This window comes from Poecile atricapillus, chromosome W (assembly GCF_030490865.1).
Source record: "Poecile atricapillus isolate bPoeAtr1 chromosome W, bPoeAtr1.hap1, whole genome shotgun sequence".
Classification (NCBI taxonomy): domain Eukaryota; kingdom Metazoa; phylum Chordata; class Aves; order Passeriformes; family Paridae; genus Poecile; species Poecile atricapillus.
The window spans coordinates 34525794-34669972 of record NC_081288.1 but is presented as its reverse complement, the minus strand read 5'-3'; the positions used below and the strand labels follow the sequence as shown (position 1 = coordinate 34669972).

Here is a 144179-nt window from a genome sequence, read left to right as displayed (position 1 = left end):
CCCCCCCCCCCACTGTGTCTGGCAGGGTGAGAGTCAAGTGTGATTAGGAGGAGCCCCTCACATCAGCACAGAGAGTGCGCCATGAGGCACAGCAGCCCACAGTGCAGGCAGTTTTCATAAACCTACAGGCTGAGAACAGTCTTTGCACTCTATGGAAATAACCTACCTTCGTAGAACAGTCATTGCCTTGTTGGTGAATAGCACTCTGTAAGACAACAGAATAGTTAAAATATCATGTGTCCTTCACAGTTTAGGTGAGCAAGTGCAAATGGATCAGTCTGCCTGGATGCAGTCAGTGTCTTTGCCTTGTAATTTCTCTGTGTGATTGCAAAATATTATGGTCATAGCATCCTTTACCTTATGGGCTGTTGCCCCTCAAAGATCAGTATGGGCTCTGAGAGATGGAAGACTTCTGATCTGAATCATTCCTGTATGGAGTGTTTGTGTTAGGCTGTCTGCATTCCTTTAAAGGATACTAGAAATACACTTTTCACACCTCCACTTTTAGAATACATCTGTTGCATGAAGCAGTTTGTAGGGACTTTGGCTGTTGAAAGATTTAGTGCTTGTTCCCAGCTCCATCTCATCTAATTGCTTTCCAGGACAAGAATTAGTCTTTTTATTTAGTTGTATTATACTTGAACCCTGAAGTCCAGTGTACTTCTGTGTAGCCTACCTGAGGGCATGCCCAGAAAAATTACAGCGTTTGCCAAACACATAGTAATGAGGTCAGCTTGATATAAACTGGACATTTTCTTCCCTTTTTTTTCTTCCTTCTTTTTCTGGTGTGTGGAGGAACTTCTGAAAGCTACTGTTAGATGCTAATGTAAGATGCTAATGTTAGATGCATCTGTTGTCAGCCAAGCACAACAAAAGGTACCCACAGATGGAGTTTGCAATAAATATTACGTGCCTGAGACCCCCCAATCTAATAAACAGTTATCTACATTGGACATATTTCCACAAAATAGATTCTAAATTACTACTGGCATTGAATATATATATTTTTAACTCAGCAGAACAAGTTTAGTTCTACATGAATGCTCAGATGTTACCCAGTTTTAGGGTTATGAAGAGAATTTGCCTCAAGCTAGTCAAGTATAATGATAACTACCTTATTTCTCTTTATTTTATAGTTAAAATATGAAAAATTTAAGGGATTAACATTGTGAATTCTTGGTAAAAATTTCCCTTTTGTTCAGTCTTTATCAGAAGCAAAAATCTTGGATAAGTCAAATTTGTTTTTCACACGAACCGAAGTAATTTTCTCCTAAAGCCCTAGTCTGTTTTTTCATATTTCTGTACATTTTAATGGACTCCATTGTTATTTGAGAAATTTAGTCTCTAGAAGGAAGTTTTGGTCACATGATGAATACTAAACTAGTGTTTGATTCCTTGATACCACAAGCTCATTTATCCTCCTAAAATCCACCCAAAATTCGTGCCTTTCAATGACAATTCTGTAAAATACTGTATTTAATTCTCAGATAGATGACAACTTCGGGCAATTTGCAGGTAGAGCTGGTGCATGAAAGCAGAACTGTTGCAAATTATGGTACACATTGTGCTCTGCAGTTTCTATTTCTGAAGAACTGCTATAAAATATTTTTATACCCTTCCCTTTAGAATACAGAATAACGCAATATATTTTGGAATTTCAGTAGTGCCTTTCTACCACTGTTACTACTAAAAATGTTCTTCAATGAAAACAAAATTTCTTTTCCCTTCTCTGTTACTCTGCTGTGTCTGAATTCAGTCTTGTTTCTGGAGATGTCTCAAGTCATGTGAACGCTTTTTTTTGTAGTCATGGCTGCTCTTCCACTCTGATCTTATCTTTCTCTGATTAATTCATGTTCTTAGAGTATTGAATTACTAACTATGAGTAGAATAACAATAATTTCTTTTTTTGAATTAACACTGAAAAGTATAAAATTGTACACCAAAACCAGACTATCAATAGAAGTCTGGTATTTCAGTGTACTTCCTTATCATATCTCAAACAATTTAATTTCTGTTGCCTAAGTTTAAGAATTACAGGTTAAGGGGAAAGTCATCCCAAGTTTGCATAAGTTTTTTGGTTTTTTTTAGTTTCTTCCAATATTAAAACTAAAAACTAGAACTTAAATAGTTGAAATTATAGAGTAGTTCATTGGATGTGTTGTATTAGCTAATATGTGAGTAAGATGATGTGCAGTTGACTTAGAACTTCTAAAGAGCAATACACTGATATTCCTAAATCAGGAACAAAATAGTTTTTACAAAATCATAGGCAAGTTAAAGAGGTTGGAAGGCACTTAAAGAGGTCTTTCTTAAAATGGGCTCAGACCACATTGTTGAAGGCTTTAACCAGTCTAGGTTGAAAATCTGAAGAATGAGGCTACACAAGCTTCTCTGGGAAGCCTGCTCCAATGCTTGACTATCCTCATGGTGAAAAGATTTGGCCTTATACCTATTTGGAGCCTTTTTTTGTTTCAAGACTTGATTGAAAACTGATTTGAGCCTTTGGATAGATGGCAGCATTACACATAAACTATCACACTGTTATTTATTCATATGAAAGGACTTAAGTTACTACCTCAACATAAGTAATCAAGCTGTGACAGATGTCATCAAGTTTTATTATAAAATGTGGGTTTCCACTTCTTAACTGAATAACTTAGCAGAAACAGCAGTTTCCAAAAATCTGTAAGTAGCTATGAGCATACCCTACAGTTCTACTGATCACATCTGCCATAAGAAACCTGCCAAAAATTCTAGAAATCAATGGATCTGTCAAGAATGGAGAACTGCTTTTTCAATCCTTTATTTATAACCAAGTAAAGCATTTGACTATAGCCTTCTCCCTGCTGGGATCTTCTGTCACTAGAAAAAATCTGCAGCTGACCTTTAAGCCTCTGTCTGATGAAAAGGCCATATTATGCCTTACTGATATGCTAGCAGATGAGCCCACTGAAAAATGCTTGAGCTGAAGGACATCTCTGCTTTTTGAGAGCTATCACAGAGCAAAATGAGGAATTTTCATCTGAGATACAGATTTGTTATGCCATTCAATCAAACATTTCTTTCCCACTTAACAATATGGATAAAGAATGTCAAATACAGGATATTTTGCAGAACTATTGAATATAACTTCCCTAAATCATTATGCAGCCAGAATGAAGCACAAAAACAGAAACTTGAAGACTGAGAATTTTTCCCATATTCTGAAATACAGCATTTTGGAATATCTACAATTAAAGGACAAACTATTGTATTTGATCCAAGTACAAATGTCACTTGCAGCAAAGATCAGCATTGCTAATCCCTATTTATTTTTGTCAATTCATTTAGACTGAGAAAAACTGGAAACATCTGTGAAAACTTGGTCTTTTTATTCTATCAAAGTAATGATAAAAGGATATGGTACAGAGAACCTTTCAGCTATCCATTAGAAAGGTGAAATCTCTTAGTAACAACAATTTTTATCTTTTTAAAATAAAGAAATGATAAGAGATCTAAATGAAGATTAAGTGGGAACATAGTTAAATTTTAAGTCTAAATGACTAACATACAAATAAAATAAAATGAAAGGGCAGTCATCCAGATATTTCACAAGTTTCTGAAGTGGCTAGGAAGTTTGGAAAAAAACCAAAAAAACCCCAAAGATGGGATACACACCCATATTCACTGTTAGTTGTTTTATTCTCTGAAAAAATTACTGTATGAACACATAATCAACTCCCTTGTAAAATATTTTTATGGATATTTTCTGGAAGCTTGCATCCAAGGCAGAAAACCTCTGGCTGATAAAGCAGCATTTAGATCCAGAAAAGTTTATAAAAACAAGAATTTATTATTCATGCTTTATATAAGAACTGCTCCAAATCATATAAGGCTAAAATAAGATTAAACAGTTTTGTCTGAAGACAGGCCTTAGATAGAATCACTTAGTATGACCAAATTTTTTTTATTTGTAACCTATAGACCCCACAAGAAGCAGTATACACACACACACACACACACACACATATATATATATATGTAGACTTTGAGGCAATGGATGCTTTGAGTTATTGCAACACGACCTGGAGAACATGAAGAAGAGCAGGTAAAACAAACCAATTCAAATCAAATTCAAATACGTACTAAAATATGACATAGAAGAATAATTTAATCTAGAAATCTTAGCAAAAATAATTGGGAATAGTCAGACCTCCTGAATAGTGTACAAAAAATTAATCTGTTTTAGTTTGATGTGAAATGTTTGATTTTGAAATTTGCATATTGAAAAAAAATGAGCTATTAAGAAGTCATCGTTTTCACACTGAAATATTGTGAAAGGCTACTTACTATATGTTATCCTTGTATTAGGTATGACTAATGAGAAGAAAATATTCCATATTTACCATAACAGAAGATATTATGAATTAAATCAGAACAGACAGAGAAAACTTCAGTTTCAAAACTTATGTGTCAGGTGGGGCAGATTTTGAAGTGAAGATGTGCAGGGAATAATGCCAAATATGCCAGAGGTTAGGGAACATGTGGTAGCTGTGGTTTAATGATGGCTGATGGACGTGGTATGTGACATATTTAGTAGCCTGTGTAACTCCTGGTAAAAATGCAGTAAGGTTTGCCTTACTTGTACTTTCTTGTATTTACCATCAATTGGCATGCTATTCCAGAGTTCTTTTGCAGTACAATGCAAAATGTTTAGTAGTTTAGATGGTTCAAGTAATGCAATGTAAGTATTGTTTTCTTTATATTTCTATATCTATATCTATATTTATGTGCACATTGGTCTGTAATGAGAGTCTGTGAGTTCATCAGCATTTTCATTTATTTCCTATGACAGGCTGTGTGTCTCTTCTAGAAGCTTGAAGTCTGACCAACCTCTTAAGAAATTCATCATAAATCCACCTTTTGTTTTTGTTCAGGCAGATGGATCTTTCCTAAAACCATATTAAAAAAGTAACATTAGCTACTCTCTTGCCTGTGTAACTGGTCCAACTTTGGGATGATCAGCTTTGGTGGATGTACACATGCTAATTTAAAAGCTTGTCTACATGCAGTTAAATGCCATAGACATGGCATGCATTCACTTACATGGGCTTTATACAGTGACAGGCTCCACAGTTTGAAAAACTTGTGATTTTATTTTACAGGGAATGACAGCAAGAAAGGATACATGTATTTTACCTCAGCTCTTTTCAGAATTATGGAAGAGATTAATCCACGGTTTACTAGTCCTCCAATAGGATGAATATTTGAATATTTCAGACCCTGATTTCAGGTGTCAGGACTAGAGGAAATGCTTTTTATTTTTATAAAGCCCTCCTGAGGGCTGGATGTTAAGTTGGCAATAGAAATTGTCACACCTTCATCAGCTGAACCATTTTGCATCTGAGAAAATTTTGATGTCTCTAAGCCTTAAAAAAATTCTGCTGCAATAGCAGCTGAAATTACAAATTTGCCTAATCTGGGGAAGAAGGAATTGGTGTTTTACTTAAGGTGCTGAATCTTTCATTCTGTATATTTGAACATGGTTGCAGACATGTTCATTCTCAGGTATGGAAAGTAGTTTAACAGTCCTTGAAAGAAATCATAGATCTCTTGCAAAAAAACAGTAAATTTGAACCATGTCAGAGTTTTGTTTACATGCAGACAAGCAACATTCAAATTAACATTTCTCAGAGTTAGGAGCACCCTGCCAGTGACTTGTAGTTTCTTTCATTTTTAAAGATTTATGATTAAAATATTGCCTCTGGAAATAAATTTTGAATTCTCTTCAAATTCTGCAGGGTCGTACTAATTCAGGCTGGGATGGAGTGACTTTTCCCTATGGCAGCCCTCATTTTTCCAGGGTGTGTGCTGGTGCTGGAAAGGTGATGATAACACACCAGTGTTTGTCTACTGCTGAGAGGTGCTGGAGCAGCACCAAAGCTGTCTCTGCAGCACTGTCCCCCTTCCAAAGGACAGTAGGCTGAGTCATGGGCAAGAGATTGGGAAGGAGTACAGCCTGATTGCCAGAATGTGGCTGGTCATCACCTGCTGGTGGGAAGTAGTGAATAAAATCACTTGGTTTACCTCTGCTTCCATGCATGACCTTGGCTGTATCTTCATTAAACTGCTTTCACTTTGACCCATGTCAAAGATGAGATGAAAGTTCTTTTTTCATCTTATTTTCTCCCTGCCCATGCTGCTGAGGAGTGATAAAGCAGCTTGGTGGGCCCTTGGTTGTCAGCCAAGGTCAACTACCACAAGGGATAAAGAATGATCTAATATGTTCCAGCTGGAGCAGTCTCATCACAATCAGGATAGTAGAGAAAGTGAACTGAAAAGAGGATGATTTTCCTTTCTTTGTGCCGCTACCCTCCCCCTCCCCATCAATAAACCTCTTCTTTTGGAAATCACAGAAAACAGAACCTTATATTTTCCAAGTTACCTACTAGACAAAGCTATTTCCCAAAACATAAACTCTTCTCCTCACACCCACATAACACAGTCACCATCCAAAACATATCTTCTCTTTTAACACCTTGGTTAGGTAGGATAAATGAACTCTTCCTTAGTCCTAGATTTTTTTGGGAGATCCTCTTTATCCACACCTCAGCAGTTTTTTACTTAGTTAAGGACTTAGTTAAGGACTTAGTTTAGTCCTTAGTTTAAGGACTTAGAGTTAACTTAGATATCTTCACATAGTTTTCTCTTTTAGTTCTGTCTTGCAGTACTTAACCATATTCTCTAATAAACAACTTCACAAATTATTTTTCTTCTTTTTTGTACACATCTGTCACATTTTGATATCCCACATTTCAGCTGTAGAACGTGCAAAAGCCCAAAGTGAATGTAAATATTAACCCTTCTAATTCAGGAGTTAGATTTCTTAAATCTTCATGCATGTCTGCATCAAAGTACTTTGTGCAGTAAGGCAGGGATGATATATTGATAAAATTGGCTCTGTATTATAAAATATAGACATCTATGGAGTTAGACATATGGAAAAATGGTGTAGTAACAATTTCATGAGGAAAAAAAATCTGAACACTTTTCTTGATATTTTTGTGAATGTCAGCTGTTTCTTTGGAAATAGTACCAATAGTACTATAATACTATAATACTACTACCAGTACTGCAATACCTCTGAAAAGTGGAATGCTGAATTCACCGTCACTTTGAAAGTATGAGAACCCTTGACAGCATGAACAGTATATTTAGGAAACAAGAAAAAAGTACAGCTATCTGTATAAAACCTCTATGAAAGAAAACAGATTTTCTTCTACTTCATTGTAATCTGCATATAGAAAGTTAAAACATCTTATTAGTTTTGATTCTGACATGTCCTTTTCCCTTATGTCTGAATACTGCTTCAGCTTTACATTTTCAAAGGGCTTGCTCTGAAGGTGCAGTTTTGTCATCAGCTATGCTCTCTGAGTTCAGCCTACTAATAGGGAAATGCTTTGATCCACAGAGATGACAACAGGCTTTACTCTTCTAGCCCATAAATTCAATAAGTTCCAAGTCTACAAGCAGTCATAAATTAGATGCACATTTTAGTGTTTATGTAGGGAAGCTGTTGTGTTTAGAGAATGAGATTAAGCAGAATGGTCGCAGAAAACTGAATAGTAAATCCCATGCTCCCAGTAAAGCCCTAGATCTCTAAGACATGAAAACAGTGATCTGCCCAAAGCGGGGCTGTATTGAAAGTAAGAAATAATACTGCATGTTTTTTGGTAAAATATCATGTTTATTATAGTAAATTACCCTAGTGAGCTACTCAGTGGATTCTCCCTCTAAGTTCACATTTTCATTTTTACACAGTACTCAAAATTTATATATGCAAAAAGATAATCCCAACTACTTTGCTGAAAACAGAAAATGTCAATGCAGGGTTCAACTGATGAGACATATTTAACAAAGTAGATCTGTATTTATATGTAAAGACAACATTTTAAAAGATGAGTCTTTCCTATAAAAGTCAGAATGCATTAAAAGGGTTACATTTATAGCTATTATTGTCAGGATTTGATTCTTAAGAATTTGATATGAAATAAGATTTACAGGACCCCTACTCTATTGAAAGAAGGAGAGCATATTGCAAATCTATTTATGAAACAAATTTCAGAAGCACAGAAGAACAGATGTTCCTAATTGCTTAGTTACTGTTAGTTGTCAGCTTAGGTATTCTGGCCAGAAAATTTTATAATACATCAAAAGTAATTGCTGTACTGATAGGCCCAATTTAAATGATTGTTTCTAGTTTTGAACATAATCTCATTACTCGCTAGTCATGTAGAAAGTTTTTATACAAAAGCACAAATAGATTGATTTGGATTGTTGAACTTAATTATAACTATATTATTTGACTAATGAAAAGGAATAACTTTTATAAAAATGATAAAAAGTTAAATGGTAAATAGCCAATATGCTATTTAAGTATCTCCTGCTCCTAGAAAGAACAGTTTTGTTGGTTTTTTCCTTGCCTAAAATTGTTCTTCTGTCAGAATATGATCATGTTCTGTCTGAGACTGAAGTGGACAATATATCATAGAATCATAGAACATCCTGAGTTGGAAGGCACCCACAGGGCTCATCAAAGCCCAACTCCTGTCCCTGAACTGGACACACCATGTTCCTGAGGCTGTTATCCAAACCCTTCTGGAACTCTGTCAGGCTGGTGCTGTGACCACTTCCCTGGGGATCCTGTTCCAGTCCCCAGCCATCCTCTGGGGAAAGAACCTTTTCCTGATATCCAACCTAGGCTTCCCCTGAGATGATTTCAGGCCATTCCCTCGGCCTGTCACTGGTCACCACAGAGAAGAGATGAGTGCCTGCACCTGCTCTTCCTCTCATGAGGAAGTTGCAGATTCCAGTGAGGAGTCTCCTGTCTCCTCCAGGCTGAACAGACCAAGTGACCTCAGTGACTGCTTGTATGGCTTCCTCTCAAGGCCCTTCATCACACTCATGTTCCTCCTTTGGAAACTCTTTAACAGCTTGATATCTTTTTTATATTGTGGCACCCAAAGCTGCCCCTGGCACTTGAGGTGAGGCTGCCCCAGCTTAGTGCAGAGCAGGACAATCCCCTCCCTTGCCTGGCTGGCCATGCTGTGCCTGATGCCCCCCAGGACAGGGTTGTTCCTCTTGGCTGCCAGGGCACTGCTGGCTCAGGTTCAACTTGCTGTCAAACACAAGCACCAGCTCCCTTTCCACAGCTCTGCTCTCCATGATTGAATTCTCCAGCCTGTCTGCTCAACCAAAGTTGCCCTATCCCAGGTACAGAATCCAGCCATAGGAAAAGCCAGATGAAGGTGGTGCTAAATTAGGTTTGTTTTCAGTTTTCCAAATATATATGAACCACAGCAAAAGATGTAATCTTAGGTATTTATACCAAAAGTATTCTACATTTCTCAAAAATTAGAATAAAAATAGCTGCTTACAGCAACTTAGAGGATCTGACCCTGGTTCCACAGTTAATTTAATCATGCTTCTGGCAACCTAACATGGTCAAGTGCAAACAGATGTTCCACGGCAGTGAGAAGCAGTTCAAAACTTGGACACACCAGTGTGGGTTCTGCCCAAGCTAATTAGCTGTGGTGAGAAAAAACTCAGTATTTTATTAAAGCCACATGTTTTTAATTCTTATATCAAGAATTTGAAAGAATAAACTGAATTTCATAAGCAGTGAACAAGGTATAGTAAAGAGTTTTATGAGAATATAATACATGGCATTTCACTACCTGGAAAGGCAAATGCTGTGGGTCGTATATGCAGCCACAGCTAAATACTTTTTCTCTCAAGTGTACTTACCTGTGTTTAGGATCTGAGCCCTCACCTAAGACAAAGCCCATCTGGAGCAAAACATGAGGATGTTCCAACCAATCATTAGATCATTAATTAATAAAATAAATTGTTTGTTGTCATTTCTTTTTATTTACTTTTGCTTTCAAATAATTGAGGATATTTCAAATTGCATATGAAAGGGATATTTTGATAGCATGAAAATAATTGTTTTACCTTTTTGGTATATTTTAACTACAAGTAACTAAGATATTTGATATTCATGAGACTAATTGTATGCAGCTTTATTTTGGGGTATAAATCTTGATAAGCTTTGCCCCTTACTATCTTACATAATCAGACTCATAAATTACAGAAATAAAAGGCTAGAAGGAAGTGGCTTTCTTGTAGCAATCTCTGATTGTCACCAACCCTTTAGCCTATTTGCTATTTATTTTTAAAATTTTAAAGGTTTTTTGCTTTTTGCTTATTTATTTTTAGATTTTTGCTGTTCCTTTCACTGGATATTATAACATACGATGTTCGGCTGCAAATCATCTACCTGCTCAAATCCTGTCTCCAAACCTCTAGTTCTAGACTAACGAAGTTATTACTGATTACTTTAATAGCATATGGCTGATGAACACTGACAGAGCAGTACTGACTGTTTAAATACTGTATAAATACAGAGAAAAACATTGGCAACTTCTGAAGGCAGTGCCCATAAACAGAAGAGCAGAGATATGAGTTCAGCACTGACAGATGAGTGGTGACATAGGCGTAAATGTAAAGGAGAGTTTTAAAGCGGAATTTAAAGGGAAACAAGAAATTGGTTTTGTGAGTAGTTATGGAGACCCCAGGTTGGCCTTACTGCACTAAATCAGTAAGAATTGATCTTCTAGGAGTAAATGAGATAAAATAAGAGGAAGGGTAAAGGCAATCATGGTCTTGATTTTATAGCTTTTATATAGTCATACAAGTAGCTACTTCTAATGAGAGAAAATAGGGAGAAGGTGGAAGGATACAGAGTTGCAAAAAGAACTGAGAAATGGACCAAGGAAATTATCTTTGAATTAGCATTTTGCTTCTTTCCTTTTGATCAACTCAAGCTGTTTGTTATATAGAAAGGCCATTGAGATGATTTAAAAAGTGATTTAACCAAGCTGTATCCTCTGAGTTGATGTCCCTGAATTCCTTGCTATTTGTTAATAACAATTTTCAATTATAATTTTGTTAACATTCCTACTGAAATCTCTGGAAATCCTCTGACTGATACTCCTCAAAAAGGGGTTTCTCCAAGACAGTAAGACAGTATTAGCTTAATCACACTTCCTCTAGACCTCTTCCTAAGTAAACTATCCTTTCACATGATTAACCCTATAAAGGCACATGTATGTAAAAAGAAACTGATAGAGTTTGAGAAGATTTTATATGTATCTTCTTACTTTAAACAGCATATATAAGAATATCCCACCCCATGAAAATATAGGAAAGATAAAGTGCACTTTCATATCTCATTTTTCTAAACAATAGTGAACCATGCCCTAGTCAAGCTACCCTAAAAACAGTATTTCATACATAAGACTTCTTAATAGAGACTTCCACTTCTACCTCTAATCTTACATCCTAGTGGCTTTGACAAGAGGACCTTTGTAGCAGGATTGTTCATTTCCAAATTCCCTTTCATCTATGCAACTTATTTTGTACATCAAATATTTTTTTTTCTGTCAAAGACTATTAGAAGCATCTCCTCAGATTAAAATTTCTATTTTTTTATAACTTAGTTAGCCTTCCTGTCTTCCTAATAAACTCTCCTGTTGTTGTTTGAAGAAGTCAGTGCTTTTGGAGTTTTATTTTGTTCTTTGTAGATGATTTTCTAAGAAAATAGCCTGCGGTGTAAGGCACCTTCCTCAAACCATTTACTGAACCATGATTCCTCACTATGAATGCTAATAGCATTCAATCTCTCAAATATAGTAAAAGCAAAATCATCCACCCACTAAAAATACCAAAATTCATAATAGCTTATCTCTCACTGGCTAACTTTCCAGACAGCAGCAAGATCTTACAGGCTGAAGCAATTTTTTGCCCTTCCTCTAGAGATGTACTCTGAGTGACTTGGCATAATACATTGAATTTAGGCAGGTATTTCAAAGGCTGAGACAGGGAAAAAGAAACTTGAGTTTCCATTTGATTGGTGTTTTTGAAAAACCACCTTCCCACAGTCATTGAAGAAGGAAGAACTGTTACTTTTCCACTGAGGTGCATCCTGTAACTTCCAGCTTTACTTTAGAAAAAAGAGAAGAAGAAAACTCAACATCACCCTATAATTTTTATTGAGGTAAGGAGTGACTAATGGCATAAATGCAGTAATGATGGTCATTACTATTGAGAAACCATTATAGTCATCTAAACGCTGGTTTGAACTCACATGTGCTACCTCTTGATCATAGTACTGCTGGTACCTTCAAGTAATAAGTCTCACATCTAATCAGTTCAGTTCTGTTTTCTGTATAGGGACTAACTAGCCTTATTCATGAGAGAATTTACATTAAATTTTCTTGAGGCTAGAAAGTACACTTTTAAATCTGATCAGCAAGGGTCAGGATTTACCCCAAAACTTAGTCTAGATTCTTCTAGATACTTGCAGTCTCTCTGGGATCAATGAAGCTGCAGGCTGTAAAATAGCCTTGATATATTTTCTTATCATGGTTTATTTGCTTCCTTCATTTTTTGAAGGAGGAAAATTCCTGATATAACTTTTCGAACCTACTGCAACAAGTGTATGCCTATGACAAGTACACGATCAAAGGCATTATACTATCAATTGTCACTGCAGGGATATTGCAAGAGATATCAATCACTCTGATCCCCATAGTTATCATTGCTTGAGGCATTTCAAAAGGACAAAATCTAGCAATTAGGTGATTTACATTTGGTATTAGAACCTGCAGTGTAAAAAGATAACAAAATGCTAAAAATCTCCTTTATTAATTCTGTGTTTCCATTGCTTTCTTGTTGTTCTTTTATTATATACTGTTTTCTACTATTTCTATCTCATCAAAAATAAATAAGGAGATAAAATTATATTCAAAGATAATTTCACAACATTTGAATATAATGAACTCTTTTAGATGCTAAATGTTCTAATGCCTGGTTCTTAAGTAATTACTATGATGAGACTCTGTGTTAATGAGACTCATTTGACAGATTAATTAAAAAAATATATTTCTTTGTTATATAATCCCCATTTCATCAGAGCTTGAATGCTGGCAGAAATGTAACCCTACAAAGTACTATGAAGACTGAATATGAAAATGTTGCTAATAATTTGGTTGAAGTCCTTGCGTAAATTTCAGTTCACATCTTTTCTTGTATACTGTTAGGAAATTTTTTAGCATATATTTCACACACCCTTGAAGCAAAAAGGAAAACACCCAGCAGAGCAGTTTAATGCAGAACTTCACTTAGCACTGTTAGCTGCCACAGAGTCCAAACTAAAGTACTGATACTTAAGTTTTCCCTAATGTTGATTACAACTGAAAAAAATAGCTGGAATGCTTAAAAACATCACTTAATCAACAATTGATCAATATTTGTTTCATATACACTGTGTTGTTTAAACTTTTGGATAAACTGAACAGAATGGAAGTGTGATTTTGTGGAATTCAGGATAAAAATAGCCAAATTTAACCAAATTTCAGCTAACAATTGTACAATCATAAAGGAGAAATTATACCTTGCAAATATGATAGACTTCTGTGATAAAATGACTGGTTTGATAGATGGAGAGCACTAAATGCTGCTTATCTCAATTTCAGCCAGATTTTTAAGACTATTCATTAACAAGCTCATAGAAAGCCTTATAAAATACAGGCTAGGGAAATGGTTGGTAATGTGGACTGAGAACTGATTGAACTGCTGGGATCATAGAATTGGTATCAACAACACAAAGTCCACATGGAAGACAGTCATTGGTGATGTGCCTTAGGGATGAAAACTGGCACGTATTGTGTTTAACACCTTCATTCATGACCTGGATGATGGAAGACTGATCTGTCAGCAGATTTGCAGCTGGCAAGAATCTGGGAGCAGTAGACATTACGCCAGTGGATCATGCTGCCATCCAGGTGGACTTGAGCAGGCTGGAGAAATAGGCCAGCAGGACTCCCATGAAGCTCAACAAGGGCAAGTGAAAAGTCCTGCACCTTGGGTAGAAGGAGAAATAACCCCAGGCACCAGTGCAAGTTGAGGCCAAGGAGTTAGAAGGCAGCTCTACAGGGAAGGCATTTGGTGTCCTCGTGGGCAACAGGCAAATCAAGAGCCAGCAGTGTACGCCCTTGCAGAAAAGAATGTCAAAAGTACCCTGGACTGCATCAGAATAAGTGCTGTCATCAGGTCAAGGGAGATGATCCCTCTGCTCAGCACTGGTAAGCCCAGGAGCGTCTGGGTCCAGCACTGGGTTTCCCAGCACAAGAAATATATGGACTTACCAGAGTGAATCTGGTGCATCTTGCATGAAGATGAGTAAGGCATTGCAGCACCTGACAACCAAGACTGCTGGGAGAGGTCAGCCTGGGGAAGAGAAGATTCAGGAGGATCTTATCCATGTGCACAAACCTGGGAGGAAGGAAAGAAGAAGAGGCAGTCACCACTTCTCTCAGACGTGCCCTCTGAAAAGGGCAATTGGCACAGATGAAAACACATGAAATTCTACCCAAAGACAAGAAAACACTTTTGTTTTTTCCTGTGCAGGTGGTCAATCACTGGATCACGTGGCTCAGAGAGGCTATGAGCCTCCATCCTTGGAGGTACAGAAAACTGGAGTGGTCCTGGGAAACCTGCTGTAGACTGGGGGACTGGACAAGATGATCTCCAGAAGTCCTTTCCAATCTCAATCATTCTGTGATTCTCTGATTGTGTATGTCAAACCATCTGGTTTGAGTTATTGTCAACATTGTTTCAAATTCTTTGAAAAATGTCTTCTAGCATTATGATAGACATGGGAGGATGTTTAAAACAAGAAAAATATTCTGGCAGCAACCTTAATTTTCTTGCTTTTACTAACCAGTGTTTTATTAGTTTTTTTGCTTTTCTCTATAATTTCCAGTTTGTGAGAAAAACTACAATTCAGTGTATGTAGAAATTTACTATGATTTCTTTTGACTCTGGTATGCCTACAGAAATACTAGAAAAAGTGATTTAAATGCATCTATTAGGCCTAGATATTTCTGGTTTAAATGCTAAAATATAGACATATCTTTAGTTAAAGTTATTTATGGTTTCTTGTTTTGCAGGAAGGAATTCTTCAATCTGTTCTAGAAATATTTTGGATACATAAAACACTGATGCAAACCATGTAAGAGCTTATTTTGTCAATGTATAATGAATTCAAAGATAACATTGAAAAATGAAGGCTATTCATATTTGTGTACAAATGTGTCTGATTCATTACAAAAGCTAAGAAACCAAACAATACTTTCAATTTAATGCCTATAAATATTAATAAATATTTAAGATTACATTTTGCAGCACAGCAAAGTTGCATCCAGGCTAGTGATGAAAAGTTCATTTTTTCATTTAAAAGAACTACTGAGAAAAATTAAAATGTAACTCAGACTTAAAAACAAAAACACACTGGAGAATATATGATGATAGCAGTACTTGAAAGGTTAGTTTATGTCATAAGCAAACTACAAACACCTGCAAGATACCAACAAGCTGATAATTTGTTACTGGTGGAATCATATAACATAAATAAATAAGACAATTAGCAACATATTTTGTTTTGCATATACAAAGAAACTTGTCATTAATTATCAATTACTAAGTCTTGCAATCAATGACAGCAAACATACAATAATACCGCTGGGAAATAATCAGAACGAGTTTCTGCCATAGACCAAAAAGATCTTTCATGCATTCCTAAAATGCATTAAAATGGCAACTTCTTCACAGGAACAATAACATGCGTGCACTACGAATAAATTTACTCTAATATTTACTGATATTATTCTAAATTTCTTCTTGGCAAAATGCTGTGGAACAAAAGAATCTAGAAGAGATGTAAAACCATTCAGAAGTGAAACACAATTTTTCATGTTTTAGTTAAGTTTATTTATGCAGTTAAAATGCCACAATATGAATCATTGGTTTATAAGACACCTACTTTGATGGGTAAACAGCAGCTGAAGTCCCAACTGCTTCCAAAGTTAATCAGACTTTGAGTAGAGGTTTTCCAATGGGTCTTTTCTCCTATTATCATCATTTATTTCATGTATTTCTGTAAGAATATGCAAAATACAGAGAAGATATTCAGCTATAATATTTTTCAGGAAGTAATTTCTTTATAGTTCACTGAGTTGAAAGAAAAACATATTCTAACTAAAAGCCATGTGCAAGTTAAAATATTTTATATATTATTTATATTTATATATATATATTATTTATCTAACATTTTAGTTAGTTATCCCATTTTTAATGCAGGAATTTGTGTTTTACTCAGCCATACCAGTGTACAGTAAAACCTGCTTTTCAGAAAGCCATGCAATGTTTTCTAATAATTTTTAACAACTCTCAAAAATGAACAGATTAAAGCTAGAGAGAGTCTAGCACCTCAGTAAGTATATATACAGATGTAAAATGCACTTTATTTATGCTGTGGTGGCATGCATGATAAAGACATATTTTCAATGGAAGTGTACTGACAGACCAACAGGAGTTAGAGGGCAGAATGTAATTACTATAACCCCAAACACACATTGGTGTATCCTGCTCCATTAGTGATATCACATGAACGCTGTACTTTTCTTTCTACCAAACTACCTCTAAAGAATACACAAACTATTTAATTTTCCTTCAAAACAATTTAATCTGCAAATTAAATCTATATACACTACTTAATGCAGAGTCATAGACAACAAACTGAGGAACTTTCTAGGTAGCCAATTTTTTTTCCTGCAGTTTTTTTTCCAAATTCATTGGTTTAGAGACTTTGATGGCTGTAGATCATCTGTGGGAACTAAGGCCCTGACTCTGCAGCACTACAACTACAGTGTGGTTTTGTGGTTGTCTGAATCATCAATTATACCTGGAGGTTTCACAGTTTCCTTTTAGAGCAAAAAGAGTACCATAACATCAAAAGTCTCAAGACTTCCCTCTTTGTTGCTTGTTTAGAAAAACTTACTGTCTTGTATCTTAGCTCTAGGAGCCTGCAAGAACTCAGATGATGAATAATTACACGGGGTTGGGGGGTGGTTCTGACTTGGTCGCCATATATGCTATGAAAATATCTTAAATTCACCAAAATATTGCAGTAGAATTGTCCAGTCCTTTTTCTTACACAAGGAGAGAAAAATATAGAAGCAACGTCTGAAGTTTGGACCTACTACAACACAAAATATGAAGCATCCGTAAGGTCATTATACACAAAGGAAAATCTCACATCTCCTGTGTAAAGGAGACTGAAATTAGAAGTTTAAAACAAACCAGCACCCTCGCAGTTGTGCTCTTGCAAGAACACAATTTTCTTCAGCTTTGCTATTCTGTTCAGCAACTTACAGTAGCTTTCCAGGTTTCCACAAACTCCACACAGTTCCTTCTGGGTATCCTGCTTTCTTTTATTCTAGGTCTTAACTTTGGAAGTCTTCCTTCATAAAGGAGCAAAACTTCCTCCTCTCAGGAGCAAAACTTCTGTTTCTCTTCATGCTTCATGCTTCATGCTCCCATTCTGTCTTTGGCTGCTTGCCCTATGCTGCTGTTCAAGGCCTTCTCTGCACTTATGCTGTGTTCAGCCTACCTCAGGAGAAGAACAAACTCCACTTCCCTGTTCCTTCCTAGAAGAGGTGGCACCAAAAAGCACAATCCCAGCCAGCTCTGGCAGCCTTTCTCTCTGCTGCTCAGCCACAGTCTTGTTACAAAACACACAGTTTGCATTTATGTAATGCAGGGTTATGTCAGTTGTCACACGCAGACTGGAAGATTGTCACGGTGGGATCTAGTATGAGACAGCCTGGAAATAAGAAGGGAAAGCACAGAAAGTAAATTCTGATATTGCTAAAGATTAATATAAAATGTTTGCACAGACAGAAAGAAATACAAACGAAAAGAAGCACAGTCAAAAAGTCCAAGGTGCAAAATGAATGAGACATAGGGATTAGTTGTGACTCAGAGACGAAGCCTTGTTTCTGAGGCAGGACAGAGAACTATTATCTTGATTTGATCATGTGCTTTATGTCCTCATTTTTTGTTTGCTCTTTTTTTTTTTTCTACTTAAAAAGTCAGTTGTAGTCAGCTGATGGGTAGAACTTCAGCAGTGGAGACAAAAATGGGTTTACACTGCTTCAGTAAGAGAAGAATGGATTACAAAATAGATGCATGAGTTGCAAATATTTTGAAGACCTAACAAAATCATCCAAATGTATCTAATAAAAGCAAGGAACTAATCATTGCTAGGCTAGCCCACTTAATTTCATCTCCAAAACAAACAATATGCTGAAACAAAAAGGCAAATATTTTGCAAGCAAATAGAACAGAATAAGAAGTTAAGTAACAATCATGATATACTTCTCCAAATATGTTATTTAAAAAAAAAAAATGTTCTTCTATTTGGTAGGTATCCAATTTATTTTTTTTTTTATTTTTTTTTAATTTTTTTGCAAGAGGGGAATTGGCAGATATGTTGTGTCTTACCCACTTATTCTTAAAATGCAGACCCATGATGAAGCTAAGGAAATGGCAACTGGATGAGGCAACTGCACAGCTCATCGGAAATACATATCTAGAGGAACAGTCATTCATGTTCCACAGTCAGACAGGCAGCTAAATAAAGGAGGTTTCTGTGGGGATCTCTCCTGCACCTGTGAGTGTTTGACACTTCTGTTAGTGACTTGGAGGAATGGCTGCGTACATTTTTGAGGCAAATTTAGAATTCAAGATCGTCTTGGCAAATGAGAGAATCAGTCTGATAAAAACATGCTGCAATTCAATAGGATAAGTGAAAAATTGTCTTTACAGAGACATGTTTGTCTGTATAGATATGGCACAGGTGGAGATACACAAATACTTGAGAGCAGAATGTACAGTTATAGTAAATCAGATGATGAAAATTAAGTACATCTCTCATATTATTATTAAAAAGGACAAAAGCCATACATTACAAATGAATCAAAGTGTTTTCTGTTAAATGAATGAAATAGGTCTGTGCTATCTGGTGCAGTGTGATCAAAGTTTATAAAAAAGATCTGCATTGAGTTCTCAAAACAAAATGGTATATTTACTCCAGAGGAAAATAAGTAGAAGAAAGCGGTAAAAAAATAAATAAACCCAAAATTGTTTGTTTGTTTTTATATAAACTACAACAAAAATAGACATCAAAAATAGTCTCCAATAGTAAAAATAGAGTGAGGTGCAGGAAAGCTCACCTCAGGTTATTCATTTTCCATGGTTGCAAGATATTACAGAAATGTTGGACAAATGTTTGGCATAGCTGTTTTTACCTCTGGCTGTGGAAGAAGACTTGTGAGAAGGTGAGGAATAAATAGAGAATTACACTGCTTTCTTTTCCCTACCACTCTATCAAAAAAAACATGGGCTGGGAAAAAATATTTGTAAATATTGTGGCTTTTCACCAATTGAATCCTTTTTGTGCAGTATTTCAAATTTTTCACACACACTCACACCCTCCCCTTGAGTGTATTTTGAAGTAGTATGCAAAATTAATTTGAAGATTGAAAGGGGAAGAAGCTCGCTAAATACAGACCATCACCTACTATTTGTAAGGGTTTATATACACATAGATTTTAATGCCTAATTACAAATTTGTGACAATTGATTCTTACTCTCAGAGCTCTGAGATGAACACTTAAAAGACATTTCAAGATAAACATGGACTAAATGAGAAATGAGTCTCAAAAGACTTTTGGAATCCAACTAAACACTAGCAAATTGATGTTGAACAAGCAGGAAATTTCATATTTTTTACTTCAGTGTATCTTTTAATATCAACATTTTTTGGCTGTTACAATCCCTATTGTCTTTAACACAAATTATAACCGGTTTATTAAATTTTTAAGTAGTTATCTGTTAAGTCAACTGCAAATGGTCAACCAAAAAAATGCAAATATTTTGGGTTTGATTCAGTATCTCATGTCCTTTAAGCTGAACATAAAATATCTAGCAATTAAAAAGGTGTAACAACTTTACAGGGGGAAACTAATCAATATATATTAAAAAGGTTTCAGATAATAAGTTTTTCAACATCATTAGGAAAATCAGAGTTGTATTGTTATTTGTCATACATTCAGGCCTGGTTTTGCTCTCTTCCATGTATGAGTTTTAGCTATTCTAATAAATCCCTTTGTAATAAAAAAATGTTTTCTGTTCAACAGTGACTCAAATTTGAACAATCTTCCTGTTTTATAGTCTCCCTTTCTTTCACAGCCTATTAACTTGTTATTATTATTTATTGTTTAAAAATAATTTTACTGGAAAATATCATTAATTAAGCCAATAGGGCATAAGTATCTTTCTTATTCCTAATTGTATCATGCATGTCTCTAGGGAATATCTTTTGATCTCATCTTTCTTTAAAAAGATTCAGTTTCATTCTAAAAATTCCCTCATGTACTAATGATTAAACTAAGTTCTCTAGGGTGCAATATGAACTGAAAAAGTGATATTTAGCATAAATTTTATAGAACAGTTTCTTGTAACAGCAGGAAAGCAATAAAAGAACATTGCGTATGAAATATTCCATGTACCATTCTTCTACTTAAAAGCACACATGGGGATTGTTAAATAATAATATATTATTAGGTGTTCATCATACTGAATTCTCAATAGAGACAATTACCCTTTTGTTTCCATCAGAAAGCAAATTATTCTTTGTGGTGATGAGTCTTGTGCCTTAGTTATACTCCCATGTCTGATAAAATTTTTGAATAATTCAGTTTGCAGCAGAAGTTAGGAAGAATAGGAGTAGTTTTGGCATGACACTACAGTCACTTATTGAGAAGCAAAAATTTCCTGACCTGTTTTACTGACAGTAGTCAAAATGGCCAACACAAACAGCTTTATAACATCTCATGCCTTACTTTGCTATTGTCTTCAATGTCTTCACCTTGTTTCTCACACAAATATTTTTGATCAAACCCTATGCTGTGTTTCTTGAAAATACAACTACGCTGAGATTCAATTTGACAGTGTTGTTGAACATCCTTCAATATTCTTCAATAAGGACAACTTGAAACCGAAGGTAAGGCACAAATTCTTGTGACCTGCTGTCTAATCCCTTAGCACCTGGAGTTATGTACAGTCTCCTTTACTGTTGCGTGGCTTTTGGCCTCGTGTAGAATGTACAGTGCCAGTCACAGAGGGGAGCAGGGGCAGGGCTGCAGAGTCAGAGGAACACAGAATCACAGAATAGATAAGGTTGGAAGGGACCACAGTGGGTCATGTGCTCCCTGCTAGAGCAGGGCCATCCTAGAGTGCCTGGAGCAGGATTGTTTCCAGATGGTTCTTGAGTATCTCCAGTGAGGGAGGCTCCACAACATGTATGGCTGCACATACTCAGAAGCACCTCTCCATTTACTACATAAGAAATGACATGACAAACCTTGACTGAATCTTTTCTGAGAACTCTTGGCTGTGATTTTCTCAAGAGAGCTGTTTGCCTTTGCAGGGAAGTATTCACTGAACCAGAGAAAAATTAAGAAAAAAAATTAAATATTAATTTGAGCAGACTTTGGAATCCAGTTCTTCTTGTTCCCAGGTGAATTCCCTCAGGATCTCACTCTTTCTTACATTATTTTGTTTCATGAATGTTTAATTCTACTATCTTTAAAGTGGAGCAGATTAAATGGGTGACGAGAAATCTAATACCTGAACATATAGTAACCATATTTTTCACCCAGGATGATAGGTACAACCCAAACTTCTGAAAGTGCAGAAGATGAAAATGTAAATGTTAATAGCTAAATCTACAGAGCAGTGAGAGAAATGAGTAGGAAGCAGCCCTGATCAGGGTACAGGAAAGTAAAAAGCAGAAATATCCACTCTGGGATGATCATAGATGGATCATAGAGCACCAGTTTTCTCTGTGATTTTTTTGCTACAAAAGGCTTTAAAATTGCTTCTTCGGAGATCCCTGTGTGATGTAGTGGGTGACATTTAATAGGAAAAGGAGATCTTTACTTTTCCATCCCAAAGCATCCTGAAGTTACTTGGCATACTTCCTGTCCTTGGGCCCATTGGGGTGCAGTGAGGCTGCCTACAGGAAGCACAGGGGAGACCTATGTCCTGTCTGAATTCTGACTAGTTTTAGACATGAGGCAGATGTCCAGCAAAAGGTGAGATACACCACTCCTGGTCATTTCCAGAGGCTGAACTTCAAGTTTCTTGTTTGCAAAATCTAAGTGTCCTTAGTATTTTAAAGCCTTAGGAATTGGGCAATAACTGAAAAGTGATTTAGAGGGTTTTGAACAGGTTGTTTACTTCCAAATTTTTTCATTTACATCTTTTTGGATATGGTCTTGGGGCTACACTACAATGTGTTTTCCTTTGTTTCAGTTAATAAGAACCAATATCTCTATCTATATGCCTGTAAAATATGTTCAAGAGGATTAACAAACGTCAACTGCTTTGAAATGCCCTGCTCATGAGTTATTTTGATAAGCGGCATTTAATTAAATCATTTTTAAGGCAAAAGACTGATGAAAAATAGAAACATGCCTTGTCATATAAATATTTTGTTACTATATTTACATGGTAGAAAATTCTGAAACTTAAAAATCTTTCAAAAAACGTTGTTGTTATACCAATGAGGAACGTTTCACTTGCTCTGACAGAGTTGTGTTCTGACATGTGCTGATCATACTGAATATCATTAGCAACCATAATATTTTGCATAGCTTTCATAAGAGAGATATCAGTACTCCACAAAAAAAAAAAAATTCTTCTTTTTCCCCATCAAAATGCTTCAGTCATAAAGTTGAAGTGATACAAAAGTTTCTTATATACATGAGATCATGTTGGCAACAATTTTCATTTATTACAAATTAGAAACAGAAAAATTTGAAACAATTTGTTCAAATCTCTTTTTCCTTTTAGGCCTACCTCTCATCACCTACTTTGGGAAAAGGGCCAGTAAGGAACTGAAGCACATCTGATCCTTGTTTTGCATAAAAGAAAAAACAGTAGAGGTTTTGGAACATCAGAACCTACAATTTTAAGCTGCTTGGTGAAAGTAGGGCTCTCTCATCTTTAAATGTGGCTTAAGGGAATTTGGTTGTACTCAGTATAACTGAAACTGATGTTTCTGAAATTTCTCACACCTCCGCAAGAAGAAAAGCCACTGAATAACCAAACCATTCATATAAAATATGTTATGGCCTCTCTAATTTGGAGGTAGAACTTGAAGCCGGGTCTCCCACTGAAGGAGCAGCCTTGCTGCTAGTTAATGAAATCTTTTATTTTGTGTATATGAAACAGCCAGTCATGAAAGTGGAGAATCCAATTAATTTGTTTTAATTTGTAGAAAATGCAGATAGAACAAATGACTAAATGTAGGAGCTGCTAGAGTCCAAACACTTTCACAGCTATGTGTTGAGCTGTTGCAGTCCCTATAGGGCTGCTACAGGCATGATCCATTCTAGTTGTCATCAGCTATCTCATCCCAGAACTGAGTAACTTCATAAAAATTTTGGCTCCAGTCAATCAGCATCTTTCAACAAATGTTATTTCACAGGAAAATTCTTCGATCAATTTTAATTACGACAGGCTTAAGTTTGTGAAGGTGTGATACTTGTTTTGTTGACTAAGTGAAAGAAGTCAGAATGTCTGGTAGATTTGAATTCTGCCCCAATTATCTGTAGGATAATAAGTTACAGGATGTGTATGCAAGTTTGGACAAAGTTACACAGCAGGCCAAGACAAAAAAGGAAGGGAGGAAAGGTAGGAGGGAGGGAGGAAGGAAGGGGTTTTTTTCCAGGGAGAAAGATGACAGGGCCAAAGACTAATTATATTTTTGTGCATTCTCTCTGCAGCAAAATGGGGGACTCCTAGAAAGAGGGAAAAAAAGAGGTTAATAGGAAGAAGTTATTTCAGATGACAATTCAGAAACTCTAAGATGTTCTGAATTGCCCCTCTGGAATAGCTCATCTCTTTCCATTAACTAAAGAAAGAATGTAGCATGACTTCTCTGGAACTAACCTCTGTATACAGTCACTCAGCACTGCTGTGCAAAGCAGTAATGCATACATTTGTACACAATGTCTCTGACTTCTGGAACTCATCACATATTCAAAATGTTCCAAGTTTCTATAGGAAAAAGACAGGATTTTTTTTATGCTCAATTTCTAGGAAAAAAATAACCCAAACAAAACAAAAACAGAAAACCCCCAAACTGTTTACACAATTAGACTCTTCAAACTATACTGGCCTTCCAAAATATAATCAATTTTCCTTACAGATTGCCAAAACTGCAAGTGCAGTCCTAACCTGCTATAAAATCCATTGTGGGAACCATGGGCACTTTTTCAGCCTTTCTGTTGGAGCTTGACAAGTTCAGCTGACCAGAAGCTGGTGGGCTGCTGTGGGAAGCTGGAAGACAAATATCTTTCTCTGGCAACAGTTTTCCTTCTCAGTTGTGCTCATAGCAGGTGAAGTGGTAGATATGGGATGAAGATATGGGTTCAATATTTTCACCACTGACCCAGCAGAAAGAAATTTAGATTTATCAAAAAAAATGTGCTTATGGAAATACAACATCCTCATAGCATCACAAAATATAACATCTCTTCTTAGTCACATTATGGGGATGAAGTGGATACACTGCTGTTCTCTCCTCCTCTTGGAGCAGAAGGAATACTCATTTGGAAGCCTGGTGTGTCCATGTAGCAAAGTCTGAGAAGATTAAATTGTATTCCTACAGAATACAACCCAGTAAACAAATCTCATCCAGTTGCTTAAGGCTGAAGCCCAGCAGCACACTGCCATCTACAAATACAGCAGGGTTGATGGCCCACAGGGCAGCCCAAGCAGAACTGAGCTTGGCTGACCTTGTTGCAGGGGATGTTGTTTATCACTGGTTTCCATTATTTCAGGCTGGGACCAGGAAACATTGGCTGTGTGAGTAGCCTCAGCATACTGCCTTTGTTCCCAAATACCATGTGGTGTGGCACGTGGGAACAGTCACCATACCACCCCCTTCTGTGGGGAAACAATGTGGATGTGACCTACAGAGAGTGTCTGGCATCTTAGTTTTATTCCTGGTGGTGAATGTCTTTTTGTCAGTAATATGCCTTCTCTTTTTTTGTATACTTCTGCCATTAATGTTGCTGTTGTTATCATGCCTGTCTTATTCCACTGCTTTGTGCTTCTAGTAAACTGTTATCTCAACCCATAATCTCTCCTTTTTTGTTCCTCCCTTACCAAGGAGGGGTGAGGGAAGGGAAGTGGCTTACTTGGAGTTTAATTTCCTTCTGGTGTTAAAACCAGCACAGTGAACTACTGGGAGCTACTCTGATCAACAGTCAAAACAGCAGGAAGCCTTCAGGCATTCTGAAGTCTTTCAATGTATTATGGAAGCCCTGAGTGCAGACATTTCAGAGAAATAATGGTGATAATGATTTTTTTTTAATTGTAGACTCCAGGCTGTTTGGTTAAAATGTTCCTACATTTGCAGCATTGTTCATTGGGCCATACTCTCACCTGGTATAAAACAGCTACATGCCTTTAAATTCAGTGGAACTGTGCCAAGAAATACCTAGAAAGGATGTGACCCATCCCTTTGGTAAATACCTTAATGAAATTTGTTTAAAAAAAACAAACAAAGTACCTTTGGATTCTGAGAATTCTCTGACAGATTTCACAGAAATATAACCACTTATCTTCTCTGATATCAGTTTGATTCATAGTCTTAAGGAAGTGTGCCAAAGGAGCACCCAAACAGCCAAACTGTTTGGCTCCTCTCTAACAGCTAAAGGTGTGTTCCTCCTTCCTGCTGCTCTCACATTCGTCCCTGTCCCACCCAATTTATTTCCCACTTTGTAAAATGTGTACTTTTACTACTATATTTTAAAATTACCCAGTGAACACACCGTTTCAGAATAGTTATATTTCAAGAAGTAAAAATCATGAGCCTGATTTACTAAAGGCCATAGGTGTCCAAGTCTCCAATTACCATCTGAAATACCCAGCAATGACCCAAACGTGAAAGTAGTTGAAAATATGATCTCTCTCCCATTTTGACTTGACAGCTCTCTTTTTGTATTTAATGACTTGTTTTTTGAACATATTGCATTGTCTATCAAGGCAACTGAGTGGAAAATTTCCAGCATGGGTTTTCAAAAATTGCTTAGAAGGAATACAGAGAGGGAAAACATAGTAGTGTTGCTAATGTGCTTTGCTAAAATTCGATTCTTCTCAAAATGAGTTTATTGATTACCCCTCACCCCTTTCTCCCTCCTCCAAATAAATTTATTATGGTATGAAAGAGTTTGCTTCTGATGTCTAAAGACTTAGAGAGGAAATGAAAAGTCAAAATTTAATTATTTTTCCTACTTGAGAGAAATTGTTCTCTGTTTTTTCAGAAAAATCATTTTCCTCTACTCTGTAAACCATCACAGGTCTTAAAAAGAAAACATGTTTGCCAGGAAATTTAAGTAAATATTTATGGTTTTCCTCAAAGAGTTTTCTGTCTGGGTGAATAGTATCAACTAGAAGGAGATAATCTTATCAATATTTCTAGTCAAAGTTTTAACTCTTACATTTCTAAGTAACTAGACAAGATTTTTAACCAGATATTCACTCTAATCAGATTAACAGTCCTACCATTATCTTCTTTACTCTAAGAAGCCCATTAAAAAGATGAAGAAACAGCATTATCATTCTCAGCTAAACACCTTTGACCCAAAATTTCCCTCACTTTTTACTTCAGTTTTGATATGATTTGCTGGAAATTATTTTTAACTCCTTTGAACTGTATAATTACTGTGAATTTCACAAGTAGGCTGGTATGTGCTCCCTAATTACCATTGATAACTCTTAGGCTGGTTCCTAACATCATTGGAAATATAGGCAAGTCCTTTGTCTTCTAGCCTAACTAGAGGTAATGTAAAGCCTCAAAAGATGACATTTTACCATATAGGGTGAGTATTCTATTCTTTTAGCTAGTTTTTGTAAACATTAGTTGCACAACTGCTACATTATAACCATTCTTTCTCAACAGAACATCTGATATTTGCATTATGTATTGTTCTTTGTATGATCTGAGAAACTCCAGCTGTCAGTTATCCATAAGATTCTTTATTCCCCAAGTCAATTGGGGAATAAAATACTATATGATATTTCAATGACTCAGATGCTTCATACAGAAGCAGAGTAGGTGATTTTTTTTCTCTAACACATTTTGTCAAAGAACATACTTTAATGGTGTTTTAGAAGATTAGCCATATTCATTTGGAGCTAAGCTTATTACTAAGACAATCTTATAAATCCTGGCTTCTATGCATCTGATAACAACACAGACACAGCCCCTCAGTGTAAACAGTGCTCCTGTTTAAACTTAATCATCATGATGCGCTGAAAGACATGTAGGTCCTTCGTCTTCTCCTCACAATGTCTTACCCTATTGAAAGGCTATGGATTGACCTAATCTATAAATAATTTATATAACCTTCAAATTAAAACAACACAGTCATTCTTTTTACCTCCCTTGACTTCAATACTTAGACATAAAACACTGGATTGCATACAGAATTTGTATTCATCTTTTTGTAATGTATTATTCAAGAAGTCTGCCGTTAGCTACAGTATATATTGCAATACCAGCTGCTGTTGCAACATAAATAGGGAACTGCCACTTCTCCATTCTGTGATCAGGAGTATACGCTGAATTAGTTTATGTAGTGAAGAAAGCATCTGGCAACTAGCTTTGCTCAGGTCTCTTCTAGTGGGAAGACTCAGAAATTATCTGTGTGATAGGCTCCTCAGTTGAAGTGCAAGGCCTTGATTTCTCCTGTGTATCACAGACCTGCAGATCCAACTGTCTGACTCATGTAAATGGCAGAGTAGCTGTGAATGTGAGAGAGACACACACTACCAGATTGAGATTGCTGCCACAGCATGGAGGTTGTCAGATTAATAAGCAGTACATGAGTAAGAAAGCAGCAGACCTCTTAACTCTTGACATTAACATCATATTTATATATCCTATTTCACAAAATCAGCCAGACATAAGTGGCTTGTGCTACACTGATTTGTACTATGGCAGCATGGTCATGCTAAAGTATAAACTCATTGACCATTTCCACTTCCTAGCTCTTGGAATGCCTTCTGTAATATGCAAAGGGCTAAAACCTCACCAAGGGTTAGATATTAGGACCACTTAGTTGTTATGCCCTCTGAAGTATTTTTAGAAACAGTTTGGAAGATGGATACAGAGTTTTGAATGATACCACTTAAATTTAACAGAACTCATTGTAAATGGACACATTGCTTGTTTTCAATCTTCAAGGAGGCATCCTGGGAAAGGAAGTATATATGGCTGAAAGATTCTTTACAGCTGTTTACATCTCTGATCAGAAGGTGAGCTGTGTTATATGAGGGTAGGAAATCAGTGGTGAATGAAGGTGAAAATACTTTCGTCACAAGATCAAAGATGGTAATAGCTGCTTGGAGGTGAGAGAGAGCAGACAGAGGAAGAACAGAAGAAACTCGTTTGTCTCAAACAGGACAAGGTCAAGTAGACCTGTAGCTGGAGACCTGAGGGTAAAATGTCCATAGAAGTGACATCTGTGGCAATACATTTATGTTATCCAGAAGTTTGGAAAGATAAAGGAAGTCCATTCCACTACAGAGAAGTAGGGAGGAAACAAGAATGGAACACAAAATTTCTGACTTTGATGTGGAAAAGGGATTGCATTGGCCTCATGTTAATGTGACACCAAACTGACTGTAACATCCACTAGACTGAGTAGGACCATTATCCAATGTCAAGTTATTTGTCTATGGAAAGAGGCAAGATCCCTCTTTCCATAGGCATATAACTTGACATTTTTTTATGGCAGCAGCATTTCTTATCACCAGGGCAGGATAAAAACATGCCACAGACATGGTGAAAAGTGACAGTCTTATCTCACATTTTTAAAGGGCACAAGAGCTGGGAGTTAGAGGGGTTTATGACTCCACAGGTTCCCAATATTTGGCAATCCAGCCAGACCAGAGAAGTTGTTCTCCCTGCTCAGAACATACAGGAGCCATGTTTAAGGTTTCCCTAAAGAGGAACTCCGTACATATCCATGGCCATGTCAGTCTTGGCATTCAGTCAGAACAGTAGTTATGCTGCCAGAGGCTTCCTGACCTAAAGAAATAGCTTTTGTGACAGGCAGGAAGAGACAAGGGAGTGTTTGGGAATTATGCCCGGCAGGATGCATCCATAGGACACTAAAAGTCCAACAGATTTCTCTGTCCTCTCCCATGGACAATTTTTACTGATGGCTGTCATGGATATTCCAGTTCCAACAGAGGAGAAACAACTCTATTTTTATAAACTGCTCTTTGGCCCCAGTTTACTGCTGTAGGTGAGACTTTATTCCTTAGTTGCCTTGAAAGGCCAAGCAGTAGCATTGCATTTATGTGTATTCCATTACTTCCTCTGAGAAAACTCCCTACAACATAGCTTGAAAGAGGGCCTCTGGGAACATAAATCTCAAGGGCTTTGAGAGAGTCCAGATGGCCCTGGTAGGAGAGGGTAGTTTTCTCTGATGTATTCTCATTGCACCGTGACTAATGTGTGCTGGACAGTAGGAAGGCCTGGCCAAGATGTAAATATTCTCTGTTGTTTTCTATTAGCTTTCCAAGAGTGCAGTCAGTCCTTGAAGATGAAGTCAGGCATGGACTGGTTTTCAGGGCCAACACAATTTGTACTCTCCAAAAGAAAAATATTTTCATATTTGACAATAAAATATTTCTGCACTTCAAAACACTGTGTCTGTTCTCTTGACTTCTATGGAGAACTCTTAGCTGTCTGCCTTCCACCTCTCCTTCCCACTTTTGGTGGAATCCAAAAGCCACTGACCTGCACCTTGATCTAGGCAAAGAGGATCTCTGCTCCTGTGAGGGGAGGATTTCATATGACCCTCAAGTTGTGTATTTAGGAGAATAAATACAGAGATAATGAGAAACTGGGCAGTGAGCATCAAGGGACAGGAGGCAAGACAACCTCCACAGAATTGGGTTTGGAGGAAATTTGGAGGAAATTGGATGGATGGTTATATTTTAGTCACTTATAAAGAAGAGATTTTTTTTTTTCATATATATATATATATATATATATAAGAGAACAGGGAAGACCTGCATGGGCTGAACACCCTTAAAAAATTTTATGGCAACAGAAGGAAAGCCTCCATAGGCAAATGAGACAGAGAAAGGAAAAACTGTCAGAATGAGAAATGAGAGTTATCTTGGAGGAGTATGGAGGGTTATGTGATGTGCATGGTGCACATGTGAGGAAGAAGCTATGTGATGACTGTTGGATGCTACCATACTCATGGGTACCCCAAGAGGAGCTTGGTGTGAACATGTCCATCAAAGCTGGAGGGAGCTTGCAAGTCTGCTAAACTGCAAGGAAGGAGCAGCAGTAGAGGATGGTGGTCAAGCACAGCACATCAGCTGTGGATGTGTTGGGGGAGGACACATAATTTTCACTGTAGGTTAACTTCAAAACTTTATTTTAAATTTCTTTTTCTTGGTACACTTTTGGATGCTCCAGCAAAAGCAAGTAAATATGTCTCATGAGCATTAAAGTGAAAGGGGGTGGATATTTGCCTCAGAGCTATCTAGTTATCTGTATCTAGAATATTTTTATATTGTATGGGATTAATAACAAAGATAGTATAAAAATTTTACATTAAATTTGGTAACCAAGTTTAAAATTAGAAGATGTTATTTTTTGCACATTTTTATTTAAACGTATTAATTTAATTTATCTTAAAAATAAGTATTTTACTTTTGTAACACTTGTGGCATTTGTTTTTTCAGCCACAACACTTTGCAAGTCTTTTTGAAAATTTATGTCTGGGACAAGCTTCTCAGATTAAGGATGGAGGTCTTTGGGGTATGATTATTTTAATGCTGGAGAGCTGTTCTGTGCCAGTCTCTGCTTGTTTCTCCAGTTTGATAAAAACCAAATTTAAGGAAAACCCAACCCAAATCCATACATGCAGGTGTTATGTATGTCCTATTTCTACTAGCTCTTCAACTAAGTTTTGAAAGCACTGTTTTAAACTCAGAATCAAAGTGCATTGTGTTTACTGGGAAGCAGGGATGATAACTAGCTCTATTGCCACTGAAGAGCATTCTCTGGTAGCTCAGAAAGCAACTTCCTAAAATTACTATATTAATTTGCCCATATATCTGGAAAATGAGATGCAGAAAGTTATTTATGATTATGATGATTTCATTAACAACAACTGGAGCTTTCTTCAGCCATGTGCAATGAAAGCAAAATGTATGGGGTTTATTTTATTAATTATATTTATGGAAATAAAAATATGGTATGAGAAAGTATGCAATGATAAAGGGAAATTGAAATTAAATACAGTGCAAGTATTATTAGTGGCACCTTTACTATATTGCATTGACTGACTAACTTGCATTGCTACACTAATGCTGCATTCAATAATCGTGTTCATCACAAGAAACCTGAGGTGTAATTAATGAAAGAAATTAATTTTTGCTAGAAATGAAATTATATTAGCACCTCACTAGAAAAGTCTCTTTTGTTCTCAGACATCTGCATTAACATCCTTAAAAACAGCTTGTTCAGCTTACAAGGCAGCATGCTCTTTCTACTGCTCTTCAATCCTTTAGTGAAAGGCACTGGGGAGCTGAATGTTGTTAGCCTGGACTAGGACCTGCTTTTAAGCTCTTCATGTAAGTAAGAATGGAATGCTCTGGGGTCAGGCAACACACTTAAATCAGCCTTTATCTCAAACTGGGCTATGTAAGAACAAACAAAAGAAGTATTTATTTACCAAGTATAAATACATGACAGTGTTTCTCAAACACTCAGAAATAAAAGGAAGTAACATATATCTATGTAGCATTTTAGCTTTCAAGGGCCATTTCACCCTTCAGAGGTCAGCTAGGAAGCTGAAAGATGCTTCACAGCTTTCATGTCTGACGTCTGTTTTGCAAACAACCTGACTTAGTCTGACTAAATTTGTGGAAGAAAATCCTGGATTTGCTGTTCCTACTTCACAAATACCATAATTCTCCTGATGAGGCTAAACAGAATTAAAGTTCACTCTGCAAGACATAGGAATTTTGGGCAAAGTTTCAACTTTGCTGCCACCAGAGAAGTGTCTGCTTAATCTAACCTGGAAAAGTTAATGTTTCTTGGGTATGATCCAGGGCTAACTTTATTTTTCCATAGAGCAAATGAAATATTATTTTCAAGGTAAGCTGAGCAAGAAGCTAAGTCATTCATTGTAGGGTAAAAGCATTTCCTATTTCCAAAATGAATGGTATTCCTTAACGTTATCCCTGCTATTTTCTAGAAATAGCATTTTCACAACATTGTTGCAAACAAAGCATGTTGATTTCATCCCTAGATTTTCACAGTAAACAGCATTAGCCTAGTTTAGACTATGCCTATGTGAAAAAGAAAGGATCATATCATACAAGCAGGTAATATTTGTAAACATTGTGGTTAAGCAAAAATAGTTAACATAATTTGTTTAACTTAAAAGTATCAGCTTGGGTGAGAACCTTTTCTGCCTTCACCAACAATTGATCTCCACATTCGTCACAGTGTGTCTCAGTACTTGGCTACAGCCCTGAGTTTAGCAGCTTATGCATAAATATGTTCCACAGAAATGAGAAGTGGCAACCTATGCAAAATTCGCTTCTACTTTTCCATCTGCTTTTCTTCTATTTTGTGTCTCTTTCCCTTCCTTACAAGGGCCTAGCAGATTCTGCAGAACTTCAGGAAGAAAGCAATTTGCATACACAAGTGCAAACAGAATAACACCGGAGAGCAACAGAGCGGCAATTTGATTATCTCTCCTAGTTAAAAGCTGAGAAAATCTGTGATCCAAGGGGATTACTCAGAACATCTTAGGAGGCTGTAAAAACCTTACCCTGATAAAAGTCACTTTGAATATATCATGTAACCTTCTTGTGTGAAAAAGTGTTTCCTTCTCTCATTCTCCTGCTAAATTCTGTCAATTTCCTTATAGTATCTAAAGCCACTGGGATTTCTGCAGCTTCAAGAGACAATCTACAGAATCCCAAGGAATCTACATTAGCATCTCTGGGTTTTGGCTAGGTTTTGTGTTCCTTGTAGACTGCTCTGGGGATTGTATACACTTTATGCCAGTGTGTTGATGGATGTTTCATGAGGCTATATAAATATTTTCTTACTTTTGTATTATATTAAACATTACAGGTGGAGAATAGGTATTTCATATCTCAGCTAGGGTGATTGTGACAGACCTTATCAGAAAGGCCAAGTTAAAATGACTCTTTACATTTTAAAATTCACTTCCATTTAGGACACCAGAAAAATGCTGAGCATGCCACATCAACTTATTCTTTGTTTATATACTTTGCAACTGAGCCACTTTCTCTAAATATTCTGTTATAAAAACATATGGACATATTCAGAGAAGTACATGTCACACTACAGGACACAGCTTTGGTCTAGCTCATTTGCTATAGGGTGCCTGGTGTAGTAATTTTCAATTTTAAAAAGGCACTATGTTCTATTTCTGTAGGGCGACAAGAACAGGATTTTATAAAGAGCTATTCCCATGGGCAAGCCTGTGGGAAAAGTTGTATTAAAGTGCCTCCCACCATTGTATTGTCCAGCAGACAAAAAACAAACAAATACATGTCTTCCTTTCTTTTTAAAGAAACATGTATCATTGCAATTCTTTTTTTAATCTCCATGTATTATGAGTAATGTACATGAATAAAAACCATTGAAATCTAATTGCAGACAGTTGCAGGATCACCAAAAATGAGACTGGTCTCTCAGAAAAGAAATAATACAACTCTCTTCCAATCCATTGTGAAAAGGTCAACAATCTTAATACCATTGAAAATCTTTTTGAGTGGCCTTCTAGTACTTCTTTTGCTATCACTTTTCTTTAGTAAAGCACCGCTAATTCAAGATGACCACTTAATAGTGCATCATTCTAAGCTAATGACACATTATCTCATTTACTAGAAAATCATGCAAGTGAAGAAAGAGAAACAAACACTGAATTTTTTTCCACAAGCCACATTTTTTATAACTTTTTTTATTTATATTTTTACTTTCTTGTATAAAAATACCACAAGAACCTGTACAGCTACCAAACCTAGAAACACTTGTAGCTGCTTTTTGAGAAGGATTGCCTGCTTGAGGAGAATTTCCAAAAGGCATTAAAGCCACAGTCTATTTTGGGGAAGACAACAACAGAAAAAATATGGCTCAAAGAGAGGCAAGGCTGATCCGCAGCCTAAACAGCATTTCATTATTGTGGAGAAAGCACAGAACAGGATATTTAGAGAATTTCAGGCACCTGGGCACAGCATCACTCCTCCTTCATGCAAGAATTGAGAAAGAAATCTAGTCAAGGAATATGATTTAGGGAACCAAGCTGTAAGCAATGCCAGAGCTTTCCTGAAAACCAGCAGGCTTGGGAACCCTTGGCTCACCCACAGTAACCTTCTGAGGTACTGAACCAGGATGCGGTATCATACCCTTTTGGAAAAAAATTCTCTTGGATAGCTTTTGTTCCCTTTCTAGGTAATAAAAGCTTATTTAATTGCAGCTAAATAAGACAAAACTAAGCCTACCCAAAAATTATTCACTGAAAATAATTGTTCTATTTAAAAGGAAAACTATTTTTTGTATTTTCTTTGGGCAATCTCAGAAGACTAATCTTTATGAAAAGTTCCCTCAAGCAAAGAAAACAGCAGATAGCAGAAGCTTGTCTGCAAAGTTTGTTTTTGATATAAAAATATAATCCTAAAAACAGAAACATAAACAGGAACTGTGACAGATGATGCAGACTGTGTTCTGCAGTGCCAGGTTTGGGTAGGTGAGCGACAGGTTCACAGATCCTCTTTGGAATTTGAAAAAGACAAGTGTGCCTCCAGCTCCGAGCAAGCAGACAGCTATTTAGGAAGACAAGCTGCCAGTGACTTCACTCTGCCTTTTCCTCAGCACTTCTTTAGCACATAATAAACTTGATAATTCTTTCCTAAATTCTTGTTTGGAACAAACTTGTCAGTTCTCACTCTGTCTTGGAGCTCAGGAAGTGCTTTGATCCAGTCATGATTTCTCAAAATTTCTCTGGACAAGGTCTGAGTCTCTCTGTTCTGTCCTGCCTTGAGCACTGCCTCAGCTAACTCGCCACACCTTTACTCCATACTTTAGTGTATGGCATGTGTACCATGACCATCCCACCATCCTGTTGGGCTCTTCAGCAATCTCAGTTTGGTGCTTTCAACAGCAACATCACAACAAAATAATACAGCTTTCAGCAGGATACTGCCTCGGCATGCATGCTCACCATGTATGCATGCATACAGCTTGTGTGCTTCAAAGACCATCACCATCCGCAGTCAGAATGTGGCCCTAGCTCAGCAACCTGGCCTGGACTTTGGGGAATGCTCCCAGGGGACCCTGTCACTGGCAGCACAGATGAAGCTATGGCCCAGTAATCTGTGCTTTCAGTGCAAACTTAAAACTGCTTAAAAATCTGGGTGCTGTTCCACGGGCAGCTTCAGAGATCCAGTTGATATATGTTAGGGCTAAATGAAGGCATGAGAGAGATAATTTTATTCAGTGAAAAACATCATGTAAGCTAAGGTGAATAAATGCATTTAATACTTCCTTCCCAGGCATTAATGAAATGGATTTGGGCCAGCCTGTTCTCTCTATTTTTCTCTCATTTTCAGTACCACTGATGTGACATTTAATTGTATAAAACTTCTAGGGATATCCACTTTTTAGATTTAGCTCAATGTGTATGTGAATAGTTGATGCGAGTTCTGAGTTTTCATAAGATTATGAGGGAATTATTTCCATCTGGCATCCTCAAAATAATAGCAACATACTTTAACAGGAAGTACATTTTTCTTTTGAAATGCAGAATTACTCAAGCAAGGATTGAAATGCTGCATACTTCATAGCCTGTGTTCATATCACACGGCACTTCTGCATATTTCAATGCTATTTCATGTAGTGAAAATGATGTCAGTTTTGATTAGTGTGATATGGTGATTTTTTTAGTATTCAGGTGAGACCCTGCAAAATATACTCCTGATGAAAATGATCTGATCCAGCTTGTTAGCAGGCAATGCCTGAATAAAAAGAAAATGCTGCTTCTATTTGAGGTCGAGTTATTTTTAGTTTGCCTTCCCTCAAATCTAAGTTTATGCAGCTTCATTCACGCAAGAGTTTTTATAGATTTTTCTGAGGGGGGATGGGAAAGGGAGGGTGGGAACAGTGTAGTAGTAACTCCCTAGTTATTTTCAGGCATTCTGACTAGGATATTTATACTCTTTATCTGTAGAGATTCCTCCAGCTTAGCGCATTATGGATTCAGATAACCATTTTGTTCATTTAAAAATGGTCCGATTATGAAAACTGGCAAAATTGCAGTTTTATAAATAAAAATACTTTTATTGTGTTGACATACCCAATCCTTGAGTTGAGCAAGGGAGAAAGGAGTTAACAAGCTAAACATATCTTAGTGGCTACTGTTGGCTGTTCCTCACAGTATTTCAGAAATATTCCATATGGAATGAAGCAGATTTGATAAGGTTCCTCAAGAGGGAATCAAAAAATAAGAGGATGAAAAAAGACAGAGAATCTTCTGTCATAATTAGAAGCATTTGGTCCCTCAGTTTTGACAAGTTTGCCAAGAGAAAAAGTAAGTTTCCTAGGAAGGGATGGTAAAGAGGAAAGAGAAATGACAGAAATTCTCAGTCTGAGATACTAAAATCAGAAAAATAAAAATATGAAGTCAGTCTTTGACACTAGGATTTTTGAAGAATAAATACTATTCTATGTGTTTGAGGTCTTTTTGCCTTTGTCAAGTTTTTAGTTTTTTTTTTAATTCATTGTGTAGTATTTCTCCAATGGAATTACATACATCCACATTTATGTGTGGAGCTTGTAAATAGAGAAGTAATTCCATATGTAAATACTCCCCTGCAGACAATTGTCATTATTACATTAATGCCATATCTTAATTAAATTTGAATTCTATTGTAAAAGAGTTTGGTTTGATTTTGAACAGAAGACTATGTGTCACGGTGTCAGTTAATGGCTCTTTCACCTGGCTTGTCATGGTTCTTTATGTTTTTCCTCACTGACCTGCTTCTGTCACATACCTCTTGCAATCCATAGAAAATATTGCAGAATCCTACACTCAAGCTTTATATTTGCATCCCCCTAGGCTGAAGCTGCATGCCTGCAAGCACCTGACTTGATCTTGTACCCTGCCAGAGCAGATGGAAGTCAGGTCCTGCCTCACCAAGTCCTCCTCCTCATTCCCAGCCCTTGTGCTTGGTCCTCCTCACATCCTTCCACTTACTGACCCAGCTGCTCCTTTGTGAGAGGAGGCAAAGCTTCCTAGGAGCTAGGAAGAGTTAAGCAGAAATACATAATAGAGACATGGTGCATTGAACAGTTTGGTGGGGATGAGCAAAGGAGGAGAGGGCAAGGGGAGATTTTGGCACACGCAGGATGTGTGTGATCAAAGGCAGCAGGAGAACAGAATGAGGGTTTGCACACACCTCCACTGAGGACAGGACAGAGGATGGTCATGGAGGGCCAGGCAGAAGCTCTCTGAGACTTTTCTGGTATTGTTTGTGGAAGGAGCAATGCTGGGGGCTTGGGGCAAACTGTGATGCTGCCAGGGGGCCCCAGGGGCTGAGAGATGTGCTGGCTGCCTTTTACCCTTACTGTGCAAAGCTTTCATTTGCTCCCAGCTTCCACTGAGATAAAGGAAAGCCTGAACACTGTCTATGGATATACCTTTCTGTTTGAAGTCTGCTAACTGCTAAGCTGCCCTGAAATGTACTTTTGATCCTGTAAGCTTAGTGAAGGCAGAAGATAGGGCAGGATTATAGAAAGGCCTTGATTTTCTCTTGATACTTGGGTGTCACCTCACTAAGTAGATTGCCATTTTGTAGATTCCCTGGTCTACAACCTATGTCACCCATAAGTGTACTGCTGTTTTGGAATTTGCCCTGCCTCAGTGCTTTTTCTGACTTCTAAAAATAGATGATCATAATGTATTTTTTATTTCCATCAAAAAACAAATTTTTGCCTGAAAAGTTTCAAATTTTAAGTGAAAAGTTATTTACATGGTTATAAATGCATTAAAATATGAATAGAGGGAGCAGCTCCAAATATCTAACCTGAGCTTTATGTCAGGGTCTGCTTTTCAGAAGTTGTAGAGAAGAAAGCTACCTACAGTCTTTGATGGTTGTTTTTGATGCTCAGTAGTTAATAGAAGTTCTGAGTACCTAAAGAATGGGTCTTGTGGTCAAGTTTGGCAGTTAATTCTGGCAAACACCTTTTAACCCAGATATTGTAATTTCTGGTGTATCTACAGATAAACCATATCTATAAATGTATTCCTATTTCTCTTCAGTACAATATAAAATAGGTTAATTACATCTTTTGTGAAATAATATTACACCTGAAAATTTTACTGACATTTTGATACTAAGAGGTTAATTTTTTAAAAATATATTGATATTATTAAAGGCCAAAATAGAATTCTGCTACCTTTTTTCTTTTTAATTAAGCTGAAAAGTTTATTATACGAAACTCCTATGTTTTAGTAGAATTTTTATTCACAATATAATCACAGTGTTTTGCTAGCATAACTAGAGAAATAAAATTACAACAAGTCAAAACTACCAAGAAGACACTTCTCTTGCTCAAAAATATTCAGGTATGACACCTGAGTAAGATTTTTGTTGAAAAAGCTTTGGGTTTTTTCCCTTATTAGTGTTGTGTTTCAAGTCCATCTGCTTTGTCCTCTCAGAAACCCACAGTTGGTGTTGATACTGCAAATCCTACACTGGATGCTAGATTTGGAAAAAACTCATGATGAAGTGCTTGAACAGTAACTCTTTTCATTTGCATCTTATTTTATTCTGGGCTTGTTGTGCAGACATGATGGAATACCACACTAAATGGAGACTTATGAAAATCCTCATTGAATGTTAGTATCTAACATCTCAGTACTCTGGCATTTCCTTCCAAATTAGTTGTTGTTTTAATATTCAAAAGAGATTAATTGTTCTTTTGTTGAGCCTGATGACGTGTGGCTGGGAAAGTCACTGTCTGTATCAGTTGTTCCTTTTGGTTCAAGAACTTGACTCAAATTACAGCTGTTTGCCCCCTTCTGCAAAACAAGATGTTGTAAATAAATATAGAAATACAATTCTGAATCTTAGTAAGATAGTAAAATTGATCAGGATATATACTTTGGTAAGAGCTCTTCTGTGATGGTCTTAGCATGCTTTTAATTAAAAAAAACTTTATATAAAGACTCCATGGTAAATCCATTGTTTTCCAAAGAAGAGGCAGAACATTCACTTGTATATGAAATACATGGAATTGATAGTATAGAAAAGATAATTTTCTAGTGATTATTCTAGGAAAAATTCACATCTCATATGCTACTTATTTTTTCCTTTTCGCTGGGGATCACTCAGCCCAGGTAATTTTTGTTTGCTATGGGAAATTAATAAATAATTTCACTTAGTTCTTCCTTTTTCTTCCACCTATCACCTATCATAGTATTTGTTTACAATTGTCATGTGGGTTTGTGGTTTGTAGTTTTAGTTAGGCTTTTTTTTCACTGTCCAGTACTAATAAGGAGTGAATACTTGAGTTTCACAGAGATGAAACTTATTGAAAGCATAGCGTATGCGTAGATTTGAAGTGAGACAGAATATAGATTTTTGCTGTAAGTATACAGAATTAGACTTTTCTATGCTTTTTACACTTTCATGGGCCAGAAAGGAATGCTTTCTCCTTGGGAAAATAGAGGCAGTGACTGTAAAAAACTACAGTGTCCAGACTCAGGTTTCTGATTCATTCACTCATCATACACACAGCACAACACTTTACCACAATGTGATGTAAACTCACTCTTTTAAAATGCTGAAAGCTCTTTCTCTTCTTAGTCTCCCTAGTTAATGCACAAAATTATTTTATATCTTGGTGCCTATGCAAAAACAAAAAAAAACAACCCTCACAGAAATTTTATTTGAGTGCAAAGCAGATTGTGTGTTGGGTCTAACAGTTCTTCGTCTGAAGGGTGAAGTGAATTTATGCAGTGCTTTGTATTCCAACAAATTTCCTATTAAACAGAAGGAATGTAATCACTGAGAGTACTTCATTACACTCTGCCTTTAATGAAGGGGACAGGGACTCACAGTATGAGGCAGAGAGGAACACATCCTAAAAATCCACTCAGTGTGGGTATTGTACCCTTCTAAAAGTATGCTAAATATTGGCAAGCTTTGAACCAGGTACCCTCCATGCAGCCCTTCCAACCTACATTCTCATCCTGCACTTTTGTTCAGATACTATGATTTAAGCACAGACAAATATATATGTACCTGTCAATTCTTTTATAGGTCTGTTACTGGCTTTGGGATTTTTTATGTGTGATAACACATGCCTGAGAAAAGATATCCACTTGCTTCCCTGCTAATCTTTGAGCTTTCTTAATGTGCTGTAGGAAAAAAATCGAGAGCAAAACAATTCACGTCCCCAAGCACTCTCAGTATTCCTGCTAACAATGGCGAACTTGTCCTTTCACCCTCCCCTAAAACCCTCTACATGGTACAGTTAGCCCTGCCTTTGCTTGCCTTTGGTTGAGACCAGCCTGCTGTGTCCAGGCATTGGAAGCTGGCACATGCACAAGAATGTTTCATGGGGCTGTGCATGTTCAGATGAAATATGTACACTCCAGTGTGTTCTGCTGTGCTCGTGTATCTGTCCTGCCCAGTCAGGGGGACATGAGCAGCTTCCCAAATAATCTGTTCTGCAACAGCAGAAAGTCCATTTGGGGAGCTGTGTTACTGGAAATGCAGTGAAAAATAGGGAAGTCAGAAAGGCATGTTCTGAATCAGACTACAATACTAAGCAACAGTCTCATTAATGGTGCTTACTGCCAAATGCTGTTTCATTTGCGTTCAGAACTGTCTGCATTAATGACTACTTCCACTAGCTAGTTATTTACATAAAGTATTGTTCTCATGTCACAGCTAGCAGCTATATAGCTGCTCCTTGCTAGGTGAGATGAAAAAGCAACAGATAGACCAAGATGCAAATGAATTCAGAGAGAGCTGGGTTTCATGTGTTGTTAGGAAAGATGAAACATTCCTCCCACAGTGTCCCCACCATGCACAAAGTGAAATACATCACCACTGGGAATGCCCTTACAAGAGACCCTCACCAATAGATGAAGGGGATAGAGCAAAGGTAGTTTGTGTTTCCTTCGATTTCATCATTTAATGCATTTACTTGTTTCTCAACCTTTCCTGGCAAAAATGGGTGAATTTATGGTGACAAAAAAAAAAAAAAAAAAGAAAAGAAAAAGAAAAAAGGAGAATATCAAGATTCTTGAGGAGAAGTCATAGGAAAGAAGAAATTGCAGACCTGCTCAGTGTCTCAGTGTCCGTGCTAGCTAGCAGTTTTCCATGGTCTCTGGAGGACAAGCATGGTGTTGAGCCATCATGAGCAGCAGTCATACAATTAAAGAAGTCACCAGGCTGTCTGCCAAGTCTGCTGTTGCCACACTGCTCCCACCCAAGTTTTGAATGAGCTTCAGGTTCCTGGTGGTGGATAAGCAAATGCAAATCAGTCTGAAACTTTAAATTCCTCCCCTGAACTTAAATTTCTTCCCAGAGAAAAGGAGACCATTCAAATACATTCATATAATACAAATTATTACAAATACAGTTTGGTGTGATTTTAATTGTGCTCAAAAGGAGCTTCTTTTGTGCTTTTGACGTGTGACACAGAATTGGCTATAGATTGAGAGGTTTTATCTGAAAAACAAACCTTATCATACGAAAGTCCACTGTTAATGAAAGTCAGTTGCAGACAATTCTAATATACTTTGAATAAATTAGAACTCCAAAGGATGCTATATTGATATTGCAACTTGGTAGTGACTCTTCATCTCAGCAAGAGAAAAACTGAATGTAAAGCCCATACCCAAAACCATTGGTTTTACTGCAGTTTGCTGCTGAAACGTCAGAGCCAGCTGATCTCATTCCAGTGTGACCCAGAGAGCTCTTCATTGTTTTGATTAATCTGCCCAAAAATATAAAAGCTCATGACTTAGGATGGCTGTAAAGATTGGAGTCTAAAAGTTCAGAGCATTTTGACTTAATTGAACAGGTATTTGGAGACTATATAATTAGTATGTAACTTATCTAATGTGCACTTACTGAAGGCAGTGAAATAAAATATATCAATATTTTGAAAAATTCCTGTAATAATCAAATGCATTAATATATTGAGTGAATAATTAGTTCCCAGAATAATGCATGTTTTCTGGCTTTGTACAACCCATTGATCTAAAGTATTTTGATATTTTTCCACTTTTGGCATTTTTATTGCACCAGAAATGTGGTTGCAACAGTGACTTAGCTGTAAAATTAATTCCTATCAAAGCACATTTTAAATTAAAGCAAAAAAACCTTATTAACCCAACTTAATAGATTTGAAATGTATAGAAGACTTCCGAAAATAGAAAGGTAATAGTTTGTTCTCCATGCTTTAGGAAAGCAAGTAATGCAGCAAAGGAGCAATAAGTCAGACACTAAAGACATTAATTTAAAATAAAGACTGCTGTTACTTGAATAGACTCAGACAGATGATGAACTCTTTAACACTGGCAAGTAAAAATTACTTACTTCAGAACTGATGAAGATAACACTGACTGTACTGGATAGAGGATGGATGGGTTATTCTTCTAGCCTGTTTTCCTGAAATACTAAAGTAAGAAACTGAGCAATTTTAAAGTTTTGCAACATAGCAAGAACTTTTGATAGAACATTTCATTTTATATTTCTAGACACGTGGGAGAGGAGAACTTAGAGAGAGTTATAAGCAGGGGGAAGAAAAGAAGGTGGAATGTCAAAACCTGAAATATCTGTCTTTTATTCCTTTGAGGCTTATTAATATTTGTATCTTTGTTATGCTACCTACTTAATATAATGAGATTTATCTAGACCCACCTTATCATGCCAAACCTGAGTTAGATCCACCTAATATTAAATACGTCTTCCAAAAAATTGTTTGATTTTTTTAAACTGAAAATTCTTTAATATTTTTGAACACTTTCACTTGAAGAAATGTTCTAGCTTTTCATTCCTAGAGGTAGGCAGATAAGGTCAAAGATTTGAAGACACACGCAATCAAAAGTGGGTTAAATTTAAGAGAAAAAGATTTCAAACTATTGTGAAGAAGGAGGGGGAAAAAAGGAAAAAAGAAAAGTATGTTAGTCTTTGGAATAAATGCAGATACTATGTTTGGCTGAACTGTAAATGTAAAATTTTTGTACACAGTAATCAGTTTCAGACATGGTAAAGTAAATATTCCCAGTAGATGGATAAAATGTAACTGATGTTATTTTCTAGGGCAAAAACTGAGTCTTTGTCCTCAAGGTTACTGCAGGAAGAAAAATCTGCACATCAGTGCTTGCAGCAAACAACCCAAGTGACTCAAAAGCTTTTCTTGAACCCAGAGTTGTAATGTTTTAGGAAAAAAAACCACACTTTAAAATTCATTTCAATTACATATCCCTTTCCAGCTGCAAGAGCCAGTAGGTTTGGTTATTTTTGCCCCACTGGTGCTCTGAAGTCCTGTCTGTCATTGAGAAACTGGAATGAGTAAAGCGTGCCTCAAATAATGGGAAACTAAGCAAGAAGGGAAAGTTTAATCTTCTTGATAATTGTAAATCTAGTTCCTAGGGAATAACTTCAAAACTGGAGCTTGTCCTTTGATGTTTCTGAAGATCCTGTAGTATGACCAAGTATCAGCTTTTGTGTTGCTACACTCAGTTTGTTCTCAGGATGGCTGATTTGCCAGCCTACTCTGTCAGCATGTTTGTGTGTTTATTTTTAGTAGCAGACTGCAGACAGACAATTGCTATTGGCTGCAGTGTGATTTCTTCACAATTTCAGGTGTCCATTATCAGTCCTTTGCTGGATGTTGCCTCTCCCTCCAGAACCAGCAGAATGTATGATGAGGTCTGTCCCCAACCCTTGTAGTGCTCTATTGCCTACCTCAGCCTCATTCATTAAGTAGCAGCAATTTTTAAAGTGTTTCAAGTTTTCCTGGTTGGTTTGGTACTGAAACAGTGAGAAAGGCTTACCTGAGCTGTTCTGCCAGCTTTGCACCGAAAGCAGTAACCTCAGGCAGAGGAGCTGTGATAAACGGTGGGAAACTGTAACACATACAACCACTAGAGACTTCTCTGCAGGTAAGTTTTCCCTAGAACTGTAGCTTTGGTTGATTTCCAAAGTGCTAAGATCCAAAACATGTTGAAACAGAAAGAATCTTGTAATGAGACTGGGAACAGTTGCAGTGGAGTTCCGTTCACAAATGTGTTTGGTGGCTGTGAAGGCAAATTGCTGACCTTACTGATGGAGCAGAGAAGTATTTAAGGTCATAAAAACAGTTGTCAACAGCAGAGATATCTTGCAGTCTTCAAAGAAAAAACCACTTGAGTTCTTTTGCTGCTTCCTCCTCAAACAGATTTTTATTTCCACAAAAAGTAACACCTTATCAAGTAGATGGCATGTTCTGATATTTCAAACACTTTATTTAATTGCCAGAATCAAGTGATGCTTACCTCTATGTCCTGCAGTTGAACTTTGCCCTTACTAGAGCACTGTTATCACTTTATAGAACCTCACAGAAAAGTTTGAAGTGGAAATTATATTTTTTTTTACATAATGACACTTAATACTTTTCCGCATAGTAAAATTGCTTTCTTATCACTTTCAATTCAGATTAAATGGTTATTTGCAATGTAAAATGTCAATTACAAGTTGGCAGATTGAATTCAGGAAACCCTGTGTGAAATTCCATGGTTTACATGCAAGAGTTTCATATAACTAACTGGTAAATATGAATTAATAATTTGCTATGATCCCCTCTTCTTTTATGCTTATTCTGCTCTCCAAAGAAGTCACAGAATTCCAGAACCTGGAAGTAATTTTGTCTAAATAGTAAATGATATGCACTCCTCCAAAACCTGATCTCTTGAATGCATAGCTGCTGTATATGACTTATTTATTGGATGTTGGTTTTTTGAGTTTTTGTGTTGCTTTCTATCTCTATTTGCACAGCTAGGCAGACTGCTGAATTTAAAACACCACCATTTCTGTAAAGGCTACTCAATTTTTTTGCTGATGTACAGTTTCTCAGTTATTACATTTTCCTAATTTTAAAAATGTAGAAAAGTCAGTTTCCAGTTTATTTTTAAGACACTGTCATGATATTTAGATATGATATTTAGAAAACCATCAGGGAATTTGACAATAATCTTGGACTTCATTCAGTCATACTGACTTCCTGCATTGTTGCTTATCTTTACGTTTTCTTTAGAAATGGTGCTTTTATTTTGCTGCTTTCATTTTTAATGTTGGAAATGAGGGACCTGTTCCCCATCCTGCCCCAGTCCCATCATTGCATACGAGGAAGAATATATCCCTCCTATTGCTCAATAGCTAAATCCTTAAAGCATGTCTGTGAAGGAGGGAAAATTAAAAGCTTTCTCAATCCCCTGCTCACCAAGCTGGGTGCATGGCCATGCTTCTCTCTCCCTTTGAATCTAGCTTGCTGTGCAAAATATAGTGTAGTACTCCTGAGACCAGGGCAGATGGAAGCCAAAGACTAGCACTGCATGGCTTCCCACAGCTTGTGGGGCAGCCCTGATGTTGAGGTGTGAAGAAGCAATGGACAGTGTTTGCCTCCAAGGACATATGCCTTTGTGTCTGACTGGTCAGAACATGCAAGCCCTGCCTGGATGGCCATAAGAAGGTGTAGAAGGTGCTGGAATGGGTGCATTGCATGTCTTTGGTCTGGAAACACGTGCCTCAGACAACACAGCAAGGTTTGGTAATGGACACGGAGTTTTGGGTGGGAAGAGCACAGAGCTCAAGTTGACCCATGGTTGGATAGGCAAGGGCCACAGGCGGTGATGGGGATTCAGCAAGCTGAAACCCAAAATGGATGCAATCAGTCTGAGTAAGATCAACAAGGGGGTCACCAGAAGGAACGGTTAGACTTCAGTCAGTCTATTCAGGAAGTTCTATCAGCAGGAACCCTATGAGAGAGGGCTGCACAAAGAAACATATGACTAAATTGACTAGTTTTTGCTATCTTAAATCTGATGGGCAAATATTTTTAGAGGAAAACAGGGTAAACATATTTATTCAGCATAAACAGTTTGTTCCTCTGAGGAAAATTGTGGGAATTTTTGTGCTCTCAGCTGGCACGCATACTGCTGTGCAGTGCAGTTTGCAGTCAGACTAGCAGTACCCCGGTTATAGCTGACCCCAGAAGTCTCATCTTTTGCTAAACATTTTGAAGTGTTCTCTTCCTAAATACTAACCCAATTGTTTACTGTCTACATAAAAACTGCTAATGGTAGGGCTGCTAACTACTACCAGGATACACGATGCTTTAATTGTAGAGTATGACTCAACAGGAGAGCACTGGGAGTCTGGGTGGGGGCTGAAGGAGGGACCGGATAATGACAGGACACAAAGGTGTGTATATGCAAGACAGAAAACCTGGGGCTTTGCCCAGTTTCCAGTTATAGTCCAGGGTGAAATACAGAAGATCAGTTATGCAACCCGGAGCCATATTTTTGGCCCTCAATGAAATAATGTTGGTGGCCTATATGGGAATATAAATGGATTCATTCCCTGAACCCCCAGGGAGCACGGTAGGTGTGTGTGGTTCTGGCACAAGCAGCCATGGAGCAGGAAGGGAGATGGTACTGAGCTGCCAAAGGCTGGGGAGCACAGCACAGCGTGGGATGCCCAGCAAACCTTTTGATCAGTACATGGAACTTGGCAATCCCGAGGCTTGCTCTTGCCAAGGGTTGGATTTGTGAAGAGATTCTGTGACATGCAGCCATTCCTTCAGGGTATATGATTGAAGTTCATGGCAGTTATCTGATTTGCTAAAAAAATTTGCTACATTCAAGGACTGCCTTCTCCTCCACCCCCACCAGCACCCCTCATCCCACACACATGCACACTACATTACAGGTACATTAAGATGCCCACTTAAACTTTGCTATGTAGTGCTGTTTCTATTTGAAATGCAGTGATTACACAATTATAGTGTTTAATAGCATTCTTCTTTCCCACAACTCTTCGTTTGATCCAAAGGTTAGAGCATTTAAAATATCATCAACAAAACACAGTGCTTACTGACTGAGGCAACTGGATTCCTCTGGAACAATATGAAACAAGACTGAACAACAAACTGCCAAGTGGTACCCCTATGTCAATGAGATACTTTCTTCTCAACTTCTGGCAAAGGAGTAATTGCCTCTAAGAATTCATTGCTTTATTCTCAGGGATGATATTTAAAAGATTTAGATGCTATGCCTCTGCATTCACTGATGCTATTAATTGGTTTTGAGACACATCCCCATTTTGTCATTTCTAAAGGTGAAGGCTGTTCTGTGTTTTGTTAATGATGACAGCAGTGCTGAGAAAAAGGAAGGTCTAAAATATTTGACTTTAAGAACATGACAGATTAAATAACCTGAGGGGTCCTAATAATCATCATTCACAATGTAGGAGATGACAAGGGGAAATTTCTAAGATGACATTTTGTCACTTGTGGTAGTCACTTAAAATGACAAAAGCTATACATTCTGCTCTGCAGTTTCTTTACTCTAATTGGGCCAATTTTGCTATCATGCTATTATCCGGCAGAGCAGAACTGGTGACAAACAAAGAGGCTTTTGTGATCTCAGCTGAATATTTTTCCATGAGCTCAAGAAAATATCTTGCCAAAAGAGAATGAAAGTTGTCCCCACATTTTGTGACTGGCCAGAAACCTAAGGCTCATGTCTGTCTGGAGAAAGTATCATCTGTATTTTTAGTTCCTGCTTGCTTATGGAGGGATTTTGCAGAAGTGGCTACAAGTCAGAGGAACTACAATTGCATTTGGGATTTTTCCCAAGTGAAATAGTGAATTAGGTGAAATAACTTACCTTGGGATATGGCGTGGGAAAAAGAGGGCTAAACTTCCCTTCCACACTCTCTGCAATTTTGGCAGCCTGCTTTAATTCAGCCATATTTTCCACTATGCACCAGCACATAATAATTCCCTTTAAGTATGTGATGACACAAAACTTGATTGTGTTAGCACATGCTTCTTTGTAGCTATTGGGAAACTTCTAAAAGTGTTTGAACTTTGGGAGAAAATTTATCATCAAGAGCTATGTGAAGAGTAGTAAGGAAGTGGTTCTATAAGCTGTTAATGTAGTGTGAAGTCCTGAAACAACCCTTCTTGTTAAGATGTAACTATATCTATTATCATTCAGAAATTTTGGGCCAAAATATATGTAGTAACACATATTTGTTAGCATGGAATAAAATTATACTGGTGTGTAACATGGAGTGTATGTGGAGTGGGCATATATCCAGCTCATCTAAAATACAGTCATTTCATGGAAGTGTTAAGCTGTTAAAATGTATTGCTACTAAGAAGAAACAGTTGTTTATAATAATAATAAGCATTGTTTTTCTGCATGACAGAAGTAGGAAAATGTCATTATTTACGCTGTCCATGATTTGAACAAAGATAGTCTTTGTTTCTGTCTACTGAACGAGATATTTATATTCATTGTTTTTGAGAAACTAAAATTGGAAAACTGAAGGTAAATATTGCTCTCAATCCTTTAGCACATTTAAGTCTGTGGGGTTCAGATTAAGCAGTGGTGGTGGTGGTGTTGTGCAGTTAGTCAGCACTATGTAAAGCGCCAAATATTGTAAAACAGACTATCAAAAATATTATGGTGGTGTCACTTTGGCTGAAGAGCTGCACATTTTCCCAGACTTTCCCTCTTGCCCTTTACTCCATCTGCATGTGCTACATACAATTCATAGAATTCTACATTAGCTTGGGTTGGAGAAGCCTTTTAAAGACAATCTAGAACAGCCCCCCTGAAATGAGCAGGGACATCTTCAGCTCAATCAGTTTGCTCTGAGCTCTATTCAACCTGACCTTCAATGTTTCCAGGGAACCTCTCCGGACAACCTGTTCCAGTATTTCACCTTTCTGACTGTAGAAAATTCCTTCTCTGTATCTAGCCTGAATCTATTCTCTTTTGCTTCAAAACCATTGCCCTTTGTCCTATTGTAACAGTTCCTCCTAAAAATTCACCATCTTTCTTGTAAGCCCCCTCTAAGTACTAGAAGGCTGCCATAAGCTCTCCCCAGAGCTTTCTCCTCTCCAAGCTAAATAGCCCCAACTGTCTCACCCTTTCTTCATGGGAACATATTTCAACCCCCTAACCATTTTTGTGTTCCTCTTCTGGATCCTCTTCAGCAGGTCCATGCCTCTTCTCTGCTGGGGCCCCAGAGCTGGATGCAATACTTCAGATGGAGTCTCACCAGAGTGGAGCAGAGCAGAGGGCCGGAGTTGCCTCCCTCAACCTGCAGCATGCCATACTGCCTGTTTATGCAGCTTGAGATACATTTGGGACTAGTCAGCTTGGTGTTGTCTGTAAACATGGTAAGGCAGTGCTTGATCCCTTTCTCTGTGACACTGATGAAGATAGCAAGCACTACTCTTCCCAATACAGACCTTTGAAGGACACCTCTCACCACCAATCTCCATCTGGACATTGAACCAGATTGAGTTACCAGCTCCTGACTTCAGCAAGTTGTTTTGTTAGCTAAGAGTGCTTGCATCTCATTTCTTGGTATCCTACTGTTACTTCTGCCTTCCTGAATTTCAAGGTCAAACTGGAGTTTTGTTGCATTAATGAAGCTTCCTCATGAAGTATCCTTGTTTCCAACCCAGCAGCTGCATGGTACTCACGTAGCCTTAGATGAATTGAGTGCCATCCTACTGCTGACCCACCTGAGCCTCCAGTGCTGCTCTTCAGGGCATGACTCCTGCTACACCATCAGGGAGGGCTGCTCCATCAACTCCATCAAGCCATCAACTCTGTGCTTCTGGCTGTGTTCAGATCAGCAGCCACAGCTTTCATTCATAGCCATACCCCAAATTCTGACATCTCCCCTGTTCCCCTGTGTCCTAGTCCATTAATCCTGCTCTACTCTTCCTCATCAGTCCTGTTTGTACTTTATCCTTATTTACAAATCCCCCTGTATCTACCCACTGCAACTTCCCCTCTTTCTTCCTCTTTCTTCATTAATTCTCTCTGAGGCAGGCTGAAAGTCTCAGCAGGTTTACCTCTTTTAGCTGGCATCTTTTCATTCTCTCTCAGGAATGGAGAGGTGCCAAAGGTCCTTGAGGAGCTCAGGTTTTTCCTCCCAAACCCATCCCATCCCAGACTTCTTACGGAAAAACCACAGTAAACTGCTGAAAACTTAAAGGAAAGATGCCATCCTTATAGGATAAGCTCTGGTTTCTGCTGAAAGATCCTGGTAAATGCCCCTCACTTCAAAAGAAGTGCATCAACACAAAATGTCTGCACCAAATGAAGGAGTCTGCATCAAATAGCATACGTTCTGACAGAATTCTTTCAGATGATTACAACACTTAAAAATGTCTTAACTGGGACTGACACATGTAATATCCTAATTATTTGACAGTGCATAATATCTTTATTTAGAACAATAAAGCATATGTATATAATGTAAATTCAAAATCTGAACTGATATAAAAAGGGATCTGGGAAAACATCTATCTTTAAGAGAACACATATGTACATACACATCACAATTTATAAACTCTGTTGATTACCTTCAGTCAGAATGTAACTATGCAAAACTGTGCTGACATTTACATTAAAATAAATGAATCTGCCCATTATGGAACCAGTAAATGTCTGTGTCTATCACTAAAGAGTCTGAAGCTTCTGCGTTCCATTAATTTGATAACAAAATAGCAACTTGACACCATTACTGTAAATCTGCATTTAAGACAATTGAAACAGATTCCTGAATTGAAAAATGTTGGATAATTCTTAAATATAAATCTAACTCAAAATATCAGTATTTTATCAGTACAGTTAAATTTTCAATTTAATAATTCTATTTTGTGTACTGAACAGCTTCAGCATATTATGTAGAGCAACAGAAAAAACACAGCTGCTGCAGATGAGAATCTAAAAAATGTGCAGGTTTCACAGATACTCCATAGTAAAGCACTTGCTTATAAAATGACCTTGTGATGAAATAAGTACCATTAACTCATTCAAGTAAACACACATCTAAAGTAGAACAGTTACTCAGTATGACTATCTGCTTTTTTATTCTCACAAGGCCACTAGTAATTGCATGCAAATTCAACTTTTTCAAAGGAAACCTAAAAATGTTATGTTTCTCACCAAACCACAGATATGCAAAAGCCAAATTTGGTTGACTTTTATACAGAAAAAATAGAACCCTTTTTTCCCCAATTTTATTTTAAGAGGGAGGGTGTTGATTTTCCAACTGTATTAATGCATGGGCTCTGTCTACCCAGAAAGAAGACTGAAAAAGTGATCACTCTTTAGAAATCAAACCTCTTTAGAAGTTAAGAAGCAATTAAAGGTCTATTTCTGCCACCCCATCTCCAGCTGAAGAGCACCTTAATCTATTTCCACTGATTTCGAAGATGTCTCACAAGTCAGTAGTCTTTCAGAATCTCACTGATGTCCCAAGTAAAGATCTCCTCAGTGGGCACAGAAAGTTCCCAGTAAATTCACAATTCCACTTCAAAGTGCCATGCCATCTGGTGTGTCCACGGCTGTCCAGAAGTCTCCTTCTGCTTTGAGAACACCCAATCAGATCTCTCCTCTGTTCAGATCTCTCAAAAGGAGGGCACAGAATGGGAAAATCATGTGGTCCAACAACAGTTCTGCTACTCCAGGTGTCATATGACTTTTGAGCACGTTCAAAGAACAATGTTTGTGATGTAAAGTCAGAAGTTAATACATGAGCTTTCTTGTTGTTCTCATATAACTTAAAATTTACCTTGCTCCAAAGAAAAGATTAAAGTATGACATTATTTGAAAGTGACTTACTTTAAGATGTTGATGCTCTTGTTTATTGTATGTTTCAATTAATAATTGATATTTGCTATAGTATTGAAGATTAAAAAGCCTAAAATATTGTGCTTTTGAATAGCAAAGAATAATTTGGGGCACACCAACATGACCCAAATTATCTGTTATTGAGTATTTGATTTTCTAGAAAAATGAACATTTTTTATCAAAAAGAACATTAATAAATACAAGATTTTGGTTTTACTGAATCTAAGAAAAAAACCCCAAACCCTCAAATGTATAAGCTAGCCTCAAGAGCACGTTGTATGAAGTATTTAAGGTTTTCATACAGTGTATAAGGATTATCGCTTCCATTTACTGTGAATACTTTCCCATTCAGTCAAAACCAATACACAGTTATTCTTTGCATTACCAATAAGGTGCAAATTTCAATCAGTTAGGTCATGCTGACATTTCTTTTAGGGTAACTCTTAAATAAGTTTGAAACTCAGAGTCTGGGGGCCTTTTGAGTAAAGAACTACACAGAGCCAAAGGACACTCAGCTGAGGAATTCCATTGTTTGAGGAATGTACTTGCTTTTTAGAAGTGATGAGCAACCCTAGTTATTAATTGGTGAGTGCTCCAGCATCTTCAGAATAAATGTGAAGGTCTGATTCTGACACTAAGCTTCTTTTGATCCAGTCTAAGAGTAGTTCCTCAGGTGACATAAACCCTAAAGTTATCCTTAATGGAACTATGATAATTTATTCCAGCTGAGTAGGACTTGAGGACCCTTTTCTGACAAACAGGAAGTACAAAAAGGGCCTGACTATAAATGAAAATTCCACATGATCAAATCATTCCATCAGTGAATTTATGAGAAATTTCAACATTGATTGCAGTAGGGTCACAATTCCATGCAGTGTGGTTACATCCCACATCATTGAGTATGGTAAGCTTCTGAGATTTTTTTATTTTTGTAAGTATGAAAGACAGTTTTACCAATAATACACACACATACATACATACACACACACACACACACACACGTATATATTATATGTATGACATATTCTTTTTATGCATGTTTCTCAGAAAATTGAGCAGAAGATTAAAACTTTCACAAGAACTCTTAAAAAATTTAGTAACTATACATTTTAAGGAGAACTCCAACTTTATGCAAAACTTTAAAAGGGTTGTTTTTGGTTTTGTTGTTTTTTTTTTTTAAGTTTTCAAGTTATTTAACCTAAAACTCTTGCTGACCTGGTCAGTATCACAACAGATGACAGTTTGTCACTTCATGTGAGCCTCTACCCTTTACCCTTCTGAATTACCACCCCTAATACAGGTAAATAATTCATATTCATTATCTGGGAAGAGAGAATATGAAAAGATGCACAACTACACTTTTAACTTTTACCATGGTATTTTTAGGATTTACTTGAAAATGCACATCTGTACATCAGTCCTGTTCATATTCCATGGATACTGTAACAGTAATAGATGCAGAAGACAGGTGGGAAACAAAGCCTTTCTCTTTTGTTTCAAAAGAATTAACTTTCAAGAGTGGAGAATGCCAGGATATTAAAGCTTACTAATCACTTAAAACACAATGCAAGCATTAATTACAGCTGATGTAAGTAAAAGCTAAATACACTCTCAGGATCTTTCAGATTTTCTACGCTATACATTTCAAGACAAGGTATCAATGGCATGCATCTTCAGAATTTAAAATGCATTTCACAGGTTTGTCTTTATTGTGACATTTGAACGCAATTCAGACTCTTTACTTTGCCTTAGCATGACTGGAAATTTCACCAGTGTTCACATACCCAGCAGTTACTCTTAATTCTTCGAAGCTCCATGAAGTACAGTCACCTCCTTTTTATTTTGTCTTCATCCAGTATTTGCTTCTCCTGAACAGAGACCACCAACGCCGAAGATTTCTTGAGGCTTTCTGGGGTGGGCAACCAGCCACCTGGCACCCGGTAGAGACCACGTGTCGCTGTACACACAGCCTTTGACAGGCATGAACACAGCTCCTTATAAGTCTAAGTCTAGAACAAGAGCTCATGGCATGACTTTGCTTTCAAGTTTTATAAACAATATTGAAGAGTATGTTATCTGTATCCATTTCTGCGTTTTCTGTCAGTTCAGAGACCTTCATCTGAAGACATCAATTTAAGGTAAAGGACACAGAGTTTAAATTAAGGGTGCAAAGGTATTTATGATTTGTAATGATTACACACAGTTGGAGGCATTTGAAAGAGGCGTTTTTTGTTCAGGGCATAGTTTGTTTGCCAGAGTCAGCTGAAAGTATTAATGCAATTTTAAAACCTCAAATGTCACACAAGGTAGATATTCACATAAGATACAGTCCTGCTAAGTGCACACTCTTCTTGTCATCGTTCAATTCAGTGTTGGTTTCACAGTAACAAACACAAATTGTCCTCATTTCTGTATCATGTCTATGGAGTCATGGGCAGCAACAACAGATGCAGACTCAGTCTGTCACTCCAGAAGGAATACGAATGTGCTTAAAGCTGCTTCATTTATGAAGCGAACATGGAACTGTTACCTGCCTGAAGAGAAAAAGAGAAATTCTGATTTTGTTATCTTTCCTTTCTGTATTACTAAGCAGTAGAGCTTTTCACAGAGATAAAACATAGATATTTTTTCCTTACAGTTTTGGAAATAAATTTAATGACACTTGCATAGGGATTTCTTTGCTCAGAAAGAAAAATGTTATAAGGTGTATTCTTCTGGTCCAAGAACACACTTGCCTGCAAAAGCTGATTGATGTCATCTAAGGTAATGGAACAACCCTCATGGTTTTACAGAACTGCTATGTTTGGGCATTTTGGTATCAGCAATCTCTGGCAGCAAACTTCCCTTTGAAGTCATCTGGACAAACCAAACTGAGAATCTTTGGAAAAATGGAACAACGTGTCCCATGCAGTGACAACTCTCCTTTTCAATGAGCATATGGTAGAACAAAGAATTTTAAGGACACTGAAAAACCTCTCAAGTTGTAGCTAAGTCAATCATATTGAATACCTGAGAGAAACTGCTACAGGATGAACTGCAAAACTGAGATTGTCTGTTATGCTCTTGGGCTGCTCTTTCCACTCATGATAAAAAATGAAGAGCTCAATGCTGTCTGAATTTTCCAGACTCTTACATAGATGCCATGGGCTAAATACAGCACAGTTTCTGTAACAAGAAGCATCTTGCCAGAGAAGTGCTGCTCTGTAGAGGACAGCTGGGACTGAGAAACCTCACTCACCTTTGCTGTTCCCTCTTCCGTACTAAAGCAAGACTGATGTATCTGATAAGGCTACAGAGACTACAGAAATGTGCTGACTAAGCTACAATTAATAAAAGCTCAGCTCTACTTGGCATACTCTCCTACACTCACCTGCTAATTTTAGCAGATTGTGTTTTTTAGTTTACATTGCTTTGCAACAGCTGAAGTGTAATAGCGGAAGGCTTCTCTGTATCAGCTCTAACACCGAAAAGGAGAAGCAGTAGCTGTCCTTTATTCTGGAATCCTTGTAAATTTAATTTTGAAGAATTCAAGTTAAAAATCAGAGGTCTAAATTAATGATACAGAATTAATTAAATTAGCTGCTAAAGATATACACAAATGACACCTACTGATAGCAAGATTTCTTTTTTTCCTGAAAACAGACTCTGAATCACTTTATATTGCAGCAGCTGAAGGTAGTTAAGCCTATGGTCAAACTTTCACCATCACCAACTTACCAGTACACGAAACAGTAACAGTGTTGAGGGAGAAAAAGCAACAGCTACACTTGTAGATGTTCCTTTTCTTTTTGCTGCAACACACTGGAAACAAAAAGGTACTTTATTACTACAGTTACAGTCTTTCAGGGAACTAGAAGAGAAGGGTTTGTAAATTAGTTAAGATAAAAAGGGAACCCAAGGAATTATAATTTATATTTTATATTAGTTCTTCCTACTTATAGATGAATATTTCTCAGGGAGGGGAAAGTTGTAATAGTCATCAAAACACATGCCATACATTTTAGAAGATAGAGAATGCAATCTGTTTCAAGTTCCACAAAGGCCATCTCCTGCATTTAACTGTTTCATCTTTTCTTCATATAGAAAAAACTTTTGTATTTTCTGTGAAGTTAAAAGGAAGATGTATGTTCCATTTCACACCATTTAACACGTTTAAGGATGACATTCCAAATGAGCTATTTGTAGCAACTAATATGCTTGGTGAAATGAATACACAGTCATCCATTCTATATACTGTATATGAAACAAATTTGCTTAAAGAATTGATTATTTTAGCAAGCTTAAACACTGAAAATTTCAGCTCCTGTGACAAAACTAGATCAAAACCTTGCCTATTTGTCCCTTCACCAATGGGCAGCACCAGGCATTTCACTCAGTGTGAGAACACTACAGGACATGTACTTCTGCCACCTACATCAGATCTTTCCCTAAGTCTAAAATAGTTAAAATCTGACCAAACATCATGAAATACGAAGTTAGACAATACTCTCAAAATGCTTTAGCATAGACTACTTTTACTTAAAATTTCCCTAAGTCATTTGCTGGATTTCACAGAATTCCTTGCCCAAGTCATGTCCAAGGAACTTCAAAACCTTGAACTGTTATTTCTGAGGTATATTTGATTGGCTGAGAACTTTTTCTCTTTAAAAATCAGATAAATGAATGTATAAGTAGGAAGAGAGCTGTGAGTCATTTCAGGATGACCTTAAGAAGTTATTAGCATTTGAACTAATTGAATTAGCATTGAAACACAGTACCCTGGGGAATGTAAAAAAAATTAACTTAAAAAATGTTATTGTAAGAGGTATTTAAAAGTATTTAGGAGCACAACCAGAAAGACATTGCTTTCTATTTATTTCCATAATTTTGACCTAGCTTTACACTACACAGCAAATAACAACATTTACTTTATTTTGCTCCTTTCCCTATAGGTCTCAGCAATACTTTCTCACAGTGGAAATAAAGACAGACAAAATAATGTCCCCATAATAAAATGCTGTATGCAGAACTATCCTCCATATCAATTTCTATATTTAAACCAGAAAGTCCTTTAAAGGGAACACTCTAAGCACATATTTTACCTCTGCAGCAAGAGCTTGTTTGGGCTGCCCAAATAATATTTGGGGGGTTTTTTGTGTTTGTCACAGAGCTAAACATGAAGTAGTTCTCAGAGATAAAATTACACCTGTAAATACAAATTTTAAGTGAAATAATATACCTTATCTCATTTTCCTCTTGATAGTCATGACACTGTGTAGTTTCATCACTTTCTGGTCTGGATTTGGGATGTATTTTCTAGGAAGAAAATGCACTAAATATAAATATTCTAAAGCTATAAATATTCTAAAGCTTTCTTTAGAAACTAAACAGTTATACATTTTAATTTGCTTCAGTTTTCAATATCAAAGTCATCTTGCAAAATGTAGGCCAAATCCTGTCCTCTAATGTACATCTACTACTGATATAAATTTTGCTATTGAAGCTTTTGTATTGTAGGCAGGGGCATAGGGGCCAAAAGCAAAAAAATTCCTTTCTCAATATACATTAGGAGAAAAGGAAAATTGGGTGAATGTCACGATTTTTATTTCCAATTACAGAGCGATCATGCTGATAAGGAAGGATTTGCTCTTTGATGGTGGAATTCAAGAATTTGACACACAGATTTACATCTGCAAGTCACAGTTAAGTGAAGATCAAAAGGGATCTCTTGCTTTCTAATACAGAATGGTTCTCTTATTCCCACCTCCCCACAGCTAAGAAATGTAGCATCACTATGTAAACAATTATATGTAGTATCTCTTACCTTCCAGTATATGGCTCCCAAAATAAAGCCAATAAGGAGAGACAGCAATGATGTCAGAGCTATGCTGATCCCTTGCAGGCTGGAGCTGCTAATGAAGCCAAGTGCTTCTTCTGTAATTAAAGATACTCTCATTAGTGAAGACAGATTTATAGCAGAAAACTGTCTTCAGGGCAACACTATTAGCAAGAGCACTTTCATGCACCACCTACATAACAGCATCTTAAATAGCAGAACAGATACTTCAAAGTGCAATGTACATGAGATGCACTTCATACAAAATCTTACAGGAAATTTTTGACCACAAGGATGCTCCACCTACTTCTGAAACAACAGTGATGAAAAGTACCAACACCAATTCTCTTTTTACCATTTGTAGAGAATTATCTCTTTCCCACACTTCAAAGTTTTGTATTTCTTAATTTTTTTAAGTCTTTGAAACACAAAGAAACTATTTGGAAAAGAATATATGTTAATTCATGAATTTGCATTAGTTCCATCAGAGACCTCCCACTGACTGCAGGCACTTTGCCTTGCCACTAATCAATGACTAACATGAGAGGTCTCAAGAGAAGTTAATTTAACAGAATAAGCCTGATCACTTCTAAAGCTTCCTGGAAAGTTACTGCTGACTTCAGCAAGATCAAACCCTTGTACCTTGAGGTTTAACTGTGTGTTATTTGTTTATAAGTATTTCTTGGTAGCTTTTAACGTTTTGTACAGAAGAGCACCAATCCTATTATTTCATGTACATGAACAATCCCATTCCCCTCACTGGGACCTGCAAGCATGATGAAACTAAAATCTGGCCCTTCAGTTATTTCATCAAGAGCAGGATGTGGAAAGTCCTACAGAGTCACCTGGGGACCCTCCTTCTGAAATGCAAAGTGAACCTCAGGAAACTGGTATTTTAGACATTGTCCACCCAGTTTTGGTTCATTTCAAATTGGGTGTCTGCAGCTCCAGTGGTGGGTATATTGACAGATTATAGGAAAAGAACCGAACTGTAACCACTGGAAAAGTGTACGTGATTGGATACACAGAAATGAAAATGAGCTGACAGCACTCAAAATTTGTGTGACTCATGCAAACAGTAAATGTCTAAGCACATACAGGATGATATACTGGGTCAAGCAATATGTGTTTAGTACATTATTAAACAGCCTTCAAGAAAATAATTTGGTTTAGAAAGGAGTGCTCTTATAATGAACTAGAGATTCATTTTCAACTCTCAGATTTTCTTGTTAAATTAGTTCAAGTTTTAGACAAATATTCTTTTTATTTCAGAAATTCAGCTGTGTTTTCTAGGCTCAATGTAAGTAGAAATAAAAAGACAACAAAAAGTCTATATCTTACATATACTACATATATCTCTGGGCCTCAAACAGTGTTTACAAAGTCTAGGTTCTTACTGTAGCGGCTTGAGTTGCACTTATATCTGGTAGATTTGGCACACTAAAAGGAAACATCAGTCAAGCAGAACCAATGCTAGCTTACCGTGAAAGAAATCTGTCTACAGAAGGGAAAGATAGCAGACAAAATTCTACAGAGGTGAACATCAGCTGAAAAAGAGAGGCTACTGATTAGTCTGCCTCTGTCTGCTCAGACATTAAAGCCAAGAGCAGACATTAACTGGGGGGACATAACCTTTCTAACTTTCTGTCCCAGATTAGGCACAGTGGATGTTTGCTTGCAGAACTGATCTTCAAGAAAACTGGGCAAACTCAAGTGGGTGGAGCCAGCCTGACCAACTCCAAAAATGTTCTCCTGTTGTTTATCTGAATTGTATTCTCAGAAGAAAATTCCGATATTGCTCTTGTGCTCTATGCAGGTAAAAAGCAATCCTCATTTGCCTAATGCCATTCTTCTCAGCGAGAGACTGCTGAGCTTTACAACTAAATTATGTAAATCATATGGGGATGGCATTGTTTTCTGGATTTTACCCTGCAGACTTCAGAAAAAAATTAAAAAGTGAAATAAAAATCAAAGGAAAGACTCTTCAGGTCATGTAGAGCAGAATGTGTTTGATAACATGTTATGGTAGAGGTTAGAGGTAACTTCAAAAACCCTCTGCCTACCTCTGCAGTGCTGGGCAGCATGTCATGGCAAGCATGCTGGTTTTTACATGAACTACTAGAGAAATGTTCTATATGCAAGGTAATCAGTGATAAATCTGTACCTTTGTTTTTAACAGCATTTTTCACAAACTCATGCAATTTAAGACAACAGAAGAGACCCCTTTACAATGAGGTATCTAAAACTGGAAAAATATGATTTCTGAAAAGTTATCTCCAATGCAGATGATTTCTTCATCATCTATGGAAAACTGAAAGGAATTTATAATTATCTTTCTTTGTGGGGACCTGCAATCCAGGGACTGAGCCTAAATACAGTCCCACTGTGACACTCTCCTTAGTCTCCTTACCTTTTAAAAATCACCGCCGATTTTTTTTTTTTCCTAAACCTGGCAGTGTATGAATTAACTTGGAAGTTGAGTAACCTATAACTACCTTAAAAAGCAAGCAACAGATTACTTAATTTCACTTTCAAGTCCAGAAAAAATTCTCTTGAAAGATCTGGGGAGAATGAAATGAGTCATGGCAGGTTTCTTCATGTGTCTTTTATTTATATTAAAATTTATAACAGAAGAGGCTGAAGAATTTTCAGTCTGGAGAACCTCTCAGGGATTTGTATCTTAATAAAGAAAAGGGAGAGAAGGAAAGAAACCTGGCTACCACAGGAACCTTTTCCTTTGTTAGAAACTTTGGATCTACACAGCAAGATTCTGATTCCCATCAGTTGTAAAGGCAGAGCAGGAGAAAGAACACCAGGAACCAGGTGTACCAACAACTTTATGAACTCTTTGTGCAATGCCAAAGGAACTGCTGACTCTATCCAGAAGGGTGAAAAAGGGGAGTGGACACAGGCCAGAATCTCTGAGATCTCTCACTCTACATCTTGTGGAAGATTCCCTAAGGAAGTGAGCTCATTTGATGCTGATTTACGTACAGTCTTCATGGACATTGGGATGTTAAGCTGTAAACAAAATATTTTTACATTAAAAGCCACTCAGTTACACAATGAAATTATTGAGCTGCTTCCTACCTTGAGCCATGTGTGATTATGATTGAAAGCACTGGCTTAATTTTTTTTTTTTTTTGCCATAAATATCTCAAAGGAATTTTCAGTTTACTTCTGCTCAGTTCCAACACAATTACCACAAGATCTTATCTGTAAAAATTCAGAGCAGCTCTCACCTTTTCATTAGGGTTTTCCATTAGCTATTAATTTGGAACAGAGGAACAAAGACACAGAAGGCAGCACCAATTGCATTAAGCCATGAGTGAATATTTTCAAATTGTTGTGCAATTACTGAATTAAACTATGGTATTTTTTTCTTAATTAAAAAAGGAGACCTTCTTCCTAAAAAAAGTTAAAGAGATCTCTGTGTTTACATGTTCTTTGAGCTACTCAGTACTAAATAATAGGGCTAAATTATTATGAGGAAATTAGACAAAAATGGAAGGAGGCAACACTGAACTCTTCATGAAATTATGAAGAACGTTATGGCATTCAGCTGAAGAAGTTTTAGTCACAGCTGGTAAGTTCAAGCTTTGATCAGAGCAACATGAAATTCATTTGATGGGTTCAACCACTGAATGAAGAGATTAGGACTCAAGACTTCTTATGCTGACACTTCTTCTTTACATAGGAACCATCTCATCTACATTCTCTAGATTATGTGTGATATAATCGTCCAGAGAAATACGAGCAAGACTGGAACTTTAACAGCTAATTGGAACTTCAGTGGACTACAGTCAGGTATCATATAGAGGAAAAACCAAACCAGCCCAAATAAATTTGGGATGGTAGCAGTGGTCTTTTGAGAATTTTATGGGGGAAAGATGAAGTGGAAACATGTTACAAGTCTACATTCAATATTACAAGAATGAAAAACAGGACAACTACCATTCAAAAACCAATTAGAATAGCATAATTGTTCTATTTTTCATTTAGCTGGGCTAAGACTTTTTGTGTATATTTAGTTGAGATTTTATTCTTTCATTGTAGTTTAATTTTTTTGTTGTGTAAGAAAAATGGAGTCATGAAATCTAACTCAACAAAAGTAGCAAAAATAAAAATCGATAACAGCTCATTTACATACAATTTCTATGATAAATATTTCACACATTTTATTAGATTATGCACTTCAGGTTTGTCTAAGTTAAATTCAGAATTGGGGCAGTTCAAGTCATCTGACTACATAGACTTCATTAATAGTTTCAAAATATATTAATCTAGAGGGGTTCTTTTGCAAACACTGAATGTTTCTAAATGCCCTAGAAACTATTAAACTGAAAAATAACTCAAAACTGTTTAAAATTAAAGGGTTAATTAAAAAAAAATACAGTAGTTTGTGTCTGAATATGCTTTTTTTCAGGCTTCCCCTCTTCTCAAGGTTTTCCTTTTTGAAATTTGAAACTAGTGGTTCTTTTATGGGAACAGTACTAAACCCAGGGGACTGATATGCTGGGGAGTCTTCAAATGGGAAGTACTAAGGTTTGCTCTCTGTTGTTCCTTCCAAAGAAGGTAAAGAGTAGCTAAAACCAAAATTTCCTCAGCAATAAAGTCAAGATAAAACTAAGATTGGCACTAAAGGCCATTTCAGGGAATAAAATAGTGATGCCAGTAAAGATTCCACAGCTCCCTCCCTGCAAAAAACCTCCAAAGGAGTAACTACAATGTAACCAGTCAGCATCCAAATTAATGTAATTTAATCTGATTATGTGTTCAAACTGTCCCCAGATGCAGCCAGACATGCAGACCTCATGTCATTTCTAAATAAGGCTGTTAACTGATATCCAATTTTCCAATAAATTGCTTAAGAGAATGATAATCAGTTAAAACACACCTGTACAGCATATGGTAGCCAAGCAATTTACTGAATTATTTTAATTAGGCTTTTTTTCCTACTTGATTATCAGTTCCAATTATAAAACAAGATTAATGATCCTGCTTCAGCACTCTCCTCCACAGTACAGACGTAGGTGCCACACTCCAGTGAACTGCCCACTCCAGTAACCCCCCTGTTACTGTACTTGGTCAAACTCCTTTCATCTGAACTGCTCCTGTAATCTGTCTCTCTTTTGGCTTCTTGATTCATTACCATTGCTTCAGGCTGTGACTGAATATTTTTCCTCTAGCAATGACAGCAAAAAATTATCACATGTTCAGACCTGAGAGATAGAGACAGGTATGCATTCTTTAACCCCTTCCTAGTGCCTCAGAGTTGGCCCTGGGCTCATCAGGTTATTTGCAGATATCTCTGTGACTTCCTGGCAAAGAATCTACAGCACTGTCTTCTCTTTTCCAGAGACTCAGCCTGGCAGCCAGGAGTGGAGGGGGTTTTTTAATTCCTTCTGAGGGTTCTGGGCTATGATGACTTAAGACCTACTCTTAATTAGAAAGCAATCAAGAAGGGATTCAAATTTGATAGCAGTTGTTAGCCAACTACAAGGTAGCATGTATGGTGCTAAAAGCCCAGAGGGTAACTAGATTATACGTTCCAAAGAGAAGGAGCATGAGAAAAAACTCAGGCCTAGTAGCAACTGTGTCACCATCAGGAGCTACCATTGTGCCCTCTAGACTACATCAGGCTGCCCCTCTGCACGTTTCCTTAAGCACAGGGAATACCAGTCACATACTTCATCATTGCACATTCAGATAACACAGATGTTTGTGAAGTGAAAGGGGAAATTGTAAAGAGAGCTAGATGCACATTGTCATCTTGACGTGTCTGGGAAACAGGAACAAGGAAGCAACAAGGTTAAACTTTGATCACCATTTCAGGAGCCTCTAAGGAAAATCCCCTCTTGTTCACATGGGAAGCTCCAGATAGTGTTCACCTTGTTGTACATGATGTCACTAAAAGCCCTGAAACTTCACTGTTTCCTTCCACTTCAGATTCCTGTACCCTTTCTGACCTCGTGTGAGGTAATGTTGAGGCTCTGACAGCCACCGTTCTGTACTCTTATCAGGGAGTGGTCATGTAGCGCAGTGACCAAGACAGATAAGAAAGATGGACATGAGTATGCCAGAGAGAAGATTACAGCCTGCCAGAAGGGTTGTGCCTTTGTCATTGACCCCAAGCGAAAGCGTGCTGGCTGTGGAGGTGGTCCTACTGCAACTACAGCAAACAAACCCAGGGACTGTCCTCAGGGCTGGTGCAAAGCTTGGGATGCAAGGTACAGGTATCCTCTTTGTTCACGTGGGAACCCTCATCCTATTTAGGATAGCTATTCTGTTCACTTGGAGCAACTTCATTTTCTGAGAGTTAAAATGAGGTGTCTGGCCAAATTTTCTGAGGCCATATGACTAGTGAGACCTCATGACAGCCAAAACGAAGAGGCCTGCCCTCTCCAAGTTGTAGAGAGCTGTCACATAATTGTAACTCGATAGCATCTCTACATTTTGATTAGATAAGTTCATTGCATTTCAGTATGACAGCTGAGAAACACATGGTACACCATCAGGAACATGTAACTTCCCATTAATTTGCACAATTAATGACATTCTTTTCCTCTGAGCTCTCACAACCAGCTACCAGAACAAAACGGAGACATATATTCAATCACTTGTACTTACTGTTACTGTTAGTGCTACTGCCAATGCTGTCATTCCTAAGAGAGCTGGCAGCAACAGGAGGAAACAAAAATGTTTTTGTGACAGCGACTCTGGAATCTAAATAGAAAATGAATGTGTCAGAATTATGAAACTTAAAATACAGTTCCCTCTATATAAGATCGTGGGTACTGGACTACTGTGATGTGGCTATAGGGCTGTTTTAAAAGCTGGCTGCAGGACGGTTCATAAAGTGGATTAAGCCAAAAAAGGAAGTTTTATTAAGAGGCAAAAGTGTCTACATGCTGAGCTGCTGCTGAATAGCTAATCTGGAAAAGCAGCTGCTGCTTACAAGTTCTTAGGTTATGGCACTGATCTGCTTCTATTACTACTGATGTAACTCTACAACTGGACACATTGCCCTAATTAAAAAGCTAGTATCTGTCACTAGAGAGAGTAAAAGAAAAGGTAATATAAACCCTCCATTTACTGGAAGAATAAGGAAGAGCTGCAGGAGCTTGACCTGAGCTCGTTAACATCTTTTAATGAAGCAAACATTGCCCTGTTCAGGAAAAGTGAGATGAAATTGAACGTGACTAGAGGCTGCTGCAATTTACAGCTTGTCTTAACTTCCTCTCCTTTCAGCTGTGCAATCTTAGGCTCTTTTACTGCTTTATAAAACTAAAGCATTAAGAGAAGATAAGAAGAACAATGTAAAAAAGACAATTCAGGATATATCTTGGATGAATAGAAACAGAGCAGCATAATGCAAGGTTATTTTGATTATGCTGAGAAATGATGTATCTATGAGTGATGGCACCAGAACAGAAACATAACCTTCAGTGTCAGTAGTTACTTTAATTTGCAGTAAAAAGGTGGCATGGAGGCATGGTATCAGATCCTTAGCATCCCTGAAATCCAAGGAAAATCACACATTTCTATCTGCCTAGATTCTGCTCCCCAAAAAGACACCCCTCTTACCATTTTCCGGTGTTCCTACTGTTGAAGGCAGAATGCAGTCATTCTTATCCAATCTGTCTGCAGATTCTTTGTAGACCTCAATGGTACTATTAAAGTGCCTAAAAAAGTCCTCAGGAATGAAGTGACCTTCTTCATAAAGGTGACCATTTTCTTTTACAAAATCCTAGAGTAAAATATAGAATTCTGCTTGAAAGAAGGTCAAGGGAGATGCTCATTTCGACGCCTCAACAAATGATAAAAATATCCAAAGATGATACAAAATCGTTTAAATTTTTAACCTGCAGACAACCAGATTAGCTGTATAAAATCTTCATAAAACATACAAGCCTTCTGATCCAAGGATTTCAAATTAGCTTTGCAAATAGAAATGAATTATTAATACAGTGTTGCAAAATTGCTAAGGAATGAAAGACAGTTTCCCATCCTATACTGAAAACCAAGAGACCTTTAAAATTCTCCTCATTAACAAAAACACCCTTGGTTTCACATTACTTTGGAAAGTTTCACATGAGTCTTTTAATCTGAAGTCTTGAACACAACAATCACTGGTATTGTCATTAAGAGAATGGGGAAGAGAATACAATAGCTGGGATACACCACTGCTCAGAAACAGGCTGAGATCCCTGATAACGCACCTAAAAATAAGAGCCACTATAAACAAGGAAGCCCAGTCACTCTGAGGTCTAACAGACAGGTTTGTTATGCCAGACTAAACAACTTGGTTCAGATCCATGTTGATTGATGGTTTTCTTCTTTTTTTTTTATGTCAGCAAGTCAAGTTTGGCCTGGGGTTACTCTGTACTCCCAAGAAGGAGGACAGTGGTTAGAACATGGTCTAAGTATGTCCTATGGAAAACCTCCTGGTTTTGGCTCCAAAGTTATTTTATGTTTGATGCTGAGAGTACTAGACTTAAGATCATTATTCTCTAAGGAAATCAATAGCTAGCTCTTTTGCTGAATTACAGGATATTTACTTTTCCATTATACAAAATAAAATTCCTCTTCCCCAACCACATCCCAGATGAGTGCTTTGAATCATCAGGACTGAAATAGAAAAGAATAAAAAATATATATACACTGAAGACTGGGGATAATTCAGTTTGAAATGGAAAAGTAGGGAATATCTAAATACTCACAATGCAATGCAAATACATGGTGAGCTTCCAAGGTTATTTCACTCTAAATGCACCTGAGTGTTTTAGCTCATTTGATTCATTCTGGGTGTTGAAAAGGTGCAATTACAACAGCTAAGGACTTAGCTAATAAAAATAAGTGTAGATGAAGATAAAATACTTGCTATAAAGAACATAGTGGATTTTACCTGTTTTATTCAGTGGGACAAAACTTTCAACTACAGAATTTATTTTTAATTACTGGTACTGATTTAATTACTGGTCAGATCTGGATAACACACTAGAAAATTAATTTATTCCCCTCTTCCTTGCCTGCACAGAGAATCAGACATCTCTTGAGCGAGAATCCTTCCAGCTGCTATCAGAATCCAGAAACACAAGGAAATGGACCAATATCCTCTGGTCTTTGCTGTGCCTTTGTATAAAAGAGTTAATTAAACCATGGAGTAGCTTTCAGAGCTTCACACACTGTGATACATACTAAGGGTATATTAACAACTTCAACTACATCATCTTTAAATTTACATTAAGATCACTAGCAAAATACACAAGGAAGATTTCTGCTGGTTTTAAAAAGACCAGAATGAATGAATGATCTTAAAGAAGACTGCTGCATTTCTGACTTTAAATAACTGCATACAGGTCACTGTAGATACTGTAATTCCTTGTAAGCCATTTTTCTTTGAAACAGTGCATTTCTAAACAAAGCAGTACTTCATATGCATGGTAATAGAAATGAAAACAAATCTAATAAAGCCTTGGATATTTCTAAACTATTACTGAATATTGTGCAACAGAAAGTAAAAAGATAAATATCCAGTTCAAAAGCTGAAACTCTGTATAAGATTACCTTGTTTTTATCAAAAGCAAGGCATGCCATAAGATCATTAATTATCCTTGTGAGATTGTTGATGATTGAATAGTTGCTTAAAACATCCGACATATCTGGAATATCTGAAAATTTCTGGAGAAGATTATGTAGACTCCTTGAAAATTCAGGCACCATCAAATGCAACCAACAGTGATTAGGCTGACAGGGGATAAAAAGAAAAATTGATGTAAATTAAATATCAGACATTTGTAAAAACTGGTTAAACATCTCAATGTGCAAAAGTAAATTAGACTGTTTTTTCCAATTTAAACTATCTCAAAAGTATAAAGTACAATTCTTTTTTACTGTGGCCAGTTTCCTTTTCAGTCCTTTTGATAATATTTCTGTTTTCACTGATACTGACATATTTATGGTTGTCAAAACCATCCCTTGATTAAATTCTCAATAAATGCCAAGTGTGATTGTATTGAGCATTTGAGCCCTGGAATATGTTACTATGAACCATAGTCCATGCTTTCATTAAGCTACTTATTTTCTTATCAATTCTTACTGCCTTAACAATTCTTTAAATATCAGTTTTCATTTACTGTTGTTACCTTACATGACACAGTTAACCCCAAAGATCCTTAATTTAAATTTCTTATCAGGAGGGTTTCCATAAAAATTTTGCATGAAATCCCTGTGTGCTTTTATCCACCTTTAAACTAGTTAGATGGGTTAATTTCTTCTCTTCAGCTTTTTCACTAAATGCCATCACTGGGAACAGTTTCTGGATCTAAAAAGCTTTCTTCTTCCTGAGTCTTTGATAACAAAAGTGTTCTGCACGGCCTGCCACTGTACACTAACACCTATGCAATTAGTTTGTGGGCAAAGTTTGTACAGCTGCTCACATGACTGAAACCTGGTAATTCATCTTGCTGTCTTAGAGGAAGTCATTAACTTCTTTTACTTAGATATATATATAACAGTAGTCAAATAGAGAAAAAAGTCACCCAGCCCAGGAAAATCCCTAATTCAGTATGATCAGCAAAAGTACAGGTAACTCATTAGTCAGAACTGCAACTTGTACCTTCCCAATAAAAGATAAATTTTTAATGGCAAAGGTTATGAGAATTTATTCCATATATGACATTATTTTTCCAATATTGAAAATGTCTCATTAGAGTCTTCCAGATACAAAGATCTTGGCCCAACAAGCCTGAAGTATCACTAAATCAGTTTCCAATTGCTGCCCAGCGGATAGGCAGCACCCACTGAATCCACCTTCTGAAATACACAGCAAACGTTTGGGAATGTACAGACTTCGAGGCTTAATCTCATTTTACTCAATTTCTTCAACAAACCTACATTTTCTTTATTAAATCCTTAAAGATTCTTTATTAAAAAATTAAAAAAAAATCCACAGGTGTTGTTCTGCTTTGATGTGTAAATGTTTCTGACAGGAAAAAATACACTTCACATTTTTGAAGACTAATCTGACTATTAGGCTTCCAGGCTTAGAGAACCAAATGTAAATACATTATTCAGCTCCACCTGAATTTCCACTTCTGTGTACAACTCTCACAAAATGATAACCTGTGGCAAGTCAGTGATATAACCTTTTGCAATTACCTCAACAATGACTTAAAAAAGAAGGAAACAGAAAGAAAAATGGATAGCATTTGGCTTATTTGGCTTGAGTCTGCTTCACTTTTTTCCTTCCAGGACAAGTTGAGGGGGGAGGCAGAAACAAATAAATCAGAGAAAGAAACATATTCCGTTCAAGCAGTGTATGTTGTGCCATGTCCCACCACACCCATGAGACCGGCAACGCATTTTTCTTTCCTCTGCTTTTGAGTAGGAACACTGACCCAGAACTACTGTGCTTCCCTGAACTGGAAACCTCCAAAACCTTTTCCTTTGAGGTTTTGTGGGTGAGCATTCTCCTCTGGCAGGGACTAGCATAAGCTTGCTGCTTCTCCCAGTGAGCATTTGGCAATTCCAGCAGGGAGTCTATTTTGTTGCTCCTGCGGTTTAGCATGCGTGTGGGAGTCTCCTCTAACTGAACTGTTCTGACCTACAAAGCTGTATTTCACAAAAGCTCTAAGTTCTCTTTTCAGAAATGTCAAGCTGTGCAAGCACTTGCTGTGTCAATACCTACCAAACATGAGGATAAAACTGCTCTAATTGAAAAATATGACATTTGTAAGGAGAAATTGAGGTTTAACTCTGATATTTTGTGTAAACTTTGACCAAGATTTACATTTTAGGCCAACTGCAAACGGGATTTCCCTCGTACGTCTCATTTGGCTTTTACTTTCTACATCTATGTATAAGTTTGAATGTTATCTCTTCCTCTGAATTCAACCCTTTGCTGTCAGCTCTTTTAACCTTCAGGTTCAACTACACAGTTCACTCTATACAAGACTTTTTAAGCCATTCAGTTGCCTTAAGCTAGTACATAATGCAATAACCCTTCTGTTTAATGGATGGGTCAGTCTGTTCCTGTTACATGCACTACACTGATTTGCATTCACCCTGCCTTCCTACCTTTAGTTATCTACATTTGGGACTTGCTACCTTGGGTACACTTCCCACTTTATTAAGCACGCACTGAAGATTGTAATCTATTGAAAAAATTGCAGAGCACCATTTCAAACCCTTCAGAGTTGAGCAAAGGGCATTTACTTTAGGCAAAGCCATGGATTTCCCAGCTTGCATGGACCAAAGCAAAGCCTACTTATTCAGCAAGCCTTGCTGTGGTATGCATAACACAACCTGAAATTCCCAGAGGAATTTGGCAAAGTGGAATCTGAATACTGCTGAATACTTCCTCCTGTGAAGGCACGTGGCCAAGAGCTGCACCTGCCATTACCGTGACTGAAAGTGGTGTGCAAAGGGAACATGAAAATCTCAGCTCTCGACTTCTTCCTTTTTATTTCTTGGCTGCTTGTTGTAAATGTAGACTAGATCTAACTCTCTGGATATGATGCACCGAGATGACATAGAATGGAAAAGAACCTGCACACTGGCAATCAAAACTGAACCATGGAGAGAGGCAAGAGTGAGAACAACCAGGACTCATTGCTCAAGCAGGTTCCCTGGCCTTCTTCATCTGCCCACACCCCAGGAGAGCAGTGGAGGAAACAGCCTCAATCCAGCCCAACAGCTAATGGGCTGGAAGCTGGGGGAACAGCACTCAGGCTACAGCTGTCCTCCACAGATGTGAATATCATCACACCAGACACGAAGATAAGTGAATTTCAAAAAGCCCAGCAGTCAGGGGACAGTGGCAGCCAGTCTTGCTTCCTTTTTCTCTAAATATTGGCTATTATAAGAAATGGAAAAATTTCCATTATATTTATTTATAAAGGATCTAGTACCTCACTTCCATAGCATTTGTTCTGCAGAGTTTTCCTGCCTAAAGAAACAACTTTAAACTGGGTTTTCCAAAGTACTCTAAGTTTTAGTAAAAGCCTCAAGCTTCCAGCAAAACTCTTAAAAACACTTCTACGTCTGACATAACCCTTCATAACCTCACAACTCAGGGCCCTTCACTATCCTGCAGCCTCTTCCTCCTGCCATCTTCTTGTTATTCAGGACTGAATGTTGCTTTTGGCATCATTTTCCAATAGCAATAGGGAATGTTGCTATATTTGCCACTTTGTTGTAGGGTAGGATGCGTTTTTATATGTGTATCACATACAAATTGGATTTTTACAGTGAAAACTTTGTACAGACACAAAAATAGCTTCTTACATCTAGCAGATAATTTTCAGCTACTGATGTATGCATACAATGATTAATTCTAATACAGGCACAATATTGTTCAGTTTAACTGACAAAATCATAATGTTCTTACTTTTTTCCTTGCCTTAAAACAACACAGTATTCAGCATAATTTTTACTTTCACCTTCTTCCCTTTTCTCCTTTTTATTGCAATGTACGCAACAACCAGCTTTTCAGTACATAATTTCAAATTTTCTTTTGTTAAATTGAGGAAAAACAAAAAAATATTTAGTAGATTAAGCAATAAAATAATATGAGTTTTAAATAAAAATGTTATAAAATTTTAAAGTATATAAATAATGTTTATTTGAAAGTATCCCTATGTATTAAATATGGGATTATATAGAAAGAATTACACAAAGCATGTTTGAAATCCTACTGGTTTGTTTAGTTACTGATGCTAACATTTGCTGAATTTGAGGTAATCTTTACTATGGTAAATTTGTTGTTCTCTTTACTATTTTTGTTTAAATTTGTTGTGCTCTAATGGCATTTCCATTGGCTGAAACAAGAAGGACTTCTACAGTAAGTTCCAAAATACAATTACAGAGAACCTATTTCTTTAAGAAAACAATATTTTTCAATTGATACAATTAAATAATACTGACGAAATAATAGCACATTAAAAATTTTACTTTTTCCAGAAAAAAAAGTTAAAAAATTTAATATGAAGAAACTTTTTTCTAGAATTCCTGCAATTAAAATGTTTTAAGGGACTGCAGGAATCTCTCTACATTTCTTTTGAATAAATACTTGGGAACCATATGAAAAGTGAAATAAACATTATTTAACAGTAACTTGCCAAGATATAGGACTAGGTACAAAATGTTACTGCCATCACTGGTTACAGTGGGGTATTTTATTGGGATTAACTTGAAGTGGTTGTACATACCAGACTATCCATCTTCGGGACATATTTAAGGGTTATCAGATAATCATTTGGGAGATTTCCAACCTACAATAAACAGATAATAAAAATGTTATTACTTACTACACAAAGTAAGACTTTATTTCCATTACTGTATTCAACAAAATCTAGCAAATATTCAACACAAATTTTCAGTAATTTACCCGGTTCAGGCAAAAATGGTTACTTACACACTCACTTTCCTGTGGAACTGCCATTGACACTTATTTGCCCAGGAGTGAACCATCTTTCCACAGCTCTGTAACATGCTCAGATCTGATCTGATCATGTTCAATGCTACTGCTTCCCAGCAGAATTAAAGTGAACAATGAGTAGAGAAGAAGTAATCTGACTTTTATTACTGCAGAAACTCCACTGCCCTTTCGTCCTTTAATGCCTTGAAGTGTTTACATGACAACATCTACCATAGACAGTAGAGGACCCAGAAGTATTTAGCCCTTTTTCCTTCAAGTAACATCCAACTTCAACACGCATCTGAACCTAAATATTTGCCTGTCTTGTGCTTAGTTATGTACCAGGTCAGAAAAACACTTGAGCACAACTTCAGCTTTGGAGTTGTGCTTCTTACTAATGATGAGCAATATCAATATATCTTAGCAGTGTCCTGGGGCAAAGGAGAGCTTCCACATACAGGCTACAGCTTTGCAGATGTGGGTGAGCATGAAGTGTGCTGCAGCAAAGGAAAGGAGTGGAAGAAGGGTTCCCACTGGATTATACTACACCATCTGCAACGGATGCAATCCAACACTACTGTGAGACATGGTTGAACATCTGGGGAATGTGCTGAATTGGGAGATGAACAGTCCAACAGTCACTGGACTGCCACAAATCCACAGCCTTTTGAAGTATTTTTCCAAAATATTTAGCTGTGATATGATGCTTAATGATACAGTAAACCTATTTTCTATCAATGAAAGCATCAATTGATATTCTCATCCTGGTTTGAAATCCACATAGTCAAAAACAATATGCACAGATGTAGCTCCTTTGGTGCAAAAGCATTTCTGCTTTGGGTTAAAGATCATTCTGTTATGGCTGCTTTTGATTCTGCTGCTATAGCAACCAGCACAGGGATTTCTTTTTCCCCTGAGCAGTTTTTAGGTAGTATTTTGTTTTGCAAAACATAGTGTTTTGTTTCTTAACTAAAATTTTGTTTCAATTAAAAATTAAACCAGTTATTTAAAAACATTATGGTTCTAGAAATGATCAAAGGTAATTCTTATATGCAGCCAAACACAAGTGAATTCCAAACATTTTTTAATTTATGTGGGCTAAGACACATCCATCTTTCTCCTACTTTAGAACAGTTACTATATAAATGATATATAAACGATCATTAAAAATTCTCTCACACAAATCAATTTTGTTTCTTCTTTTATTCTTCTTTTATTTTTATACCTACACATTCCTAAAGCAGAAGTGCCACAAAAATTCTCAATATTAATTTCTATTTATCTGGCATTTTGACTCAAGATGCTATAAATACTGAAAAATATTTCAATATACTTGTAATTTCTTTAGAACATCAGATTTGTTCTAAATCCTTATGTAAATTTTTTATTATTCCTTTCTTTAAAACATCACAGCATCGTGGCATACCAATAAGTATTCAACTTTTTTTTCTATCTTCCTTTGCATGCCTAGAGAGGTAGGATTAGCAGCACTTCAAGCAGCATAGATAGCGAAGATGCTACTCTATGTGAAAAGTTTCCCTTACTCACTCTAGAGGGATTCCACACTTAGCAATGGCAGCAAAACCACTGTTCTATAAGAAAGGTCACTGGAAGATTAAATTTGTTCCATATCAATGAACACTACAAGAATTGATATGCATTATGTATACGATCTACTTTCCTGGCATCAGAGCACTTCAAGCACTTTTCACGCACAGTTAAAAAAAAATTAAGTGCCCAAGAGCTCTTACACCTTCTCAATCAGAGCTGGAACATACAGCTCAGCCTCAGATATTTCTCTCCTTGACAGACTGTGAATCAGATAAGATATTTTTGAATTTACTACTAAAAATGAAGATCACTGGGAGGAGGGTGTCAAAATACATGCACTGCCTCAAGACAAAACTTGTTAAAGTTTTGTTGACTGAAGTCCACATGTCAGATGCAGTGCTGGTAAATGATGGATCTCAAAGTGATGAAGTTACATTTGTGTCTCACTTGGACTTCCCAACTCACACACAGAAAATAGGGTAAAGCCCCTGATGTAAGAGTGAAGGATATGTCTATACTAGGTCTGCATTTTGTACTCTCTTGCTTTGCTGAAATGTATCTTGAAATTTTGTTGAACACTAACCACCAAGACTGAGCCAAAACCAACCACTCAAATTTCATCTGCTGAAATGATCCTGAAAGGAATGAATGGACTCTGCACACCCGCTCTGTGCAGAGTGCCTGACTGCTGTGGCTTCCAACAAGGAGCAGATGACAAGGCAGCTCTGACCTGCCTGAGCAAGGGTGTTTGGAAAAGAACTGACCTTTCAAAATACCTGAGTCCTGGATGGCTTTTTCATTAGTTCCTCTAATCAACTCCATGAGTACAGTGACAAAGTTGGGGGGCACAAAACACCTTCCTGCATGATTTACCTTGGTTAAAACAGAAGTTTTGATTGATATAGAGAATGTCAACTGATAATCTTGCAAAGGAATATGTAGAACCAAAAGCAGTGAATTGCAATTAAAATGTAACTGAAGTTTCTCTGATTTAGTGGCTGTGTGTGATTTCAGATATCCTAACAGGCTGAGAAAAGTTGAAGAGCAGGGAATCTAGACTTACGTCTTTAAATCCATATAAAACCAACAGTAAGTGCTATATTCCCAGCTGTAACAAAATCTCAAACTGGGGAATGTAAGATTACTTTTAACATAGAGAAGTCTGAATATTTAATACAGCACTGTTAACATTGCATAACCCAAACATGTTTTAAAAAATGCTCAGGATCACATAGATGGGGAGATGAAAAAAGGATGTAAAAGTGATTTGGGTTCCATAAACTACTCTTTCATCCCAACAGCAGACATGAGAGATGACCTATCTGCAGTCATGCTTTGAAACGAGTGCTACTGCTCCTGAAAATTCCCTTTATTTTGTTTGATTGTTATGAAAATTGTAAGGAGACAAGCACAGATATTTTTCATACACATATAAAAAAATAAAGTATGTTAATAAAGTAAAATATATAATTTTGCATTTTCAGTGTTTTCTTTTTTACTTTGAAGCATATGATGGGAAAAAACATACTTTCCTTTTAGATATTATTTCAACCCTAAATTTCTGTCTATTTGTTTCCCTTTTCCTGTTCTTTTCATGGAATAATAGAATGGTTTGGGTTGGAAGGGACCTTACAGGTCATCTGATTCCAAACCTCTGCCATGGACAGGGATATCTTCTGCTACATCAGGTTGCTCAGAGCCCCATTCAACTTGGTCCTCACCCTTTTCCAGGGAAAGGCCACTCACCACTTCTCTGGGCAACCTGCTCCAGTGCCTCACCACCCTCACAGTAAAGAATTTCTTGCTTTTGCCTAAATTTCTCCTCCTTCAGTTTAAAGACATTCCCCCTTGTCCTAGCACAATGTGCCCTGGTCAAAAGTTCCTCTCTAGCTCTTTGTCACAGCTTCTCTGGCTTTTGTTTTCCTGAAGGAGCTTCCACTGTCTGTTCTCCATCTCTGCAATCTACTCCATCTCATCTGCTAATGAAGCAGTTAATAAAATCTTCATCATTTGGCTTAAGACAACATGCTAACGATTTCCGTTCACACTTTTTACAGTCATAGTGGCAGATTATTTGCAGCATAACAACTCTGGATAATTTTTTATAACCCCTTCACTCAGGAGAGTTAGATCCATTTAAAAATAAAAATCAAATGTGGCAGAGAGTGTAAAGTACATATTTACAGCAAAGATGCAATGTGAAAGCAAAGTATTTGACAGCATGTTTCAAACAAGGAACTGGTCAGTAAATCCTGATTATTGTTTGGGCTTCCAACATTTAAAAGAAGAAAATTGCTTTAGATAAGTAGTTCATAGAAGAAGTATCTCATATTTTGATAATGGACAAAATAAAAATATGTAGGTATATTCTGCACATACTGCACAGCTCAATGAAAATTCTATTTATATGTAGGTTTTGATGTTCATATTTAACAAACATATATGAAACTGATTCCTAATTCTTATGCAAAATCAAATGCACAATTATAGCGATGCAGCTTTCTGTTGACTTACTGTGCTGAAAAGAACAATGGGGACAGACATTATTGACAGGTGCTGCAATTACAGTTTCATAATACGGAACATTTGCTCATCAAGTAATGTGCTTCCCTCCAGACATCTTCATTACAAAAGAGGCAGGAGGTCATGTGATGAGTAGTGCAGCATGAATAATCTCTAGATACTTTAATTCTCTATAGGTATGAAATTATGCCCTTTTAAAGTTCTCAAAAATTACTATTCAATTGTTCTTTGCTTCTTAAGATCATTTTACTTAGGCTATATTCTTCATATGACAAAATTATATTAGCTAGATGTGAATAAACTTAATCTTACAGAATACACAAGTCACTTTTTTATGAAGACATACCAGTCTGGTTTGGTCTTACATTGATTAATGTTCAGAAAACTAATGAATTTACTTCTTTCTTTCCAATTCTTTCTTCTGGTGTGAGTCTAGAATGATGCTCATGAAAAAATCCAGATTAAGACCACTGAAAACAAGTCGTGCCACACATCTGTCTTTAGTTTATTACTCAAAACAAAGTTGATTAGGCAAATAACCCACACTTTCAGGCACTGCACAGCATGCCCTACTTATCCTCCAGTAGCTTAGGCTTAGTAGACATCTCACATCTATATTCACTGAGGGTCTTGACTGAGGCATGTTCTCATACCCCTATAGCACAATAAAATTGAGCAGAACACAGCCACAGTCATGCTCAGGAGTTCTCTACAAGCGATGTAGAGGGTTTACAGTACTTGAAGCAATCCCAATACCAAATAAACAAAGACGAGGTAGGGAATTGTGGCACTGTTTAGCAAGCTGTAGATTCACTGCAGTAGAATTGTGTGTGTGTGTGGGGAAACACACTGGAGAAAAAGCCAAATGAGGGATATAGATTCATACTGCAAAGGATTTTTAGCATGAGATAGGAAGAGGATGGGAATCTGCCTGGAGTTCATCAAGGAGCATCTTTCCTGTGGCCACAAACAGTGTAACAGATACCATGGAAATAATGAGGAGAAGCTGAGGGCAAACTCAGCATGTGTTATGACAACACAGGCAGTGTTAATAGTACCTTTGAAGATAAACCCAAGAAGCTTGCCATTGATAGTGGAAAAAAAAGGAGGAACAGCTTGAAGGAAATAAGTAGATGATAAAGGGTCAGAGCAGCATGTGAACAGACAGAAGAGCAAAACTACAGAAGCTGAAGCTAGAAAAAGGTTTTTCATAGACTAGAGTTTTATCCACCAAGAATTTGGAAGAAAAATGCACTTGTTTTTCCAGAGAATTACAGACATTTTTTTCTTCTATTATGACAAGAAAGATAATGAAGGTTTTAAAAGTGAACTTTGAAGAGTGGGGAGAGATAGTAGTGTAACTTTACAGTGAGAAATGGCCCAGGAAAGGCTAACATTTTGGAGAGATGAAAGACATCCTACTCTGCCTCCAAGAAGGATTCATGCCAAACTAGGCTCTAGACTAGTTATGCCTGATAATTTGTGATGAGACAGGAGGAAGAGAGGCCAATATCCTAAGGTAAGTGATGGTATTTGTGCACTACTGCTGAACAGATAGTTTAGTGCACACAGAGATGGGACTATACTCATAAATGTGGACAAAAAGGGTTAAAGAACATGCCAGTCTTTGAGAATGTCATGAGAATAAAGCATTTAGGAACAACTATTATATCACTGTGTCCAAATGTGACAGAGTTTGTGGATAACATCATAATAACTATGAGCAATAACTGTACATGTAACAGTTCTGTGAAATCCTCTGGGCTACAATTTGTTCTCAGTGTGAAAGGGGAGCATATTTATTAAAGACCCTATGTTCTACAGGCACAGATTCTTTGGATCAGTGAAGAAATAAAACTTTTACTTAAAGGCCAATAGGATCTCCAGACAAAGGGAAAGGCTGCAGGTGTTGTCTACCAGGATTTCAGTAAAGCCCTTGATACTGTCTCCCACAGCATTCTACTGGAGAAGCTGGCAGCTCATGCTTTGGACAAGTACATCTTTCACTGCATAAAAACTGTCTGAATGTCTGGGCCCAGAGACTGATGGTGAATGGTGCCAGAACCAGGTGGTAATTAGTGTTCCCCAGGGTTCACTATTGGGGTCAGCCAGTATCAGTTTATTATCTTTATTGATGATCTGGGCACGGCAACCAAGAACACTCTCAGTCACTAAGTTCTGTGTTAGAGCTGATCTGCTGGAAAGTGGGAAGGCTCTGCAGGGGGAGCTGGACAGGCTTGATCGGTCGACTGGCACCAGTTGACTGAGGTTCAGTAAAGCAAAGTGCCAGGTGCTGCACTTCTCACAAGAACTCTGCCCTGTGCTACAGGCTAGGGGAACAGTGGTGGCCTGGAGGAAAAGGACCTCAGGGTGCTGCTGGAGAGCTTGCTGAACATGGTCCAACATGTGCCCAGGTGGCCAAGAAGGCCATCGGCATCCTGGCCTGTATGAGCAATACTGTGGCCAGCAAGACCAGGAAAGTGATTGTCTCCCTGTACTTGACACTTGTCAGGCCACAGTTCAAGTCTTTTGTCCAGTTCTGAGCCCCTGACTACAAGAGGAACAGCAGAGAAAGGCAGCAAAGCTGGGGAGGGGTCTAGAGAGGGAGTCATATGAAGAGTGGCTGAGGGATGAAAGATATACATCATCAGAATATCCTTCTTTAATTAAATGAGTATATTGTGTTTCAAAAAGCAGAAATGGTACAAATTTTTTGCTTCAATTTGCAAGAGTTCTAGGGTCTTCTTAACCATATTTTTAAGTAATATCATGTTGGAGTGCTTTTTATATGTGCTAGGGATGTAGTTCACAGAGCATAAAAAACCCGTATTTGCTACAAAGTACTATCATCAGTCAGTATCCTTTGTAGGCTTCTCCCTTCTCATATTCACACTGTCAGCTAACGAGGATTTGCTTTAGAAGTACTTATTATGTATTTTTAAAATTTTGTTCTCAATGTCTAGTTGCCACGTTGTAGCAAAAGAGAACGATCAACATGCAATATAATCATATTAATCGAAACAAAGAGTTCTTCTACTAAATTGAGGGCACTAAGCTTAATTTTATCTTATTCTTTTAATTCTCAAATGGTTTGATTGAAATTATTTCTGCAAATATTAACACAGAAAAAATAGTGAGATAGACTTTCCTCAAAACATTCTCAGAACTCATGCAACTCAAAACAGAGAGAACCTATGTGTCCAGGGCTTTGCACTTTCTGATCACTCTGCTATTTCTCCAACCCAAAGTATCTCTGAATTTACTTGGTAACTTGACCTCAATTTTGCATTCGTGGGGTGATCTGAAAGACATGGGTCCAAGTCAGGAGAATGACCATACAGCATCCGAATGGAGGAGTGTCCAAAGAAGTGCCCAACTCCACTCACGCTTGGCAGTAGCAGAAGAACAGTGTAACCTGGACAGTGTGATTATTCAAGGTGTTTGCACATTTTTTTTTTTTTTTTTTTGTAATCTATATTTCTACGATCTTGATGTTTAAATTGTTACTAAAGGGAAAGTTAAAGCATTTGTCCTCGGGACACATAATTGACAAAAAGTTGTTACTATCTCTGCACTACACAATTTCACCAGCCCTCACAGGAATTCTGTTGTTCTTGCATGCTTTACACAGTTTTACATCAAAGCTTAATACTCTTCCAAGAGATGAAATATTAACTGGAATAAATATGCCAATAGTTCAAAATTCTGCCTAAAGAGATTTGAAGCACTAAACATTTAAGTAGGACTAGAGTACCCCTAGAGATTTATACTATGTGCCAATGTATATAAAAAGGACCAAAGAAAACAAGAAGACTGCACAGGCAGCAAATGCTAGGGGCTCCAATTTAAGTGTATGATAATAATAACACGGATGTTGCAACTGTTTTCCCACAATAAAGCTACAATTTTCAGCTAGATTCAATATGCTGATGAAGATATGCTTGTTAAGTGCTCAGTACATATTATTTCTTAAAAACTTCAGTGTTATATCCTGCGCTACTGCAAAATAGCCTAATTATTAGCTTCAGTGGAGCTAAAAAAACAATTGACTTTACAAGCAGATGCAGTTTTTCAGGTCGATGCAGTGGTCAATTAAGTAACAGTTACAACTTCCTTAAATGAATTTAGTTTTTATATGAAGCTGTGAGTCCTTCAGACTTAAACTTCTGGGTACAGCAAGTAGAGAAACATATAATCCATGTAACCCACTCACACCCAAAGATTGCAAAACCTGTTCAATTGTTATTGCTTTGATTGCTACAGTGATGTTTGCTATCACGCTATTTTTATATATGACACTTATCTTTCATATACCCGCAGTAAATACTTCTGCTTCAACTCAGCTGTGTTTGCTGGCAGTCTGCTATGGAGCAAGTCAGTAACACAAAGACAATAATCTTTCATCTGCATGGGGAACAGTCTGCTCCGAAAGAATGTTTAAGGAAATAAATATTTTTGACAATTTTTATTGAATTTTGGAGTCAGGAAACTACATATGTATGTACACTCCATTTTGGTCAAGGTAATCTCTTCAATTAACACTGGAAGAAAAGGTTTGGTTCAAGTGACAGATGTTGATGGATTTTCTTTTAATATTCTCCTAGTTCTAATACATATTTACTAACTTTGCCTAGAAATGTAAGAGCCCCTAAACACTGACTATTTTGAACATACAGAATAATGTACAATAAAAGGTACTTACCAGTTTTGCAATGTCATTCACATCATCTGTGACTGGATTCCCGCAGGAACTCTGGGCTTTGACAAGAGGATTAAGTAGGAGTAGTTGAAGACAAAAGCAAGTGATAATCCAAGTCTGTTTAGTAAAAAAGAAAAAAGGAAAAAGAAACAAGAAACCCCAAGTGAGCAATCGCCAAATATGAAGTAACAAGAGATTGTGGTAATGTTTTTCATATGTGAAGTCTAGAAGCAACAATACTCTTTATCCTTCATGAAGGCATACTTGTACTATTACAATATCATCTTAATGGAAGGAATTCATGAAAATGCACTTAATTGATCTTTTCTGGAAGCAAATATCTTTAGAGTATTAATGGAAAGCTTAGTACCGAGCCATCAGGTTACTTGCACAGGATCACACTTAGCTGGGTTTTTGCAAAGTTTACGGATACCAAAGAAGAGGAAGACACAAACTTTGCAATATTCTTTATCATCAAAATAAAGTTAATTACACACTTGTCATTCACCTGATAGATCTGCGGTTGTAATGTGATAAATGATAAGGAACAAAATTATACCAGATTACATCAAGACAAAAGGAGAAAGTTAATAATCACAGCCATTTCATTTGAGTACTTAAACTGCAAGCAAACCCACAACTGGACTCTGCCCAAATACTGACATCTCAAGCAGCAGTACAGTACATCTTCTCCAAGTGATGTGCTCTGGCCTCTCAGAAGTGCCAGCTTGGCTTTGGCACTACATTCCCCTCCTAAATCCTTTTGGAAACAGCAATGCAATGTATTCACACAGCCTTGTGAGACTCACACAGAAAAGCACCAGATAACTAACTAGCTGCGATGCACCTGGGTGTCTCCTTGGCTACACTGCCTGAACTTCCTCGCCTTCTGTTGTTCCTTGTGCTTCACTGGTTTCCCACAGAGCCCTGTGCCAAGTTTAAGCTGTAGATCTTTATTTCCAGAATGCTAAAGCATTTAAGTTATGGATAATCAAAAGTTGCCTCGGGTTGTGAAGCTTCTTGTGCCAGCTGACTGAAGCTGTCAGCAAAAGCCGATGATGGTGTACATTTATGGCAAGTATGGAATTTGCCTGTGCAGGCTCCTAAGCCTCCATAAGGGCAGGACTGAGATCAGAATTTGCTTTTGCGCAAACTAAGATACAGCTCAGCTCCTTATGTTCTGTGTGACAGGTAGAGAACTCCAGCCTCCACCCTTGCCTTCATATGCTCTCCAACCTTTCACGTAAGACTAAAGGAAGTGAACCAACAGCGACACAATTCTCCAGGAAAACAAGAGAAAAATCACGGATTAAAAAGATGAACTATCATTATAGTAATCTGGAGGGCCTAAGAAAGAATGATAATAAAGATTGTTCAGGAGTTTCATAAACTTGACAGACCAGTGCCAGGCACTTTACCTAAAAGAGCTGTTAAATGACAAGAGTAATCTCTTTCTTGTATCTTTTATCTCTTAAATCTTGTATCTATCCTGCAAGTAAAACTGGTCGTTTGCTTTCTTAGAATACAGCTTCCTGACATATTTAGGTAACATCAGTGTGGGCTGCTGGTAAAAAAGACAATCTAGCTTCCTCTCCCTACCTCTTGCACTGGCACTGATGGTTTAGTCAGTTGTACCAGGCAGACAACCTCCATCTTTGTTTTCCTGTAGAATTCTTCAGCTTTCTGATCCAAGTAACTGACACAGTTGAAATGCTCTGTCAAAGATGAGATAAGCCAGGACTGCAGATTTCAGTGGAGCCTGCACTTGCCTTTCCCTAAACTGTACTCTCAGACACCACAGAGAAAGAAATCAAAAGTATTCTAAGCAAAGTGAATTTACAATATGCAAGATGTCTTTTGAGAATGTCTCTTGCTTCAACAAAACCAGCACTTAGAAATACTTTTATTTTAATATTTGTACAAATAATTACTGAGCATATTTACCAATGTGAAGGATTGAGAATAATGAATAGTTCATCTTACAAAATTTCTGTATTTTATGCTACACAAAGCTTTGCAGTTATATATATATATATATATATGAACAATTTGAGCTCTGGGGAAATGCAAAGATGCTGTTAGTTTCAGAAGGAACCTTTGAGAGCTCCTTGAAGTGTATTAGAGCTCAAAGATATTTAAGAACTGGTTTTAAGTGAGCAAGAGAAAAGTCTCCCCTTCCTACATAAGCTCCAGAATCACAGAAGAAACAAAAGGTGGCCTCAAGCTAGCCGTCTACTACCTCATTCACAATTTTTGGAAAGAAATTGCTGTAAAAAAGGCAAGAAGTTAATGACAACTAGCTCCAAAATGAAATAACTATACTGCTTTCAAGAACAAAAACTCAGTAGTTCAACCTTTGGAGTAAAACAGTGCATTAGCAGTGACACTGGCAGGGATCTTTCCCTGACATGTTCATTGGAGATGGAGCTCACACTAGGAACTGGCAATTTCTTTATTGGATTCCGCAGCATTGATTAGTATGTAAAGATGAAATTTGTTCACTGAACTGTCATGGTTGTAGGATGATGTTCAACCTAACAGTCTAATAATCAAAAACATAACAAAATTCTTTAACTAGAATTTTAAAAAATTCTTTAATTAGAATTTAACTATTTTTCAGCAGATCAACTAAGTAATATTAATAAACACATTAGCACACTCACACAAATAAAACCAGAACTTCAAAGCACCTTGTAAATTTTTGTACTTCTGAACATAAAGACAGCCCATACATGAAGCTTAAAATCACTATACATTTTATTATTATGTAAATAAATAAGAATACTTTCTCTCTTATGTAAATAATGGGATTTTGAATAATTTTATAACTGCTATTAAAACCAAATGATTTTTAAATTCTGAGAGTATTTGAGGTTTTTCTTTATTATTTTCTCCCTGTGTCATCCAAAAGGAACTGAAAAATCTTCAAAATACTGCTAGTTTCAACATGCCTATTATACAAAATCTTTTAATTATTTGCACTTACAAAATATTTATATTACGCATGCCTTCAGGCGCATTATATGTAAGGACTGTACAGATCAAAGAGTTGAACTATTCTTGTGTTATTTACTAATGACCAAACCTGCTGTTTGAGCAAAACTTGACTAGACTGAATTAAATCAAGGACAGAACAAAAGGGAACCTTAAACAATAGCTTTATAAATAGAGATGCCCATTTTATACTTTACTAAGCATAAATAAAAGTTACCTACACAGCACTCACAACAGATTTCCATATTTAATTACCCCTAAGTTAACATGGGATTTTTCAAAGCTGGCCTCAGAATTTAATCACACATCATCTACTAGCATCAAACTGAAGACATATAGAGACAGGAGGCAGACCTGTACACCAAAGCGCCTCTTCCTATTTTCAGCTCAAAAATCATTCAATTGTCTTTAGATTCTGAAATGTCTTAAATAATGAATATTTAAATTTGAGCAAGGGGAAAAAAATAGCGATTAGACTCAAAAGGATAAACTAAAGATTTCAAGTGTGCACATTTGTTTATTCTGCAAATGATTTGCACTATTGCTTGTAAACCATAATCTAGAATTTCAGTAAACAGCATTTTAGAAGCTTAGCTAGTGATCCAATGTGTTGAAGACCATCCTTTCAGTAGTAAATCAACATCCTTTTTATTTATGTTCTTCGTTTACAATCTGAAGTGTTGACAAAGGCTGCTGAGTGAGTAGTTTAGCATCTCTTTCACTATGTATGCTATGAAAGATAATCACGTTAATGTTCAGCCAATTCCTTAAGTGGAAAGCAGCTAGGGGAATACCACATTGCTTTATAAAACAAACTTTGGAAAGTCTGGACATTTCCAAACATCTAGTTTGTCCTGGTAACAATTCTAATCACAAGTAGGAAGAAGTCATCAAAAAAAAAGGCAAATAACAAACCACAAGAAAACATTAAGCACAGGGAGAGGTAGTAGCTACACAGATGAATGGGTTCTCCATTTTAAAATTTCTTGTATTCAAATCATATTAGCCATGGAATTTTTCAGCCCAGTTTCCTGAGCAAATCATCCAACTAACCACTACCAAGCCACACCTGAAGTAGGTTAGCTGACAATATGGAACAATATTCACCCTGGGCCAGGCTTCCCAAGTTTTTTTTTCACTTCTGTTAATGTTGGAGTAGGAGCATCTTCCAATATTGGCCCTTCAGACAGTGTTCACATGCTGCTTTGCTGAGACATGGCTTGTGAACTTCTGCCACAGACAATATTTGTTGGTCAGTCATGGACAGCTAACTTAATGTTCATACTTAGACCCAAAAAGCCTATTATACAAAGGTTTAGAGAACACATAAATAGCAAGAAAATATATTTCTTGGCTTTTTTAATTTTTTTTTTAAACCACACAGCATCCAGATGCATAGAAGCACAGTAACTCTTTCCAATGTCTGTTTGGTTTTTTAGCTGTGATAGAAATTAAATAATTAAAGTCATGGAAGATCTGTCTTAAACCAATTAAGAAATTAACTGGCAGAATAGAAAAATCTTTAAATGAAAGAGAATTTATACAGAATGTATTCCAACTGCCATTTTCATGGTTTTCAGTGACACCTTTACACATGCAAATGGCCGTGCTAACTTGAATACCCCACATGGCTATACCTAAATACTGTTTAAATGGTAAACACTGCTCAAGCCCCCCAAAAAGTGAGTTAAGTGTCTAAAAAGAAGTCACCCACTCACAACTACTTCTTTCTGGAAACAGTGAAGTACTTGGCAAGCACATTTGGAACTGGCAATGTCCCCTGCACACTCTCAAGCACCCAGGAAATTACATCAGAGTAGCTGAAGGAAGCACAGCGTTAACTCTGAATAACGCACAGTTAAGTTTAGTGTACATCCCCTGTCCATCAAAACTGGCACTAGTCTCACCAGATACAACAGCCTACCAACTAGGGTGCTCTCTAAGTGACACATCTGGCTTACATTTCCTGTAACCAAGGGAATTCCAACTCACGGGAGTTGCGCTGTGTTCCTCTGCTATATCTACCTTGTAATTTTCATGGAATCATACAACCATTTAGGTTGGAAAAGACCTCTGAGATCAGTAAGTCCAACCATAAACCCAGCACTGGCAAATCTACCAGAATCTACCAGAAATCTACCAGAAGTGCCACATCTACAACTGGAGCTGATTTCCAGTCTATTTTGGCTTCTAGGCTAAGAGGAGCAAATGAGGGGTACACTGGTATCCTGACCCTTATTTTTCACAACATTCATGCACTTCACATTGTCAAGACAATATGTAGAAAAATAGACATGTTCACTGAACAGGCATCAGAATGTGTGTATCCTTGTCTCACACATGCTCTTCCATCTGGGCACCCTAACTTCAGAGAAGCTTCGCAGTCAACACGTGGGTTTTCTTGAACAACCTTTTGGCAGTCCAATGAACAAAATGCCTAACTCCAGCTCAGTGAGTCACTCTGCAGGGGTGAGACACCTAAAAATCTCTGGATCACGCCCTCCATGCTTTGTTATGATTACAAAATCCAGATGCATATTTTTCTAGTGACTGATACCAGTCTTCATTTTTTTTTAACAATGGTGTGTAGTAAGGAGTATGATTATAAAAGTAAGCAACAGAGAGTATAATTTTCTGCACTTTGATTTAAACACAGACTATAGAAATACTAATCACTCTTTTTCTGAGAAAGTTTTAGATTGTTTTGGACACAAAATATTTGAACATATATTTGGTTATTTACAAAACACAGTATATTTTGTACTCAGTTTTGCATATATCTAAAATACATAATATGAGGGTATTTCAAGGGGTTAAGGGGAAGGAAATTAGTAATTTCATACTACAAATATGAGCAGGAAGAGGTGCCATTGCTACCTACATTCAAATTAGTTAATCAGGCAACCTGCTTTCACAGCTGCTTGATCTTTTTGTGACAACACTATATTTGCCCTTCTGTGACTTTCCCACACCTAGAATCTCTTCCCCCACACCTCTGCACTCACTTGTGTATCCACAGGGGACTCCTAGAATGACAAGAACAGGAGTTTTCATCTAACTGTTCATTTGGTGGCAGAATGTTAAAGTGGCACTTGCTGGACTCCACCAGCCATATGTGCAAAAACAAAGCCAATTGCTGTATTCAGATGTTTATAGGCCAGTTCCCTTTTACGGTACACTCGTCATGAACTGGAAATAATTCTATTCAGGTCAATGGATAAAAGGTAGTCCCAAAACTCTTAAGTGCTAATGCAGAGCAACCATTTTTCTCCAATATTTTTCTTTTTCAGCTGGAAGGAGAAGCCATTCTCTAGTTCTGCCAAGTTATGCACACCTATTTCCTGAATCAGACAAATTTAAGATACATAGTCCTAAAAGTGCTGAGAAAATGATGAGTCACACTATTCTTTCCCACCATCCAGACCTTGGGAAAACTGGGAATCTGCTTAAGACTTCACTTATGCCAACTTCATTTCATACAACCTCAGGCCAAATGCTATTATCCTCTACCCCTTGCAGCTCTTCTTGACAGATGCAACTGGCTGCTCCAGCCAACGTGCTGCTGTTGCACTTGGTATGGAGCACCCAAACTCCGGCTGACGTTGGTTTGTGTGTTTCAGCTGAAACCAAGATGAATGTGATAAGCAAGAAGTGTAAATTGACACACAGTTTGCCTTGCAAATCAATGCAATTCAGGTATTTTGCAATTACATTCAGTAAACTACAAAAAGGTCTTTTTAATGTGTAAATTAACATATTTTCAATCTCTATAAGGATACCATTGCAAAATATTTGGCAGTTTTAAAAATATAAGCTCTTGTTCTTTAAAAGCGTTATCTGATCCATAATAAATTTTGTCCACTCTTTAATCTCACTTGACAATCAGGGATTCAGGCAATTTCCATGCATCCTAAACTTGTCCTGGATGACAGCCAGTTTGTGTAGTTCCCAAGTACTGGGAAGTTAAGTTACCAAGAGACAGGTAATTATACACGAATGTTGCCTCTGGAACTTGTGTAAAAAAGCATCTGAATAAACATTTACTGATAATAATCCATCAGGCAGCATTCTAGTTCTGTAAAAGATGCAGGAGATTTAATTGGAAGAAAGGATAAAACTTTTTAAAACTTCTCTATTTTGAAAGAAATCTTCCTGTTAAATCAGAATCAGAGACTATGAGGATCTCCAGAGGGTCCTGCACTTAGCAGTCTTTAGGACGTGTCTACTGGCAAGAAGAGATTTCCTTTGCCACTTCTTGTAAAATTCCATAGCACACATCCAGGATCAATACTGAAGTTTTTCGTCTTTCTGTCTATAGAGAGAAAAAGGCAAATACTTCCTTGGTCTGTAATGAAGGTACTGAGATCCAAATACATGCCCAATCAAAACAGAAATAAGCAGAAGACCAATCTTCAGTTGACTCAACAAAACCTCCCACAAACTCTAAAGAGGAAGTTGGTTTTTTCTTCCCCTGCTGAGAACTTACGGAAGAGTTTTCTACCACAGATCCAAAGGCATTTTAAAGTAATTTAAAGGGGAGGGCAACATAAAATACAAGATTATCTTTGCAGGGGGGACAAGGTCCTCTCACTGTATGGAGGTGGATGATCTGACTTCCTCAGGGAATGAAAAGACATTCTCTTAGATAAAATACTTAATTAAAGATTTTTTCTAAAGATCTGTTTTAGAGGTCTTGTTTGTTTGCCAAGTTCATGCAAAAAACAAGTCCACTATATTGAGTATTCTTTTGAATTATAATGAAAATATATACCAAGAAATCTTCTTTAATCTTGGACTTTCAAACACAAGGAAAGGAAATAAGACTTGTTACAGAAATTCTGTACTGGATCTTTAATTCTTACCATCTGCTACAAATTATATGGTGTTTGCGTTGGAAGAACTATTAGTCTGGCAAAATAAATTGAAATAAATAAAATCATCTAGAAAAGTGAAAACAACAGCAATTTTGATACTTGGCATATGCTAGAACCCGTGTACACGATGAAAATGTCCCATGTATATCATTCTTAGTATGAACCAAAACATGTTAAGTGGATTCTTACTCTTTCATGCACAGAAACTTTACTAGAAAATAAACTGCATTATAAATCTGAAGAGTTTTCAGTTCATACTTGAGCCTGTGGAAAGCAAAGATTGGGGAAAAAAATCCTTATACAAAATGAAAAGGAGTTTAGGTGCTTATTTTCCCCTTTTCAATCCTTTTTATTTCTTTGTATAAAAGAAGCAGAGGATGATTTTTGAAATATAAATCATAGAGTCATCAACTTGGTTTTAAATCAAAGACATGCTCTCAGAAAGATACTGTTCTGTTTCTGGACTCTGAATTTTTTTTATAACATCCCTGATAGGCACTGTATCTTTATAAGGATATAATTCCAGAGTTAATTTCTCTGACCTGCTTGATATGAGACCTCGTTAAAGGATATTTCTGAACACAGACTGAAAACTAGATGCCATTACAGTTGAGACTGTGTTTCATGCACCTACCTTAACTGTATTGCATTTTCAGAATTACAAGCTTAACTGTGATTAAAGAACACTGGAGCTATAGGATATGCCAACACCAACATAAGCTTTGACAGTGCTGATGGATGACAACTTTTCACATCAGTATTGTACTACATATTATAAGACTTCTCATTACTGTCTTCTGTTGCTGTCTACTTTAGTGGTCTACAAGAACACTCAGGATACAGTGAGGAAATAGAATTTGCATTAATGATATGGTTTTTATTATGATAAAGATCATAAGATCCAGCCCCAGAAGCTTTCCTCAGTACCTCCTCTCATTGTGAAGGGCTCATGACCAACATCAGGCAAATGTGGTCCTCTGCAGTCCATCCAGAATGGCTCTGGCATTATCTGCTACTAAAGGCAAATGATATCAGACCTGAATTCCAACATATAGGGATAGGTCTAGCCAGTCCTCCTCGACAGACATTCAGAAGATTGGTATTCTTGGAGCATAAATTTCTTCAGTAACTTTATCTGCCCCACACCACAGCGGTATCAGTTTTCAAGGTCACTGTGGGCTTCATGCATCCCCTGGGACAGGTAGGCTTCAGTTAACATTTTTTTGTCCCAATCCTTTGATAGCTTACATTTTTAATAGCACTGGGTAAAAACAAATAGAAAGAGTGGAGTAAAGTGAGATTGGAGGGAATAATCACAGAACAATTAAAGATGGAAAATACCTCTAAGACCAAGTCCAACTGCAAACTGAGCATTGCCACCACTAAACCATATCTCTAAGCATCACATCTATACTTCTTTAAAATACCTCCATGGCTGATAACTCAAGCTTCCCTGGGCAGCCTGTGCCAGTGTTTGGCCACCATTTCGGTGAAGAAATTTTTTCTAACATCCAATCTAAACTCTCCATGGCACAACTTGAAGCCACTTCCTCTTGTTCTATTGCTTGTTACTTGGGAGAAGAGATCAATTCTCACCTGGCTACAAACTCCTTTCAGGTGACTCTAGAGAGTTTACCATTCTCCTGAGATTCCTTTTCTCCAAGGTAAACAGTTCCCCAGCTTCCTTAGAAGTTTCTCTTAAGGCTTGTGCTTCAGACAGCCCTGCTGCCTTTCTCTGGACACACTCCAGCACCTCAGTGTCTTCCTTGTAGTGAGGTCCTCAGGACTGAACAGAGGATCTGAAGTGAATCTTGGGAAATTATCCCAGATCTTCACTCTTCTGATGGTTAATAGCCTGGTACTGTCCCATGTAAGTGACAGTGGTTTATATCAATGCTGCACCATTGCTTGTGTATTTATCCTCCCATCTTTCTAGTGTGTTGTCTTCATGTACTTATGAAAATCAATCCTATTATTTGAGTCTTTGCTATGCATAATTAAAAAGTCCATTTGACTTTCTTTGCTTCATGACAAAAGAGCAACATAAACCGCCCCCCCCCCCCCCCCAACCTCATGGAAATAAAATTTTCTCTCTTACCTCTTCTCAATTACACATATGATTTATTTCCTTTCTACAGTACCTTAGTTTCACAGACTCCTCTCTAGAAAGTGTAAATGTAGGATTGCCCCAACTCTTACTAAGTATTATTTGTCACAATGGGTGCAGTATCCAACCAGGTGGTTGCTTCTGAAGCGAAGACAAGCAGACCAACACTAAGTCACGCAACCTTTAAATGGGATCCTTCCCCATTAGACAAAGCAGTTTCTTCCATTGATAAGTAACTGTTGACATAAAAAGTATTCCAAATTTGCTTTTAACAAAAACTGGCTTCTTTGGATATATTCCAGACAGCAGCACCTGCATCAACTTAAAAAGGTTTGAGACAGGAAATAAAACATTTTCACTTTGATCCCCGAAAAACCCCAGCTGAGGACTTTTTAAATTATGAAGTAACATGTATATTGGTGAGGAAAGTAATTTTGTATTTTGAAGAGTGTTGTGGTTTAACCCCAGATGGCAACTAAACACCACACAGCTGCTCATTCGCTCCTTCTCCCCAGTGGGATCTGGGAGAGAATCAGAAGAGTAAAAGTGGGAAAACTTTCTAGGTTTAGATCAAGACAGTTTAAGGGGACGTAAAAAGAAGAAAATAAGGGTAACAATAGTAACAAAGTAATTAGAATATACAAAACTAGTGATGCACAATGCAATTGGTCACCTGCCAGTTACTTACTGAGCTGCCAGCTCCCAAGCAGCAGTGGCCCTCAGCCAGCTTTCCCCCCAGTTTATATGGTGAGCATGATGCCAAATGCTATGAAAGATCCCTCTGGCCAGTTTGGGTCACCTGTCCTGGCTGTGTTCCCTCCCAGCTTCTTGTGCCCCTCCAGCCTTCTCACTGGCAGGGCAGGAGAAGCTGAGAAATCTTTGACTTAGTCTAAACACTGCCTGGCAACAACTGAAAACATCGGTGTGTTATCGACATTATTCTCATACTAAATCCAAAACACAATGCTATAGCAGCTATTAGGAAGAAAATTAACTGTATCCCCACTCCAACCAGGACAGAGATTTAAAAAAATAAAACAACAAACCAATCAGATAGTTAGCCAGACCTGTGGTGAAAGTTTTCAACACCAACTACAACACTGATGAAAGAAGGTCATTCTGCTCTGCAGCTGCATTAAATCTTGGATCTTTTGAGAAATAAATAAGAGATATTTTATGTTTCCTTCTATCATCAGTAGTGATACCTAATATTTTAAACATAAGTAATGAAAACTCTTATTCATTTTTTTCAAAATTCAAAAGATATTTTTATAAGCATTATTCTAAACCTAAATAATTTCTTTGGGGTATGTATGAAGGATGAAAAGTATTTTGATCACATTGATCTCCTGTAGCATGAGGGAGTGTCATTACACATCTACTCATCTTCAGAAATGGGGCAAGGTTATGGTCTTCCATAGTGAAGCCTGCATTTCTGCTCCTTTTCACTATTTTTCATCGCAAAATTTACTGTATCACACATAATGTCTACTAATGATGTGCTACTCATGATTTAAAACATGACTTTACAGACTGCTGCTATGTTTCATAAGCACCTTGCACACTGTGCCATGAGAGAATGAATGAGGAAAATTCAACAAAACAGTGCCTTGTTTGCTAGAAACAGTTCGAGATTTAAATAAAATACATAATCCTTTCCACATCATGTTCTGTCTGTTTCAAATAAAACATGTTGTCTGGCAATGAAGTCAGCTTCTGGTCCCATAAACAGCCCCTGTGGACATTTTAACAATTATCTACAGACAATTTTTACAAAAATTGACAAAGGTTTTGTCAGGGGAAAATATTAAAAGCACCTACAGGCAAGCTGCTTAAGAGCCAGCATACTAAAATACTAAAAAGTGAAAAATGAAACCTGCATCTCCTGTCCTTGGTGTTAAGTTTTCATCTTCCTTCATCAAGAGATACAAGGAAACCCCTGAGGAATTTCAACATGTTGAACATCTTTGTCACAACAAAACTTCTGCCCTTTGTACAGAGCCTTTCTTGGTATATAGTAATTACCTGGCCATTAGCCACCATAATGTCTGCAAGGTATTTCCCTGGGAAATGTGTAAGTTTAAACCTCACCATTCAAGAACTTGGAGCCCATGATTCCATATGTGTCAATAACCAAGCAAAGTTTAATGAGCTGATCACAAAAACACTGCTAGACTTTGACTCCTCCTAAAAATATACATTTCTGAAGTTTCACTGTATCTTGAATATGTACTTCTTATCAGTTTACCTAAGAAGCTGAGCTGCACATACTAATAGTGCTCCAAGAAATGTTTGTGAGAATCATGCAATTTTATCTCAGCTGTTTCCAAATAACAGAGTAAGACAAAATCAGGTTTAAAACACTTTCAACAGGGAAAAAAACCCATAAAATGCCATAATGTTTTCCAGATCCTGATTTCAATTCAGTTCTTTCATATGTCAGATAGTATTTTATTTCTCACATAATCTGAGTTACATGTCCTCCTATACATATACAAAACTGGAGTCAACAATTTGGCTTTAATGTAATGATCTGTAAAAGGATACATTACATTTATGCTGTTATTAGACTATAAGTACATTAAGAATGGATCTATATTTTTTGTAAAAAGAATATTTATCCAAAGCAATAGACCAAAGGATGAGATTATTCTCAAATGCCCTGAAGCTTGTGAGACTGCAGACAAATCAGGTAAGAACCACATCAAATTAGAAACTAATCTTCAAAACATTTAACTGTGCTTGCAAGACAACGTAAGTGCTGGGCAGCCAATAAGCCATTTACCTCAGCAAGCTGGAATTACAAACACATTATGCCTTGTCTTAAAGTAATTACATTAGTATATTAGTAAGAAAAAATCAGCTGTATTTTTTTTTCGGGTTTTTGATCTCAACTGAAACATTTTCATATGCCAAAAATACTTTAGTTGTTATCATTATTCTAACTGCAAATTTTACAGTAGAAAACAAGCATTAATTCCTTTTCCAAGATGTACTAAAATTCATCACGCCATTGTTAATTTTAAAAATTCTTTCTGAAATTATTTCCTGAGACCCTATGTTGGGTTTTTTAAGAAAGCAAATTGTCAGATTGGCCATTTTAGAATTTCAACCTACATGTAAGGTTTTTTCCAGGAAAATTCAAGTTTAAGATGGCAAAAATGGGACAAGACTGATCAAAATGCTTCATATAACACAAAAAATACAGCAACTGCATTACTGCATCAGAAACTCAAAGATATTTTTAATTCCTATGCACCTCTAAAAGCAGACACATTTTTAAGTGCTTTTTCCTGCTAACACTGAAGTTTTGTACAAGAATATCTTTCAGGGATGGTGCATGGAAACTCCACTGGTTTTCAGTGGCTAGAGCTGTGCAACAACTTTACATAAAATTTTGAGTTCTCACCATTGATAGTCGCATGCTAAAAGAATGATAGTTCAGTATAAACATCTCAGCTGTCATTACTTTCACATGTAATTGAAGTTCAGCTACAATATATCTTCAAGTGTTTTCCTTTCCACTAAGCTAAAGGCTGAATTGTTACAGATGGTGATTTTGGCAGATGGTTGTATATGAAACTGAGTTTATAATTAGGCCAAATCTGACTTGTACAATTAAGGCAATGAAGATTTGGAAAATAAGAAGTGTCAGATCAGTACATGATTGGTCTGGTGCCCACTGAAAACTGAAGAAACCTGATCGTTCAGATTTACAGAATATATTGCCTATACAAAAACTTCTTCCAAATTGCACAAATTAGAAGATGAGAAAGATTTCACACAGAGAGTGTAAACTAAAATAACCATGGCGTTTTACCTACTTAAGTGTATAATCCCTTTTTCTTCAGCCAAGCCTAATGAGATGGTCTGAAGCCATCCAACAGCTCCCTGCTGCTGAGAGGGCTCCTTCTCTGCAGCTTCCCTCCCTCTGACATTCACCCGACCCCTAAGCAAGCCAGTAAATTCAAAGACAGTGACTAGCCAATTCAGCTCAGAGACAAAAAGTAATCCCTGAGGAATGAGCGGAGGAGGAGATGAGATGTGCAAGGATGAGAAGACTGGGACTACCCCTTTCTGAATGTGACCTCTTGGGCTCACTCTAACATATATCAACCTGCGTTTCAAACCATAATATATCTAGTGTCAAAACCTTTCCAGACTGGTAATTTTGTGTTAAGGCAGCATTGCCTGTTTTAGCTTCTTCTGTTAAATATTTATTTATTCTTGTACCAAGAAAGGATCAGTAATGTCCAGCAATCATTCTCTCTACTACTTCCTGTATATCATTCAATAGTTTGTTGCAATCAACTTTCAGTCTCTCTTCATATGCAAATTGCTCCCTTGTAATGCTTTTGCCTGTTCTAAGATCCCTATTTCTGTTATGCTCTTTTTTACAATGGGAAAACCAGAACTTTTTTCAGAATGGCTGATGATCACTATCATAAGAGCACTCCCCTTTCAAATTTCTCTTTCTGCTCCTACTGCATCCAATATGCTGTCTGATTTGTTCTACTATGGGCACAATATAGGGATTTTTCATTCATTTTCCTGACCAAGCATTGCTACAAGAACAGAAATAAAAGCTTGTAAGGAGCTTTTAGAAGTAATTGAAACTGCCGTTATTAATTCTGTTACAATTAGTTCAAAACATTCCTTCCAAAATGCATTCCCCCTTGCTCTTCAACACAACAAACTCCACTTGCCATCATGCCATCTGTTCTCCCATCTCCTCTAAACCTTTACAAAGTTCCTCAGAATCTCTTTTAGTTTCAATTAACCTGAGTAATTTATGTAGCTTGCACATGTTGTCATCAATCTGTGAACCCTATTACCAGATTGAACTATATGAGGTTACTGACAATTAGAGAACATTACCTTTTAGGTTTTTGCCACGTTACAAATTAATGACTTGTTCCTACACTTTGCTTTCCGCTCTACATATTTTTTTTTCCTCAAACTGTTTTGATAAGAGAGATACACTATGGAGCTACTTAGGTTTTTTTCTTCGGTCTTTCTTTTTTAAGAATCTAAATAATTAATTTACATTCTTTCTCCTTATTCATCCATTTTGAAACACAAATATATTTCGTCTATTGAATGCACTTCTTTTACAGGAGCTGGGTTTTTCTATTCCTTTCATTGAACTCTATTAATATGGAGTTCCCATCTGCCTTCTACCAAGTGAATTAAATAAAGCAAGATTTGCTAGCAATGCAACAATAGAGGCAAGCTGGTAAGAAAAATTCTTTACAACTCTGGACATATTCATTAATTCTAAAGACAAGAATTAAGAGTTAATGTGTTAAGAGGTACTATATATTCAAGAAAATGAAAAAAACACCATGCTCACCTATTTCTGTGAAGTTATAATCACCTTGTCTTTACCATAAAGTTAACCCAATTTGCAATTTATATCCTGCCCTTAATTTTACGTGTGTTCACACAAACTGTATTTTTAATATCCTAGTGGTTTGTGGGTGGTTTTAGAGGTTTTTTTGGTGGGGTTTTGTTTTGTTTGTTTTTGGTTTTGATTTGGATTTGTATAGGCTAACAACTACAAACTCCATCAAAGTGTTTCTGGTATTCCAGTGTTTCCCCACAATTCTCCTATGTGTCCAGGAAGAACAGGCGTATTACTATGATATATACCAACATGTAAGTGCTCTCAGCTTACAGTTAAGAGGCACAGGATAAATCCCAGCTAACTTCACCATCATAGAATTGTGACTACAGAATTAATATGAATGTCATTCACATGATATCTCAATGTTTTTGTTTGAGTTATGCTAACTGGAGAGAACTGTAAATATCCAATTTTAAACCTGAAGCTCCACCTGTGGAGTTCCTTAAAAAAGCAACACAGAACTTGTGGGGTAAACATTCCAAAATGAGTTTAGTCATTCAGCTTGCAGTTTGGTATGACTATGAAAATGCATACGTAACTGGAACAAAAAAAAAAACAAAAACAAAAACAAAAAAAAAAAACCAAAAAAACCCCACAAAAAACCCACAAAAAACCAAAAAACAAAAACTGAGAAAAAAAGCTCCCTAACTCTGTACAGTTCTGAAGAAATGAAAATACCTATTAGATACAGATGCCTATATAACAAAACTCTTGCACCAGTAACACAGTATTATGAATTTAGTTAAATAACTGATATGAAATATTAGGTATTCCCACAGCTTCTGCAACAATAAATAGAACACAACACTTTTAAAAAACAGGTATTTTACCTTACTTTTACTGACAACTTTCACAGGGGTTTCTCATTTTAACATGGAACTGTAAATTGCATGTAGTGTGATACATGCAGAGCTTTACATTTGGTTAAAAGTATTCATGTGAATTAGAAAGAATGGCAGCTGTCAGTAGTGAAATTATTCTGGTACATGTTCAACAGCATCCTTTTTACAGATGTGCTGATAGAAAAACTCATACAAATATTGACACAATATAGTATGATTTCTTGGATTATTTTTACACCTAGTTCTCAAATGCTTCCTAGGATCATTCTTGTTAGAGAAGACACATTAATTTGCTGGCCTATTATGAAATTTCTTTGGCTTCCATAATTAATCTCACAGAAAATATAACCCATTGTTGAGAAGATTAGTGTAAATTTCCTCAGAGCATATACTTTTCAATGTCTACACTGTAAAATTCCAGTAAGACTAGTTATGCATTTTCATAATTGCTACAATTTTTTAGCAAATTTACTTGAGTGACACATCAATTTTTACAGGAAAAAAAAATCTTCCCAGTTTTATAGGAGTTTTGCCATTTAGTTTGAAATAAGTAATGGAGTATGTATTTTAAGAAGAAAATTTCATGATAGTGAATGAAGCCAAAAAAAACATAATTGTTTGACAAATAGTAGTTTGAACAGGTACTAATTCAACAGTAACTGAAATAATGTTCCTGGATGCAATGGACTTGTTTCAATAGAAATAAACCAGAGTTTAGTAGGCTAAAAGCAGATTAACTTCACATATGTCTCAGGCCATTTGAAAATGTCAACAACATTCTGTTACAGTGGGAAATGACCAAGAGTACTGTAGAGAATCTGACCATTACTGACAAAGGTTCACTATTATTTAAAGAACTTATTAGTCCAGAACATTTTAAAAGTAAAATGAAAGCACTAAATCAGGTATTTCTCACCTGGTTAGGTAACAGAGCTGAGAGGCAGAGGGGAAAGCAATAAAAACTTCTTCTGAAAGGATTTCCTTTGGTATCAATAAGTATCTGACCATTAAAATAAAAAAAAATTAAAAAATGAAAAGCAAGAATTTTCTTACTGTATTAAGAAAATTACTGACTTTACAGAGAAAAAAGGTATTGTCACTTCTAGAAATAGCAGACTAGTATTCCAGAGGGCTCTTCCTGACTGTAATAATAGCTTGCAAGTGCTGTATAACAAAAACCCCAATGCTTTCCATGGAACAATTAATTCGTTCTAATCCTGTCCAAAGAGACACTTTGTTTCTACAGATGATATAAAATAGAGTTGCAGCAGGTTATTCAGAGCACTAATATTTTAAGTGGGTCCCAAAAGCTAATGAGAAATAAAAATGCTATAAAAATGTAGAGAGCATGCACTGGAGATGGAGCTTAAGCTGTATGGGAGCAAACAAGACGCTGACAGACACACCTTCAGTACTGTGGATACTAGAAGTGCAGAAGTTCTGTTGTCAGAGGTGAGAACACTGACTTAAACACAGCAGAAGCCAGGAAAGGTATACAAAGAAAGGAAGGTAGTTTTCTGTCTGAAGGGGAACAGGAGAGAAACTTGCAGTCGCTTTCAGATGTGGCCCTGAGCTACAATGATAGGAAAAAAAAATTCAGAAGAAATGGATGGAGTATGATGAACACCATCTGTCTTGAGATTGGAGTAAATTTTAAAAATAGCAAGATTTTCAATGATTTTAGTAGCCTGAAACACTGCCTGTAGTGTTACACTGTTAATGGAACAAACACTGAAGAAATATATCTAAACAGTTTGGAACAGACTTACAATTATGGCCAGAATTTTTAGAGAGTGCATGGTAAATCTAGGGCACATTCTTTGCCAGGGATTATGATACAGAAGATCAAAGCACCTCCAGTGACAGTATTTACATTTACAGTTTATAAGAAAGGTTTGCATTTCCTAGAAAATACAGCAATGCCCATCAGAATCATTTAAACTGGTGTCAAATGCAGCACTGGTGGTTTTTTGCTGTTAGAATAGAAGAGCAGTCCACACTTCGCTGAACCACAGTAACTTGAAAAAGACACCAATTATGAATACTGGAGATATATTTTTTTCCCTCCTTTTTAAAATAACCACCAAAAATCTCTGTTTATTCAGGAACATGTTTTTTGATCCAAATGAAAGAGGGTGCCAAGCAGTGTTATACAAGCTTCCTAAATTCATTTGGCTGACTAATGTTCCTATTCCTGCATGCTTCAAAGTAGTAAAAGAAAAACAAATCTCAGTAAGAACTGACATTCAGATCAGTATCAGTTTAAAGACATAATGCATAATGTTGTCTGCTTGCTATTTAATGCAAAAGATATATTTTGCTGAGTTCACTTAATAATGAGCAGATGGAGGGTGGAAATTAGAGGGTTGGAACTTAGGACTTTTTTTACAATAGACGATTAGCATGTTTAAATTTCAACCTCCCTAAATTTCTAAGCACTTCTTTTCATTTAGTGAATTATTTTGCATATATACAGCATATTATTAATTTAAATGTATCATGCCTGACTCCTTAGTGTCTTACTTCAGTTAGACCACAAAAGCCAGCACCTTGATATCATACTCCCATTTTATACCATTATGGAATCTCCATAAAGAGACAGGAATTTTTTTGGACCAACATGAAATGGAGGAAGAAACTTTCCTACACAGTTGAAATCCTGCACATTTACAGGCACTTTACAACATTAAATATCATATATTATTCTGTATCAGTATTATATACTAATATAATATTTAAAGTTTAAATATATTATATTATTTTAAATTAAATTTTTATATCAGTATTGTTATAAAAGCAGATATAAAAGGCAGAAATTGTGGTATTACACCACTGTCACTGTATGCTTTGCACAGAGTTAATTTTTAATTCATTGGTGTTCATTTGTGTTTTAAACAGAGACAGGTTGCCAGGACATGCACAACTTGGTTTTACAGTCTGACTTATACTGCGAGAGTAACTTTTTTCCAAAAGTAATTAGAGGTCATGTGTTACTAAGCAGAGCAAAGAATCCATCCAGCAATGATGTATCACGCTGCAAACATAAAAGGAAGACATACCTTAGTCTGCTGCTATGAAGCAAGCACAAGCTAATGAGAAAAGTTACAAAACAGTGTAATTCATTTAGGAGGAAAGACACTGGCAGGTTATCAGTACAAGTCATCCTGACTCTGCTCATCAAGTACAGAGATTCCAGCAGTACCAAATGTAGAATCTAGGTCTGCAATAAATACCCCGCATACACTTCGCATATCTCTAAAGCTGTGTTTAGAGTGCTTCTAAAAACTTCTCAAAGTATATCTAAAGAAGAGATGACAGAGCTAATTGGACTAAATTTATCCTTGGCCTTAACTGTCAGTGAACTGATGTCCCTGAAGCTGATGGTAGCAGAACAAATGAAAGGCAGAAGGCCTGCTAAATAAGACACTGGATAAGGGCTTATTGTCACTAAGACTGTTAAGGTGATTGAAGCCAGGTTCAGCCACATGGGATTGGCCAAGCCACAAGAACAGGTATGACAGACAGACTGATATTTTCAGACTCTGACTTGAAAATGCTTAAATCTTTCTGAATGGAGCTTCAGAGGGTGGCATGATTCACAATCTGTGAATTAGGACTTGTGGTCTGAAATACAGTCTCCCCCACATTCTCAGCTCATGTGTAAGCCACCCTCGAGATTGAACAAATAAACCTTCAACAGAACAGCTTCAACAAGATAAACTAGATAGTCAGAACCTTCCCAGAGACTTAGGATGCTACCCAAGAAAATATGTGAACGTGTGTCTCTCTTGCTCTAGTGTGCATGCTCATGTAAATTTTTCTAGATTGGCTTTTCAGACTGGATTGAATCAAGGTTGTTCGCAAGCCCAGAGATAATTGCTGTGGATCATACATCCTTTTGTTACAGCTCAGACTAAACCTGCAGACTTTGCAGAGCATCAGTCTAAGCTGAAGAGTGTAGCCCACTGCCTGGCCCAACTCCAAGGCTGCCAGGACACAACACCCCGACCTGACTTCCCAGCTCTGCTGCCCAAAACCCATGAGAAGCCAGTGAAGGTAGAAGAGGACTGAGATACCCAACTGGACTCCTATAGAAGTTCTTCACTAGAACATTGACAAATACATGTGAATGACTGTTATACAGGTACCAAATCACAGGTGGGAGAAAGGGTGTCTCTTGTGGCTTGGGTTAAATATGATCTTGAGGGTCCTGAACTTGATCTTCTCCATTGAGTAGGTTTGGCAGCAACAGTGAAGAAAAATAACCAAATCTGCAGCCCCTAAATACAAGTATTCCATAGCATCAGTGAAAGTTTAGGGCTGGGAGGTAAGTGAAAGGTGACCTTTCAGACCTGCTTGAGAGATCCTTCAGAGCACTGACCACTGTGAAGTTGCAATCAGCTATTGGCCCAGCAACAGAGGAGCCTGCACTCGATCCCCCAAGCCTGTACCACATGGTCTCACTTTTACTGATGCTTCAAGTGGTGATGAAATAGCTCAAAACTAAGGATTTACCTCTCCACTTTGCAAAGTGTGCTCCACAGTATGGCTGCAAAGAAGTGAGAGCAGTAAGGGATTTCCTCAGGCAATACCTCAAGTGATATCTTAGACCTGATGCTATTTTCACCTTGCACCAAAAGTTAAGTCTGCTACACACAGTAACATTAATGGCAAAATACACACAGAGCAGAAGATTCCTAATGAGATTTAAAATCATTACTGTATCCATCTACCTTGTATAATTTAAACATGGTTTAAACAGAAACAGCAGCCAATCATTTACTCAGTTGTTATTAGATAAGTGTAGGAAATTAGATGACGATTATTTCCTATACTAATATGATCCAAAGTATTCATTAATCTGAACTCCTTAACTGGCTTTTATTCAGACATACAGTAGAATTATTGTCTTCATTATCATACTATCAATGACCTCTGATATTATTACATGCTACCAGGTTCAATAAAATAAAATACTTAACACCATTTTTGTTTTCTCATATTTTCATTTACATACTAATAGACGTCTGATACTATTTATATTTGTCAATAATTATAACCATCCAGCAAAGAAATCTGTATTTCATGTGCTCCCTGCAGCCAGTTACTTCAGCATGGGTAATATTTACAAAAAGTCAGTTTTGCAGGCTTACATATGACTGAGTAGGCAATACAAACATGGGCCAAAAAATAAAATTAAAGAGAAGCGCTACCCCTTGCCACTCACCTTACATTCATCCATCTCCTTTTCCCACAAACACATGGAGAAAAACACAACTATGAAAAAACAAGCGGTTTTACAGTGTGTTTAAAAGGCTGACTAATCTCAGGTTTGGCACGCCAAAGACCAGGGCGAGAACAAGCACTTTCGTTTTCATGTCAGCTCCCACAACACTCAAATGGAATTGCGTAGGGAGATTTTTCCTTCCTTTGCTTCTAATAAATGGGTGTTGTGTTTACATACTGCATACTGAGCATTGCCCATCCGAAGCCAAGGACTGCATCTTGCCAACTCTTAACTTTCATACAATATGGCGATTACATGAGCCAGCATACCATTAAATCACACAACAAAACTTGGAGAATGGCACTGTCAGCTTGCAGAACCATACCTGAAGGGCTGACATGCAGTGCATAAAGGCAAAAACCAGATTTCAGTGCAGTGGCAGAACTGGGTCAGGAGAAGACTGGGTTACTGGCCTCACTTTAAACGACAAAGCCAAGTGCCAAATAGTTCACAGAGATAAAAACTTGCAAGCACATAATAAAAGCAGGTGAAGAAAAGAAATAAATAAAAAGATCACTTAACATGCCTTGCAAAATGCTCACCCACCCTTGAATCTTTCAGGTCGTCTGCCTTTTATTCTCCATACGACTCTATTCCAGGATGTTCTTTCCAACTGCAGTACTTGCAAGCTGGCTTCCCTTGAGCAGAGTCAAACCCAGGGGAACAGAGGAGACCTTAGTCCATTGCTTAACACAAATAGTACATCATGTTTCTGGCTCCAGCAAATTCTCCTTTTCTATTTAATGAGCAGCAGATCTATACCTGCCATGAGCTCTGAATGTCTTCCAGTGCCTAGTGTTCAATTTTTTTGCAGAATAACCAAGAAAGACTGATCAGAAGTCACTATTTCCCTTAAAAGCAAGCTCACACCAAGGTATCAGGTATCTGCTTTGCATTTCTGATTTACCCTGCTGATATGACACTAGAAGTGCCAATTTGAGTACTAATTCCTTTTCCAGGTACCTGTCCACAATAATTTCTACAGAGACTTCCACTTTATTGACACAAACATACAGATAGGACAACCTAAGATGATAATTTAACCACCAACAATAATGCACACATTCAAAGGTAGAAAACTGCGCTGAAATTAAGACCCTTTTAATACTGCAGTTTCAAAGAGGATGTGCATCTAACTCACTGCAGGAGATCAAGTGCCTGAATCATGTATCTGTGATACCTTATCAGCCTTCAGAGCTACCCCACAGGTGACCCCTCTTTGCAACATGTTTCTTAGTAACTTAATCCTATTTAGATTGTCTTCAAATCACACAAAGAAAAAGCAAAACAGAAAACTGCTAGGTGTTTTTGCAAGATCATATCACACTGGCATCACTCACCCTGTTTTTTCAAACTGTAAAAGGCTGTCCAGGCTTCACTGACATTTGTTGTCATATTAGCATGCAAAAGGACATAAACTCACTTCTGATAATAGTTTTAATTACTAAGTATATAAGCCTACAAATCCTCTCATCCAAGTAATCCCTCAATAAGATTAAATCATGGAAATAGCCTCATTGAAAAAGGATTTGTATGACTGAACCCTAAATGCTTAATCACTTCTTTAAAGAAATCAAGACTTAAAAAGAAAAATCCAGGTGTTGGCATGTTTAGAACAGGGGGGTTATATATCCATCAAATCACACAGTTTCATAAACATCACTTCTAGGACTGACACTGTTGGGGAATGTGCTTCTGCAGTTCCTGTGGTTTCTCAGGTTAAGACTGATTTAAATAAACGGACCAACTTGTTCACGTTGAGTCTAGTGCTCAGCACGACTCTTTTCCTTCAGCACTTTCGTTGTAGGTATGACTCAGCTACCCCTTCAGCTACACTAGTTACACATTATCACTGTACAACATAACCTCAAAGATCAAAATCCCTGATTTATTTTAAACATCTAGGCATTACCAAGTGTTTGCTGGGCTCAATGAATGTGTGGTTCTTGCTTTCTGTACTATGTCTATTGCAGAATATTTTATTGTAAGAAATATTCACTTATTTCCTGGTTTTCCAATCTTGTTCTTTTCGCTATGACGGTTACCAGTCTAGACAACGACAGAAGAACCCACAGGAGAGCATATAGATTAAAATTTACTTTAATGTGTCGAGTGCCCCCATGTGCTTAAGTCCTCTTTCTTGTACCCACTTCACTTGTTCTCTCTCTTTGCACAGGGTCTTCATGGTTTTAATGGCAAGTCTTCTTGAAGTATCTCCTGCTCTGATCCCTTTGGATTAATGGTATCACTTTTTTTTTTTTTTTTTGCTACTCCTAAAAATATAGGAAACAACCCTTTGGAGAACTTGGAGTCTGTCAGTGCTTCCAAAAAGCAGGAAGCAAAACTGCTTGAAGGCTGACAGATGCTTCACCACCATGACAAGAAGCTGTTCCACAGGCTACAGCTTGTGAGCCCCTGAGTCAAGCCATATGGTCCTGAATGCCAAGACTGCCTGTCTTTCCCAGTTTACTGGGAGAGAGGGATTGTTCCTGCTTTGCTCTGAATTTGCAAAAGTAGTCTGTTGACTTTTATAAGTTTACAGTTCAGAGGTAATAAAATGCTTGACTGCTTCCACTCATAAATCCTCATTGGTAAACACATAAACACGGCTCTCAGACTTTAAGAGAGCTTTCACAATTGATAATCTATTCAGCACATCTAAATAATTATGTATACAGGGTCTGAAACATCTTTGTTCAAGGCATCTATAGTAAACTAATGTGAATAACAGCAATGAATATATATTGCTAAAATTCAGAGCTGATAATTCAGGATAAAACCCTGGTGTACTTCAGCATCACAAAAATTAATCTTCCAAGTTCTAAGTTCTTAAACATGGGTACATTCTCCAATGCTTTGGCCAGGTGAAATTTAAATATTTCAGAAAGTGAGTATTTCTAAATCCTCTCATCTCTTGAAAAAATATTTAACTACCAAAAATACTTCGGTAAGTTTTTAATTTTTTTTTTAATATGTTTTATGTCTTTTCCAGTGACTGTATTGTGAGGCGTCTTCACTGGTGTGTAGGTGACCCAGCAACTGGCAAGAAACAGACGAACGCAAAAAGTATCTCGCTTCTAACCCAGAAACGTAGGAGGAGGGAAAAGCCCCCAGCGCAAAGGCAGCGGTGCGCGTGTCCATGCATTGTTCTCTCCCGGAGCAGTCCTGGCTCTCGCTGGGTCTGCCAGGACACAGGGTATCGGCACCTTGCGAAGTCCAGCCTTAAACTTTCCCCCGTTAGAGTTTCCTTGAGCCTCTTCTCGATAAAATTTTCCACTCATGTCTGTCCCTTGCTTCCTTCTAAAAAACGCACAGCATAGTGACCACAATCTCTACAGAACCTGCAGAAATAATGGCAGGAGCCCCCGCAGGGGCACTGAGGGGCACTTCCCGGCGGGATGCGGGAGGACGAAGGGCGAAACGCCGGGGTTCCCACAGCACCAGCCCGGCGTGCGGGGAGACACCGGCAACCGCAGCCACTGCACTGCTGCCCGCGATTATTTCACATTCTCGCACCCCTCAGGGTAACACAGACAACTGATTTACTACGGCAATTTTCCCGAGATCTCCCAAGGCTCGGCCGCCGCTCCGGCCGCTTGCCTGCAACTTTTCCGCGGGCTGCGGACCGCCGAGGGCAACAGCGGGCTGCAATATGTTTGTCCCCTTCACGTCGCTCCCGCAGCCCGTTTCCCGGCGGCGGCGGCTCCCACCCCCGGCGGGTACCCCCACCTCTCTCTCGGACAGCCCGGGAGCCGCCGCCCCCGCGGACCCGCACTCCCCGCCCGGCGGCCAACCCGGCCCGCGCCCCCTCCGCGCCGGCGGCCCCCGGGCAGGTGGGTGCCCCCGCCGCCGCCCGGCCGCACTCACTTGTGCCTTCTTCATAAGGAACGGCAGCGCTGCAGTCCAGCCCAGCCGGCCGTGTGCAAACTCCCTTCAGCGGAACTGTAGCTCCAGCATAATGCAGCAGCCGATAGTCCACGCATTGGGGTTGCCCACGGCGAGCCCCGCGCTGCCTCCGCCTGTCCCGCCGCCGCTCCGCGCGTCCCGCTGCGCCCCCTCCCCACGGCCTGAGCGTCCGCGCTCACTGAAGCCACCGCCGGCCCCCGGCCAGGTCTTTTATATCTCCGATCTGCCTCCAACAGCGGCGGCGGCGGCAGCCCAGGCAGGACACGCCTTTCCCCTCCCTCCCGCCCTCCCGGAGGACCGGCAGCCCAGGCAGACCCTGCGGGGCGGGGGAAACCCGAGTTAACTTGGGGGAAGTTGGAGGCAGGAACAAGCCGAGCCTGCCCCTCGCCAGCGGCGGAGGGGAGCGGGGCGGCGGGCGGGCCGCCGGGGGGGGAGCGGCGGGCGGGGATGCGGAGAGAGAGGGGTGTGGGCATGGGGGCGGGGGGCGCTGGGTACCGGCCCCGGGGCGCCGGCTGCAGAGCGCTCCTCCCGCCCAGTGCCCGGGACAGGTGATCCCGCCGGCGATCCACCCAGCGGGGCGAGGGTCTCCGGCCCTGCCCGCGGTGGGCTCTGGCAGCGTGCGGGGAAGCTGCCCGCCACCGCGGCATTTGAGGTCAGCCAGGCTGCGGGCGCCGAGCCAAGCCCTTGGGTTGGGTCCCCCCACCCACGCTGGCGAAAAGGCGGGTGCCCCCCCGTCTGAAGCCGCCGCCGGGCGCCGCCCGGGCCCGCGGCGGGGCGGGCAGCGGGCTCGGAGGCTGGCGGGGCTCCCGGCCGGTGCCCGGTGTTCCCAGCGCAGCAGCCGCGGCGGCGGCGCGCACGGCCGGGGTGGCAGCCCCGGCTTTGCCCTTGCCATTCCAGGGCTGCTTTCCCATACTCGGTGAATGCAAGTTAAACACTGGGATAAGCATTAGAGCTGGAGCTTAGAAACTTCTTTTACCTGCTCCAGACACAGAAAAATTGTTGAGCAGTGCCTCCTAACGCTTCTGCAAAGGTGATCCTGCAGGTCTTTTCACATGCTATTACAATTTGCATCCTGTGTAAATAATGCATTAGTGTTGGATGCGGAAAAGCGACTTACTACTTGGAGTCTTCTGGCCAATCCGTCACAGCAGTAGCTGCAGAATTTGAGTCCTCTTTAGAGAAGGCAGCTCCCAAGGTTAATATGGATTAAATTTTGGGTGTGAATTAAATGGAATGTAGGGCTGTTTATGGAACCAGTATCTCCTGAAACAGCCATAAATATTAAAATGAAGAAAGAATAGTCTGCCCCAGCCAATAGTCATTTCCTAAAGGATATAAAGTATGCTCAGAGTGTACACTAAGAGATTTCATTGGAAAAATCTGTCTAATTTTCACCTAGAATTAATCATAAGTTTTTTAAAGACTTGATTTCTGCCAAAGTAAAGGAGAGATGTTCAGGTACAGAAAGGTTTTTACCTCATCCCTAACTTTGCTATATATTTGGAGTTCATCAGCTAAACATCTAGTATAATTTTGAAGATAAACATCTAATATCATTTTTCTTCTGCATCCAATCCAGAAAAATGGATCAATAATTTTATTTTACAGCATGACAGTACTGATAGATTTGTTCCCTTTTTGTTTTTCTTTCTGCATTTCATAATTATTACTGAGCTGAATTTGTCAGACTTTTATATGCATATATTAATAACATCTTCCTCTAAAGCACTAGACAAGCAGTGAAAGGAAGGAAACCTTTAACAACAAAAGAAATCAAGGACCTCATTCACTGAAAGGACAGTTTGTGTATCATCTAACAGTGATCAACCAAAGCTGCTTTCACTGTCTCCATATTTAGCAAATAGGGCCAGGAAATTAAAATGTTATGGCATATTTCCTCCTTAGAACAGATGACCAGTTTAGTCTCCTGGGGAGAAGGCCTGGAAAATCTGAAAGAGCAGTCTGTCGCAGCACTTACCTATCTTATGGAAAACACTTCTGGTCTTTCTCTGTGTTGAACTCTATCACAGTTCACGATTAGCCACGACAGGAAAACTTTAGTGGACAGCCTGTATGCAGTTATCTTACTGGTAGTTCTGCAGAGACAACAACACTCTTGGGCACAATTAAATTTCTTTACCACCCTGGCGTCATGCACCTTTTCTCTCCATCCCCAATCTGACTTACTGAATCTTCCCTTGTGTTTAATGCCCAGCTATAGAGGAGTAGTGACCTTTTAATCTCTTCCTTTTGTGTTGGCAATTTTCAAGTGCATTATTGTTGACACTATCCTTCCTCAGTTTGGTTTGGGAAGACTTTTCTATGAAAATCAGAATTTAATAGTTTAAAGTCATTAATATTTTATGTCTGTATCCCATAAGAAAGCATGGTTTAATTAGTCTTGCTCAACAGAGTCAGAAAACCAACTTCTGATTTCCCAGGTGAGAACTGATTAGCCATGGACCGTTAGAGCACTGACTGCTAGCTTTCCAAAGCACAACTGCAAACCACGCTCAGTCTTCTATGGCCTACCTTATTTGCACTTCTGGATGCTTGGGGGTGAACACAGGCCCCGTCGTAGTTTTGTTTTTAGAAAACCTGTTCCTTTACCGGGAAGATATGGAAAACAGCATTACTTATCCCAGCTCTTTTCAGGATTTAGTTCCACCCATTCGGCAGGATTGTCCTCACCAGGAATACTGTTCAGCCTGTATGGAAATACCAGCAACTGAAAATTAAGCCTTTCCAGTCTAACATGAATAAAAAAGCTTTACCATCTTTACCAGCTGAGAAATGGCTCTTAAATGTTTTTTTATTCTGGAATTTTATGGAATATCTGCTGTGCTTTCCATAGTTTCAGCTGTGTGAAGAATGTCTGCACTCAGTCTGTTGATAGCTTGGCTGCTGGCTGGAACAGCTGGAATTTGGGAATATGTAGGATCACATCCAGCCTCAGCCACGGAGATTGCTAGATTAAAAAGAGTTCTGCATCAGCTTGGAAAATTGAAAAAATTTCTCCTATGAAACCGTTTAAACTGTGAAGGCAAGCACCAGTGAGTGCGTATTAGAAAGACAGCACGCTAATCCCGTCTAATCCGTTACAGACTGAGCCTGTGAGGGCTTTGCTGGCACAGAGACCTGGCCTGTACCATCAGCTCAGTTAAATCCCCTCTCACCAGCCTTTTTTAAGGACATAGAACACCAAGTACGCACATTCCTAACCTACTTAAGACACACAGAATTTAAAAAATTGTATTTAAAACTGAGGTATGTAGAGCCAAAAAACTCAAAAGATGGCCTCAACCTTCTTTAGGTTTTATTTACAGAAGGACATGATTGTAGAGGAATGACTTTCTACAGAAAAGACAAACCTTGCAAGCTTGAAAGATTTACAGTAAATTACATTAATTACTTTGGCTATGAGGAAGAACATTGGGATACTAATCTCCTTGAGAGGTCCTTATCTTTGATACCACAAAATAATCCAGGTGTTATTCTATGATTGTGAACTTGTGCATTCTGATTTCAAAGCACAAACACAACCAATATTTAATATTCCATGAAAGTACATATTTTGAATTTTTAATTGAGCCTTATGCTCAACAGTTACCAAAGGGACTGTTAGTTTCTTCTAAGCATCATACATCTTTTGTGCTGTGTACAAATATAATATATTACAGGGGGAATTTCTGCAGTTATTCAATATCATTGGTCAGTGAATAAACAAATGACTCAATCAATACTTAGTCCATGGGGACATGCACACCACCACAGAGCCACTTTCTATTTCATTCAGCACAAGAACACAGGATTCAGGTGTATTTTTTTTATTCACATGACCTGCCTCTAAAGATTGATTTGCAAGAAGCAGTTTCCATGGAACTGATTCTTCATAATATATTAGCACAGACTCAGATTTTAAGGATAATGAAGTTATTATATGGTAAAATCATAGTTCATTTAGCAGAGTATCTGGCAGACCAGCTGTAAGGACTTAAAAGAGCACAGTTGCCTGTCTCAAACACTGTTAGGGCCACAGAAGGACTTTGTCATGAGATAAGCACAAGATGAAGCAACAGGATGGCACTAACTCCAGGCCTGGTGGAGGCAAGATCCTGGTAAACACTTCCAGACAAAAATTCCCACTATGGCAAACTGTGTAAAGAGGCAAGTGCTCCTACACATATCACCAGCCAAAGATCACCCCAAGTTATGGGACAGATGGCATCTGTGACCACCACCAACCACACCAGAAGCTCCCCTGAATCTGCCTCCATGGATGCTTGGAATTTCGACTGTAAATTAAGCCACGACAGGGAACTTGAGATAAGCAAAAGATGGGTTTATCTCAGATCTAGGGGGAGGTTAACAGGCTGGGGGAGAAGAATCTATCACTGATAAAGGACGTAAGGAATGCAGAACTTACAGACCACAAGGAAAGCCAATACAGCAGCTGTGCTGAAATCAGCTCAGACTGGGTAAAAGTTAATTTTGACGGAGGGAGATAGCGATCACAGACTCACAACCCATCAACCCAAGAAACCCACTGACTCAGAAAAAAGTCTGAACATGGGACTAAATAACTTTAGAAGTGAGAGAATAATTTAACCAATAGAATGAGAGAGCTTTCTAGCCAAAGAGTATTAATTCCTTTGCTTGTTAAAACATATAAATAGTGAAGTTTTGAATGACCTCAGAATCCCCTCCACTGAGAAGCCCAGAGTAAAGGACAAATATAAACACTTACTGGATCCATGGGTGGTGACTATCTTCTGCTTGAACTGTCTCTCTCTCCTCCCACCCCATGCCTTCTTTCTATCTCTCTAATTTACATTCATTGATAAATAAAATCTGTATTAATGACTTTGGGATATGTTCTCATTTGTACCTTAATTCAGGGAGGGGCATCTCTCACTAATCAGATCTTAACACCAGCTGGGGAAAAAATGCAATATTCTGGATGAACAGAGATATCTCCAAAGGAAAAAAAAAATTGGATTGAAATTCAATTATTTATTGAAATGACAGAATGAGTATCTCAGTATCTCATTATGATGCATCTCCAAAACCCATTGAAATGAAAAAAGAAGAAACAAGCAGTACATTATAGGAGTGGAGCCAGGGATCTTAAAACTATTAGAAATCTGTTCAAGAAGTGCCAGTAAAGGAGACTGGAGTTATATGATTGTGTGAGATTTATTTTCCCAGAGACAGATATGGAGACAAGCAGGTAGAATAAGCTAGAGGGTAGGCTTTGTTGTCAGTAGAAGGAAGGTGGTCTTTGTTTATTTGAGAATGATCCTGGTCTGAAGTAGTGATGGAGAGAAGGAATGATGGATTTTTATTGAAAGTTTAAAAGTGCCTTTGTCTATTGGTGTCTTTACTGGTTTAGTTCCCAGTAAAATGACAGTTTAATTAGCATGCAAAGGATACTCTGTTTTACTAAGAGAACTTTTTGGCAAGGAAGACAATCCCAAAATAGGAAGTTGTACTGATGCTGTTAAAAGTCAATCAGAACCTGTAAAATATAGTTGCAGATGCTAAAAAGTAATCATCACCTGACTTTCGGGAAATCTTATTTCTACTATTCTTTCAGTATGCCACAGTTTTAGCCTCTGAAGGCTGGTATGGGTGAATTCTCAGCTAAGAAAAAAATGGTACCTGGAGAACAAAACCTGGGAAAAGCTGATGCTGCTGAAGTTTTGTGATCCTTGGCAATCCCCTTTTGGCTTCTGATGACCCTCATGATGTTCACAGATGTTAGCAGAAATGTGAAGCTCCTTGAAACTCTTGTAAAATTTTGCAGCCACTAAAGTTCCAAGAAGATCAGAGGACAGCAGCATTTCAAATATTTTTTTGGTCTTAACTCCCAGGGTTTTCTTCACGTCTGCCAAGAGGGGTCTGAATCTGGGATTGCACTAAAAAATACTACGTTTTCTTTTGAAGAATTATTTATATGTGTGCTCCTGAAAGGTCAGGGAGACTGATGGCATGCCTCTGTTTCCTTCTATTGGGGGGCAGGGAGGTTGCAGGAATAAATGGTGCCCATACAACTCTGATTCTTTGCATTCAAAAAGAGACTGGAGTATCCCTGGGGGTGGACAGGTCAGTTGTTTTCCAAGCCTTGAGGCTGGAAACACGATGCTGTGGTAGTTGTTAGTGGTTATGTTCAACAGTGTTCAGCCAGGCTCAGTTTACCAGAGTACAATCAACATCTTTTTTCTTTATCTGAAATGAAGGAATACCCAGCCCACAAGGACAATTTGCTCTTCCTTGCAGAGTTTTTTGTGTTGGGTTTGGTTGGAGTGTTGGAGAGCAGAGCTCACATCTCTGATCAGCAGATGCAGTTATGAGCCCTAACTATGAAGAATATTCTCTTGCTGAAGTTTACCAGCCATCTGCTGTGGGGTGTCCCTAGAGATGCTGAATGAAAAAAGAGCAGTTATTGTATTCTACAGAGCAATTTCTTCAGAGTGCTGTAGTTATTATGACTACAGCTCATGCTTCCAAGGAGCATATCCAAGGAGAGTGTAAAACACTCTGCTGACAGCAATTGCAAGAACTTATACTTACTGTATCAATAATCATTATTTCCCCAACATTCACATGATTTTCACTTTCCTGACATTTCGCTCATTTTCCAATTTGGGAGAAAAAGAAAATAATTATGCACTACAATCACAAAACCAATAGGCAATATTGGAGGTAGGCAGGTTCAAGCTGATACATCCCCTTGAACAACTACAGTGCAACCAGGTGTTTATTACAGGACATGACCACTGCTAAATTAATTATGCATTAATTATGGTTATGCAAGCTCAAAAAAAAAAGTGTTACTTTGCTTGTAGAATTCTTTTTCCAAAGAAAATAGCAGTTTATTATTTGTACCATAATTAAGTAGCTCCTTCTTTTATTCACATATTGATTCCAGTAATTTGGAAGTGATAAATGTGTGAGAAATAGATATCTCTGTTCCTAGATTTGCTGCCTACATCTCTTCATTTGCATTAGTCTGTCTCATCCTAGTCACAGTAATTACAACCTTAGGGAGTTTCACAATAAAACGCGTTCATTTGGAAACAAAATGCTGTGTAAGTGGTACCGGATATAAATATTCCCTGTTTACAAGGAAAACCGAGACTTTCCTCTTCAAGGAAAAATTGACATATTTTTTTCATAAAATGCTTTTGGTCTGAAGGAAGGGAGAGGTACAATATCAGGTACAGTGACTCCACAGCCATATTATGCCATCCCTTTTCTCTTTATTTTATTAAGTCAGGTTGTGTTAGGACTGTAGCAAGGATTAAAACATAGGAGTAGAAGGACTTCCTAGGCTGAGATACATGCCATCAAGAAGAACTGTATTATTCACTTCTTGATTTGAAGGTTTATCCATTTCCAGCACAAAATGAGTTAACCTTCTTGCTCTTTCTCTTCTGTGGGAATGTTTCTTTAGAATTTGACTCACCTCGTGGTTGGAAACCATATTTTAATTTGAAGCCTAATATATTCATTGTTAATTTATACCTGTTTGTTCTTGGGCTGAAGTTATGCTTTACTGTAAATAGCTTTTTCCTTTCCCTACTGCTTTTTGATCCTCCTCTTCAGACTACTGACAGTATGTACACTAGTAAATGAAACAGAGACCAAGCCTCAGCTCAAGTACTGGCATGCAATGGTCTCTGCAGCTTAACTTTTAGCACTCATTTTGGCATGGGTTCAGTCCAGCCAGCATTGTGATCTCCAGGCCTGAGCTCAGAGGAAAAGTACAAGCCAGGACCTGTTTTGAGCAGGCAGTTTCTGGGGAAGGAAGAGTTTTACTGTGTGGCTGCAAACCATTCTCTGCCACTTACCCTGGGGCCAGAGAATGTGTCCAGACCTAAAGTTGTGGTTTGGACTTTCTCTTCTAGTGCATACACTATAAATAGTATTTTCAAATTATACTTAGGGAAAAAAAATATGTTGGTAGAACAGATGTTAAGGAAATAACCAACCACAGCACCTGTGCTGTAAAAGCCAACCTTAATTCTGGAATTTCCTCTATTTTGAGGTTTGGAAATTCAATCAAAGCATTCTATCAACAAGAATGAAGAGAAGAATGCAGAAATTACCTTATGCTGAAGTATTCTCTCCCACACTAAGGTCCTCTGCTCTTGGAGCTCACTAAAGGAAAAGAGATCTTGCTGTACCAACAAGATGTTATGGTGCACTGAGAAACTTTCACCATCCTTTATTGTTGCAAGGAAACACTCAGCTGAAGCTTCTAAAGTGCTGAAGAAGGGAGGATGGGGAGACCAGTCAGTGGATCCACAGACTTTGTAGGATAAAGAGACAGGAAAGGTAGAAGGTTAATGATTTTTTTTTTTTTTCATTTACAAGGAGTCAGTGTCACTCAGGTGTTTTCAGTACTGCTCTAGAGAGGCACCCTGTTCAAAACAGGAGTCCTGGTAAGAATGATGATAAATGCTTGAAATTATTTCTTTGTGCAATAGTTTAAATCCCCCAAACTGATGGTTCCGCTTACAGCATAAGGAAATACAGAACTAAACTCTTTTAGTTTGATTTTCATTTCCATTAAGATGGCCTTAATCCACACAGAACCCTGAGATCTGACAGGATACATCATCAAGAAATGTGAAGATGACATTTTGCTCCCACCTTTCAGTTTTGGATATAATGCAAAATGTGGAGCTGTGATACATGAGTCACATTCATTCAAGTCATTCCTCAGATGGATTTCATGTAGGGTTAACCACCATATTTCATAAAAAAGTGCCACCTGTATTTTGAAAGGATAGTGTATTTTCCCGTTCATCTTTCTTAGGATTTTGTGTAAGAGTGGTAATTCTCATTTAATACACTTAATCTGTGAAAGTTATTCACTTAATATTTATAATAAGTAATTAACTTATTTTAAAAAGTGGTTTAAAAAAGGAAATGTAGTTCAGTCTGTTTTAATTTGTAAAGTGATATTAATTGAAAGTATTATTGTTATAAGGACAGAATCATGTCACAACTCTTTCCCCAGAGTTTACATCTCTGGATGTCTGTGTTAAATGACTTTCACTTTTTTTCTTTTTCTCTACATCATGCAATGCTCTGAGAGTCATCACCCTCAGCTGTTTTCAGAAAGGTAGTTTTCCATATTTTCTTCTATAGTCATAGATTTAGTAAAGGGTTATTTCAGAAAGCATTAGGAAAGCATGAGTGAAAGAGAGAGGAAATGTAATGCAAATATTTTAGTTATCCACTTCATTTTAATCTTAAAATTTTCTGAAGTTATTCCTCAATTTTTGTATTGATATCAATTTCACAAGCTGACTATACATCTGTAATATAAACATATATATTGTATTATAAAAATAATATAAACACCTATTTTAATCCAACTGCCCTTCAATATAATTTAGTTACCTTGTGTTCTTTAACTATTGTAGAATTTACAGAACTGCACTTAGTATTCTTTTGGTGCTTCATTGTTACACATCTATCTGTTTATATTTTCTCCAGACTAATAATGTAATCTTTTTAGTGCCTTTTTACAGGAAAATCACACCATGACTTAGATAAATTCCATTTTCTACCTTTTATCATAGCTCATCGTCTTAAAAAGAGGCTGAATGAAGGCATGCTTTTTCTCTTAGACAGAAAAGGAGGTTATGTAGTGATGCACACAGCATACCTCAGGCTGGTACTGGAAATTATGTGGTTAAATCCGATGGGAGCTAGCAGCTAAAAATTGCCATCAACAAATTCTGCTGCTCCTAATGTCAGCCTTTCCTCAGGAGCTTTGCCCTTCTGTACTTGAATGGCCTTTCCTCCTCCTCCTTCTCAGACTCAGCCCTAGCTGTCCCCGGTACATCCATTTGTACAGGAGAAGGAAGAGTGTATCCTTGCCAACTTCTTGCCTCCTAGCCCTGGCACTGAAATTAGTTGCTGTTCCCTTGGCAGTGTGTGATCCTGGAGCTCTACAGCTGTATACTGCAGCTAGTGACAAATAGACAGCTTTAAGCTGCCAGCTTCAACTTCTCTAAGACATTTACTTTCTCAACACATTTTTTTTCTTTGTAAAATGAAATATTAAGTCCAATCCTAAAAGACAAAAATCAAAAATACAGAAAGCAAAGGCTTTCTTTAGCATTTGAAATAACATTTTTCAGTGGAAATATAAGCTTTGTAAAGGAAATAAAGTAAGAACATCTGAGCTTTTAAATATTTTAGAGCCACTTGTAGCTGTGGAAAATGTAGATAAGGTAATTGGTCCCCCCCATACACCCTGCAGGGGTATACTGTTGAGGTATGAGGCTCTCCTGAGTTCTCACCTTTAATAATGGGTGAAAAATTCTGTTAATACCGTGTTAAGAAAATATTATTAATTTTGAATACCAGTAGAGAAGGTTTATTTTGGAGACATAAAGACATTGAGGTGCTGGAATGAGTCCAGAGAAGGGCAGAGATTTTGATGAAGGTCTGGAGCATTTGAGTGATTTGGGCTTGCTTAGCCTGAAGAAAAGGAGGCTCAGAGAGGATCTTATTGCTCTCTGCAACCCCCTGAAAGGAGAGTGTAGCCAGGGGGATGTTGATGTTTTTTCCCAAGTGACAGAGCAAGAGTAAACATCCTTAAGCTGTGCCAGGGGAGGGTTAGATTGGATATGGAAAATATTTCTGCACCAAAGGGGTTGTCAAGCACTGGAGAAGGCTTGGGGAAGCGATTGAGTCAGCATCCCTGAAGGAACTTAAAAGAAGTGTGGATAGGACACAGGGTCATGGTTAACTGGTAAACATGGTGGTGCTGGAATAATGGTCAGGCTTGATGATCTTAGAGCTCTTTTCCAACCTAAATGTTTCTATGACTCTGTGAAGGGGATGATATGTTGTGCTGGTAGGAAAGAATTATAGGTGGCAAGAGCTGGAGAACAATGCTATCTTCTCTTGCTGTCCTGCCAGAAGGGTAATAATCTTAACTTTCTGGTGAATATTAGAGCATGAAATTCTTTACTATTTGGCTTTTACTAATAGCCAGTATGCCTTTATAGGGTGCTATGTAATATCTCTCTAGAGTGAGAAGCATTTCCCCCTCAAACATTGTCACTGATGTCCTTTATAGTCTTCTGTTTGCTCTTTCTACAGTAGAACCACCTGATGTGATTTTATGTGGGATGTAGTGTGGTATAAAGGAGATAAAGTCTAAGAGAGTTTTCCGTAGCCTGCACAAGGTAGTGGTACATCTCTTGGTTGCTGCAAGGATCAGTATGTGTTCTAAGTTCTTCGTATCACATGTTGCTATGCAGTAAATCAGGATAAATATCTAATCACATAGTAAAGGTAAGCTAGAAATGAAATAAATTGTGTTGGAAGGAGTTGGCAATATCTTAAACTCGTCTTTTACAAGACAGTAATGCCAACAAGAAGTGATGTCAAAACATGTAAGAATATGTCCATATTTTATATTAAGAGACACTGATCCTTTGCTGGTGCTGTGACATAAAATAGATCCTCAGCCATTTAAACCCCTTCTCTCTGTGTTTTCCATTTGTCTGGGGGAGACGTGACATGTGCCAGGATTTGGATGTTTCTGACATGTTCAGGCATCCTCAAGCAGCCCTGCCTATTTCAATGCTCTGAGAGGGTAGAAGGGTACTAGAAACTGAAGAGCTAAGAAAGGTGCTGGAAACAGCTCTTATCTCTGATCCAGGGTAAAATGTTATGGGGCAGATTTAGTAATGGGTCTCACCTCTGTTCATTTTTAAAAAAGCCTTCAATAATCATTGGCCAAAGTACAGGATTAAAAGGGACCACACTCAATTATAAAACATAGTTGCCAGCTCTCTTGGATTAAGGGAGTAGTGAAAAAACTGCAAAATTAAACTAAATAGGTTACAGCAAAATATATTCATCCTATTGAAAAGTTCCTTTAGCCAAATGAAGTTTTTATTTAAAGCAATTTAGGCATGATTCTGGATTTTCTTGTAAACTATTGCAAAATGCTGTCATAGTCTTTATCTTTTTCCATTTGTTTTTTAAGAGAAATCTAATGTTACAGCAAGATAATGTTATATATTCTAGTCACTGTACGTGTGTCCGTGTGTTTATTTTTAATTGCTATTTCTGTGAATGCCACAAGAATAAATTAGACCTTTGGCCAGCTATTCCAACAATTTCATCTTACTCAGTGGAAATATTCTTTATTTATATACATAGTCACATGATCAGAATTTGACCTTCTGTTTAGAATTTTGTTATGCTGTATGAACAATAACAATATAATGAACTTCTGCCATTTCAATGGTTGCTGTGACATTAACAAATGATCCTGGAACACAGCAAAGATTCCTCAGCAAGATAAGATACAATAAATTTAGCTACTAGAGCACTGCAAAAGATGATGCTGAGGTTTGATTTTTAAACAGAATAGCTGTGTTAATCCAATCTCCATTGAATGTTTAAAGGAAGAAATCATGGTAATTAGGAAGAGACAAATGGTAGCATTCAGTTCTGGAATTCTGGGCGCACATGAGCATGCAGTAACCACTTTAGGTCTTTAGGTTTCTTACTTGGCACAAAAGGAATTATATACAAGGGGAACTAACATACTGGAAGGAGGCTCCACTCTGTCTCCAGACATACAGAACATCTACAGGATGTGTGGAAGCAAGTTTATAATAATAATACAGGGAGATGAAAGCAGCTCAGTTGCCTACTATGTTCCATCTTCATTTTATATTTTCCTTGTATTTGTTTTAAATGTTCTAATATCTCCTCTAGGGATGCTGCAAATCAACAATTAAGCCTATAAAAATGTGCTTTCCTTTGTCTCATGAAACTCTCTTTGAGTTTGTCTGAATTAGAAGCTGCAAAAAACATGCAGTTTCTTTTCTGGGACTGGTATTCCCCAGGAAAACCTTCGGAATCTGGTAAGGTGTTAGCTGAACATGAGCAACCTGGAAATGAACCTGTTCTGTTTTGTAGAGGTACAGGCAGAACTGCAACTGCCCTGAAGCTTTTGGAGCCTTGATAATGGAAGTGCAAGCTGAAAGAGCAAGATGGGTTAATTATCTCTGCTTCCCAGCCTCAACAAAGTACAAGAGTCTAATTATGGGACAGAAAAGGAAACAGGATGGACTTGGCTTTCAGGAATGGTAGTGGTAGTGGAGGCTCATTTTCTGATGTGGAGTAGAAGCTGGCCTTGGCTGCTAGCTATTCAAATTAGACTGGCAGCTCAAGCTCAGGTCTGCTTGTAGGCTGAAGGATTGAGTTTAGGGGTTTTCCCTGGTCATGTTGCTTAATTTGCAAACCAGAAAATTCTTCACCCTCTCCTTTTAAATTAAAGATAGGAAATTCCCTACAGAAAGTGTGACCACTAGACTGCATTGTATTGAAGTTACAAAATGTAGGGGTACAGGCCAGGATATGAGTTAGAGTATAGATGTACCAGCCTCCACCACACCCCTAACCCAAACCCTAAAGAACACCCCTAATAACACCCCCATTTCCCTGAGAGCAGCTGCAGGCTGCAACCCTGATGCAGGACAATGCCAGAACCACCCCAGCTGCAGGCAGTAACCCTCATGCTAGGGCTAGGCAGGTGACAGGTGGGGGGTCTACAGGGTTATGGCTCTCAGGGGGATCCATGCCTTGGCTCATCCTGGGACCCCTATCCTTCCTCCACAACCGGGGATACTCTGGTCCCTTGTGGAGGCTGTGGTCTGCAGGCTCAGCACCACTACTGCCACAAATAGTTCGTCTCTGTAAGCCTCTTTTTTGGGGTTAGGATTGGGTTAGGGTTAGGGTTGGGGTTGTATTTAGGATTTGAGTTAGGATTTGAGTTAGGATTTGAGTTAGGGTTTGGGGTTAAGGTTATGGTTAAGGTCATGGTTATGCTTACATTTAAGTTTATGATTAGGGTTTAGGCTTAGTGTTAGGTTTAGGGGTTAGTGGTAGTATTAGTTAGGCTAGTAATTGTCCCTAGTTGGGTAATAAAGTGTTCTCACGTTAATATTCTCTTTAAATTCTGCAGTGATTACAGCATGAGATCAGTGAGAAAAAGGCCTATTCAAAAAAATCCTTGTCCTAGAGCATCAAATGTGTCCTTGTGAGATACTGGGAAAGTAAATGAAAGCTTCATTTTAATAGCAAAAATTTTTTATAGGGAGCTACTAATTTTATTCCTGCAGTCTTTCAAGATGCTAGGTCTGATGGAGCTTTGAGAAACTTATTTTAGTGGAAGTTGTCCCTAAACACAGCATGGGTTTGGAACTTGGTTATCTTGAAAGTACCTTCCAATCCAAAGCTTCCTATGATTCTATTATTCTGTGATTCTGTCTTATTCATGAGGAATTTAAAACTTAATAGACCTTTTTGATGTGGTTGCCATTAAAAATTTACTTCCTTAACTTCCATGGAAACAGGATGAGGCCAAATAGCATTGACTTTGTTTTATTGATTACATCTGTCATTGGTTTGATTACCTTTTGGATCTGGTCCTACGCATCCTTTGGATCTGCACCAGTGGCATATTTAGAAGGAGAGGTTTGGGATATCACTCTGCTTTTTTTTCATCATCATGGCAAGAATCAGCTAACAGACACCCAAGGAATGAATTACAACTTTTTAAAAAAAAAAAAAAATTACAAAGATCCTCTCTGATATCCCAGAAGAAACATTTGGTAAACATTATGAAGAAAACAGTATAATTAGTGCCATATTCTAAAGTCAACTTTGGGAAAATCCTGATTTAATTCTTGGAATTTCTGGACTGCTGACTTGTTTCTTCTGTCCAGGAAACACCAACAGGGCTTGTACAATATTTTAAGAGAACTTTTGTGTCAGAGGCATATGTGATTATTTTCTAATGATTAAATCAATATACTTATTGGAACCAATGGAATCCTCAAACTATGGTGGTCTTTGTGCCTCAGTAGAGAGCCCCTGCATGCACAGCCTGGCTTTCTACTGGAAACCTAAAGAAACAATATAGCTGTCGTCACCAGAACTGGACTTAACTGCTTGCTTTCATTCTCTTGATTTATGTTCCTTATGAGTTCATTCCCTCTGGCAGAAACTCAAACAGGGAAATCTGTCTCTCCTCTATCAGGTTATATTTCTTTTAAAAACATTGTAAAGTTTTCCTCCTGAAATTTTACAAAACAGCAGCCAGAATCTCAACCAGTGTAAATTGTCCTTTTGTGTTGAATATGATAAACTTTGCTAGTTTACGTTCACTGATGATCTGGCCTATGCTTTTTAGCTTTCAAAATGCAGAGAGCTTTTTCAGGGACCAAAAAAGCTGTGCTTGACCTTTAAAATTACTTACATACAAGTGAAACAAGAAGAGAAATGCATGTGTTTGTTCTTAATCCCTTACTGCTCTAAAATTTAAACAAGGGCTTTAAAAATAGTTAAGGCCAATGTTAAGCGCTTTGGTTGGGCTAACAACATTCTCACTTTTTTAATTTATTTTTTTTTTCTGAGACCTTCTCCAATCTCATTTTAGCCAAGGTTAGACCTGTAAATGCTGAGATAACTTTGCACTAGGGAATAGAGAAAGTCATATACCAAGAAAGACATTTTGGTGTTTTCCTTGTTACTGTCTAAGGCTGTAAGTCAACAAAACATTAGAGGAGTTGACCCAGAAAGAAATTCACAGATAAATTGTAAGTTTTTCTAATCATGGTTCTCAACCTGAGAAACAAAACTTCTCAACAACCATACTGTCTGTCTCTTCCTTAGCTTTCATTCCATCAAGTCTTCCAGTTACAATTGCTTTATTATATCTTTGGCCTTTAGCACCCACCATTCTTCCTTGACAGTGGCAGTGATGTGTGTCAGACAATTTTTGTTGCCTGTTAATATAAATTTAATTGCCTGAGTTGGAGATTCGGGGCTTTCACTTCATTACCTTGTGCAGCATTTAAATTCTCCTCCTGGTTTCCAGGTCAACACTGCTCGGCCAGGATCAGTTGTGCCCCAGGTTAATTTTGCCTATGCCTTGTTTTCACACCACAATCATCTCTATGCAGGGCAACTTTTGAAGTCCCAAAAATACAGAATTTTATTGCATAGTAAGTTTACAGGAAACACCCTTACAGTGGTTTTAGGGCTAGGTGCCTGAAGCTAAGAGAAGCAGGAGTATAATGGCTTGCTACAGTTGGTGATTTTCCAGGTATTGTCATCCTTAGGACCAAGTGGCTTTTCTTGTTCCAGTAACAGTCAGCCATAACCCTGTTGTTTGCAAGGATGATCCTGCAATTCTCTTATCACTCAGTTTCACCCTGTCCTCCATGTGCAGGGATAGAGAGCCTGTGCAAATAGTGAGGACCTCCAGCAATGGAAGAAGAAACATTAAGCATGTGTTTCCTAGCCATAAGCCCTCCCTCCTCCTCCTCCTCCCCTACAAATGTATGCATTGCAGCCACACCAGCCCTTTCAGCAGGATTTTGCTTCCACCCTCCAGGAGGGCGTTGTCAAAGGAGTATGTCCATTTCCCATACGAAATTTGTTGCTCTGAAGATGAAGTTAGAATTTGGTTTCACTTGTACAGATGAAACTCTGAGCTAATTTTTTTATCAGCATAAGATTTATTTTGTGTGCAGTCAAATCAGAAGACTGTTGACACTCCTATTTTGGAGGCAGGCTTTATGTGCCTGAACGTGTTGATTCAGTGCAGTAGTGTAGTTTTGAAACTAACTCTCGGTCATCCCCACTCAGTGCACATTGACTTGGCTACAGAGCAGCTTTTGTGCACATGTACTAGTTTTTATCTGTGTGAAATTCATGCAGAATCTTTTCTGCAGGAACTTAGAGATGTGTTCTAACCCCTAGTGAGGGTCCAAACAACTGACCAGTCCTTGGAGCAGCTATGAATCATGGACATGATGGAGATGTTCAGTTCAAGATATCAGACCAAGTCTATTCTGAAGGATGATCCCTCAAACACACAAAATGTAGTTGTGGGGACACCAGTAGCTTCAGTCTGCCAATCTACTCGTTGCTAAATCATATGTTAATGTACATGTAGGCTTACATGCCTGAAGAGAGATTTATGGGCTCTTCAGACTTTCTGTGGATGTAGCCCAGAGCTAGAAGGAGGAAAATGAAATAGTCTGTGGTAGATGATGTCTATGGGAATACCTAGAGGCTTATGTTTTATAAAGTTGTTTGGTGCAAATGCAAACTCTGTGCCTTTATTTCCTGGGAAGCAAAAAGCACTCTACAAAACAGATGCTCTGTTTTCAGATGCTCTTCTTTCCTTCCATGTTGGAAGCTTAAACTTTTATCAATTCTTGAATTTGCCAGTGGACATACAAAACTCAGATGCATAGACTCTATGTAGCTTTTGAATCTTGTTTATTGGCTGAGCTCAAGGTGATGAAAGTGAAGAAATCCATGTCACAGAATATAATAGAAAATAAATCCTGAGAATATTTTTATTGACTTCTGCTTGATTCCTGAATGTCTCTGGTGCTTCACTCCTCAATACCTATGTGAATAATGCCATTTTTCTATCCCTGTCTATGGAATAATATTTATTTTTATACAAATGTATTAAACATATCCTGTGTTTGCCTGGTGCTAACAAGACCAGAAGTCTTTTTTTTTCCTAAACAAGCTTAAACAATTCTGCAGTTTACAGTACTGCATATTTTATATTTGAGTGAGACATTAAAGGTCATTCTAAAATATGTTATCATTTTTCATTGTGACACATCTTAATAGCAAGTTTCATGTGTATCAAAGAGGTATTCAGAAAATCCTCAACTTGCATAAAACAAACGTGAATGAAAGACTTCTATACACCCATGAAGTAAGCCACATGTTATTGAAATATATTCATGGATATGACAATCAGTCTACAAAAAGAATCTCATAATTAAAAGTCCTGAAAGTAAAAACAAAATAAAGACCATTGGATTTTTATAGAGTCATTCCTGTATTGGGCTGAAGTTACTCTGGATGCAATACTGCTGCCTAACTCTCGCGTGGCCTTCCTGAAGAAACCATTTATGTATGCAGAAGTGTCTGTTTCTGCTGTAATGTGACAGTATGAATGTTCTTCAAGATATAGATGCAAATCACATCATCACTCCTCCCACAGTATACCCAACCTATGCTTTTGTCCTTCCTGAGGACTCCAGCTTTCAGCCAGTACATGCCCAAAAGGCTCATCATTACTGAATGCAGTAATTTCTGTGATGAACATATTCTAGCTACTCACCAGCCCAAGCTACTTTGAACAGATAATTATTCAGGGGAACCTGAGCCAGATTATTTTGTTTACTGTGCTTTATAGGTGTCAAGTCTGACTGGATTTACTTTCTGAACAAAGTGACACAAATCCTGAAAGGGTATAAAAAGGGTATAAAAATCCTTAATATGGCTCAGGTGTGCAGTTTCTATACAGGTCCTGATTATTTCCCATCTCAGCTCATATCCTGCACAAACAATTTTCTGTAGGCTTGGGAGTTGAGGGATACAAACAAGGACACTCTTTTGGCTTCCATTTAACTCCATGTTGCTTTGTCTTTTAGCACCCTGCTAACTCCGTTCTGTTCTTATCCAGCTCTCTTCACCTGCTACTTCTCAATGACTTAATATAACACTTGATTTACCCCATATACTTCTGCTGTTCCTTTATACTGATTCTTTCTGATGTATATTTTGATGTGTTCCACCTCTTGTATGATTTGTTTCTGCTTCAGTTGCACCTAATGAAGCAAAAGCCATTCCTCCTCTCTTCTTTGTGCATCAGGTTAATTGTGTGTTTCATAAGGTTTCTTTCAGTAAGTACTTGCTTCCATGCATTACTCTTCCTTTTATCTACCTTCCGAGGAGATCAAACCCACACATGCCTGAGTTAGATTATAAAACGTGATTTACTGCCATTGTTTTGTTGCTTTCACTCCATCCCTTCCTTGCTCTTTTTAGAGTGGTATGGCAGTATTTTCTGTTCAATTGCATGCAAATTATTTTCCATTTTCATATTCTCAACCACTTCATTTATCTATTATTCTTCCTTAAGGCAGCAGCTCCCTAATAATTCCCTCTACCTTCCAGATAAAAATGAGCCTGAGCATATTTCTATATGTTGCTGGAGTCTGGGGTATAAAACTTCTTTCAAATTTTCTCTTAAAGGACTCAAATAGGATATTTTAATCTATATAATTTATGAGGACTTCAATATTATTTCTTCTTGAAAGCATAAACATAAAACTCAGAATGTAAGTCTTGTTTCTTGAAGCTGGAAATATAAGTGACACATCCAGCTCGCAAGTTCCTACTGAGCTTGAGTTTGACCATGAGTTTTTAATAGTGTTTATAATGCATACATATGTATAAGACACCAGCTGGTACACTGGATTGGACTGAAGCCCAGATAGCCCAGTAGCATGTTTCTAGCAGGGCTGAAACTTAATGCATCATAGAAATACAGGAAGTCATTCAGGTTGAAAGGCATATCAGAAGATCTCTAGTTCAATCTCTATCTTCTCAGTAGCCTCTTCTTAGGTATTGGAAGGAAGGAAAACTGCTATTAATTTTGTCCTAAGTCTTCTCTTCTCCAGGGGCAACAAATAAAGAACTAAGGAGAGCTTACAGTATTACTTCCCTGGAATACTCTCTGGACTTCCAAGAATTTGTGGCTCAATGCCTAAATTGCTGTGTCAGGGATGACTTTCTTTTAGTTGTCCTTGATTTTTTTGTCTTTTATTAGCTCCTTGAAAATTTCTGGCATAAAGCTTCTTAGCTCAGCTACATTATCTTGTTTTGACCCAGCCAATTATAAGTTTTATTTGATGATTTGTCAAAGATGATACAGTCTATTCAGTAGCATACTGATGTTTTCTTAATACTTTTAGACATTGCTTGTTTTTCCTAACAGTTACTGAGTACTCAGCACAGAAACATCTACATCCTCGAACTCATTCCTGTGGGGTCCATCAGCATTTTTTGTCTTCTCTTGTGCAGCACTTCACTGAGTTTTGTCTGCCATTTTAACATCCAGCCATTATGTCTCATGCTTTCCTTCTACACTTCACTGCTAATTCTTATTTTCACTCTCCTTCAATAATGAAGTAGTCACATGAAACACTGTAATGCTATTTTCTAAAAGTTTGGGCAGCACAATCTAAGCACACATACATGTAGACCTTCTTCCAAAGATCAAATTGATCCCACAGTTTTCTATCTTTATCTTGTCTTTAATTCATGTGTAAATATTAACTCTCATTCTATGTCCCCACAAAAGCTTTTGATGGAGCACCTCATTCAATGCTTTTTGAAAATTCAGGTAGACTTGAGCAGCTGTGTTGTGGTTTAACCCCATGGCAACTAAGTCCCATGCAGCCACTTGCTCACTCCTCACCCCTCATAGAATGGGAGGGAAGAGAGCTGGAAGGGTAAAAGTGAAAAAAAATCAGTTGAGATAAGAACAGATTATTATTATTATTATTATTATTATTATTATTATTATTATTATTATTAACATGAATATGAATAACAATGGAAAAATATTAAAAAATAGAAGATAAAGAAGAGATTCAAATTAAAACAATTGCTCACCACCAAACAACCAATGCCCATTCAGACCCCAAGAAGCAGCTCCCTGGTCAACCCTCCCACAGTTTTTAAGCTAAGCATGATGCCATATGGTGTGAAATATTCTTCTGGTCAGTGTGGTCCATTGTCTCAGCTTTACCCCTTCCAGCTTCTTGAGTATCCCAGGCCTCCTTGCTGCTGGGGCAATATGAGGAGAAGAAAGTGCCCTGATGTCACTCAGCAACAGCTAAAAGATCCCTGAGTTATTGACACCTTTTCCAGCACAAATCCAAATACAGGCCCATACTAGCTACTATGGAGAAAATTAACTCTATCCTAGTGAAAAACGGCACAAGCTACATATAGCCCATGAACAAGCTTATCTCCTTTGTAGAATTCCAGTGGGCTTGTAAGGTAAAGCCTTCCTCAAGTGCCTTGAGATCTTCTGCAAAATGTTGTATTTGTTCATGCATCTGCTGATTTCTGTTCATTGCTGTATTTACCAGCAATTTCAGAAAATGGCTTGGGTTGTAAGAAGCCAATAAGATCATCTAATTCCAACTCCTCTGCCATGAACACAAGCAATCTCCACTAGACCAGGTTACTCAGAGTGCCATCCAACCTGGACTGGACCATTCCAGGCATGGGGAATCCACAATTTCTTTGGGCAGCCTGTTCCAGTGCCTCACCACACTCAGTAAAGGATTTCTTCCTATCATCTAACCTAAACCTACTCCCTTTCAGGTTGAAGCTATTCCCCCTTGCCCTCACTACATCCCCATGCAAAGTTTCTCTCTACCTTTCTTGTAGGCTCCCTTCAGGTATTGTTAGACTACAATTAGGTCACCTTGAAAGCTTTCACTTTACCAGGCAGAACAATTACAATTGTCTTAACCTTCCCATCCCTCTGATCATCTTGGTGGCCTTCTCTGGACTCTCTCCAGCAGCTCCATGTCCCTCCTGTGCTGGGACCCCAGAGCTGATGCAGCCCTGCAGGTGGGGTCTCAGCAGAGCAGAGCAGAGGGGCAGAATCCCCTCCCTGGCCCTGCTGCCCACGCTGCTTTGGATGCAGCCCAGGACACGTTTGGTGTTCTGGGCTGGGAGTGCCCATGGCTGGCTCGTGTCCAGCCTCTCACCCACCTGCACCCCAAGTCCTTCTCCCAGGGCTGCTCTCCATCTGTTCATCCCCCAGCCTGGATTGGTACCAGGGACTGCCCTGACCCAGGTGCAGCACCTTGCACTTGGTCTTGTATAACCTCATGAGATTCCCACAGACCCATTTCTCCAGCTTGTCCAGGTCCCTCTGGATGGCATCCCATCCTTCAGGTGTGTCAACCACACTAGTCCAATTTATCCAGTGAAAATGATAAGCTTACTAGTCATTAACTCACTGGTTCTGTCATGGAACCCATTTCAAAAAATGGTATCACATCTGTTCCCTTCCAGTCTACAGGCATCCAGACATTTCCAATTCAAAGACTGTATATCACACTTACTGGCTGAACTATTTTATTCTTGAGTTCCTTGGTGAATGACACTTGGTCCTGGCTGTTATCCTTCTTTTTATCTATTCCTTCCATAGCTAGCACTTAAATTTCAGTCAAGTTTTCTATGAGTTCTCAGTAAAGAAGTTTTGTGGTCTGAAAGTCTTTTCATGTGCATCCACAGTAAACAAAAAAAAAAATAAAATTAAGGTTCGATTTAGTTTCTTTTTTTTTTATGGCCCTGTCTTCCCTCAGTGCTTCTTTTATCCTTTGAATATCTGCTGGCTCTTTGGACTCTCTGACAGATTTCCTGTGCCTGGTATATTTGAAAAAATATTTATTGTTGATTTTTGCAATTTTTTTTTCCAGTGGTCTTCTGGTTTGTCTTACTCTGGCTTTTATATTTAACCTGACAAAGTTTCATCCTGTCTAGTTTCCATATTTAGACACCACTTCAGTATCTTCAAACTTGTCTTCTTGCATTTGCTAATCTTTCTTGTACTGTTGTTTAGCCATGCTGGCTTCCTTTAGCTTTTCTCAAATCTTTCATGACAGGAAGTATGCATATCCTTTTTACCTTCAGTGTAGTCTCTAAATTGTCCTCATTCTGCTGGCAGGGATTTAACTCTTTTAGTCAGCTTTTTAGGTAATTCTTTTGAAACTGACTGCAATCATTATTATTTTTCCACTTTGTTTTGTTTTGTTGTTGCTGCCAATGCTTTAAAGCATATTGTGGTCACTTTCATAGAGTTGTTATTTGTCATTAAATCATGATGAATATAGCTGAGATAAATTGAAATAGAACATACCTCCAGAGGGGAAAAACACATCAAGTTTTTTTCGTGTTTCCTAAGTATAATTATTTCTTCTATAAGTTTTCCTAGAATTCTTCATTTTGGACTCAAACTTCCCTTTAAGCTCCAGGCTAGAAACAGGCTAAACAATTCTGTGTAATGCAATCTATTGCATCAGCATGTGTTTAAGAGCGTAAGTGGAGAATACAGGCAATTACTTTTAAAATGTTTTAGTATATCTGGTTAAACTCTGTTGCAGAAGCATCCTGCCTAGGTCTTGGCACAGTCATATGCTAATAAATGTCAGAATAGCAGAACAGGCTGCTTGGACCCTAGAGATTCACTTAACCTGGAGGAATCTTCATGAGACTCTTAAAAATACAGTTATAGCCCTTTTGTTTCACTGCATTCAATCCCACTAATATAATTTAAATTTAACAGCATATGTTCAAAGTACATGAAAAGAGTGTATGTATTTCAAATGGACTGATCAAATCTACCTTTACCCTCACTTTATGGATCTTCTCTTGTCTTCCATAACTGACTTGAAATAACCTGCTGAGTTTACTCTAGCAAGCACTGTGGTATCCCTCAGAACAGCAAGTTTCACCATGGTCTCCAATGAACCAAAAAACAGTTGTGTTAGTAGTGCTGACCACCCCTGACTGTTTTTATCAATATGGGATGAGATTCACTGGTCATTAAACATATGGTACAGAGTACATCAGCTTGTTTTCTTGCTGTTTCTTACATAATTAATAACTACTATTTTTCTTTAAAAAGTAAACTGCACAGCTTCATCTTTTATTGCGGTGTGTGCCACAATGAATCCCTGAATGTGCCCCTGCACTTCCAGGGCCTGGAGCACACCACCAATAGAACCAACTGTCAAAGACAAAGGAGCAAGGGATGGGTCCTTCTTTGGATATCCCAAAAGGTTTAATCTCCAAAAGGGCCCAGGGACAGAGACAAAAACAATCTGAGGGCATTAAATACAGGGTGACAGGGGTGGAGTGGAGGGTCAAGGTCCAATTGGAACAAGGGAAAATGGTGCAAAGGAGTGGCTGGGGACCGGGGAAACCAATAGGGTAACAGGGGTGGGGCAATGCAGCAAACTGGGGCCAATAAGAATCAGGGAAAGGGAGGACGTTCTGGGGATTAACCATAAATGGGAAATGGGAGCGGAATGGGGATTACATCAATTTGGTGAACCAATAGAACATCGAACCTTGAGAACAATTTACATGCATCTGCATCCATGGGAGGGAGGCCTTTTCTCACTCTGTCCGAATGGAGTGTCTGCCCATTTGCCTTTGTCCCTCTCGGGCCAGGGCATGACTGCCCTGGTGGCAGGCTCCTGGACATCCACAGTCCTTTGTATTCCAAATAAAATAAGATCCACAAAGTTAATGCTTTTCTAGTGCTACTATATCTAAGAAGTTTTTTCTTCAGCTAATCTAAACCATACTTGCGTATTTTTAACACATTCTTCAGCCCAGTTGGACTCCTTGCTTAAGTAGCCCTGTATAGCCCCAGGAATGAACAAATGATAGAGTATTTAAATTAAACTGTATTAGCCATTTAATTTGGAGGACCTCAAGCAGGAGTATAAGGTTGTAACATAATTTTTAAGCTAATCTACACTGGCATTACCGGGATTCTATTTGCCCACTCCAGCTCCAAACTGCATTTCAAGTCAGCATTTGCAGTCATCTGATTCCACAAAACAACAACAAAAAAATGCTTAGTTCAAAAATTTGGGGGTTTTTATTTAAAGGGATTAATTTTATGCTGGGCTGGCTTTCAGATCATGATGGAGTTAGAAAATCATGGGAACTGGTGGTAAACTCAGAGGAGGAAACAGTAAAAGCAGAAGTTTCTGAAGTTATGTATCCAACATATACAACCTTTACTTCACTGTTAGCTAGAGCTTTGTGACAATGGACGTTTATTTTGAAATTGTTAACTGCTGTCTTCCAAGGCACCATCTATCCATACTTAATGGCAGCCACTACAAAGGAAAAGAACCTGAAAAAACAAAAAATATCTGATTTGTTGCAGTGACTGCAGTAGGAAATTGTATTTTTGAAGTGTGGAGAGATATTTTTATTTTTTTTACAAGAAGAGGAGAGGACTGAACGAGAGTTTTCAAAATACCTTACTCTCAATTACAGTTTTTCCTGCTTGCTTAATAAAACTGTAATTTTTGCCAATTTCTACATTCTCTCACAACCTTGAGAACTGCTATATTCAGTGAGACACTACAGTTATTTTCCCTGTAATTACAATTGGCAGAAGATATTTTAGAATAAATCTGGGTGAAGGGATTGGCACTACCCTGGTTTACACTACATGTTGTATTTTTAGGAAAGAAAAAATAAGAACATTTTCTTTCAATGAAAGGTCAAACTATGAGAAAATTGCACACCAGAAGTTGTGCAATTCAGATGATTATGAAATCCTCACATTTTTGTCCAGGATGTGATGTATTTAGCTGCCAAGTCTGGAACTTATGTCTTTTTGTCACAGAGGAGGCTAACTCCCTATTTACCACAGAAACTATCCCACAATGTACTTCATAAAATGGAGGCTGTTTACTAAAATTCAAAACTCAGAGAGTAGATATCAGATCTCTCTTATTTCACGTCATGCACTATCTTTGCAATTGCATATGACAGTCCTCTAAGTATTATTTCAATTTATTGCCTATTGAATCTGTCCCTTCCCTTTTTATATTAAAAATAAAAATTGTTAATTCTTTTATGTTCCAAATTTCAGTGGCTGGGCTGTATTTGATCAGAGCCCATTGCAGCTGCAGCTACTTATCAACAACACATCATGTTTGAGAGAAGAGTTTGCAAGAAAAATTCCTTTCCACTATCCCCTCACATGAAGAAGCATTAGTGTATGTTGCCCTGCTCTTAGTGGATGATTCCTCTGTCTTTCTTGATGAATGGGACTTCAGCTGAATGACACTCTAATGATTGAAGAAGACATGAACTGATTGAATTAAAAACACTGTTGGCTGTACAGTGTCCCTGGTTGGGGTATGGAGCTGTTAAATAATAAACCTGTGTATGAGATAATTAGCATCTGGTTCATAGCATGTGTATCTGGATAATTTATTGGTTTTGGCTGCTACCACTCCCAAATATTTTGGATTGGATCTTCATATGTGGTGAAGAGAGAATATGAATATTTAATTTACTGATATCTTCCTTTCTTCTCTTTTTTTTATATATAATAAACCAGCTTGCTTTAGCCTGTTGTTTTTAGAATTGGAAATTCACATTAGAGACCAGTTTGCCATCAAGATGTCTATAGGAAATGTTTCAAATATTTTCGTTTGATTAGCTTGATGGTTTACCCCAAAAGTAGTGTAATCTTCTACAATGTTAGTTTGCAATGTAATGCCAGAAATTAAAAACTTTTTCGTTTTCAACTAAGCTACCTTCCTGGTACTTCTTTTATGATTGAAATGCAAGGAGTCAGAGGGTATTAAAAGAAGGAAACTAATGGGGAAATGCATTATAATGCCTCAAATATTCTAACAGGATCCAATTAATTTTATTTTGGAAGCGGGACAAAACTGACAATAGAAGACACAATATTTTTTAAAAAACACCCATGAATTCTAAATTGTAACAAACAACAAGTTTTCTTAAATTTCAATCAGCTCGAAAAAGGAAATTTTTTTTCTTATGTTTTTGCATTAATCCTGCTAACCTCAGAAGGAATTTCTTTGCCTCATTCCTCTGAAAAGAAAGAAAGTGGCATGGGGATTTTAAGGAAGCAGCTGGAGAGGAAGGGGACTGGAGCACTAGTGCATAGAGCTTGGTGCAGACCTGAGAGGTAGGAGCCTGGTAGATTGGAAGTGGGACTCCTGATATGGCTGGAAGAGAAAAAGGCCTGAAATAGAAGGGCTTAGTCCTTGTGAAAAGTAATTTTGCAGGCTGTTAATTGTATGAGCAATCTTGCTACTGAGCTGAGTTAGATTTTTAGGTTGATGATGTCATAACTAAGAACCCATCTCTATCTGTGATGTCATCACAGACTGAGAAAGATGGAAAATATTGAAAATGTAATTAACAATAAATGATGCTGTGAATTTAATTAATGAGATGTAACACTACAAAGTGTTCATTGAGAGGTTGTTTTCTGATTAAGGATAAAAGCTTGTTCTAAAATTTCGGTTATGGATTCCCTAATGTTACCACAGAATTACACTGACAATAGTTATGGTTTTTTCCTAATCATCTTTAGGATATTGGTAATTGTATTGGTAATACAGAGTCCTGGAAACTGGTGTTAGAGAGATTTGTAATTAAAATTAGACTGTGAAAACAGCACACTTACTCTCTGCATCTGATTTCCACATATTAGAAACTAATGCTTATTTCAATGTCAAAGCTGTTTTTTTAAATGTGTTTTTAATAAGTGTTGCTTCCACAAGTTAAGTATCTAGTTTGTAAATTCAGTGATGAAAATTCGAATATAAAATCACATATATTAACATTTTTTTCATTTTCTTTGCCCTCCACATGTAGTTTTTCTACGATTATAAGCACTTCTACACAGGGACTATGGATTGGATGGCACCCCAGGCTGTAGTGTTGTGTGAGGACAGCCAAGGCAGCTCTGAAGATAATGGCATCATTCTGGCACAATGCTCAGGGGATTTAAATCTCTGACATACAAAGTACAGTGGTTTTCACTGCATCTTGTGTCTTGGCTAGGTATGTTCTGATTCTTGTTTACTAGCTAGCTCATGGGTCATATCAGCACACTGCCATCTGTTTTGTATGTCAGACTATTTTTCTGTGTTTTTTCTGGACACTTGGACAGCTCATTGAGATCTAATTGGATCAGGGAAATGACCATACTCATATTTGATATTTATCTTCTCTAATGTGACAAAAAAAAGTTAATTCATATTACAGTGTGAAAGTCTGGGATTGTTTAAACCTATATACATCACTGAAATTACTGGTATTTAGATAAAAATTTTGTCACTGGAATCTCTAAGGCTAGTCTTAAGCCTGTTGAATATATTTCAATGCATATATTCCTACTAACTTCATGTCACTTTTGTGCCAGGTCTTTGATATACACATGAGAAAGCCCACAGTGTGACATTTCAGAATGAGTATGCAGGTTTGGCAGAATTACAAGAACATTTATTATTTGTAAACTGAACAGATACAACACACACACACAAAATTTGAAGCATGATGCCAGTTCAACAATTTATTTTTTAAGATCATAATCATAATTTTAAAGCCACATATCCACCTTTATGATTAGATAGGAACAAAAGCAGTCTTTCCTTTCATGTGGAGATATAAGAGGTGAGTTTTAACAGCTCCTGTCCTTAACTTTCTTTTAAAAAGGCTAGATTAAGATTCCTGATGTTGTCAGTGTAGGGAATTACTTCATTTCCTTCCTCCTAAGACAATAATGACAAAAATATTATATATAACCTTTCTATATTGGAGAAGAGGAGGAAGTTACACCTATTAGAAGTGTAATGAATAATATAATCATCCTTGGCTGTTCCACCCTGGATATGACTTCAGGGTCAGAAAACTGTAAAAGCAGTTATGACTCTCCTTTGACCATCTGAGAGATTAAAACAATATTTAGTTCTACCACTGTTACCATGCTGTTCACATAGAGTCATGCATTTTGCAACAGAACTAAAGGAAACCTTTAAGATGCATACTAGCATTTACTGTGTAGCCACCAGAGTTCTGTTGCTAGAACTGAGCCACTTCATTATGAGATTTTACTTAACTCTGGCCAAGAGTATAGCAAACCAGATTGTGCAACATTCTGTTTTTATGGTTTCTGTTTAAACATATTAAATAGATTTTTTAAAAGAACTTCATGATACAGTCATTTATTAATAACAAACAGAGAGTTATACGTCTGATTTGTTATTGACTTTTAGAAAATCTGAATATAGGAAACTTGCAAGATTAAACCTGAATATTATCATTCCAAACACTACCAGGATTAAGTTGAGTGAAACTCAGGCCATGCCAGCTCCACTGAAGTCTTTCAGAAAAGATATCTCTTGTGAATACATATGTTTTTGCCCATTCATTCAAAGCCTGTTCTCTTTTCTTTTTTTGTGTGTTCTCTAACTTGAAGCCAGAACCATTCCTATCTCTTTCCCACCCTTGATTCTCTTCCCAGTTCCATTTTTCTGGCACAGAAAACTCTACTTCTTTCTGGGTTTCTTCCAATCTACATATCTCTTCCTTTCAACTGTCTTCTGTTTACAGTCTTTCTCTCTCCAGATTAGGTAGACTCCACATTCTACCTCATCAATCCTTCTTCACGTCCTCAGATTACCTTCCTAGTCCCCACCACATCTTGTCTTGTCCCCACTGCTTTGAGAGTTGTCGCTCTCCTAGGTTCTCAGTCATTCCCATCTCTGTGAGCTACGCTCCCCCAGTTGCAGCTGTACATCTCAACCTGTCCTAGTGTCAGACTTATCATAGAATCATTAAGGTTGGAAAGGACCTTGAAGATCATTAAGTCCAACCTTTGACTGAGATCCACTATGCCCCCTAAACCACATCACGAAGTTCCATGTCTACTCATTTTTTTAATACTTCCAGGGATGGTGACTCCACCACTTTCCTATTCCAATGCTTAATCTGTGTTTCAGCAAAGAACTTTTTCCTAATGTCCAGCCTGAATCTCTCTTGGCAAAACTTGAGGCTGTTATCCTTTGTTCTAGTGATAACTAGTTGCCTGGGAGAAGAGGCCAACCCCTCACCTTGCTACAACTTTCTTTTAGGTAGCTGTATGACTTCCTTTTGTGCAACTGTAGAGAATGACAAAATTTCCCTTAGCCTGCATTTCTCCAGGCTCAACAAATCCAGCTCTTTCAGCTGCCCCTCATAGGATTTATGTTCCAGCCCATTCACTGTCTTTGTTTGCTTCTCTGGACACACTCAAATGCCTCAATAGTCCATAGGGCCTGCTTTCAGTTTTCCATTGTTTACTCACTTAGAGGTTTGCAAAAATGCGAATACTTCACCAAGAACTTGAGCTGGTCAGCTAACATGGTTTGATTCAGTGCATAAGCAGTGTGCAGAATGGTAGAATTTGAACTCAAATGTGAGCAGGGAGCTTGTGCTAATGCAGCAGCATAGAGGTACCTACTCAGTCTCTCCTCTTACGTCTTCCATTTCTTAGGGAACAGTTATATATTTACAAGGGCTGAGAAGTAAGAAAGTGAATGAGTTGAAAAACTTGTGAGTCTGCCAAATGGAATGGCACCATATAAAAGAGAACATAATAAAAATTCCTAAATGACATGACTATGACACAGAGAGAGTGCCCTCCTTTTAGCACATGCCAGAATTAAGATTGTTGTGAACAACAGTACTGCTGCAGAACACTTCTTACAGGTATCAGACAAGACTGTCTAGCAGGGCTTTAAAATATTTTTGCTGTAGTTTTCTAAACTATCATTTGGTTTTGTTTGTATAAATGTCTGAATAATGATTTCAGAGACTATGAATCTGTGTTGCCTACTGCTGTATATAAATGTGTATAAAAGTAAGAACAACATATCACAGCCTCAAAATCTTATAATTTAGTCTTTTTTTTGCCCCCAGAAATTTGAAACAGGGAAACAAATAATCACAGTCACATTGTGCTGGTTTTCATGTGTGCCATTAAGAATTGTAATTTATGATGCTTTTCACTTTCTTAATTATAGCAGTCTCAGTTGGTCAAATTCTTTTGTGAATATGCTCTAAAATGTAATGATTCTTTACAGTTTGGGTTTTATTCATTATATTCTACTAAAGTTATCTTCCTTAATCCCCATATCAACATATATTTTGCTGCTTTAATTAATGTCTTACCCTCCACTAAGTAAGTGGATAACATATCAACATAACTACTGTGTTCTCAAATAAGCTGCACAGATTTATTTGAGCTGAGGTTTTGTTTCTAAGCATTTAGAAATAAATAACAACTGTGAATAATAATTTTTTCTCTAACCATATCTTAATAAAGAAAAAATAAAAGCTCTGTTAATTTCTTCTTGTAAGTCTCTCTTCATTAAGCACTTAAAAAATTTGTGGTTCTCTGAACAGTTGCTAGTCTGTCCATGTTTTTATTTTTTGACACACATTTTATTACACATGTAGTGTCACCATGTGTCTCCAAACTAATAGAGGATAATTCCTTGTAGTGTGACAATTCTTCTCTCTGCTTTAGATGGTGCCAGTATTTTTGCTGCCAAATCTCTCACATTTAATTTATTGAACATGGCATCTTTCAGTCATACAACACATCTCAACAAGTATTTTGTCTCTGTATTTTCTTCTCCAAATTTATTGTAGTTATTTGCTTTTGGATTAGATTCTGATAGTTCTAATAAACCTGGTACAATTGACATTTTATATCAGAAGATTTGATAGTAATACAAGACGATATTGATTGTCAGAATGTGTAATGGTCTGTTTCTTGAGATATTCTGCTCATGTTTATACCCTTACTCAGGACTTTATACTAACCAATTATTTTGAATTGTGTGGAAATTTCTAAATTTTTATAACATAGGATTTTTGTAATTTATTTTATATATTGCTGATATTGCAGTAAATGGTATTTGCAGAAATCTCAAAAGACTGAGAAGGATGTAATACACAAAATTAAAGAGAATTCAGACAATAGATGATACTTTTTATGTAGATTCATGGAAAAATATCACATGACTATCCTTTCACCACTTTGGAGCTCTTCACTTCCTTAAAGATATCATGAGAAGTGTTAAGGATAAATGAATATTGGAGTGTTGTGATGAATTAAATACATTTTTAAAAATGCATTTTTTTTACGTGGAACTGTAGAAAATGGAAAGACATCTAATAAAATGTAGCATTTCCTGAAGAGCAAAAGGTGTCTTGAGAGATGGCTGAATAACTTTCAGGATACTAGATTAGCAGAGAGAATAAAACCTTTGATGCTGAGAAGCAGCAGCTCGAATTTTATTCAATACAGAATTTAGAATAGGCATAAAAAGGTCACACCCACAGGGAAAACACAGGCTTGTGTTTAGAGTGTCTTGAGCAAAGTAGGTGTCAAGGTACTTTGACACCTACTTGTTAAAGAATTTCAGAGATGAAGATTTGAACAAAACTCTGTGCATTCAAGAAGAAATAAAACTGTCTCCTCAAAGGTAATTGAAGCCACTGTGCAGTAAAAGAACAAGATTTTTAATAGAGCATTGGTTTCAGTTGAACTAATAAATTTGGTTAATAATTTTAATACCTAAACTGACAAAGGTACTATTCAAAAGGTGTGATTTTATAGATGCAAGAGTTCCCTTGAAATTTAATTCACCATTTTCTCCCTTTATGACTGCATGTTGAACAGAATGCCTTTCATTCACTTGTTTCTTGTCAGCTAGAGGTAAGGACTTCTGGAATTCTGGCAATGAAGAAAACAATCCTTTATTGAGGAATGAAAAACTAAAGTAATATTAGCATTCTTATATTTCCTGGAATAGTGTAAGAAAGTTTTATTTGTGTTGCAAAGGTAGAATGATAGAATCATAGGTTTGAGTTGGATGGGGCCTTAAAGAACATAAGTCCCTGACATGAGCATGGTACTTCCACTTAGGTCAGCTTACCCAAGGTCCCGTCCAACGTGGCCTTGAACACTTGCAGGAGTGGGGCATCCACAACTTCTCTGGGGCAACCAATTCCAGTGCCCCACCACCCTCACAGTAAAGAATTTCTTCCTAATATCTAATCTAAATGTACCCTCTTTACCCTCTTTTAGAAGCTGAGGACAAAATGATATTGAAGAGAGTGTGTGTGATTGGTACTGTCAGGCCTCCTACTTGCGGCTGAGAACAACATGGTGTAACTGGCTGTCCTGTTATCACTGGTTTTGGTTTCTGGTAGTACCTTGCAAAAGAACAAGACTTGCTGAAAGCACAAAAGAACTCAACATTTAACAGATTAACAGATATATTATATTTAATAGACAATGGAAGAGAAACCATGAGCAGTAAGGAAGCTTTGGGAAAGAATGTAAAGAAAAGTCTTCAGAGATAAAAAAAAGTCAAAGATCATGATTATCATCACAACCAGTGATGACAAAGATTTTCTTAGCATGAATACCTCATCCATACGAAGAGTCCGAGTGCTTCCTGCCCCTTTCTGCTCAGCCATTTCAATCCTTGTCTTTTATCTGCTTTTGGACACTACAGCAAAATGTTTCTATCAATGAAAGCTGGAAAGAGAAAGCTGTCTGGCATGCCTCCTACTCAATCTCTCAGGAAGCGGGGGTAAAAATACCAATAACACAAGTTAGATTGGAAAGCATTCAACAGTATTTGGCATAATTAGCCAAGTGTAAACGATGGCAAAGCAGTAACAAGGGTAAATTGGCTAGAAGGGGCGTTGCTGAACAACCTCAGAAGGTGAACTAGCTTCTCTACAGGGACCAACTGGGGACTGCTCATCGTTTACTAATCACCATCCATGGTGACAGATTAAAGAGGCTCAGGAGAAGACAAGGACAACCTAGAACATGAATGTCTGACTTCTTTGATTATGGTACTGGGAAAGGCTTTGATTTCTTCAATCAAGAGTGAAATTCTAAAGAAGGAGCAGAGGCAAAGAATGCCTTTGTGCACACATTAGCTAAATTGTATTAAAATAAGACTAGTGCTTTCAAATAGGACCACATCATCAATGTTAACAAGGCAAATTGGTAAACAGAAGAAGTAGGGGACATTTGAATACTTGTAATATGGTCATAGAAGACACAAAGAGGAAAATAGTATGATAATCTGAAATATCCTCAGTGTTCAAGCAGTGCAGTCAGTAAAAGAAGACTTTGAGATCTTGATATGTTATTTATTTTCATTATTATTTTCATTTCATTTACACTTCAAGACATTTTATTTGGAACAAATACTTCCTATAAAATCTAAAGCCTATGACAGTATTAGCAAACAGTCCCAGAAGCACACTGGGACAGAGGGACGCAGTCACCTCCTCTTCGAAGTTAGCAATTGAGCAAGTTGGCATTGAGCAAGGTTTTGGCCTTGAGCATGGCTGCAAGTAGAAGCATAAAATCAGTTTGGAGTTTATGCCTTTGGTTTTCTAAAAAAGAAGTAATATTCCTTATTTCATCTGCACCTCCTCTACAAAGAGATCACAGTCCTTACTCAGTTCCAGAGATCAAGTGGGTGAGAATTAAAGAGCAGAAAGACAGGGAGCAGGAGAATATTAATTTTTATAAATCCTAGACAACTGGAACGTTGACTAGCAAAGGGAAAATTTATGTCATTGAAAATTCCCCAAAATAATTTAGAAGAACATACATCAAGAATGTTTTTAAGGATAGTTGGTTTGTCCTTTAAACAGTGAACTGAATTAGAAGATACTTTGGATTTCCTTGCCCTTCTTTGACAGCTATTGTCCTATTCTAAATAAAATGCAAAGAAATACATAACTTTTGTCCTTATTTTAGCATTATTTTATTTGCACAGTGCAAAAAAAGTATTACCAGGGAACAGATAAGAATACTGACTCCTTCCAGAAAATCCAAATCCTTTTGTGACAGCAAGATGAAAAGAGGCAAAAGGGTAACAGTATCTTTTAGTATTGAAACACATAAAATAAAGTGTAGAGAAATTGGGAAGCAGTTATTTTTTACTATCAAAAATAATCAGAAGAAAACATTATGAAACAAAGCTCTGAGTTTTGTTTGCATAACCAAAGCTGGCTGTCATGTTCAGGATTATTAAATGAGTAAAAGCTTTTAAGTATATAATATCAACACCCTTTTTAAACAAGTTCTTACAGAACCTTTGTTAAGGAAAGAAGTCAGTAAGCCTGTATAAGCCTGTGGACATCTACAATTAGCTAAACCAAAGAAGATTAAATACCTAATGCGGAAAAAAACATTGGAAGTATTTTTATGTGTTTGAAAATAAAATCTGTGTTTATTTAATGTATACTTTTGATGCTAGACTATTACTGTTATCATGTATCTAACATTTACCCAAGCAGAAAATATTTAAACAGAGCAGCATTTATTAGCCCCTGTAAATACAATCTGGAGTAAGGAGTACATAAAATAAAAGGCATTTTTATTTGGAAACAACTTTTTTTCGGCTTCTTTTGCTTTAATAACTGACCAAAACTCAAGACTTGTAGCTTAAATTTCATAGAAGTATGATAGAAAGCTAAAGCTTCATCTCTCTTGTTTAATTCATCACAGTCTGTATCATGACTTGCAGAAGCCCTGTTTTAATTTTTAACTCACTCTTTGATTATTTGATTCCTTTGCTTATTTGATGAGAACAAGCCCATCATTAAAATCAGAAGTATAATTTTGTGAATTGGATGAAGGCAATGTAAAGAAAGATCAGGGCCTCATTTGTGATATTAAACAAAGACAGATCTGGTTTTCAGATGAAAAGGTCAATCATGAACGCTGTGAATCTCAGTCTAAACTTGCAGGGTTCTCCATTACATTTTTTGAAAATATGTCTCTATAGGACATGAGGGCATTTCTTAGCCTACAGCTAGCAGCTAACATATGGTAAGCCATATTAATTTTCTTCATAATGATGAGAAATGTATTAAAACAAGAAATATCAGAGGTGAAAAAGGTCTTTTATTTATGCAGTTTATGTACATTGTAGAAAGAAGACTGTTTATATTCAAAGAAATAACTGGAATTTAAATTAAAAATATTTTCTGGATGCAAGTCTGGACAGCGTTTACAAACATATACTTTAAATAAGACCCTCAAACATAAATATTAATGCACTAAAATAATGTGTTGTCTACTACTATGCCAAGGAATATTATCACGATGGAAAGTAGATTGTTCTCCTTCTGCTAGGAAGAAACTAAATCAGAACACTCCAAATATGAACAATAAGAGAGGCTTGAAGACAGAATAACCTTGGAACTCATACATTCAGCTGCTTTCTCATGTCACAGTGGACACTGTAGATAAAAGATGTTAGCTTGGAGTTCCATTCTCTACATCTTCCATGATGTGACTGGACTCCAGTGATCTCCCCAAAGTGGGCCCTTTGACTGGATTAGGTTAGGAGTCTTTACAGTAAAGCTTCCATCTACGAGCCTTTTGGCCAACTAGACAAATAATTCAGGAAAATTAGCCTCTAAAATTAGGTATTTAGGGTTAAGTATTTAAAGGTCAGCAATGTAAATACCTTCAGTTTAAGCTCTTTTAAGAAGAAGAAACAGGCCTACAATATTAGGGTTTTTTTCATACTTGCAAATGAGTATACATAAAGTATAATTTCATTATGTTTGGTTTAAAATGTGTTGAATGAATAACTACTGAGTATGGAGACTGGCACTGTCCTGAAGCAAAGAATCTCTGAAGTGGAAAGTCCTAGCCAGTGTTTTAAAACTAAATATAACCAAAATTTGGCACAAGGATGAGTCTAGAAAATAATCTGTTTTCATATTGAACGTAACACACAAGGGAGAACGGGGCAACAACAGTTGCCCATCTTAAAATATATCCTTGTTGAAAAGCTGATCAACATCTGCTCCCCCTGCTTTGACACATACAGAATAACTTTCTCTATTTAAACAATTTGATCTAAGAGAAGAACAACAGATGTTCAGTGAATTGCATTTTCTGCCTATTGGTAATTTGATTTTGAAGAGGAAACAGGAAACATACACTTTTGTTTAAAAGCAAAACACTGGTTCAGCCCCCACTTCATCTTTATATTCAAATTCCACAGATTGGAAATCTTCTGCAGGAAAAAAATTTAAAAACATCTGATATGTGTTTTCATGGGTTTTTTTTGGTTTTTTTTTTGTATCTCCCTTTACCTTAAGATATTTCCATGCAGGTACCTAAAGACCTAAAAAAATAGAACCCCAAAACCAAACCAATGCTGTATAGAAAACACTGACATTGATAATTAAATAATTTATTAAAAGTTTTGGTTTAGAATGAAATGAAATTAATTGTAGTAGCAATCTGGAAAACATCTCCTTATTGTTTTTATAAAATGAGATTTCCCATTCATTTTAGTGGGTTTCCTTTCACTAAATGCCTATCCCTGTGTCCAATGTTTTTAGATGGAGAGAAAAAATTACCTGATCAATTTTTAAATACATTAGGGACTTCCAGACTCTCATAAGTGTAGAAAATTATATTTCTGTGTAGCTACTGTGGAAATAAATGTACAAAAGTACATTGCCAAGTTCTTATCTGAGATCATCCCATACCTACTGAGGCTAGAGACTGTCCTGAATTCATGAAGGGAGTGTAATTAAATGTAGAGAAATCACTACTCAAATAGGTGTAGAAAAGTTTTGAGCAATGTACAATGGCTTTCAGAAGACTGTCAACATGATGGTTTATAGAAAATCTACCTGTGCTAATAACACATTATTAAAATTTAATTAATCTGTTTTATAGCAAGTCTAACACTGAAAATTCTCCTTTGGTGGAAATTTGTTAAACTAAACCTAGGGACTTCATTGTAGATTTATTCACATAAATTCTACAGTATGTCTCAACTTGTGTTTAGCGTGATGTTAATGCAGCAGATCAAAGGTATTTTTACAGCAAACCTAAAGTGAAAATATCTCTGGTATTTGAAGAGTATAATTTGCATAGTTGTCTTACCTTTTGAACTTTTCTTTCAGTACGTAGCAATCTAAGCAAGGAAGGGTCTGCTATCAGTCTTCCTCATGAAAATAAAGAGTTAAACACATAAATCCACCTTCTGGGCAATAATAGGCTTTCTGTAAGGTGGGAGGTCAAATGGGAATATGTTAATTATTTTACAGATTGTCTAATTTTTTGTTTATTATTCAGAATAAAACTTCTTTTCACCTTTGAC

General features: G+C 37.6%; 1 protein-coding gene and 1 long non-coding RNA gene across 3 annotated transcripts; both read right to left on the bottom strand.

Annotated features, from left to right (window-relative positions):
- Nucleotides 1–11832: 11832 nt before the first annotated feature.
- Nucleotides 11833–16039, bottom strand: LOC131592056 (uncharacterized). Its single transcript, XR_009280515.1, has 3 exons — nt 15926–16039; nt 14250–14376; nt 11833–12043 (listed from the first exon to the last, which is right to left on the bottom strand). It is a non-coding gene; the product is annotated as an uncharacterized LOC131592056 (long non-coding RNA).
- Nucleotides 16040–52211: 36172 nt separating this feature from the next.
- LOC131592267 (kit ligand) lies at nt 52212–106728 on the bottom strand. 2 transcript variants are annotated; one of them, XM_058863671.1, is made up of 10 exons: nt 106435–106728; nt 81060–81173; nt 72075–72137; nt 67432–67611; nt 65449–65611; nt 64492–64587; nt 57850–57959; nt 57265–57341; nt 55764–55847; nt 52212–54580 (listed from the first exon to the last, which is right to left on the bottom strand). In XM_058863671.1, exons 1-9 carry the CDS (start codon nt 106447–106449, stop codon nt 55808–55810), a joined length of 858 nt encoding a protein of 285 aa, XP_058719654.1. In that variant the 5' UTR covers nt 106450–106728; the 3' UTR covers nt 52212–54580; nt 55764–55807. The 2 variants fall into 2 exon arrangements, with proteins under 2 accessions (XP_058719654.1, XP_058719655.1); XM_058863672.1 differs by lacking the exon at nt 64492–64587.
- Nucleotides 106729–144179: the final 37451 nt, after the last annotated feature.

Coding starts and splice junctions, on each gene's coding strand:
- LOC131592267 (XM_058863671.1), bottom strand. Junction 64,588..65,448: donor AGTAGGAACACCGGAAAATG/GTAAGAGGGGTG, acceptor TTTTCTATTTAG/ATTCCAGAGTCGCTGTCACA. Junction 55,848..57,264: donor CAAGAGGAAAATGAGATAAG/GTATATTATTTC, acceptor TTTTGTTTCCAG/TGTGTTGCAGCAAAAAGAAA.